Here is a 144,179-nt window from a genome sequence, read left to right as displayed (position 1 = left end):
CGAATTGAAACACACAAAATCACACAGAACCTAAGCAAAACACAAATAAAAAAAAATAAAAAAATCGACCCCAAACAATCAAACAACAATATCAATAGAAGCCAAACACAAATTCAATCACCAGCAAAGAAAAATCTACAACGAAACAACTATGAAAAAAGAATGACCAGGAAAATCAAATGGGATGAAAGAAAAAAAAACTACAAACCTGCAACAGTCCAACCAAATCTCCTCCGATCTATCAGAAAACTCCAACCCAGTCAATAAAGAGCAGGCTATAAAGAACGTAAAATCAAACCCAAATCCAAATTGGACCCAATCCCGAGCTCGAACTGATTACACTTTCTCAATCAAATTTTTCGGGTGATACCAGCTTTAGAAGTATTCCGATGAAAAACTTCTAGAGTTTGATCGGAAAGTTTCGCGTATTTAGAACCATAACACAAATCAATCACCGAATAAAATCCTCCTCCTTTCTATCGAATTGTAAGCAGATGACACATCCCCTTTCTTTCTTCACACACCTCCATTTTCTGTCTCCTTCGCTCCCTCTCTCCCTCTCTGTCGATCTAAGAAAAGCAATGAAAAAAGCCAACCCAATAACCCAATAGCCCAACTTGACCCAGTGGCATTTTTGTAATTAAATCAAAAGCTATTGTGAATAGTACTAACCCTGGAGGCCGAATTAAATTAGTAAATGACACATGATGCACTTCTGAAACAATGAAACTCATTGCGTTCCGAATTATTTTATGGTAAAAAACTAGGCTACATGTTCTAGTAGCTAGCTAGTTCATTGCTAATCTTTAGTCTATATGATCTTATACATATGCATGCCTAGAAACACATCTTCCGTAAGACTAATAATATACTAACCCTTGTCCGGATGCCATTGCTTTGGTTGATGTCGATGATGGAATACAAGATCTTCTATTCTCTCCAGTCTCCTTATGCTATATCTCAATGGGGCAGAATATTTAGCGTATTGACTGTGAGCTTAGGGACCTGTATTTATAAGGTCTTATGTCTTATAGTCCTAACTCATCAAGGATACAATAAGACACCACTGTATGACCAAGTAACCTTAATATCAAATCTTTAGGATTGCATTAATCATTTAGTCATCAAGTTTCCTATCAATATATTATATCACATAAATAATATATTTACCAGAGAATCATTATTATAGTCTCAACTATTTAATCATCGACTAATTGCTTTTCCTTAGTATATCATTATAATACACGATATGTCCAATATACTCTTACATTCTCCCACTTTGACTTTCATGTATATAACAACAACACCAATTTTTAGTTGAGTTAAATAATTCCTTAGTGCGCACGAGAATACATATATGATAACAACACAACTCATGATCGGTCAAACAAATGACAAGCAAAGAGCTACACTACAACTTACATAATCTGTTAATGTAAGAGTCTCATAGCTACATTACAAGCACAATATTCACATGATCATAAGATAATTCTTAAATGAAAATTATATGAAACTTTCTTTAATGTGATATGATAGGAGCGTTTTGTGCAATGTTCTTAACATGTTTTTACCTCCAGTTATATTTTGCTTAGCTCTTATTATTGTAGTATTGAGTCATTTAGTCGAGTTAGGAGTCTATGGTGGCATTGGTTGCATTTTGGTGTTAAAACAGGTTGAAAACACAGAAATTATCGAGAGTCCTATTTAGAGTAGGATTACTTGTGTGACTAGGAACCCTAGTTAAATTAGGAGTCTTCATTAATTGACATTTCTATAACATTTGTGATACTTTGAGAATCCTATTTGTATTAAGAGTTCTTTTTAAACTAGGAAACGTACTATCTAAGAAAATCCTACTTGAACTGAAACGCTTATTCCATAACTTTCCTAATCTTACTCTCCTATTCTAGTATCATACTTGGTTTTTTTATATGAATTATCTTGTCTTTATTCTTGTCTTTTGTTATTTTCAGTTTTTAAAAGATGAGATTGTGTAACTACAATGAAGAAAAAAAATAGAGGAAAAGTCAAGTAAAGGAGGAAAATAAAGAAACAATGAGACACTTAAGAAGAAGAATGAATTGATCAAAGGAGATTGCAGCAACTAATGACAAAAATAAGTGAAAGAAAAAGAGAGAAAGAAAAAGGAAGAGAATAAAAAGAGATAATGTAAGAGAGAAAGAATGAGACACCTAAAAAGGAGAAAAATAAGGAATTTATCAAAGGAGATTGCACCCACCGATGACAAAAATAAGTGAAAGAAATTGAGGAGAAAGAACAAAGAAGAGAATCAAAAAAGAGAAAGAATGAGACACCTAAAAATGAAAAACAGAATGAATTTATCAAATGTGATTGCACCCACCCTATGACAAAAATAAGTGAAAGAAATTGAGAAACAAAAAGTCCAAGCTATAATATTAAAGAAGCCAAAACTCTTCTATAAATAGCACATCATTCACAAAGAAAAATAATCACTTCTCCTTAGCATTGAAGAGCCAAAACTCTACCAAAACACAAACATAAACTTCCCTCACAAATCAACCAAGCCTTCCACCTCAAAACCATCACCATCTCCACCGAGTTTCACCTATTGCAGCCGTACCTCTAAGATTCATACAACGTGTGATTCTCGCAACTCATCTCCATGGCTTCGTTTGTTTGTGTTAATATACAATTCTTTGTCTATGAAGATTGTAAGTTGTTGTTTATGTGGAAGTATTGGTTTTGTATTTTTTAGAATTTTCAGATTACATTTGATATGTTTTTGAGACTATGCCGAATTTATGTTCTTATAATTATTGAACTTTGTATTTCTATTGTTGTGTTATACTCTTCTTTTACTTGCTCTTTAGATAATTTTCAGATATGTGCATACAAATTTAGTGCTTGAATGCAGTCCCTAAGATTATATTTGAGTGCTATCTTCATCATCCATATTGACACAAATCGAATCATGCCCTAAGTAGGTTCGCTTTGTGTTAATTAAAGTGGGAAATTCTGGAAATTTACATGTACCCCATGGTGAATGACGCCACCGTGAAGCATGTATCAAACAAAGATTTAGTGCTTAAATGTAATCTTATTTGATTTCTAAAGTGTTGTTAAACTTGATTGCATGCAATTTAGGTGAGGCCCTAAGTCAACCTAAACGTCAATTGAAATCTTACATGATCAGATGTTCATCTAAGGCTCTAATTGTATTGGTGTCTAAAAGTATGTAATTGTATGAATTAGAATACATGATAGAACCAAACTTGTAATTATGTGGTGCATTGGTAAATTTGGTTTAGTTTGGTAAAAAGAAGTCGATCATGTAAATAGTAATTTAGGTTTTATTTTAGTAGTTAATAATCAATCTCAAACCCCCCCATCATTTGTTAACGATCCCTTCAATTACCGCTGACATTTTACAAGGTTAATTGTGTGAAGCTCGCGCGTCCTATCAATTTTGGTGCCATTGTCGGGGAATTGAGAAAATTTCAATTCTTTGAAGTGTTAATTTTGTACTATATTGTAATTTGTATAATTTTATATTCGTAAAAATAAATTCTTGTGAACAGTAACATTCTGTTAAAAAAATTACAAGTATTCGTTTTACATCTTTACAAAAAGAAAGCAAAAAAAAAAACGTAAATATCTGTAGACAATTTTTTTTTGTACTTCTTTTTGTAAAGTGTAAAAGATAAAAATACTTGTAAATTATAAAACAAAAATATTTACTTTGTTTTATTTTTATTTTTTTTAAGTGTAAAATGAAACAAAAATACAAGAGTTTTTTTCACCAACTGTCCCTCAACTCTGGTGTACCTACCAATGTGATACCTCAACTCTTAATCGTACCAATGTGATACCCAGACTCTAATATTGCTATCATTGAAGTACTTCCGTTAGTTTTTTTCAACTTTTCCGTTATCTTGGTGACGTGGCAAGTACGTGAGGCCCACAAAGAGGGTTAAAAGACAAAATTAACCTCATCTGAGAGGAGCAATGTTTTTCCCGCCCTTTACCTTGAGAAAGACACCCAACAATTCCAATTTTGGCGCCAATTTTCCCTCCCTACTCCTTAATTTGTGTCTCTTATCTAAACTAAAGAACTACCGCCAACCAGTCGACCACAATCTGATAAAACCTAGATCAATCTCATTTTCTATTTTTACCCTAGCACTTGTTAAACTAACAGAATAAATATAGAAATTTATATGGAACATCTCATTTCCACAATCTCATAAGAATATAAAAACACATAACTTAACGAAATTCAAATACATGTTTAAGTACTATTAGTTGCCACCTTTTATGTTGATCTGCCATGATTTTTGCTTGTAAGAACTAATGGTACATGTAGTTGAATTTCGTTAAGTTATGTGTTTCTAAATTCTTATGAGATTGTGGAAATGAGATGTTCCATATAAATTTCTATATTTATTCTGTTAGTTTAACAAGTGCTATGGTAAAAATAGAAAATGAGATTGATCTAGGTTTTATCAGATTGTGGTCGACTGGTTGGCGGTAGTTCTTTAGTTTAGATAAGAGACACAAATTAAGGAGTAGGGAGGGAAAATTGGCGCCAAAATTGGAATTGTTGGGTGTCTTTCTCAAGGTAAAGGGCGGGAAAAACATTGCTCCTCTCAGATGAGGTTAATTTTGTCTTTTAACCCTCTTTGTGGGCCTCACGTACTTGCCACGTCACCAAGATAACGGAAAAGTTGAAAAAAACTAACGGAAGTACTTCAATGATAGCAATACTAGAGTCTGGGTATCACATTGGTACGATTAAGAGTTGAGGTATCACATTGGTAGGTACACCAGAGTTGAGGGACTGTTGGTGAAAAAAACTCAAAATACAATTAAAGTGTTAAAAAATTGTTTTTTGTTTTATTATTTGTTTATGTGTTATTTGTTACGTTTTAAGTAGTATGGGTATATAAATATTTATTACACTTAGTTAAATTTTTAGGAAGTTAAATATTTATTTATTCTTAGTTTATTGTATGTTTTAAAGTAAACCGAATATGTAAAGTCAATTTTGTTAATATTAACCTTAACCCTCCATTTGTACCCTGCTAAGGTCGCTTGTGGTTGAGGGCGGCTTTTATTAACACTTTGCGTGCAGTCTAACACACAAATTTATTTCGAGCTGAGTAAGGGGTATGTTATTTTCATTACCCTAGTTCAAGGTTTATAAAATTGGAGCTTAGAGCCCCATAGACTGACATACATCTCGATGATGGAGTCGATAGTAGAAACATCCTTTTGAGAGTGTAGCTTCCGTGGTGTCCGACAAATGAGTCATGCCTTGCGACTATCTCTGAATCTGGCTATCCAGCCTTCTCAAACAAAGAAATGAGTTTGTATCTAGACGATATACTTAGGCCGCACGTCCATCTTGCTTTATAACTTAGAAAGTAACTTTATAAATGAGTATATATAATTTCAAAAGAAAATGATACCCTAAAAGTTTAAGGTATATCCAAGGTTCAAAATATCGGTATCGGGGGATATATCGTTTTTTTGAAAAAGTGAGATATCGGATATATCGGAGATATATCGGGGATATTGGAAAAAAAATATCGTTCATCTTTCAAAATTATTTATTTCTTATTGAATTACATACAAACAAATACAATTATTAATTTTATCTAGTACCCAAAAGAGGCTCTAGGTGCTTGAAAAGATGCACGTTGGTCAACAAAACTATAATACTTTGTCCAAGACATACGAGCCATATAGTACAAATTATAATGGTTAACATGATAGTCATATATCTCTTTTGAGTTACTAACAGTTTCTCCGAGAAGGGGATAATAAAGATGAACCCAACTCGATAATTGATCATAAACGTCTCTAAACTGACCATAATTGTAAATAGGATGACTAGATTGATAGTTGACTTCATGTGATTCGTTTGACATCCCACTGTGTTATGTGCCTAAACTGATATAATCAAAACTTAAGGCAACTGAACTAACATCAGATGAAATATTTTGATCATCAATAACTCCTCTTATCCTCCACCTGCACCTATTTTGTTGTTGTACACCATGACTGCCTGCTCTAGATCCATGATTCTCATCTTGGGTAGCATAATCAAAATTACTTTCACAAGTAAACTGCTCAAATTCTCCACCTACATAAAATTGTCTATATTCAAACCTTGTATCTCCACCACCTTGTCGACTTCCACCACCACCACCACCACCACCATCATCATTATCTGAACTATCCGGAGTTGCTACACCGCCCCACACACTAGCATTATCAGAATCATCTCTTGGGTATCAAACTTTCTTACTTTCCCGAATAGTGCTCGAGGAGAACACTCCTTATCTAGATATCATTTGAGATGGTGTCAAGGAGATAATGATTACTACTCTTTCTATATTCTTCGAGGAGAACACTTGTTACTAAAATTCTATATATTCTCTTATGACCTTCATGAGAGTGTGAGACTACGTTGTGACCCTTTTTTTGGATTCCCTCATGGTCAAGGAGAGCAATGGTCACTGATATGGTTTGACTTTTAATAGTTACTTTCACTGCTCATCTCGATATCTTTTACGAAAAATTAAAAATTAGCCGATTGAATGACTACTCTTCTAGTCTTATTTTTTATATCACTCGAGGCTCGAGGTGATTAATTAATCAAAAACTCCAGGTCAAGGAGAGTCCGAGACATCCTCAAATTGAGTTAAATTTTTTTAAGTGGAAATTTTCAAATATTTCTCTCAAATATCGATGATATATCGGATATATCGTAAATATCGGAGAAATATCGCACATATTTTATGTTATCGGAGAAATATCGCAGATACGGGAAAAAATAAGATATTTACCCCTAAGATATATCATTTTTTTGAAAAAGGGAAATATCGAAGGATATATCGGAAATATCGGGGAGATTTTGTTCCTTGGGTATATCAGATAAAAGCAAGACTCTACCTGGGGTTGTCTCAGTCAATTACACAGTTAGCTCCTCTGCTCCATGTACTTTAAATTTTGAGATTGTGTGAATAAAATCAATTAGACATAGTCTTTGTCCTACATTTTTGTAAAAACAAAAAGAATAAAGAAAAACAAAGAAAGAGAAATGAAGAAAAAGAAAGAAAAAATAAAGTCTTTATTTACACATACTTGTATTTCATACTATGTAAAGTTGTTAACACTTTGTCTTTTCACATGAATGTCTGAGTTTAGTGGCGCATCTCTCAAACTTAGTGAATGCCTGAAGATAATTCAACTACAAGGAGAGGGAGATAACGTTTCCATCAACTCAGATTGTTTATTTCACGAAGGAAGAGACTTTGGATCAATTTCACCATTTCCAGCTTCATCAAGTTGTAGTGGGCTTAATCCATTGTTTTTTGAGGATCCAGAGTTAGACTCGTTGAGAAGTTCGTGTCCTTTGGGCCAATTGAATTTTGATTTACATGATCTAGTGCCCACAGTTCAAAGCCGAACAGAGGAAAACCCAGTTCCAAAACCAGAAATGGCATCGATCAGAGAGTAGAATGGCCAAGTAGAAGGAGCAATTTGGGGGACATCATCCTCTAACATAGCGTACCCTGTTCCAGAGGAGGGCCAGACGAGTGATTTTGAGTTGAAGAGTGGGTTCCTACATCATTTGCCTAAGTTCTATGGACTCTCAGGAGATGACCCCAATCAGCATCTTACATTGTTTCAGTTTAATTGTGAGACCATATGCCCCAGGGGAGCTGATATTCAGATAGTGAAGATGAGGGCGTTTCCATATCCAAAGAGGACCGAGCTCAGAAGTAGTTGTTTGAGGTACTTACTGGTCGTATTACTTCATGGACAACAATGGTGAATGAGTTTTTGTCGAAGTATTTTCCCTCATCAAGAGTGACACACATCAAGAAGCATATAACATGATTCAAGCAAGGGCCAGTTGAGTCATTCTACAATTACTATGAGAGGTTCAAATCTTTTATAGCATCATGCCCAACCCATGAGATTAGAGAAGGTCCGTTGCTTCAGTATTTCTATGAAGGATTGCTACAACTGGAGAAAAAGTTTCTAGATTCAGTAGTTGGTGGATCATTTGTGGACAAGAGTAATGTGGTAGCAAATGATCTATTGGAGAAAAGAGCCATGAACAATCAACAATTTGGAACATCTACTAGTTACACAAGACAACTGCATGAGACAAATTCGTGTTCAGATTCTGCTCTAGAGGACAAGATTGACAAGCTTTCCAAGATGATGAGTCAGTTTATGAGAACAAGTGGAGCACAAGTTTGCATCATTTGTACGGAGGGGCACCCCACTGATCAATGTTCCCAAGTTGCTTCAGGTGGATAATATGAGGAATTGAATGCCCTTGGTTATCAGGGAGGTCAGAGGTACAATCCGTTCTTCAATACTTACAACCCTAGTGTACGTGATCATCCAAATTTCCGGTGGTCCAACAATGACAATGGGTGTGTTTGGTACAGCTGGGCTTATAAAAAAAGTAGGCTTATGCTGATTTCTGAAAATAAGTGGCTGATAAATAAAGTTGCATACTGTTTGGTAAACTAGCTTATATAAGTAGCTGTTAGTGACAGAAGTAATGGCAAAGCGTTTGGTAAACTCAAACTAGCTTATGCTTTTAATTTGTCAAATGACCAATTTAGACATGTAAGATAATTTTTAGTTAATTTTAGTTTAAAAAAATGCCTAAAAATATATGGCATATTAATATTGGATAATTTTAAAATTATCTTAAACCAATATACTTGGATATTGATAATTTGGTTTTGATTAGGATCATGTCAATACATAAATACTCAATCACGTGCATTCATCAAACTTTGAGCAATCCTGTCTCTTAATATATCAATTTCTTGTGCGCCATGATGATTTTGTTCATCATCATCATCTTCTTCTTCTTCCTCATCTCCACCACCTTCCCTTTCTTCGCCTCGGACAAAATGTCTATCACGATGTGCATATCTTCGGATATAATTATGAAGTGTCATAGTAGCGATGACAATCTTCACTTGTTTCTCGAATGAATGTCTTTTAAAATCTTCCATTTTTTTTTCCAAACTCTAAATGAGCGTTCTATAACTCCTCTAAGTGAAGAGTGTGCTTGGTTAAATAGTTCTATTTTATTTCTTGGTTCTCGGCCACGATATTGTTGGAAGTGTTGTGGTGGCCCTTTATAAGGTCCCAAATACCCTGGCAGAGTGGGATATCCTGAATCCATAACATAATATTTTCCTACAAAATTATCATGTAATAAAATTTGTGAAAATGTCATTTGAAGCATGAATTGAAATGAAAATTTTGACTAAAATTAAATATATTACCTGGTGGAGGATGAGGAAAGTTCATATTAGGATTTCGAAGAACGGATTTTAAGGTGTGTTATGGCCTTTAGAAATACTGTTTTTCAAGTTTAATACCCCCAGTAGAAGTTTACTACCTCTAGTAAACTTTAGTAAATTTTTACTACCCCCAGTAAACTTTATTTTTTTGCATCTAAGTTGATTTTTCTCCGTTTTAAGGTGTGTTATGGCCTTTAGAAATACTATTTTTCAAGTTTAATACTGCAAACCAAACTAACAACCAACAATAACAGATGAACCCGAAATCCCAAAGCAATCTAACCAAAACAAAACTTTCTCTAGCTTCTAACTCTGACTAATTTCGTGTTTCATTGATAAATGAGGGTTATGAAAGCTCCACTTTTGAAGTTTAAGATAGAGCATGTACAGAACCAACTCTTTCTATTATCATTATGTGGCTTAGATTGCAACATTTATAACACTCTTGACATGATATCTCTGCAATTTGAAAAACCAAAAAGACTTTAAAGGGGAGTAAAAGGATGAAACCACACTCATACACATCGCCTCATCAATCACATGAACTTAGTATCAACTAAGTTTCTTCTTCTCCAATATCAAGTGTTGAAATCTGTTTACATATTCTTCATCTAGTTTAGCATACAATTTCAGCAATTTCCTGTAACCCATTATGACATACTTGTCCGCATAATCCTCACATCTGTCATAGGATGCTGGAATTGTCAAAACAATGACAAGGCCTGCAACAGAGGATTTGAAAATTATAAGAACCAATTTCCACATTTGGATTCTCATTTCCGAATTAGGCAAATCTCATTGAAACTGAAGCTTACTGGTGTAGCTCAAAGTCAGGAAATCAGTCAAGCCACCAATAAAGTAGATCAGAAGCAGGTAAGCCGCTACTTTGAAGAACAACCTCGAGTCCTTACCGAGAGAAATATCTTGTGAAACCCAAAGCAAAGCGTTTACACGAGTGCGGATGACAGCTGCAGCTTTATTCACCATTTCTTCTGATAACTGAAATTCAGGCAGGGGTGGAGCTGGTCTGTTCTAAATGAAATTTATCATTATAGTCATGTGCAGCACGAAAATTTAAGTTTGCAACTGAAAATGTATTTCATCAATCATCCTAGCCATGTCTTCAGAAGTTTGACATTATTTGGGATGAAAACAAACGTAAGAAAGTTGATCAAGGTCTAAGAACTCTCTTATAAATTATAATGTCAAACAGGTTTGCATAATGAAGCTAAACATGTGTAGTTTTATTCAATTTTAAATGAATGATAAGAGTTTGCATCAACTGAACAAAACATTGAATTGAACTATAAGGAACCAAATGTCAGTCAAGAAGCACAACTTGCACTACATATTACCGGTTCAGAATGGCAGCCGCTTTTGCCCAGAGAAACAAAATGACAAAGAGAAGGAGAAGAACACTAGAGACCAGTGATAGCAATGTATAACCAGACTTCTCAAACACCACCCAAGCAGCTAAAGCTACTAACAGTATCCCCATTGTCACATCTTTCTGCCTCCACAAGATCACATCTGCAACTATATCAGTAAAATATCACCCAAAAAAGAAAGGCTCATCAGACCCGTAATATCTTAAATTCAACGCAACCAACCAAACTTCTGCATTTGATCAAAGAACAAAGTTTACGTTTACCCAAATTAAATCTCAACATTGAAGTAACTCCAATACTGAATGACAACTCTTTTATAGCAATCTGAAGTAATTAAGAATTGTAAAGAGGAGAATGTGATGCAGAATAATCAACAAAGATGAAGGACTCACCAAGACCTCCTCCAAGGATCTCATGAAGGCTTCTCTGCCGGCCAAACAATCTTTCCGGTGAACCCATTTGGACTTTAAACCCAAAAACACAATCTAAATCCAATCCAGATCTCCAAGAGCCAAAAAGGATGTAGCTTTGGGGAACTGAGATGATTCCACAGTGAAAGAGAAACATTAGGGGTGTACTGCCCGGAGAGAGGGAGGTCGCCCTTGGCGGTGGGTTTGGCCTAGTTGATGGTATTTCTGTTTGATATGTGATGGGTCGTAATTAGTTGAAACCACCAAGGGTACCCATTGGTATTTTAGAATGTTCACTAATTCGCCGCTACAGTGCGCGGGTTAAGAAATAGAAGCGGCTTCTAAAAGGAGGGTAGGAGCTACTTCTCCTTTTGGCTTGAAAAAGCCCCAGCTTTTGGAAGTTGGAAGGGCAGAAGCCAGTTTACCAAACGGGTTGTTGGGCTTCACTTATAATCACCAGAACTCATAAGCTCTACCAAACACAGCCAATGTGCTTAGGTCACAACAGAATGTTATGCAATATGGGCTTCGCCCGTCTGGTTTGTTTGCAAGACCACAAGCTCCCCATCTCAATATCCCACATCCAAACGTGACAAGTACCCCCAATTATGATGAAATGTTAAAGTCTTTGGCTGATGGGCAAAGTCAGTTGAACACCGTCACTCAAACTTTGGTAATGGCCCATCAAGCAAATAGCATGGACATTGCAGAGTTGAAGATGCATACGGGCCAAGTAGTTGATTTCATGGGTCATTTCTCTGAACAAGGAAAGCTACCAAGTGGAGTTATACCTAACCCAAGGAACGAGCAAGCCCAAACCATCATAAGAAGGAGTGGGATCGAGCTAGTCGATCAACCTAGAGTTCTAAAGAAGGCCCAAACGGGCCACGTTGCTGATGATGATGAAGAGATTGTGTTAAACAAGGATTTGGAGAAAGATCCAGCAACCTCCAAGAAGGAGAGTGTGTCGTTCCAAGAGGCATCAAAATGTACAAGTTCAAACTCAAGTGATTTATTTAAGACTAATCCTATTTCGTGTGTACCTTTTCCTTCTAGGTTTGCTAAGAGCTAGAAGGACAAATATGATGAGGAAGTGTTAGAAGTTTTTAGGAAGGTGCAAGTTAACCTTTCATTGTTGGAGTGCATCAAGCAAATCCCAAAATATGCCAAATCCTTAAAAGAGAGAAGGTAGTAAAGATGAATGAGACAATTTCGCCTGTTATCCAGAGAAAACTACTCCCTAAGATGAAGCACCCAGGAAGTTTTTCTGTCCCATGCAAAATTAGAAACACATTCTTTGAAAATATCATGCTTGATCTAGGTGCTTCGATTAATGTTATGCATTTTAATGTTTAATGATAATGTGATTATTCAATTGGCAGATAGGTCTAACAAGTATCTTAAGGGGTATGTTGAGGATGTTCTTGTGCAGGTCAGTCACCTAATCTTCTCTGCAGATTTTTATGTGCTAGACATAAAGGTCTCGCCTTTGGAAACAACGCCATTGCTTTTAGGGAGGCCATTCATTAGGACTGCAAGGACTTGCATTAATGTTGCAAATGGAAGTCTCATAATGGAATTTGATGAAGACGTTATTAGCTTCAACATTTTTGAAGCAATGAAGTACTCGGTTTCTGATTTAAAACCTTGCTTTTCTGTTGATGTTGTTGATTCTATTGCACAGGTTTTATCAGAAATTTTGGATGCATAGCAATTAGCTATGGAGTTTGGGACCGGATTTGACAAGCATGGGGACCGTGTCCCAAGCGAGGAGTGGGTTGATTTTGAGACCAAGACCATTGAAGTAGTGGATGAGTTTGAGCTCGACCATACAAAAGGTATCATTCTTTCTTATCAATTCTCATTTCCACTAACAAATTATTACCATATGTGGTACATGCCCCAAAGTTAGATTTGAAGGAACTTCCGGATCATTTGAAAATATGATACTTTACTAGTTATGGTGTCATCAACGCTGAGTGAGCAGCAGGAAGCAAGTTTGATAAATGTGCTAAGGAGGAACAAAACTGCCATTGGCTAGACTTTGGCGGATATCAAGGGAATCAGCCCTACTACATGTGTTCATCGGATACTATTGGAGGATAGTGCAAAGCCAACACGTGATGCTCAAAGGAGATTGCACCCGCCAATGATGAAAATTGTGAAAGATGAAGTGATCAAGCTGCTCGATTGTGGATTAATATACCCAATCTCAGATAGTCGGTGGATTTCACCAGTGCAAGTCGTGCCAAAGAAGAGTGGGGTCATTGTTGTGAAGAATGAGGCGAATGAGTTAGTACCCCAGAGGTTGGTGACTGGTCATAGGATGTGTATCGATTACAGAAAAGCTGAATGCCACAATAAGCAAGGATCACATGTCATTGTCGTTCATGGACCAGATGCTAGAGAGATTGGCTGGGCACAAAACATACATTAACCGGTTGAGTAAATTGGCCATTCGAGTCGAGGTCTCGAAATTGTAGGTTGTTTACTAAATTTTGAGTGTGAGTTTTGTTACCACATTTTAAAATGATTTAAAAGCTCTGATACCACTTTCTGTAACGCCCCAAACTGCACCTCAACAGCTTAATTACGTCACAGTGCCGCAAGTCTATAAAACATAAACCGAAAATCTGATTTACATTTTAAAGCAATGCAAGGCATTTTGTGAAAATAATTTTTAGTAAGCACAACAAAAGTTTTAAATAAATTTTGAGGTGAAATCTGTTTATCACATAAATATACATATCCGTCTAGAACTTGATACAATTAACAAAATAAAGTTAACAAACTTCATGGAAATAAATATACAGAGCTAAAGAAACTAGCTCTAACAAAGTTCTAGAATTCAATATCCAACTATGAAGAATTAAAAGAAAATGGAAAGATGGTTTACCATTTATATATATATATATATATATATATATACATGTTTTCTGGATGGGTACAGTGAGTACAACCAAATATGCATTCACCCGGAGGATCTGGAGAAGACAACGTTAACATGTCCATTTGACACTTTCGCCTATTGACGCATGTCTTTTGGGTTATGTAACACACCAGGTATATTTCAGCGTTGTATGATTGCGATTTTCTCTGATTTTATCGAAAATATCATTGAGGTCTTTGTGGATGATTTTAGCGTTTATGGAAAATACTTTGATGCATGTTTAGAGAACTTAGAGCTAATCTTGAAAAGGTGTGTAGAAACTAACCTTGTGCTTAATTGGGAAAAATGTCATTTCATGGTCCATCAAGGGATAGTTTTAGGACATATTATATCCTCTAAGGGTATAGGGTAGACAAGGCTAAAGTTGATATTGTGCATCACTTACCCTCTCCCACAACTGTGAGGGAGGTTCGCTCTTTCCTTGGTCATGCAGGATTTTATAGGAGATTCATCAAGGACTTTTCCATGGTAGCTAGGCCTATGTGTATCATATTGCAGAAGGATGTGTCGTTTAATTGGTATGATGCATGTGAGTAAGCATTTGTGAGCTTGAAGGCGTTATTGACGAGTGCACCCATTATTTGTTCTCCAGATTGGAGCCTGCCCTTCGAGTTAATGTGTGATGCTTCAGATTATGCAGTTGGGGCAGTTTTGGGCCAAAGAAAATAAAAGAAACTTGTAGTGATTTACTATGCTTCTCGAACTTTTAATCAACTACGAAAAAGAGCTATTGGCTGTACTTTTTGCTTTAGAAAAATTTCGATCATATATGTTGCAATCCAAAGTAATTGTGTATTCTATTCATGCAGTCTTGAGATATTTGATGACTAAGAAGGATGCTAAACCCAGGCTGATCCGATGGATACTATTGATTCAATAATTTGACATAGAGATCCGAGACAAGAAGGGAAGTGAGAATGTGGTGGCTGATTATTTAAGTAGGATTGTGTGAGTTAAGGAAAGGCAACCACAACGAGAGACTTTCTCAGATGAGCAGCTCTTTGGGATAGAGGTAAGTGTGTCTTGGTATGCAGACATTGTCAATTATTTAGTTACTAGAACTTTTCCTAGTACACTTTCGCATGCTAATAAGGCTAAGTTGAAGAAAATTGCTAGACATTACATTTGGGATGAATTGTATCTATGGAAACAATGTAGTGATCAAGTTATTAGGAGATGTGTCCCAGAAAATGAGCATAGGTCAATCCTTACTTTTTGTCATAATGAGGCGTGTGGAGGTCACTTTGGACCTCGAAGAATAGCCATGAAGGTTTTGGAGTGTGGATTTTATTGGCCTACTATCTTCAAGGATGCAAACTTGTTTTGTATTTCTTGTGATAGATGTCAGAGGGCCAGCAAGATTGGTCTGAGGGATCAGATGCCCTTTTCTCAGTTTCTCCTATTATTACTGTTGAAGTTTTTGATGTTTGGGGTATTGATTTTATGGGTCCATTTCCTTCATCTAGGGGTTTCTTATATATCTTATTGACTGTTGATTATATATCAAAGTGGGTGGAGGAAAAAGCCACCAGGACTAATGATTTTAAAGTGGTTGCAGGTTTCTTGAGAACTAACATCTTTTGTAGGTTTGGAGTTCCACGTGTTCTGATTAGCGATGAAGGTTTTCATTTCTGTAACCGGACAATAGAGGCATTGCTCAAGAAGTATGGAGTGACCCACAAAGTTTCGACACCTTACCACTCTCATACAAATGGAATGGCAGAAGTGACCAATAGATAGATCAAATGAATTCTAGAGAAAACTATAGGTCCGACAAGGATTGATTGGAGTGTTAAACTCGAAATCAAAGTAATGAAAAACTCTAAAACAATCTCAATTAAATCGAAATCATCTTATAGTCACAGCGTATCGTAACTGAGTTCATAGTACATCTCAGTCGATTTGATTATTACAAAACCAGTTTATAATTCAAGCATTATAACAAATGTAAATGAAAACTCCTCTCAATCCTCACCACAAATAGAAATAATGAACTTTAAAATCTTCAGAGTAACCCTCCAATTCTGCTAATCCACACATGTAGAATTATCCCATACACCATCGAATAGGTGCACCGGGATTGTAAACACAAACCCCATAAGCTTTGCAGCTCGTATGAGTAAATCAACAGTATAACAAGCATAGTATACAAGAGGAAAATACTGAAAATATTTAATTATAAATACACTCATAAGTCATAGGACAACCCATCTGGATGTCCAATAATATCTGAAAATATAAGTTCTCATGAGACATTGGGCAACTCATCTGTTTACCCAAATTACATTTATAATATGGGTACTCAAGAGACCCAGGTACTCATCTGTTACCCCTCATGTAGTACACCGTCAGACACTGGGCAACCCATCTGTTACCCAATATCACAAAAAATATGGGTATTCATGAGATCCAAGTAATACATCTGTTACCCTCATACAGTACACCGGCAGACAGACTAGAGCTCTAACTTAATCGTAAATGTCACCCGGCCAAGACTTGGTTCCGATACTGCTAACACGTCCGAAGACAAAAACAAAATGTTTTATAATGACTCAAAGTTAAAACCACATACAATACAATCCTCACATGTATTTGTACAACGAACAAGCGACTCATGCTCAAATAAAATAAATATTGGTGCTATAATAAAACTCAACATGAAATACAAATGTGACAGTATATTATCATATACATGTCATTGTTCGGTATTTTAAATAAAATGTAAATTAAATCACCGCCAAAGGTACACTCGTCATAGTGAGATTTACTCACCTTATGTTCCTGAGCGTAATTCCCACGATACCGACAGTAAATCCTTCACTTGTTTTGTCGATCATCTAGTTGTATTATAAAGTGGTTAGAAACGTTACGTAAAACCTTAGATGCTGAATCAATACTACTATTTATTGTTCAGCAAATTACGGTTTTTACGTAATTACTGTTCACATATTACTTTTTCCGTAAATACTAATCACTGAATTATTGTAAAGAAATTACTTTTTTACAATTTACTGTATATAAATTACTTTTACATTGTTATTGTACAAAATTATTTTTAAAATTTATTGTACATAAATTACTTTTTACATTTTTACTGTACATAAATTACTTTTTACATTTAATGTATAGAAGCTACTTATCATAAAAATTACTGTTCGGAAACACTGTTCACGCGCCGCCGCACGTGAGGCGCGTGGGGTTCACATGCCACCCTCCGGTAGCCGCGCGTGGCGCTCATGCGCCACCCTCAGTGACAGCGCATGGGGCTCACGCGCCACCACAAAACCCGCGCGTGACTTGCCCACCCCCGCCCAAAACTCTCCCCTCTCCTCTCCTCCTCCCTTCCTCGGCCTAATATCGTCTTCCTGCACTTCCAAAACCTCCCACGCACTGCCACTGACGGCGACACGCGCCACTCCAACACCTCCGCCCAAACTCTATAAAATCACAAACATTCAACATGAAAGATGAAGAACATGAAGAGGATATCACAACCGTACCTTCGTTGCAACCCAGATCGTCGGAAATTGGTTGGAAAGTCGCCGGAAAGCTTCGGAAATCCCAAGCTCCCTCCGACGTTAAAACCTCCGATTTGAACTCCAATTTCGTGCTATACCCAACCCAAACGTCGATTTGCAAGGATCTATGGCTCCATTCACCGGCGGCGAAGCTTGAATCGGCGACGAGGTTTTTGCAGAAATTGCCGCTTGTCGGCGAGGCTTCACGGCGGTGAGCGAAGGTGCGTCTCGTCCGGGGGTGGGAGAGGTCGAGCTTGCGGTGGTCTTGGGACCGGCGGTGAGAGCCAGACCAGGCTGAGGCATGAGATCGCCGGAGGTGATTTTGAGAGAGAGAGAGGGTCGGGGTCAAGAGGGAGAGAGACTGTGGGGAAGAGAGAGAGAGAAAAGATGGGTTTCTGTTTTTGGAAACTCTAATTTCCTAAAAACCTCGTTTATACTTTTTCCAAAATCGGAAACCAACTTCCGTTGAAGATAACTTCCACATACGACGTCCGATTAAGGTGTGTGACTTGTCCATGAACTCATATTGACGAGCTCTACAACTTTCGTGAAGGAAGTTTTCATAAACGAATGACGAGAATAGAAGTCAACTCTCAAGTCACGAAACGTAACGCTTTTTCAATTTAAATTTCCGAAGACAGTTCTGTTTCATTTGACATCGTCGAGAAAGCGAAAAATGCGATTTTATTTAATTTCTAAGAATTCATACAATTCGAACCCGATAATTCGGAGTATTACAGTAATTGGGCATTCTATGGAGTCCATTAGACGTGTCTGTGAGATGAAGTTCTTTAGACAAATACCATGCACTGTAGCTTCATGTAAAGCTGCAAATTCAGCTTGCATCGTAGAAGTGCAAACTACCTTCTTTTTGACTGATTTCCAAGAGATAGCACCTCTAGCTAATATAAAAACAAATCCTATTTAATCATAAACTTACGCAATGAAGCAATAAGATGTTTAATCATAAACTTTACACCAGAAAACCTATTTACTCTTTCATATCATCAAAAGGGTGCTATTACATATTTGGGAGTTTGACCAAATTCACAAATTATTACTAACGAATTGAACATTTAACATATAATAGCTGAGTAGTCGATCCCTTTATCTGTTTACATGCGAACTCGACGTGATTCTCCTTGAGCAATCCCATTATCTTTCTTGTTTTCAAATTTCAACTGATCAATGATCATCTCAATAAATGACAATAATTAACCCAGAAAAATAATTTTCACCGATGCAAACATTATAGCACATGGAAAAGGAAATTTATTGAGCCAACCGCAATACAATCAGAAGGTCTACCTCGGACAGAATTGTGTGCCACTTCAGCTTCCCCTGCTTTTATGAATTTCAAGCTGGTCCCTTATACCCGTGTCAAAATCTACCGAGATCATGAGAACAAATCAATGCCGTTAGCATACAATAAAATTAAAATTTAACAACCGTAAACATCAAGCTTACATAAACCTTCGATGAATCTATTATTATGGTCTTGAGTATGGGAAGCATATATTCAAACTACTGGAATCGATTTCCAAATAGAGAAAATAAGCAATTGCTAACATCTTCTGCATACTATCAATAGGATTTTTAGTTTGAAGGGAAAACAATTTATTTGAGCCAACTTTTCTCTATAAACTCCAATGAAATACTGATATAGAAATAAAAAATTAATGTTTGAAATGCTGCTTTAGCTAGAGGAATGAAATAAGTTTCCTAAATAATTTGGAGAATTCTTCAGATATAATGATATGTTTGTCACAACCAGGGCCGGCCCTGAAAAATTTGAGACCCAGTGCAAAGAAAAAAAAAATGGGCCCTTCCCCACACAAAAAAACAAACAGAAAAAAAATTGGCCCTTATACTGAAAAAAAAAAACAAACAAACAGAAAAAAAAAAAAAAATTGGGTCTTGGCCCAGTGCGGTAGCACTGGCTGCCCCCCCCCCCCCCCCTCAGGGCCGGCCCTGGTCACAACCATGACTCCCAACGCCAAAAGAAAAGTAAACTGATCTGATCAAATGCCAAACGTTGATATAAGTAAAGTTGGACGGGTTAAACACAGTCGCAAAGTTAATTGCAAACAACATGAACTTTGAATGAGTTTATCTAGTAATTGTAAAACCACAATGATTAAGTAACTATTTACACTGACAATATTGATCTAACTTTTTTTTACAAAGTAAGAAATTCAGATTTTGGACGCTTGAGTTGATGATTCCATAGTCTCAGTATATATCAATTTTTAAACAGGAAAAGGATCTTAAGGTATCTACTGAAAGAATACTGTATGAGATCAACTTTGGTAGAATATAGGTATGAATTTACTTAACAATGCCAGGTTGAATTACTAAATACAAACCCAAACTAATCAAATTTTAAGTAAAGAGTTTCAGATCTGTAGCAGATGAGGAATCAACATTTTCCAAATAACACGGCTACTTTACATACTTGATTGAGTATTTAAAATAACACAGAGCAATTGAATAACACAGCTACTTTAACTATATCAATTAAATACACAGCTATTTGACATACTCAATAGAAACTTAAGCAGAAACCTTGTTCAAAGTTTGGAATCAGATGCCATATCAATGCCTTCATTTGGAATTCATTTTAGCAGAGGTTAAGGTTCAATTTGATGGGCATTAAGAATAAGTCCGACAGTGAAAATGCATCAAAATTTCAGTTCCCGCTTTAGCATCTCAGCTCCATATTAATATATGAACTTTGACTTCAGTATCATATAAAAGGCGGATAAAACTGTAGTCACAAAACACAGTTTGACATTGATATCCATTATTTTACAGGGAACGACATCAAATCTCAATAAGAGGCAATGCAATTTGCCATTAATCTGAGAAACATCATACGTGAACTACGTTCAGGTTGATTTCTACATAATGTAATAACCCAAATTTTCAATACCATTTCTTTTAATTTATCAGAAATTAAGGGAATGGTAATTTGATTAAATTCACATTTTACGCCTTTTATTTTGTCGTTGTTCGAAGTAGACATTGGTTTCAAGAGTCAAAGGTGTGTTATTTGATTAAGTTCATTTGACCCAAGAGTCGATTTTTAATCCGTCACTCTTTTCAGGAAACTCCCTTCACGAAAGTCGTAGAATTCGTCAATACGAATTCGTAGACGCGCAGCACGCTTTAATCGGATGTTGTATGGGGAAGTTGTTAGTAACGGAAGTTTGGTTTCCGATTTTGGAAATACTATAAAAGGAAGGAGAGGAGATTAGTAATCAGAAAATCAGTTTATTTTTCCAAAAATTCAGCTTGGTTACTGTTCACCCGAGCTCGGGTACTATTCACCCGACCCAAAAATCTTCTCCGGCCGATTTCTCCACCATCCGACGTCGCCTCGTGTCGTGCCACCTATCAAACTGACGGGCTCGACGATCTCCATCTTTTGGGCTACTCCTTGCACTCCGGCGACAACCACACACGGTGCAGCAACTGCCGGAAGTTGCTACTGTGTCGGCGTCGCCTCCTCCGGCCACCATAGCTCGAGATTCTTGGGGGGTTTTGCTTGTCTCAGTCCCAGCAACATTCCCACAAAAGGAATCGAGCCAAATCGATGTGTAAGTACCCGAATCAAGAATTTCAATTTCTAGGGTTTGTGAATAGTGCCAAATTTATGTTCTTCGTTGTTTGGACTGTTTAGGCTTGGATTTAGACCTTGGTGTCAACTAGAAAGTTGTTGGAAATGTTGTTTATGTTGTGGTGGTGAAATTTGGTGATGATTGGTGGCGGTCGGTGAATAGTGACGCCGCATGAATAGTACTGTGAATAGTGATATGTAACAGTACATGTGAACAGTGTTATGTTAAAACAGTAAATGTGAACAGTGACATGGTAAACAGTAACCATGAAACAGTGTTTTGGTAAAAACAGTACTGTGAACAGTGGTTTAGTAAAAACAGTGAGTAGTAAACATGAACAGTGTTCTGTGAACAATGTTTTATGAACAACATTTAGCTGTGCTGAAATCGTCACCTGATATTTTAAGTATCGTTTTCTAAGCATTTATCATGCTATTAGGAGACTGACGAAACGAGTGAGGAAATTACTTTCAGTGTCGTGGAAGTTGCACGCAGGAAAGAAGATGAGTAAAATCTCACTTATTTACGAATCTACCTTGCGGAGATTCAAGATTTTGTAAAATATTAATGAATGAAATATGACATGTATATGATATAGTAGATTATATATATATTATATAAATGGTAAATAGGTATATATATATATATAGTTTGCTATATTATATATTGTTAGGATTTCGTTTGGGAATATGATCACAGTGGTGATGAGAATTATATATTGAGCATGTTGATGTGATTTGTACAAATAATGAGTAGATTATTGTACGTGGTTTTGACGTTGAGAATTGTTAAAACGTTTTGTCTTCGGACGTGTTTAAGAAATACTACATGTATATGATATAGTGGATTATATATATTGTATAAATGGTAAATAGGTACATATATATATGGTTTGCTATATTATATACTGTTAGGATTTCGTTTGTGAATATGATCACAGTGGTGACGAGAATTATATATTGAGAATGTGATGCGATTTGTACAAATAATGAGTAGATTATTGTATGTGGTTTTAACGTTGAGAATTGTTAAAACGTTTTGTCTTCGGACGTGTTTATGAAATATGACATGTATATAATATAATGGATTATATATATATATATACTGTATAAATGGTAAATATGTACATATATATATAGTTTGCTATATTATATACTGTTAGGATTTCGTTTGTGAATATGATCACAGTGGTGATGAGAATTATATATTGAGCATGTTGATGTAATTTGTACAAATAATGAGTAGATTATTGTACGTGTTATGTCTTCGGACCAGTCTTCGGACGTGTTGGCATGTCGGAACCTAGCCTTTGGCCGGTCGAAAGTTACGATACAGTTAGAGCTCTAGTCTGTCTGCCGGACATCGGGTAGCGAGGAGGTTGCCCGACGTCGGACTTCGGGTAGCGAGGAGGTTGCCCGACGTCGGACTTCGGGTAGCGAGGAGGTTGCCCGAAGTCGGACTTAGGGTAGCGAGGAGGTTGCCCGAAGTCGGACATTGGGTAGCGAGGAGGTTACCCAATGTTGGGCGTTGGGTAGCGAGGAGGTTGCCCAATGCCGGCGGTGTACTACGTGAGGGGTAACAGAGGTGTACCAGCGCTCATTAGTACCCGTATTATAAATGCATTTGGGTAAACAGATGAGTTACCCAATTGCTCATGAGTACTTTCATTTTCATATTTTCAGGACAACCAGATGGGCCGTCCATTTACTCATGGGTGGATTTATATTTGTTGATTTGTGGATTTCCGTATATATTGATATGCGAGTTATGTTTTTATTTTACTCATACAAGCTGTAAAGCTTACCGGGTTTGTGTTTACAATCCCGGTGCACCAATTCGATGGTGTAGTGGATACTCCGCAGGTGTGGATTAGCGGGAATTGACAGACCGCTCAGAGGACTTGAAGATATTTAGTTCCAGCTTGTGTGAGGATTTTTGTGCGACTTTCTTGTGAGGATTATACATTTCCATTTTATGAAATGTTGAATTATAAATTGGGTTTGTAATAATTGGTTGTCTGAGTTGTATTGTGAACTCAGTAATGATCCTCTGTGCATTTAAACGATTTCGATTCGTTGATTGTTTTAGTGTTGTACGACTTTAATATTTTAAGTTTTTATGCTCGAAATTTTAGGGTCGTTACATTTACAATAAGAAAACACTAAACTGAAAACATATATATATCTTCCAATTGTAACTCAAGTGGCTGTAAAAGTGTAAATTAATCAGATTAGACTTCATTTACAAATTGTTTTCTTTGACAAAAGCTCTTTCATGTCCCTATGATTACCACTTTCAATAAATATTAAGAAATTAGTTAAAATAATGGAAGTGTTTCTGATGAGGTCAAAAAGAAGATGATACTGAATTCACAAATAGATTATTGTAAATGAGATTGCAAGCTTACAGCCAATCTACCATTGGATTTCGACATATTAAAGAGACCAACAATTAAAAAATGATATGAGTGTTCCATGAGAATTACTATTCTACCATTGTGTGTGTCTTAGCCTTATTAGGTAGGGGTGTTAATTGAAAACCGAAAACCGAAAAAAAACCTAACCATAACCGAAAAAAATCGAAGAAAAAAAAAACCGCACCAAACCGCAAAAAAAACCGCACCAAACCGAAAGATTTGGTGTGGTTTTGGTTTCAGATGTTTGGAAACCGAAACCGAACCGAAAAACCGAATATATATATATATATATATATATATATTATAAAGAAATTATATTATTTATAGATATATTTAATATACATAATTAAATATGTTATCGATCGAGACCCAAATTTTATCAAAATTCGGTGAATTTTTTACCATATCTGTATTTATATATGCTGATCACATCCGACGGTCGAAATTTAATAATTTGAATTTTAGATATTGGAGCCACAACATGTCTACTAATGTGGTATAACTTGTTTAGTGGTCTTTTTGCAACTGTATGGATTTGTGAAGCAACTATATCTTATAAATAGAATTTTGCAAATCTGTCCGCATGATGCGTTACGTATAGTGAAATATGATTATGGTAAAAAAATCACATATTTTCGATAACGTTTGTGTCCCGATCGAGGCGGTCAACCCTTTTTACGCTTATTATCCCCTATGGGCCTAAGGGTAGCCTTATCCCTGGAAGGTAAAATTTTTGAAAATTTTACACGAGCTGCTACATCACATATATGTGAGAGTGTGTGCATGAAAAAATCCACCAAAACTAGTCAAGAAAGAGGGGGTAAGAACAAATTCACTTAATTAGATGAAATTAAGTTAATGTTGACCACATCGATCGCGATCCAAATATTATCAAAATTAGATAATTTTCTTACCATATCCGTATTTAAATATGATGATCACATCTGACGGTCAAAATTTAATATTTTGAATTTTAGACATTGGAACCACAACATGCCTACTAATGTGGTATAACTTGTTTAGTGCCTTTTTGCAAATGTATGCATTTGTGAAGCAACTATATATTATAAATAGAATTTTGCAAATCTGTCCGCATGATGCGTTACGTATAGTGAAATATGGTTATGGTAAAAAAATCACATATTTTCGATAACGTTTGTGTCCCGATCAAGGCGGTCAACCCTTTTTACGCTTATTATCCCCTATGGGCCTATGTGTACCCTATCCCTGAAAGGTAAAATTTTTGAAACTTTTACACGAGCTGCTACATCACATATATGTGAGAGTGTGTGCGTGAAAGAATCTACCAAACCTAGTCAAGAATGAGGGGGTAAGAACGAATTCACACTTAATTAGATGAAATTAAGTTAATGTTGACCACATCGATCGAGACCCAAATTTTATCAAAATTAGATGAATTTTTTACCATATCCGTATTTAAATATGCTGATCACATTGGACGGTCAAAATTTAATATTTTGAATTTTAGACATTAGAACCACAGCATGCCTACTAATGTGGTATAACTTGTTTAGTGGCTTTTTGCAATTATATGCATTTGTGAAGCAACTATATCTTGTAAATAGAATTTTGCAAATATGTCCGCATGATGCATTATGTATAGTGAAATATGGTTATGGTAAAAAAAATCACATATTTTCGTTAACGTTTGTGTCCCGATCAAGGCGGTCAACCCTTTTAAGGGGATTTAGCCATTTAGAGTTAAAGACTTAAAGTCTCACTCTGTTACTCTCACTGTTTTCTTTTCTTTTCTGAAACTGGTATGTAATATGAGACGTTTCTACTTTCTAGACTTGTTCTTTTTATTTCTTTAAGAATCAAGTAGATAGACAAGGAAAAAAACTCTGATTTTCTTTACAAAATAACCGAAAGAAAAACCGATATAAACCAGAGAAAAACCAAACCAAACCAAAACCGAACACAATTGGTTTTTGAAAAAAAAGTGAAAAACCAAACCGAACCAAACCGAATAAATTGAACGGTTTGGTGTTCGGTATCACCTATAAACCGCACCATTCACACCGATTAACACCCCTATTATTAGGTTTCCTGTTAGAGATAGATTCACATCTCTGTAATAGATTAGGACTCCAAATTCTATGAGATTGTGGTTATGTAATGCCTATCTGTAGGCCACATTATCAATCAATAAATGGTTACGTTATATTCCATTACGTTATTATTCTCGTTTCATTCCTCCTTGAACACGTTATCATGCACTTTGTTCTAAAATGTTTGAGCGACGAGGCCACCAGTAGAAAAAAAATTAACCCTAGCCCTGAGATCTTGTCCCTCGGCGACCTATTTTCCTTGTATCGCCGGAAAATCAGACCAGATACCGACAAATAGTTGCCGAAAAAAAAAACTCATTAGAAAATCCAATATCGCAATTACTATGGGCACCCATAAATTTTCTCTGGGCACCCAAGCTCCTTCTTCGATCGACCTGCTAGCCTTCACGGCCGCAAATCCGTCTTCATTGCATGATGCTGCGCCAAGCGTTCCGACCCAGCAATGACGTGACTCGGAATAACGGTCCAGACCGCCGCGACAGAAGTTTTCCATCGACGACCAAGCACTGTAGCTTCCAACTGGCCTCGACCCGGTTTTCGCTCGACCTGATGCCGCTAAGTTCCAACGCTGGTCCTTCCAACCCAACCAACTTGTGGAATCGACGAGGACCCAGCAGTGCCACACAACCTCCTCCATCGTTCAACCCAGTCCTCCGGCCCGACGGCTCCAACGCCTTGCTCCCCAGATCCACCGATCTGGTTTCCTCTGACGTTGAGCCCGGAATGACAGCACAGGCCCTCCAGTCGGCTCTGCGACTACCCCACCATGACCCAGCACGGTCATCGTCTGAACCCTAGGGTCGTGGGCGCCCTCGACCGCCGCCACACTTGCTCAACTTTGACTTCGTCCCAGACTCAGTCTTCTGCTGTCGATCTAGAACTCAACCCGAACTTGTTGAGTCCGACCCAGCAAGAAGAATTCAGCCCAGCAGCCCCTTCTGGGCCGACGACCTGCCAAGCCCAATAGCCTCTTTGGCCTACCTCTTTATTTCCTTTTCTTTTCCTATTGATTTATTAAATCGTTTATTTGCACGTTTTCGTTTTCTAACTATGTTTCACGTGCTTGCATAGGAAAATTGATCACTCGTTGTACTATGGAGATGATATTCATGTCGAGATAGACAATATTTTTTGTCTTTTACATGCAATTTCTATCGTATCCTCAAAAGATTTTTATTTCATTGGATGAAGATCGAAAATGAATTCATCCCGCAACTTTTCTACATGAAGATTATCTAATTTTAATGTGATCTATTTGGCAGACTAACAAGTATGTGTTTCTTAAAGTTGTTACTTTTGAACATATATATATAAATTATCGGGCGCTATTAGCCTTCTTTATGTCTATTTCCCGGCATTTCTTATAACGCCGATGAGACCAAAGAGGGATATGATTCCCCTCTTGGTCGATGTTTTTTATAAAGGGAAGAAATCGATTTTGTGTGGTCGCCTGAGTGCACCGCTGTTTTGGGTGCGATCCTGAGAATTACCGATATGCATCGATTATTTTGTGACTATATACATCACAACCCTTCTAATTTCGGTACATACTTGAATAGTTTCGAGTATTCGAAACCTATACAACCCTCGTTTCTTATGGATGCGTCGCCATCATGACTATTATTTGAATGTTTGAGTTTTCTTAAACTCATGTCTATAAAAGATTGGAGGACCACCTCACCCATGCTCCACACGGTGAGGCCGTGCCTATTCGTTCCATGTACGGTGAGGCTGAGCCCGGCTCCATGGCATTCGGGCCATCGGTGGTGGAATCCCCTCATTCACAGGAGCTTGTGATGTCTCCCGTATTTTCTAATGCCTCCATAACAATCTCTGATGCCCATCGCTCATTTTACAAAGCTTGTTTTCTTGATAGATTTCAAGAAAGTCCTTATTTGCTACGGCTTTAACCGAGAACATTCTATTCTTATAAAGTATTTAAGGTGACATTAGTGGACCCTATCCAACTGAATGCGGACATTTTTCGGTATTTTTATGGTATATGTTAGAAGCATCGACGCGTTGGTCACACGTCGCTTTGCTTTCCACATTGAATGCTGCATTTGCTAAAGTTTTCAGCTATGATCATCATACTAAGGGCTCACCACATTTCCCATCCTCTCAAATCTATTTGATTGGATACCATTAGAGAGTTCACCTTCACGACTTTGATGATTTCATTTTGCATATCTACTAGGATCGTCATTGAACATATTGTTCCTCATGTTCATTAACTGCACGATCTAGTAGAGGCTCGGACTTGGTTATGGGTACTAACCTCCCGATTTTTGCTTGGGGATATGTAATGATGTTGCAAGCAGCGACACTTATTTGTTTCAGACCCACAATATACCAAGCATTTAGTGCGTACCAGATGGTCACTGGATACGGTCCCAAAGTTTTTTTCACTAACGCCTATTTAGTTAAGTTGTTATTTGCCTCTCTTGTAGTAATCTCAATGGGTCTACATGAAACGATTAAGTATTTTGGTTGGTTATGATTTATGAATCACCAACACTTGTCCGCTATTTCCAATCTACAACCGTGGATCTCTATCCTGCGGTATTAGCAGACGGTCACTTTGATGAGACATACTTCCCGTCATTAGGGGGAGATATGGAATGCTCCAATTCCAGTTTTAACGCAAGGAATTGACGTGGTGTGGCACTATGTCTCATTAAGATCCCGCACTACTCAAAGTGAGCAAATGTGCAACGCATTATCGACCTCTAGAAAGTCAAAGATTCGATGCTCAATGACTTTACCGATATTGCGAAAGTGATGAGATAAATGTTGTGATGTGCCGGTAAGGTCGGAAATCTCGGTATATGGGAGAATTTTATATGACCTGGTCCTAGTACCGTTGGCACCATCCCTGATAGTGGGAAGGAAGCCGGCGATGACACCATTGTACGCTATGGTGTTGTCAGCGCCCGTGGTATTGCACCACAAAACAAGGGCGGAAAACGCAAAGATGGACTAGAAGGATCATAGCTTCGGTCTTGGCTCCTGCCTAGATGAGGGGGAGATCATTATTCTCTGGAACCGTAACAGAAAGAAGTGAGGTGCGTAGGCACAAGTATTTCGCCCATCATCAGAGATATTCTCTGAACATGTCTATTAACTAAGTTTCTGTGGGACGCTACAGACTCCTTTTGTTGATGTTAGAGAAGAATAGAAATCTCTCAAATTGATTGTATAAGTGCGCACATGTGTTAATGGATTGATCTCCCATGATTGATGATGTATTCGCTTATGCTCTTATTTCATTGTAAAATATCAACGATGAGCAACTTGACCAAAGTGGAAGGAATCAATACAGGCTGAACTAGACTTGTTATATTGGTCGTTGTTCGTAAGTGTAATGAGCAAGATGAAGTCATGCGATATTTGCAGGACTTATGGTGCAAAGATTGTGTCATTATCCTAGTATTGACTACGGTGAGTAATATTCTCTCGTTATGGACATAATTGCTTTCTTCTATTTAATCAGTAGTAGTGTCCATGAAAACTGATTTGCAACATATGATAATGGTCATAGCATATCTATAATGGGATCTTGACACAGATATGAGAGTGCCCCAGGGACTTTAAATGCCTCTAGACCACGGAGAGCTTATGTAATCAGATTGCGACGTTTGAGAGAACGTAGTACAAATCGGTTGTAAGAACTTCTACCCATATGTGTTCATATGAAAGTCAATTTTGGACTCTCCATTCCGCCAATTTTGGATTCATATATATTAGTGTTGTTGGGACACTATTGCTTTCATTATGATGTGGTTAACTATGCGCCTATGCATCGTCATTGGACTTGCATTATTGTCTTGACATGGGTTTAGTTCTACACTTAGTGAACTAACACAAATCCTATCCACACCAACACCGCCAGCAACTCCAGCAACATATACTCTTTGGTGTAGCAGTCGACACTGGTACCATAGAGGATGTACGGTTCTCAGACCAAAATCAGTCATTCATTGGTCCATTCACCAATTCCTTTGTGAAAGACACATTGAATGTGACAAATCAGAATCTGTCCAGTTTCGTAGGTCAACTTCAACAAGACCTACAAGACAGCTCGCTTAATGAAATATGGTGCAATTGGTACTGTTGGAAAAGTCTGTGTCTACTTTCCAGGAACACCAACCATTTGTTCATAACTATCACATTGAGTGCGTTATGGCTGTTTTAGCAAAGTAGGACAATTTTGTCTAGAAATTTGTAAGTCAGTCAACTTCGATAGAGTATTGTGAACTGCTCCGGTCAAATTAGGTTGTGAACTTTATGTCACTGGAAATCCATGGATGTCTACGTTTCAACATTTGACGGTTCACTAATACCTATTGTGATGAAGAAGTTATGGCCGTTGAAGTGAGTGAAGGTCATTCTACCCGAGAATCTGATTTTCATTGCAACTCTTGTTTTGAGTTGTTATGCAATCTTGTTTCTAAAGATCTAAGTTTGGCTATGTATAGCATGCATGATCTAAGCATATGTGGTGAGATTAATGATTAATCATTAGCCCAAGACTACATTTGAGAAGCATGTCGTTAACGTTGTGTACGTTGTTCTTTGTACACCATGATTATGACACTAATTAGGGGGAGTTGTTTTGTAGATTTCAGGAGGAGTCTACCTCACATGATGCTATCAAATGTAGACGATGTATTGTGCTCTTTTTCCCTTCGATCAAGATTTTGTTTTTACCCAACAGGTTTTTATTTTGTTTGACAAGGTTTGTACCGAGGCAACGATGTGTGCACTATGCAACCTAGGCTTGCGACACAAGGGGGAGTGTCCGTGAGAATTACTATTATACTATTTTGTGTGTCTTATCCTTACTAGGTTTCCTATTAGAGATATATTCGCATCTCTGTAATAGATTAGAACTCCGAATCCTACATGATTTTGGTTATGTAATGCCTATATATAGGCCTCATTATCAATCAATAAACGGTTACGTTATATTCCATTACGTTGTTATTATTCTCATTTTGTTCCTCCTCGAACAAGAAGAACATTAAAACCTTAAGCTATCATGACAAAGTTTCTGCTATTCCACCGTAAACGTCGACCAAAGTTTGAATTTTTTTTTATTCTCCATGATACCTATTAGGGGTGGGCGTTTCGGCCCAAAAACCCGAAAGCCCGAACCGATAGGACCGAAAAAGACCGAACGGGCCGGTCTCAGAGATGACGAAACCCGAACCGAACAGAGACCGAACCGATTTCCAAATAACGGGTCGGTCTCGGTTCTTGTTTTTCTACGACCCGAAAGCCCGAACCGATCGGAAATTTTAAAAAATACCTAAAATCCTAAAGACCAAACTCTCAGAGTCTCAGCCTCTCTCAAACTCTCGGCCTCTCTCAAACTCTCTGACTCTCAGTCCCTCTCCGCCTCTCAGTCCCTCTTTCAATCTCTTTCAAAGTTTCAATCACAAAACTCAAGACTCATTGGGTAACTGGGTAAGTGCGATCTTATCTTTAGTTCTTCTTTCCCTCTTCCAATTTCGATTTGTTTAGAGTTGAGTTCATGTTCGTAATTCTTAATTTTGAAGGCTCTAAATATGTTCGGAACTCTTATTGCTCATTCTTATTGCTCATTCGTATGCGGGTTCTGTAATTGAATAAGTTGTTCATATTGGGTATATATGTTCATAACTTCATATTGGGTTGAGTATTTCGATTCAAAGTGATGAGTATATTTGTTCATATTGGATTGAGTATTTCTGTTCATATTTTGTTCCTATTTATTTTTGTAATTGAGTAAGTTGTTTGATCAATGATTGATGATTCAATCATTTCAATGTTGTTGCAGTATATATCTTATTTGAATAAGTTGTTTGATCAGTGATTGTGATTGATAATTTCTGTAATATATATCTTATTTGATTCAATGTTGCAATTTGCAGACCTGTCGAGCTTCATGGCATCACTAGAGGCTGAGATTTCATTGTCAAGTAACTCTAACCGATCCGACAACTCCAATCACTCTGATTCTGCAGATTCAAACTTGAAGGCCATTGATGGTTCTATTGCTCAACCTAAAACAAGAAAGCATAGCAGGAAGAAAAATTCTGATGCAGTTGGTGAAGGTGCTGAACTTGGTGAAGCAGAAGCACAAGTCATTGAAGTCAAACAACCAGCTGGGAGATCATGGGTGTGGGGACACTTTGAAAAAATTCAGAAGCCTGTGTATGGGATGAAAGATGGTAAAAGGGTTAAAATTGATGAAATTGAGAAGGCTAAGTGCAATTGGTGTGGCACTGAGTTTGCTTGTGATTCTTATGGGAATGGAACCAGCAGTATGGGTAGGCATATTAAGGATGTGTGCAAGAAATATCCAGGGAGGATTAAGTTGAAAGATGGGCAACAAAAACTTACATCTACGGGGTGTAGTGGCACTAAAGAGTTGACAATGGTTAAGTGGAGTGACCAAGGATGTAGGGAGGCAGCTGTGAAGATGATTGTCATGGATGAATTGCCTTTCAACTTCATTGAGAAGGATGGCTTTAGATACTTTTGCAGGTACATTTGTTACATTTCAATTATGGCTTCAGTTGAATGTTTTAATTTATAGGTTGTTGTTTACATGTTTTCTGTTTTGAATCATTGTGCTTTTGAATAATTTTGCAGGTACGCTGTGCCTGATTGGGATGTTCCTTCTAGGAGGGTGATTGTGAAGCAATTTTTAAAGATGTATGAAGCTGAAAAGAAGAAGCTGAAGAGAGAGATGAAAGGTCATTGCTTGTGTTTAACAACTGATACGTGGACATCGGTTCAGAATATCAACTACATGGTTGTGACTGCTCACTTTGTTGATTTGAATTGGAATATGCAGAAGAGAATTCTCAGCTTCAAGGTGATTCCAAACCACCATGGCAGTAGCATAGGGGTGTTGTTGGAGGACTGTTTGCTTGAATGGGGAGTGGAGAGAGTCTTGACAATATCAGTTGACAATGCTAGTGCCAACAAGGTTGCAATTGACTACATTAGGGACAGAATGTTAGGGTGGGAGAAGGAACCTATTCTAGGTGGCCGTTTTCTACATATTCGTTGTCTTGCACATATTTTGAATCTCATTGTTAAATCAGGGCTTCAAATGATGGGGGATTCGGTTGCTTCGATTAGAAATGCAATAAGATATATTCGGAGCAGTAGCCAAAGGCTTGATCAATTCAAGATGTGTATGAAGAAGGAAAATGTTGAAAGTAAGAAGGTTGCAATCCTCGATGTGTCTACAAGGTGGAATTCCACCTATCTAATGTTAGCTTCTGGATTAGAACTGCAAAAGGCATTTGATAGGTTGGCAAGAGAAGAAGGACTCAAGTATAAGGGATACTTTGAGGAGGATGAAGACCTTGATATGGATGAAGAGGTACTGCTTGGATTGCAAGAAGTGTGTTTGATTGATGAGGCAAGTAACCCAAAGAAGAAACAGAGGATTGAGAGGAAGAAAAGGGCAGGACCACCAGTAAAACATGATTGGGAGAAAGCTGCAACATTTGTGAAGTTTTTGAAGATCTTCTACGATGTGACAATGAGAATCAGTGCCTCAACTAAACCTACCTCTTGGAAAGCTTTTCATGACATTGTTGCAATTAAGGCTGAGATTGATGGATTGTTCCGTGAAGAAGGAATGGATATGGACACTGGTTCGGAGACTGCAAATATTTTAACTGAGATGGCTAAAAATATGAAAAAGAAGTATGAGAAGTACTTTTCTACCTTCGAAGATTGCAATCAGCTTCTGTTAGTTGCCTTAGTGCTCAACCCTAGGTACAAGCTGCGAAACTTTGAGTCTATATGCAGTAAATGGTTGAAGATGAACTATGGGGTTATTAAATCCAAATCTACTGAGCTGAAGGAGCTTCTACATCAGCTTTGTGACATATATAGCTCAATGAACACTGCAGCATCTTCCAAATCTAAGGCATCAACAACTCGAAGCGGGGACAACACTCTTAGCAACCAATATTACAAGTCCAAAACAAATCAGAGGACTGTAGAGCCTACTGGAATCATAAAAGACATGGAAGAGGATTGGGAGAGAGAGTTGGAAGACTCGGAAGATGCCACTGTAGGCCATGAAGTGGATAGATATCTATTGGATCCGATTGAGAAGCCTCTAAACCCTGAAAAGTTTGACATTTTAGAATGGTGGAAGGTGAATGGTGACAAGTATCCAAACCTTGCTTCACTTGCCAAGGATGTCTTAGCAATACAAGTGAGCACAGTAGCAAGCGAGTCTTCTTTTAGCACAGGAAGAAGGGTCATTGATCCATTTCGGAGTTCATTAACTCCCAAAACAGTGGAGGCATTAATTTGCTATCAAAATTGGATTATGTCTGAGAGTATTCACAACATTCAATATGTTCCAACAGTTGAGGATATGGAATTTTATGAAGATATTGAGGAAGGTAATGTTTAGCTACTTCAATTCAGTTTCATCTTCACTATATATACTTTTTAAGTTTAATTTTGGTTCTTCTTTTCACAATTTGTAGAACAAGCTAAGGAAGAAGCTAAAAAGCCTGTGGATCAGCTCATTCAGTTGGATGCCCCTTCTACCTCCAAATCATCTAAAGTCTCGACATCAAAAGCACCTAATCGTGACATTAGTTCTAAGGAAGAAAAAAAGGGTTCAAAGAAGGGAGGGGAAAGAAGCAAGAAAGCGAAATAAGGTATAAATTGTATGATTGTTGCTTGTTTGTAATGCTAAATTGCTACTGACCTACTGTATGCTAAATTGCTGACTATTGTATGCTAATTGGTACTTTGGTACGATTGTTGTTGGTTCATTTTGGAAATTAGAAGTTTGGAAATGAACTGCAAGTTTGCAACCTGCAAGGCTGGAATTCTGCAAGTATTGATCACTGAGACCAGCAGTGCCGCAATGGATCTTATCTTGTCAATTTTCATTATTTTCAGGTTTTCATGAACTTATCTTTATTCTAAATGTTAAATCAGTTGAACTCTTTTAATTTGTATCATTTGAATTAGTTGAACTGTTGAATTGTTGAATGTGTTGAATCAGTTGAACTCTTTGTAATTGTTGAATGTGTAATATCTTTATGTGTAACTAGCTATGGCAGTATGGCACAATGTTAGTATATTACCACCAGACATTGCAGGACTTTGCTCCAAGCAGCAAACCATGCCAAGAGATAACAGAAAATGCCCTGATCATAAGAAAGGTGCCATAGCTAGTTTGCTATGATGTTTACATCTTCAAGTACACTCTACTTTACCTATCTCGGATCAAAGTGATATGCAAATGTTATTTGTAATTGTTGAATGTGTAATATCTTTATGAAAAACACAGGTGTTTGTAATTTTGTGTAGCACCCAGCAGGCCAACATCATGTAACATTTTGGGCCCGAAAAAACCCGAAAACCGACCCGAACTGATTTAGTCGGGTTTTGACCGGTTTTGCCTGTCGAAAAACCCGAACCGGCCCGAACCGAAAATTTCGGGCTTTGGGTCGGTTTCACCAAATTTTTAACCCGGCCCGAACCGAGCCCACCCCTAATACCTATATAATTTCAAAACAAAATTAGAATAGATTTATCATTTGGAATAATCTAGATTGCCCAGCAATGAAGCTCATGATGACAAGCTACTTTATAAACAATAAACATGAAAATCCAAAGTCCTGATATCTGTCAAAAATTTAAAAACATCCCAATTTTAAACTGTAAATCACCCTTTAGTTTAGCAGCACTATTTAACACAGAAATCAACCCCAAATAATTGAAATGTAGCCTGTAAAAACAAAAAGGCAATCATCAATTTGTTAATGTGAAGGATTCTTAAAACAAAAAAAAGAATAAGCAAGAGAAAGTAATTGAAAACCTCAAATGATTAACTGATCAATACCTGAGTGACAAAAGCATTTTGAAAACTTTGAACATAACAACTCTCAGTTAGGCATTTCATCAATCAGTTGGCGTGCACTCACCCACAGTGTGCAAAACAATTAAGTTGTTGTAATCTTAGTAATCTGAAAACAGAGCAAAAACATAAAGCAAAAAAGGGAAGAAAAGAAAAATAAAATCAAATAGAAATCCATTTCAATCTTACTGTAATTTGATCTTTTAGCTTTTGGGTTAGATTCAAAATTAGTCTTTTTCTCTATTTTAATTATAACAATGAAATGAATCTATAAAACGAACACAAACAGAAAAAGAAGAAAAAGATCAATGAACAATCTTCCAATTATAAAACATATTGTACATAACAATATCGAAGTCAGAATCAGACCACTCCCCCAACAACAAAAACTCTGAATTGAAAAAATAACAAAGGCAAGATGCACTCAGAGATCACAAACTAAACCCAATTACTTCCTCTTCTCTTGTAGACCAAACTCCTTTCTCTCATGCAGTTTCATTTAAGATATTTGGTCATGTACCTCACTTTATGAAATGGAAGATTCTCGTTGCAATAACAACTACAAAATAACTTAAACCATTTAAATTCACCATTGGTCATGTAGTATAGTGGTAAGTATTCCCGCCTGTCACGCGGCTGACCTGGGTTCGATCCCCGACAACGGTGCCAAAATTGATAGATCGTTCTAAGACGTCTCAAAATAAACCCTACAAAATGTCATCGTTAGTATAAAATAAGCAGGGATCGTTGAGTCCGGGGAATTGAAGGGAACTCTAAACTTTTAGTGTTAAGAAATAATGGGGGGGTTTGAGATTGATTATTAACTACTAAAATAAAACCTAAATTACTATTTACATGATCGACTTCTCTTTACCAAACTAAACCAAATTCACCAATGCACCACATAATTAGAAGTTTGGTTCTATCATGCATTCTGATTCATCTGATTACATACTTTTAGACACCAATACAATTAGAGCCTTAGGGGAACATCTAATCATATAAGATTTCTATTGACGTTTAGGTTGACTTAAGGGCTCACCTAAATTGCATGCAATCAAGTTTACAACACTTAGAGTAGAAATCAAACAAGATTACATTTAAGTACCAAATCTTTGTTGGAGACATGCTTAACGGTGGCGTCACTCACCATGGGGTACATGTAAATTTCCACAATTTCCCACTTTAATTAACACAAACTAAACCTACTTAGGGCATGATTCGATTTGTGTCAATATGAATGATAAAGATAGCACTCAAATACAATCATATGCACCGCATTCAAGCACTAAATTTTGTATGCACATATCTGAAAATTATCTAAGAGCAAGTAAAAGAAGAGTAGACCACAACAATAGAAATACAAACGTCAATAATTATAAGAACATAGATTCGGCATAGTTTCAAAAACATATCAAATACAATATGAAAATTCTAAAACAAATACAAAATCAATACTTCCACATAAACAACAACTTACAATCTTCATAAACAAAAAATTGTAGATTAATACAAATAAACGAAGCCATAGAGATGAGTTGCGAGAATCACACGTTGTAGGAACCTTAGAGGGTAATGGCTACAATAGGTGAAACTCGGTGGAGATGATGATGGTTTTGGGGTGGACAGCTTGGCTGATTTGTGAAGGAAGTTTATAGTGGTGTTTTGGTAGAGTTTTGGCTCTTGAATGCTAAGGAGAAGTGATGATTTTTCTTTGTGAATGATATGCTATTTATAGAAGAGTTTTGGCTCCTTAAATATTATAGTTTGGACTTTTTCTCCTCAATTTCTTTCACTGATTTTTGTCATTTGTGTGTGCAATCTCCTTTGATAAATTCATTCTTTTTCTCCTTTTTAGGTGTCTCCTTCTTTCTCTCTTGCATTATCTCTTTCTTTTTCTTTCTCTCTTTTTAGGTGTCTCCTTTCTTTATTTTCCTCTTTTGCTTCTTTTCCTCTATTTTTTCTTCATTCTAGCTACACAATCTCATCTTTAAAATCTGAAGATAATAAAAGATAAGAATAAAGACAAATAAGTTACGGAGTAGGAAAGTATGATTATGAAAGTTACGGAATAAGAGTTTCAGTTCAAGTAGGATTTTCCCAAATGTTACGTTTCCTAGTCTAGAAAGGATTCGTAATGCACGTAGGATTCTCAATATATCCCAAATGTTATAGAAATGCCGATTAATGAAGACTCCTAATTTAACTAGGTTAAGGAATCCTACTCTAAATAGGACTCTCAACAATTTCTGTGTTTTCAACCTGTTTTAACACCAAAATGCAACTAACGCCACCATAGACTCTTAACTCGACTAAATGACTCGATACTACAACAATACGAGGTAAGGAAAATATAACTGGAAGTAAAAACATGTTAAGAACGTCGCACAAAGTGCTCCTATCAAATCTTCCAATTATAAAACATATTGTACATAACAATATCGAAGTCAGAATCAGACCACTCCCCCAACAACAAAACCTCCGAATTGAAAAAATAACAAAGGCAAGACGCACCCAGAGATCAAAAACTAAACCCAATTACTGGCTCTTCTCCTTTTTTCTTGCAGACCAAACTTCTTCCTCTCATGCAACTTCATTTAAGATATTTAGTCATGTACCTCACTTGATGAAATGAAAGACTCTCGTTGCAATAACTACAAAATAACTTAGACCATTTCAATTCACAATCTGTCATGTTTCCTTCAAATTAGGTACTTATGAAACCAACAGTGAATGGAAAATCTTGCCCTGACGGCTGCAGCACTTCGAAACCAGAACTGCCACCATGGGCATCCAATTCCAACCTCATACTAATGTATATTGTATTGCAAAAGATCACAGATTTCTATATAATGTAATTTACACACGTAGCCTGCATTTTACCAATTGATCAACAGAACCCAAAACCCAGTCTCAAATAAAAGCACCAACGCATTAGAATAAGAAGAATGAATGTAAACATGAGACAATTTCTAGTATAGCTTTACATTTCTTCTTCTCCATAAGCTCAGTAATCCAGTTGTTTGTACCCGAACTGGACAAACGAATTTGAATCTAAAATTAAAAATCAACTATACAAATAACACTACCAGAATTAATGACTTACACGACAATGGCATTTCGTCACTTAAGATCATATTTTCGTCGTCTTAAGTCATTAGGCGACGTAATTGTCGTCATCTAAGTTTCGTCAAGTAGACGCTGTCACCCAAGTACTTAGATGACTAAATTAAGTCATTCGTCGCCTAAGAGCGTCAGTAAGATGACAAAAATACGTCCGCCACTTTATTACTAAGATGACGACATTTTAATACTTAAATGACGACATATTTTTTGTCGTGTTACTATTAAGGTGACAAGGTGTAATTCTTAAGCGACAAGATGTATTTTGTCACCTGATATCTAAGATAAGGAATTACAATACTTAAACGACGACTTGTTGTCATCACCATGTTTGTTAGCCAACGAATTTTGATGACCTATAGTGACGAAAGTAATACCAAATTCGTCACCTTACTATTCTTATTTTTATTTTTTTATAATTTTATAAAAAATTATATTAAATGAATTATAATTTGAATGATAAATCAAATATTTATGTGAAAGATCAATTTCCATAAGAACCGTACAAAACAAGAGTAAATTTAATGATGCCAAAAGGAATGTTACATTTTAATTTTTCTCAATAATGTTCCAAAAGGAATGGAGCTTCAAGTTTACAAGAAGATTAAGCATCGAGAACAGTTTTTGGGAATTGAATCATCTTTGATGTATGCAACCTTATTGCTTCTGAATGCTTCTGGCACACATTCACTATCATACCGGTCCACAATTTCAACAACCTACACATCAAATATCCAACAAATAATTAACCTGAGATTTAAACTTCACTAAAGACATGGGTAATTGGGTATCAAACAAGAACTGATGAACAAGCAGGTAATACAAGTCATGAACTAGTAAGAATAGAGCTTAGCAGATAGGAGAATTTACATTATCAGAGGCATGAAGAGTAATAAGCCCAAGAGGTATGAATATGACACCCATCAACAAAAATGTAGTAATCACCTGCACAAGAGATGGTTAATAATGTAGAAATCAATCTGACATAGATAGCGAATTATACCATAAATTAGTTGGTTACAGTTCTAACAACTCACCCATGCTGGTGTGAGAACAGGTTTACAAGCAGGGAGGTTCTGCTGAGTAAACTGATAGAAAGCTACAAAACCACCACACCATTATGCATCAACAATAGAAAAATCAACTGTAAAAGCCTAATCAATTTGAATAAGCAATCGGAAAACAACTGAGTCAGGATTACATGCAAGAAAGACCATCATACCTTTATGTTTTCTGGTATGTCGTGGAACAGATAGATCGCCCGTAGACACTTCTACCACTCTTCCTCCATCCACTTCCATCAAATTCAATCTTCCAAAAATGCCACAACTTTAACCACCTCAAATTTTTCCAACCACAGAATTACCCTGAAGACATTCAAAACCATACGAAATCTTCGAGCATAAATCATAGTAAACAATATACATTGCAAACTTACACTACTTTACCAAGTTGAAGTCCTATAAAACTCATTTTCTGAGGCTGCAACTCAGCCTATTCTTCTATGTTGAATAATGTAAGTAGTGTCAACCCCTTTTAAACATCTTGATTACAGAAACAAAGACCTAAACCCAACCAACCAAAGAAATTGGGTAGTTGAGTAATCAGAAAAGCTCCATGGAGCTATACTAGCTAAAGGGTTTTACTTTAATCTGTTTCTTGGAAACTTAAACATATAAAGATTTGATCTTTAGCTTTCCTACATTACCAGACGCGAAACACAAGATGGGTTCTGTGTTGGGATCAACCCAGAAACTAAAATTACAAGAAAGACGGGAAAGATTTGTTGCAGAAAGAAAGAAGATGAAATTGGGAGAAGGGGAGATCTGGAATTACCTGAGAAATGAAATGTTAAGTGAAGATTGGTAGAGGAACTGAGAGAGAAATAGAGAGTGAGAGAAGGAAGAGATTACTTGGGTTTGACACAAACTGCAATCTGTCTCATCGTTCTTGAATTATTCTTAGCTTTCCGAGCAACTCCAGAGTTAACGGAGGCACCCTGTTTAGTATCACATTCCCTCCTTTCTTTTATAGACAGTATTTTCGAAGGGATATATGCCTTCAACAACCCAAATCTGACAAATACTTGAAAGGGATATATGCCTTCATCAAATGTGTTCTTGCATCAAAGTACATATCTTTCATGATCAAAACTACACAAAACACTTGAATGGGCAATCATCAAATGTGTTCTAGCATAAACATAGATATCTTTAATGACCATAACTCAGAATTACACCAACTGAGCAACATCAAATAGTGAAAGAAAGCAAGAACAAAGTAAAGTGGGAAGAAGGAAGCTCACCCATGCTGGTCCTAGCCCACACCCATCTCAACAAGCAAGAGCTTTATATCTTAAGATGAACCGCATGTCTCAATTTGCTGGGCTTCCATGGTAGTTGATGCGGGTCTGACTTGGCTTGAGAATCGATTTTGGACAAGGCCCGTCAATCCTAAAACTAATGAATTACATAAAAAGCAAAAAATGGTGATCGGAAAAAGCAAGTGATGCACCTCTGAAAAGGATTCGCACCTCTGGGTAGCTCAAGCTGGAGACAGTGAAGGTCATCAAGACAACGAAATGAGACCATGAAAGAGAATGATTCGCACAAGATCGGATGCTCGCGCTATTAGATTTGGGGGGTTGGAAGCTTGGGTTTTCGGATGTGGGGAACTGAATCTGATTTCAAAGAAGATTGGATTTGGGGAAAATTGGATTTGGACGGCTTTAGAGATTGGCTTCAGAGAAGATGGTTTTAGAGAAGTGTGGGCAAAGTGTTCGAGATTGGCTTCAGTTTTTTTCTTCTGGTTTTCCTCTGTTTCTATCGATTTGGAAATAGATCTAGATTATAAAGTCAAACGTTTACTTAGATGACGAACATTTTCGTCATCTAAGTCGATTAACTCGTCAACTTACAATTTCTGAGACGACAAAATCAAAATGCGTCGTCTAAGTTCTATGCTGAGACGACAATATAGCTATTTGTTGACTAGGTCACCATATTAGACGATGAGGTCATATTTCGTCATCTAAAATGTACAACTAAGATGACAAAATTAGATTTTGTCATCTATGTTTAACCTAGATGACGACTTTGTTTTCGTCGTCTTATAGTTTCTTAGGTGACGACCGAAGTTTGTTGTTGTCATCTAAGTGCTATTTTCTGGTAGTGTAATGTTATAAATCAAAACATGCAATGGAAAAGAAAATTGTTGATCACCAGATAGTTTGAAGACATACCGATTAAGCACCACATATAATAGGAAATGCACAATTTGATAAAACCCACAGCAACAAAGTAAACCAATAATCACAACGACACCAGTACGGATGACCCAAACGACCTCACACTCTAAATTTCAGATCCAAAACGCAATACTCTCCGGGCAAGAAACAAAAAAGCAAACAGAAAAACGGAAGAAGGATCCCCAATACAAAATAAACGATCGAAAACCAAAAGCAATACACACCGCCAATAAATATGTCAAAATCCCGAAATTTTGAATAATAAAAATTTAAATTCAAAACCATGAAAACTCTAAAACAATCTCAAATATATTGAAATCATCTTATAATAACAGTGTATCGAAACTGAGTCCACAACATGACTCAGTCGACTTGAATAATACATAACAAGTTTATACCTCAGTATTACAACCAATGGAAATGTAAAATTCACTCAATCCTCACTATAAACAGAAAAAAGAAATCTTAAGAGTAAGCCATCTGAATCTACTAATCCCCACCTGTAGAACTATTCCCTACACCATTGAATTGGTGCAACGGGATTGTAAACACAAACCCAGTAAGCTTTTCAGCCCGTATGAGTAAACCAACAGTATAACTTAATCGCATACAAAGGAAATATGTCAAATAACATTTAAAGATAAACGTACTCATGTGACACTGGGCAACCCATCTGTTACCCAAAATCATTTAAAAACATGGGTACTCATGAGACCCAGGTAGCCATCTGTTACCCCTCATGCAGTACACCGACAGACACTGGGCAACCCATATGTTACCCAATATCACTCAAAACATAGGTACTAATGAGACTCATGCAACTCATCTGTTACCCCTCATTTAGTACACTGATAGACACTGTGTAACCCATCTGGTTACCTAAAATCATTTAAAACATGGATACTCATGAGACCCAGGTATCCATCTGTTACCCCTACACCGACAGACACTTTGCAGCTCATGAGACCGAGGTAACCCATGACACCGAGGTAACCCATCTAATACCCCTCATGCAGTACATCGGCAGACAAACTAGAGCTCTAACTGAATCGTAACCGACACTGATAGGAGTACAAAGTGTGACATTCTTAATGTGTTTATGCCATATTCTTACTCTTTGTTACGTCTTAATTAGTATGTTTTAGTTTCTTTTGTATGATTAGTAAATTGATGATGAAATCGTGCTAAGTGTTAAGAATCTTTGTTGAGATATGATTCCTTGTTCGAGCAGAATTCATCATTTCCTATTTCTTTGTTTCTAACATACTTATTCTTATTAGGAAATACAAATCCATGTTGGAGAAGGAAAGTAATCCTAGTTGCGCAAGGAATAAGGAGAGGCCGTGTGACATTAATAGTTTCCTATTGGGAGTTGGATTCTAAAACCAAGTTGGAGATGAATTTACAAGATGTATATGAACATATTTTCGTGCATAAATCAGAATTATTAAAGAGAAGAAGATATGCACTTAAAAGCTCAATCCATGTAAGAAGCAGAAAGCTATCAAGATTCGTAGTCCAACTTTGACGGGCTCTCCTGGACAACTTAGAGTGAATTAGAAGATGTACCATATATGGATAGAAAGCTGTGTGAGTCCAGTTTCTGTAGGATTTAGAATCAAATCAATATCCTATTCCTACATGGATATATGACCGAATCATTACTTGGAGGTCCAGTGAGCTCGGCAGAATTATCTCAGCCATTGATTTGCTTTTGATACAAGGGCTATGAGGGAAACTTGGGACCTTGTTTCTCCTATATATAGAGGCATGAATCTATATCAAAATCACCATAAATTCTTGCATCAAAGAATGTCAAAGAAGGCATGCAGCAAATAAATGAGGAGAGGTAAGAAAATCAAAGAAGTTATGCAGCAAATAAATGAGAAGAGGTGAGAAAATTCAAACAAGGCTGCAACAATAAAGATTCTTGCTGGCTCCTTTATTCAAATGAAGAAATTTGTGCAAAAGAAATCAGCATTAAATGAGGAAGAATATATGCAATTAATGTCAAATCCTTATTAGAATCAGAAATCTGGCAGTGTAGGTCATCCAACTTTGACGGGCTCCCTTGGACAGCTCACAATGATTTAGACAATGCATGATATATGGATGGAAAACTACGGAAGTCTATTTTCAAATGCCGTTAGAATCACCTCAATATCTATTTTTTAGATAAAGTTATGGTCACAACAAGGTACAAAGGTCAGCTATGCTGAATTGAGAAAATCTAGGAAACCTCAACCAATTTGGTTTCCACATTGTGGACTTTGTGGCCAGTCTCCCTTGGGTTTATTCCTCTATATATAGCACATCATTTCCACAGAAAAAAAACTTCATCAACCTTGCACACAAGTATAGCCAAAGCTCTGCCCAAACACTTTCATTCACCAAGAACCATAGAATCCGAATTCACCACCCTTCACCATATTTTCTGTCCAAAGCTTGGGAGCCTAAGATACCATACTCTTGAACATTTCGTGCAACCTTTGTAAGGAACATTGGGAGGAGAATTATAAAGTGTAACTCTATGATCTTCATGTTTAGTTTTCGGGTTTTTATGTTTTTGTTCTTGGATGATTTCTGTTTAGATTTTATTAAAATTATTTTTATTCTTGTCTATGAGATATTTGTAACTTTCGAATGACATGATGAATTAAGATTTTCAATTTTAATTCAATGATTTTAGGTTTTATGCCATGAGTTTCTGTTTATTTATGTTCTTGATTAATTTTCGGTGTGTTCTCATATTGCATATGTGATTAAGACAAGTAGTTGATGTTACATATGTTAATCATTCAAAGTTAAAAATGATTTTGATACAAGTAGTTGATTAGTTGTTTGTTCTTTGTTTTTTCACCGATTATGATCTTAAATTCGACATTGGATAGGTGCTTAAACATGTTGATTTCTCTATGTGATACGTAGTTACATGATGAATTTGTATGTTAGATTTCGTAGCAATACAAGTAGTTGAGCCGAATGTATCCATGTATTAGAAAACAAGTAGGGACTTAATGCATAATCGAACTTAAGATAAACTATGATACTACGGCATGAACATGATTGAGAGTAAATTTCGATGGATTTGTTATTACATGATTTGTTTGGTGATTGCTTATGTGTTGGTTGGTTGATCACATGTATATATTAGTTTAGGTTTTATTTTCTGTTTTGATACCGATCCTATATCCCAAAATCCTCAAACTCTTATGAATTCGTTGTTAAATATTTGTGATTCTTTGCCCTTGATGGACCCTCGGTTTGTGAACGATATCCTCTTACTTTATACTACTAACGATGTTTACAGGGTTAATATTGATCTCGAGTAATCGAACTGATCAGACACCCGGCTAAGGCTTGGTTCCGATTACTGCCAATAACGTCTGAAAAATATTTTAACAAGACTTAATGTTAAAACCATGTACAATATAACAATCAACACATGTTTATTGTACTACAACCAAGCGACTCTTGCACAACAATATAAATATAGTCACCACAATATACTCTCATTTGGAAATAAAAACCGTAACATTATATAATATAGCAACCACTATATATGTATCGTATTTCCCATTTTTTTTATACATACACAACCCAATATATTATATAGATGTCATAGTTTACTCTTTTTAAGAAATCGTAAATATGAGTCACCGCCAAGGGTAGACTTGTCATAGTGAGATTTACTCACATTCATCATAGTCCATAATCACTAAAACCTTTTAAAATTATTTATTAAAATAGCATTTCACATACCTATGAACCGTAGATGATTAAGTTAACGTAATTTAAACCAAAACATATTTTTAGAATACTTTTTTAAAAGCTAGTGATGCAATGACTATGTTAACAACTCAAACTAAATTCAATAATTATTACACTACTTCGATCATTTAAAATGACATTTTTATATAATTTTTATAATGATGTGGTAATTTGACATGACATACCACGTAGGATTGCGGCGCCAGATTTGGGGCCCTAGCACTCCTCTTAAGAAAAGAAGCACATCGTTGCTTTTGAGCGCTGCTCGTAGCAAACCCATGCCACCAAAAGGTTCTGACTTTGGGTCTGAGAATCTCGTAATTTTGATCTGCATTTTTGGCGGGGAGCAAATAATAGAGAATGGGCATGTGCTAGACTCATGAATCTTTTACGCTCTGTTATAGTGTTATTGTCTCTGTGGGAGGACTGCAGACACTCTGTGTATTATTAAACACTATAAAACAACAACTAGGATTCTTAATTAGTTTAAGATTTACAGTTGACGTAGCTAGAGAATGGGAGCTCAACCAAATTGTATGTACAGCTTTTGGCTTCATGTCTGGCATGGCATATATAAAAATGAGCCAATGAAAGATGCTTGGGATGTAAGCAATAACAAATTGATTATATCAAATGGCGTTTTACACAGCTCTTAAAACACAGTGCATCATTGGTCAAACCCCCAACAGTTCGTGGCTTCGTCTGCTTGAAGATCAAGTACCAGTACTACTCTTTTTCTTCTTGTTTCTGTTTGTTTATGGAATATAGGTCATCATCCTTAACTTCCATGTCTGACATAAATGTATTGGCTTCCATGTCCTATAATGATGGACCAGATCGTTTTAATTTGGCTGAGATTGTCGGGAAGTGGCAGAGATTAAAGTTCTGTCAGCAGCAACAAAAGTACTCTCTTCGTTTTTTGTAAGTTTAGACTGATTGTTTTCTTCATTTTTGTAATAGATCAATTGAATAAAATCCCAGTTTTCGTCAATTGTATATGGAGCTGATTGAAATGACTCTGATCTTTCTTGTTTTAACTTCGAGGCCTGCTTGTAGGTTTGAAATAGTCGTGTCCTGATAGACCCCTCTTTCGTTTTATTTGTTTGTTGCTCTTGATCCAGCTAAACTCGTCTTGTACTTACCTGCTTGACTTAAATTTTCCATAACAGACTTGTGCAGGTGAAGATTGACATGTAAATAATACCATAACATTGAGAGAACTAGTCTTGTAGTTGGTAACATGGCTGGGGGGAATGGTGTGATTGGTGTCAATGGTGATATCAATAATCATGGGAATAATTCAGAAGAAGAGAAAAGTTCAGCCCCGGTGAATATGGATCAACAAAGCTCATCAGATAGCAAGGGCGATGAGAAAGTTGAGAAGATCCCTTTTTCCAAGTTATTCTCCTTTGCAGATGAGACCGATATTCTCTTGATGGTTGCCGGCACGATTGGGGCCATTGGGAATGGATCATGTATGCCCCTCATGACAATTTTCTATGGGAAGATGATAGATGCTTTTGGAGCTAATCAAAATGCAGATGTACTCTCAGTTGCTTCAAAGGTAAGCTTATGCTGAACAAGTCGGACCAATTTCATCAATGGTGCTTGTACGAACTACTTTTACTTTTAAGCTGCGAAACTACTGCTATTGCGTTTGAATATTGACAACGGTTCGGATCCAAGTTTTTATTGATAAACATGCTGATAATTATGATCTTAACAAAATTTAGGTCTGTCTGAAATTTGTTTACCTGGCTATGGGGGCACTAGTGGCAGCATTTCTCCGTAAGTACCTCTCATATTCATAGTTACCGAAATTTTTATTGATGCATAGAAGTCGTTTTATCAGGAATTTTGAACTGATGATAAAACTGTTTACATGTTTATCAGAGGTGTCTTGCTGGATGATCACAGGGGAAAGACAAGCTGCAAGAATTAGAGGTTTGTATTTGAAAACAATATTAAGACAAGATGTTGCTTTCTTCGACCTGGAAACAAACACCGGTGAGGTTGTTGGAAGAATGTCTGGGGACACTGTTCTCATACAAGATGCCATGGGGGAAAAGGTATATCATATTTCACACCACGTTGACAATTTATTCCTCCCTAGTTTAATGTACTCACTGGTTTAATACATGTGTTTCGTGCAGGTTGGGAAGTTCATACAGCTGCTTTCCACATTCCTTGCAGGGATTATTATAGCATTCATCAAAGGGTGGCTTCTGACTCTTGTCATGTTATCCTGTATTCCTTTGATGGTGGCAGCTGGTGCAGCGATCTCCATAATTATAACCAAGATGGCATCCCGTGGACAAGCTGCTTATGCCAAAGCAGGAAATGTAGTTGAACAAACAATCGGGTCCATTAGAACTGTATGTCATATACATCTTATTAGCTATTTTTATAATTTCTGTTTTGCAACATAGAGTATGATGTCCACCATTTGTTTCCTATGTAGGTTGCATCATTTACTGGCGAGAGAGAAGCTATAAGGTCTTATAACAAGTATCTAATAGATGCTTACAAATCAGGTGTTCATGAAGGTTCAGCTGCTGGAATGGGTGTTGCTTTTGCTATGTGTATAGTGTACTGCTCATATGCCTTGCCTATATGGTACGGTTCAAAGATGATAAGGGAGAATGGATATACTGGGGGTCAAGTACTCAATGTCATTGTCGCTATGTTGATTGGATCTATGTAAGCTCCACCATTTATTTTTCTTCCGAGTTCCTTTGTTATCAATTTTCCTTTGTACCATGTTCAGTTCATACAACCCACACAATGCCTATTTTCTTATTTCTTTGTGTTGGAACTATATGAATACCTAGGTCTTTGGGACAGGCATCACCATGCATGAGTGCATTTGCTTCTGGTCAAGCTGCAGCTTATAAGATGTTTCAGACTATTAGTAGGAAGCCAGAGATAGATGCTTATGATGAAAAAGGAAAGATTTTGGATGACATTTCGGGAGACATAGAGTTGAGGGATGTTTATTTCAGCTATCCAGCTAGGCCGGATGAACAAATATTTGACGGATTTTCTCTTTGTATCCCTCATGGCACAACTGCTGCTTTGGTTGGAGAAAGTGGAAGTGGCAAGTCTACAGTCATTAGTCTGCTAGAGAGATTTTATGATCCGCGGGCTGGTGAAGTTTTAATAGATGGCATAAACCTAAAGGAATATCAGCTCAAATGGATTCGGAGTAAAATTGGTCTTGTAAGTCAGGAACCTGTCCTGTTTGCATCCAGCATTAAGGAAAATATTGCCTACGGAAAGGATGGTGCTACCACTGAAGAAATTCAAGCTGCAGCTGAGCTTGCAAATGCGGCTAAATTTGTTGATAAATTGCCTCAGGTTAGCTTTACGCTCTAGTTCATTATAATTTTATTTCAGTAATCATCTGCATTACGAGAACTTTTTTCACATGAAATTTTTATATTTTGTAGGGGCTTGACACCATGGTCGGTGAGCATGGAACTCAGCTGTCTGGTGGACAGAAGCAGAGAATCGCTATTGCAAGAGCAATTTTGAAAGATCCAAGGATTTTACTTCTAGATGAAGCTACAAGTGCACTTGATGCAGAGTCTGAGAGGGTAGTTCAAGAAGCACTGGATAGGATTATGGTTAATCGAACTACTGTTGTTGTTGCTCATCGTTTGAGCACAGTCAGGAATGCAGACATGATTGCCGTCATCCATAAAGGAAAGATGGTTGAAAAAGGTAGTGTACTTTGTCAAGCATACATTGCAGAAAGCCATCTGATACGTTCTCACAATAATATCTCCCTTTCTTTAACTATCTGTTATATTAATCTTGTTATCAATTCATCAGGTTCGCACTCAGATTTACTCAGAGATCCTATGGGAGCATACTCTCAGCTTATACGCTTGCAAGAAGTAAACAAGGGCTCGGAACATATGACAGAAGACCAAAGCAAACCTCAAAAAACATCAAGTCAAAGATCCTTGAGTAGAAATTCCTCTGTAGGAAATAGCAGCCGTCATTCATTTTCAGTCGCATTCGGTTTACCCACAGGACTTGACGACAATGCTGTCCAAGATGCTGCGTATGGAGACACAGAATTAGCACCAGAGAAACCTCCAAAGGTCTCACTCCGCCGCCTTGCTGCCCTCAACAAACCTGAGATTCTTGTACTTATTATTGGAACTATAGCTGCATGCATCAACGGTATTATACAACCAATATCAGCTCTTCTCATTTCCCGGGTTATAAAGACTTTCTATGAACCACCTCATCAACAGAAGAAAGATGCAGCATTTTGGGCAATAATGTTTGTGGTCCTTGGTCTGATAACATTGGTGGTGACCCCAGCACGAGGATTTTTCTTCTCAGTAGCTGGCTGTAAGTTGGTTCAGCGCATCAGATTATTGTGTTTTGAGAGAGTGGTTTACATGGAGGTTGGGTGGTTTGATGAGCCTGCAAACTCAAGTGGTTCAATTGGTGCAAGGCTCTCAGCAGATGCAGCCACAGTGAGGGCCCTAGTTGGTGATTCTCTAGCTCAGACAGTTCAAAACATAGCGACTGCAGTTGCTGGTTTGATCATTGCTTATATTGCATGTTGGCAGCTGGCATTCATTGTCCTCGCACTACTTCCTCTAATCGCAGTTAATGGTTATGTACAAATAAAGTTCATGAAAGGATTCAGCGCAGATGCGAAGGTGTGTTGATCCAAATCTACTAGTAACTAGTTCTGAATTAGTAGAACATTTTATAACTTGGAAACATGACTCTTTTCTAGTAAGCTTTCATTAAGATGTGGAACTAAATGGCCGCAGATGATGTATGAGGAGGCAAGCCAAGTTGCTAGTGACGCTGTTGGAAGTATAAGGACGGTTGCATCTTTCTGTGCTGAAGAGAAGGTAATGGAACTATACAGGAGGAAATGTGAAGGCCCTATGAAAGCCGGGATACGAGAAGGCTTGATCAATGGAACAGGATTTGGGGTGTCTTTCTTCTTTTTGTTTTGTGTCTATGCAACCAGTTTCTATGCGGGAGCTCAACTCGTGAAGGCTGGCAAAACAACATTTTCGGATGTTTTCCAAGTACTTCTTCCACCTATATTGTCAATGCCAATAGAGAACACATGTAGTAGGAATTTACATGATATCTTATATATACCAAAGTATGTGAGCTATTCATGTGTATTCACTTGCAGGTTTTCTTGGCTCTGACCATGGCAGCTGCCGGAATTTCTAAATCAAGCTCCTTTGGTTCTGATACTGGTCGAGCCAAAAATGCTGCTGCCTCTATATTTGCAATGATAGACCGGCCATCGAAGATAGATGCAAGTAAAGAGTCTGGTATGAAGATTGATGGTGATGTGAAAGGAGAGATTGAGCTTCGCCATGTCAGCTTTAAGTATCCATCTAGGCCAGATACACCTATTTTTCGAGACCTCAATTTAACTATCCGCTCTGGCATGGTAATCAGAATTGAAAATCTACTTTACTTTTCTTCATTTATTTGTCGCGAAGATAGAGCAGGAAAACAGCAATTGGCATTTATTGAATTTCCTATTTTTTTGTGTGTGTTTTTGCAGACAGTTGCCTTGGTTGGAGAAAGTGGGAGTGGAAAATCAACTGTGGTTGCATTGTTGCAAAGATTTTATGATCCGGATTCCGGTCATATCACACTTGATGGAATTGAACTTTGCAACTACAACTTGAAATGGTTGAGACAGCAGATGGGACTCGTTAGCCAAGAACCTGTTTTGTTTAATGACACCATTCGCGCCAACATTGCCTATGGAAAGGAAGAAATTGCAACTGAGGCAGAAATCATAGCTGCATCAGAGTTGGCCAATGCCCACAAGTTCATCAGCAGCCTACACCAGGTGGAACCAATACCATTTAATACGTAGACCAAGTGTACAAATGTACAAATCAACTAATTATTGCATTGTGTTGCAGGGCTATGATACAGTAGTAGGAGAACGAGGAATCCAATTATCTGGAGGACAGAAACAACGTGTAGCCATTGCGCGTGCTATAATCAAGAGCCCCAAGATATTACTTTTAGATGAAGCTACAAGTGCACTTGATGCCGAGTCAGAGAGAGTGGTTCAAGATGCATTAGACCGAGTAATGGTGAACCGGACAACAGTGGTGGTGGCTCATAGACTGTCCACAATTAAAAACGCTGATGTGATTGCAGTGGTCAAGACTGGAGTTATAGTTGAGAAAGGGAAGCATGAAAATTTGATTAATATCACCGATGGGTTTTATGCATCCCTAGTTGCTCTTCACATGAGCTCTTCGACTGCATGATGTGTTCCTCCTTGTTCTTCATGCTGTTGAAAACTTCTGGTTTGGTTAAAACAATCTACTCTTTCCACCACAGAACACCCGAAGAGGGCACTCAGCAAAGATGCATGTAACAAGTAGCAATTATGTTTTATTTCTTTCTTATTACTACGTTACTTCTGCACATCAATACTTCTACAGTTCTACTTAATGTATAGTTTGAGTGAGTTAAGATATATAGATGTCACAGTTCACTATTTTTAAGAAATCGTAAATATGAGTCACCGTCAATGATAGACTTGTTATAATGAGATTTACTCACATTCACCATAGTCCATAATCACTAAAACCTTTTAAAATCATTTATTAAAATAGTGTTTCACTTACCCATGAACCGTATATGATCAAGTTCATGTAATTTAAACCAAAACATATTTTTATAAGCTAGTGATGCAATGACTATGTTTACAACTCAAACTAAATTCAATAATTATAACACTACTTCGATCATGATAATCATTGTGAGGTTTACTCACCTTATTTCATGCGTGCAACTTCCACGACACCGAGGGTGATTCCCTCACTCATTTCGTCGGTCACCTAATAGCATGGTAAAGTTATTAGAAAACGATACGTAAAATTTCAAGTGATGATTCATTACCGCTGAACACTGTTAACAAAATATTGTTCATGAAACATTGTTCATGAAACCCCATTCATAAAACACTCTTCATGCTAGGGGTGAACTTTTAGACACCGAAAAACCGAAAACCGACCAAAACCGTACCGAATCGACACTGAAAAACTGAAACCGACAAATTGAATAGTTCGGTTTCGGTTTGCAGTTTCGTCCGTGTAAAAAACCGATCAAACCAAACCGAACTGAATCGACATATATGTATTTAATTATTAATATTAAATATAGTAATAGGTGTATGTCATGTTTTTATTGATTAAGAGTTACATACCATATACATGATTTTACATGATTATGGTCTTGAAATATCTAACTTAATTGCTTACAGTCGTTAACTCATTAAATATTACGTTTTGCTTAATACTCTATCGTAACTTTGTTGATTTTATTTGTTATTTCTAACTTATTGCAATCTAGTTTACTTATTTACTAATTTGAAGTACTAAACTTGTAGCTTACTAATTTACTTTGATTTTAACTTTTGTTTTAAGTCAAGTGTGAAAAGTTATTACAAATGATAGGTTATATAACCGAACCGAACCGAATTGTAGATTAACCGAAACCGTGGTTAATATATATTTTTTTCGGTTTCGGTTTTGAGAAATACAAAACCGAGACCTCGGTTTCGGTTTTTAGTTAGTGCTCTTAAACCGAACCGATGGAACCGAGTCCACCCCTACTTCATGCGCCTCCACTGTTCCGGTATCCACCGATGATCACCAAAATTTACCATCACAATCTAAACAACATTTTCAACAACGTTCTAGTTGACACCTAGAAAAATAAATCGTTGATTCTCCTTGTGTGTTTCGAAATAGATAAAACTGTTTTGGAGGGTTGATATACATCCTATAAGCTTCAAAACACAAGAAGAATCACCTTGATTGGTTGTCGGAGGAGGGAGTTCTCTTTACTTCTTCAAACGGAACAGCCGTATTGTTTCTTCATTTATGGGCTTCAAACAACTCGAATCTCTCCCAAGCACTAACTCATATCAGTAGGGGACAAAGAGACGGTTCCAACGCCATCGATCTCACTCAAATCCCTTGCCGGACGATGGAGATATGGCCGGAGAAAGATTCGGCAACAAAGAGGGAAAAATCGCGTGAACTGTACCCGAGCTCGGGTGAACAGTAAATGAGATGATTTTGAAAAAACAAGTGATTTTATGATTTTTAATCTCCTCTTTTTTCTTCTATACTCATCCCAAAATTGAAAACCAAACTTCTGTTGCTAACAACTTTCACATACGACATCTGATTAAGGCGTGTCGTGCGTCTACGAACTCGTATTGACGAACTCTACGACTTACATGAATGAAGTTTTATGAGATTCATAATGGATAAAAAGTCAACTCTTGACCCCTCACGGTAACGTTTCTGAGTATAAATCGCTTGAACACATTCGTTTTTTCCCTCGTACTATATAATCGGATCATCACAAATGTAAATATATCCAAACAATAATTAGAAAATAATTATAAATTTCTGAGATATTACAACCAAGTACTTCAAACTAAACCTCTACAAAACCAAGCATTATGAGTATTAACCAGTGCATTACAATATTTGCTTCCCTGCATTCCTAAATTACATGAAACAAAACTACAAGGAGAAATTTTTTACCACTTGTAGCAAATTTATTCTACAGAGAACACTATACGTTTCAGTCATCAATAAGAGGATTAGGTTTTGACTGATACGTTCTGGATAGCTTGATCTAACTTTGTATTTAAACTAGTTCATTTGATGTATTAATGGGTATTAAATCAAAGAAGAATGCACGGTTTATTGTCATTTAGATATTTTTATCGCACGAGAAAAAAGTAGAGGTACTTTTTTTTAGGGGAATAAATAACTTCATTTGGCAACAGCCATGCACGGCCACAAGGACCAAACAAATGGATTGACATAACCACTCTAAATGCAAGCTACACTAGCCAATAACAACGCATGAAGTGCTTATTAATCAAACCAAAAGTCTGAAGAAAAAGGAAAACGTCCAAAACAAGCAGACATAACTAGAAAGCAAATGCAAACAAAGCAAAATAAAACTCCAATGACCCTAGAATCATCAAAACACTCAACTCGAGCCTAAGCCATCAATTGGGTACTCTACATTGAATGCTTCCAAAACTAGAGTCATGGGTGGCAAAGTTATGCAAGGCCCGAAAGAAATATGTTGAGAAAGAAACGGCCCAAACATACTAGGTATTAGTTTAAACCCAATAGGTTGGCCCATTTCCCGAGCCCAAAAAACCTCACCGGGACCTATCGTAAGGTCAGCCGAGAGGCTCTGCTGACCACTGGCGGTGCTCAATTTTCGGCAGACGAACCCACTCCTCCACCATAGAAAGAACAACAACCTAAACCAAGATGTTGTTACCTTGAAGCCTCCTCGACCAAAACTAAGTCGGAATCGGCCTTGGTACTCATAGAAAATAGAAGACAAGGTCGACGAAGAGAAACCACGCAGAGCTAGAGCCCCTCCTCTGCCCCGTCGTCAGATCCAGATGGTCGCTTAGGTATTTGGATGCACCTGCAAGCTTCACCAGATACTCAACGCATCACACTGATTCACCACCAATTCAAGGCCGAGGACTCCTACACACGCCTACCCTTGGAGGAGCGGCGAGATTAGAGCCGAAGCAGACAGAAGACCAGAGGTCGCCGCCGCCCTACACACGAAAGGTTCTAGATTTTCTCAAAAACCTAGGGTTTCGTGTGTAGGACAGCGGCGACCTCCGATCTTAGAGGTACTTGGTAGGCACTATTAATATATTTTTAACTCTTCAATTACAAATTTGTTTGCTCGGCTGGTAATTTGCTCTAATGGGTTGTCCTAAAACAAAAATGCCAGCTCTCTCAGTCTAGAACTACAAAGATAATCTTTGTTGATTAATTTAACTTTTAAATCGGTTTAAATTGTGGATTTACATTGCCAAAAATATAGAAATAAGTGAGTTTGTATGCATGAGTTTTGACGCAAGTATTTTCCTTCCAAGATTGATTTGTCAAATCATCCTTTAATCTGTGGAAATTCCAAGATCTTGGAAAGAGCCTGTAAAGTATAGATTGTTGATATCAAATTCATCATCTTTCTTATAATTGATGTTCATCACTTTCAGAGTACTTAGTCACAGGCAAAAATGCATCATCTGCTTCGTGGCTGCATGGAATCGGAAGCGGGGACGTGGAAGCGAAGCGTTTGGAAGCGCGGAAGCGTTTTTTTTCAAAATTTCTTAGAATCGGGGATGTTTCAGAAGCGCGAAATAAAATAATATATAATTAAAGATATTAACCTGTATATATAATATTACAAAAATAATAAAATAGCAAATTCAAAGTCATTATCCGATTATAGCAAATTCAATGTTATTATTACACAACCAAATAAACTCAATAAAAATAAAGACAATACTACTTATACATCAATGACATCATCCTCATAAACATTCTCCTGAACATTATCAAACAAAACAGCCTCCAAAGTCGCTTCATCAAGAGAAAGATCCTCAAACTCAAGCCTTCCAAGATTAGTTTCATCCAATGAATCAAATTGATCACCTCCAACATTCCACATGTGAAATGGACATTCCTTGTAAGAGTCACTACATCTAGATACAAGGCGAAGATTGGTATGTACATACACCAAATCTTCTGCACTTTGTGGAGTAATCTTGTTTCTTGTTGCCGAATGTATGAACTTGTAAGTACTTCAGTTCCTTTTGGAACAAGAGGATGAAGATGGTTGCCCAAGCAACTTGAATGCTAAGGCTTGAAGCCTTGGTGAAGAAGCTCCATGAACAGCCCACCATTTCAAAAGGTGTAAGATTGACCTATCATACATTGCATCAACATTACAAAAATCATCCATACACAAGGAAAAATTGGAGTACTCCACATTAATTTCTCTCCGCTGATCTGCATCATCAAAATACTTCAAGATGTTGTTTTTTCTTTCTCTAGTAATATCAATATCTTGATGAGGAGCCTTTCTAGTGCTATCTTCTAATAGCCATTCCGGACTATAATACCTAATTAATTACCATGACAAAGTAGCAAAAATGAACATTAGCAAAGAACACAAAACAATAATAACACTGAGAGAAAAAATGAGAACAGACGAGTGTTGAGGCGTGACTGTTTGATCTCTGAGAAAGTGTTTTTGAGATAAGAGCAGAGAGAACATTAGCATTTGGACCAGGCAAAACAAGACATGCAAGTTCTGAACCCACACACTGTCACAAAAACCAAATATGATTCATCATCACCAGAAGCACAGGTAGACATATACTGATTCTAGTAGAATACACAAACCCCCTGTTCTTTTCTTTTTCTTTATTTTTCCTTTGTGGGCTTTCTTTTTCTGCTTTACCAATTAAAAGGGGCACCAACACTACTATTCCTCATCCCAACTCTCATTGTTCAGTGGTTCCTTTGATGCTTGACACCGAAAGCTCCCATTCAATCATTTAGGGACACTCGTGGGCTTCAAAGATTAAGAGTTAAGTTTCCAGGGAGCTCCTAGATTACCCTGTTCTTGGTGAGTCTCAAGTTCTTATCTTTTATGCTATTCTGCCTGTAAAGATTGCGTCTTTTCATGGTTTCTGAGAATTTGGGAGCTGGGTTTTTGCATTAAGTTTAGTTTTATGCAATTTCTGTGGTGGGTTTGTGATTTCTCAAGCTATTTTGCTGCTAATTTACATATTGGCCAATGGGTTTACATTACTTCAAACCCGGCAAACAACACTATATTTGCAGCAAAACAATACTCAATGCAGCAAACCCCAGTCTATAGCATGTGCATGCATTCAGCATTAAAGTTAACTCACCAAGCAATAGAAACTCTCCTACTCAATTTAATCAAGCACACAAAGTCGATCATCATACTAAAAAGAAAAATTTGAGATCAGATTATGGGCAAAGGCACGTACCTTCACTTTGCCTTTTTCTTAGCTTTCTAGTATGCAACTGCGAATCTAGGTGAGGAGCTTTTGGTGACGGACTCAACGTCGGATTATACAGAAAAACTTCTGAGTTCTGACTACCCACTACGAATCTACAATACATGAAATTTTTGTTCGATTGAAATTACGTTTTGTTTTCAGAAATCGAAGAACTAAAGAAGAAAAACACAAACCTGGTGGAGATGTCGAATTGTGAGAGACTGATTGAGACTTGAGAGATGAGCTCTTTCGATCCGCTGAGATCAGGCAAGAGTTGATTGTTGACGCACTAGAGATGACGAACGACTTCGATGGTCATAACAGGTAAGAGACGGGGAGGCTGGAGGGAGGTAAGAGAGAAATTAGGTTTTAATCAATATTACAAAATTGCCCACTCTTCCTTCCGGCCTATTTGACGCTTCCAATTTGGAAGCTCGCGCTTCCATATCGCTTTCAAACCACCTTTTTCTCGAAATCGCGCTTCCGCTTGTTCAAACCTCTTAAATAATCATATTTCATTTATTAACCTTTCCATTTATTTCTTTGGCTTTCTTTATAATAATAAAAACTAAATTATGGTCTTATAAACTTCTTTTTCTCCTAAAAATCATCATTAGGAATTCAATACTAAACATATCAATCACAGACCTTTTGCAAAGCTAAAGCTAGTATTGCACAGTGAGAAACGGAGAACTTGAAGATGAAGACAGAAAATGGTTCCACCCATCCCTATCTAAACACTAATGTGCGAATGAAAAGTATGGCCCCAAAGTAGTTTCCATGCGACTATCAATAAATTAGATTGAAAAAATAAAAAATTAATATAGTCCAACATATATATAGAATTATAGAAGTAAAAGAAAAGACACAAATAAAATAAGAAGAAGCAATCGTATAGGTATGTAAGGCTCGGCACCGTCCTAAATCGGCCCTTTTTTTCACCGAACCAAGAAGTTGTATTTTAGTCCTTTTGTCTTAAAATATGAGGACCGATTAGAGCTAAGTTTTTTCTTGAATAATCAAGGACTGATTAGGGACCAGACCGACAAGAATCGTGATTGGACCGGCAAGAACCGGCTGGGAATAAGAGTTTTAGCATTTTAGGGTTATTTTTTTACTATAATCACCTACACCTAATCTTAAAATAAGCTTGTACAACTGAAGTATAATCCAATTAGATATGAACATGTATATGTTCGGGCTCTTAGTTTTTTTTTTCACCTCAAAATTAGTGGGACCAAGGACCGGACCAAATTGCTAAAATGGTTAAAAATAGTGACAAAATCGAATCAAACCAGCCGGGTCGGATATGTTTTACCGGTTTTATTTCGGTTCTCAGGTTTTATGCCCACCCTTACAGGTCTACAGTAGATCTCCAATAATCCCTTGTTTCCTTTCTTCCCCTCATCCTTTAACCATCAATCTTCTTTGTTTTGTGAGGATATGAGATTTCTGATCATATGGTTAATGTTTCAAAAGCATGATAAAAGAATCATAATCTTTAGAAATTGTTAAATTTTGACAATTTGACCAATCGATCAATATCAAGATGAACACAAGAACATGATTAAAATACATCTGACTAATTTTAATTCAGGAGGCAATTCCAGAAGCAAATTTTCTTCGAAGGATGAATGAATACTTTCATTCTACAAGCAAAGTTATAATCATAATAGAGATCGATATCTCAAATAATCATAATAGTGATTTGCTTTATTTATTTGTATTTTATGTTTACATGAAGGACAAAATGAGATGTAAGTAGCTTGTGGGGTGAAATAAGGAGTCAGTGGGGTGACAATGGCCACACTGTTTTTTTTTTTTAAATTGATTGCTCTATTATGATAGCTTGATTTTCTTAAACTTTTTGAGAAATTGTGAACTGCTATGGTCATGTTTTTTTTATTGCGAAGATATATTTGACTTGAAATTTGAAATTATGTATGCTTTTGACAAATTTAGGATATATGACGTCTCATTTATCCAGTTTCTTGTTATGTAACGACCCCAAAATTTCGAGCATAAAAACTCAAATTTTAAAGTCGTTATACACCAAACGATCTCAATAAAAATCGAAATCATATAAACTGTCACAGCGGATCATTACTGAGTTCTTGATACAACTCAGACAAACCAATTATTACAACCCAAATTTATAATTCATATTACACAACAATGGAAATGTAATAATCCTCCCAATTTCTCACAAAACCATAAATAAATCCTCACAAGTTCTCACACAAATCCACAATAGAACCTCACCACAAGCAGGATAATGAACGACTTCAAGTCCCCAGAGATGTCATTCGATTCCCACTAATCGACACCTGCAGCAGTATCCCCTACACCATCGAATTGGTGCACCGGGATTGTCAACACAAACCCGGTAAGCTTTACAGCTCGTATGAGTAAAATAAAACAAATATAACTCGCATAACAATATATATGTCAATCCACAATTAACAAATATAAATGCACTCATGAGTCAATGGACAGCCCATCTGGTTGTCCCGAAAATATGAAAATGAAATTACTCATGAGAAATTGGGCAACCCCTCTGTTTGCCCAAATGCATTTATAATACGAGTACTAATGAGCGTTGGTACGCCTCTGTTACCCCTCATATAGTACACCGCCGACGTTGGGTAACCTCCTCGCCACCCAACGCCCGGCATAGGGCAACCTCCTCGCTACCCTACGCCCAACATAGGGCAACATCCTCGCTACCCTATGTCCAACATCGGGCAACCTCCTCGCTACCCGATGTCCGGCAGACAGACTAGAGCTCTAACTGTATCGTAACTTTCGCCCGGCCAAAGGCTAGGTTCTGACTTGCCAAACACGTACAATAATCTCACATCATATTGTACCAAACATCATGTCCGAAGACAAATCACATTTTAACAATCTCCATGTTAAATCACGTACAATAATCTCACATTATATTGTACAAATCAAAATCACATGCTCGATAAAATCTTGTCATCAATATGACATCATCACGAAAAATCATAACAGTATATTATATAGAAAACTATATATATATATATATGTATTTATTTACCATTATTACAATACATATATACTCCACTATATCATATACACGTCGTAATTTATAAACACGTCCGAAGACAAAACGTTTAACAAACTTCATATTAAAGTCATGTACAAACTAATTCACATGCTCGTCATCAAAATGACTAATTTCAGATGAATTCATAACAATATATAATATAACAAACTATATATATATGTACTTATTACCATTTATACAATATATATGTAATCCACTATATCGTATACATGTCGTATTTCAATATTTAATCTCTTGCAAAAATCTTGAAATCACCGCAAGGGTGGATTCATAAATATGTGAGATTTTACTCACCTTATCGACCCGAGCGTAATTCCACAATTTCCGAAGATAATTTTTTTCCTTGCTTTATCGATCACCTTGAAAAGATAAGAAAAGAATTTAGAAACGTTTCGTAAACCTTTAAATGCCGAAACAGTAATAATCGGTTACTGTTCATCAATTTTTGGTTTTACAAATTTGTTGTTCACTATTCACTATTACTGTTCACGATTCACTTTTCTGTATTTACTATTTGTGTATTACTGTACAAATACACATCCAATATGTATCTTTGTACGAGTACATACTGTTTACATATTTTTGTACGTATAAATACTATTTAAATGTACGTACTTTTCAATAAATAATAATTACCGAATTACCCTTCCAAAATTACTTTTTACCTTTACTAAAAATAATTTACATTTACCGTACGTAAATAAATTACAAAATTACCCCTTCGGAAACATTGTTCACGCTTCCGCACGTGGCGGCGCGTGGGGAGCACGCGCTACCTCCGGCAGGCCGCGCGTGGCGCTCACGCCACCGCCGCCCCATTTCTCTCCTTTTCTTCCTCCTCTTCCTCCCCACTGCCTCATGCCCCCTCTAGGCCACTCCACGCACTCACACACGCCGCCTAAGGCGGCGGTGTTCACCATTCCACTCCTTCTTCCGATCTCCTCCAAAATCACTCTATTTCAATCCCAAAATTACAACAACAATCATCACAACTAATTAAAAACAAATCCTCACCTAATCGATCTCTTGGAAGCACCGGAGTTCGTCGATTCGGCCGTGCTCGACTCGGTGAGGAGCGGTGCGGCGTCGAGTCCCCCTCCCAGATCGTGGGTGGCTCTAAGGTTGAAGAGTGAAGGAAGCCCACTTGCCTTGAACCCTAGTTTCGTCGGAGGGAGCTTGGACCGCGGCGGTTGTTGCAGGAGATGCAGGAGATTGGCGTAGCTTCTCGGTGACGGTGGTGGTCGCGTCCTGCCCAGGAGAGGGAGGAGTCGAGCTTGCGGTGATGTGATAGAGCGTTTTGTTAAAACGTCTATAATAAACCCTGTAAAACATCATCGTTAGTATAGAATAAGCAGATATCGTTCTTTCCGGGGAATTGAAGGGAACTCTAAACTTTTAGTGTTAACAAATAATGGGGGGTTTGAGATTGATTATTAACTACTAAAATAAAACCTAAATTACTATTTACATGATCGACTTCTCTTTAACAAACTTAAACTAAATTTACCATTACACCACATAATTACAAGTTCGAACCTATCATGCATTCTAATTCGACCAATTACATACTTTTTAGACACCAATACAACTAGAGCCTTAGGGGATCATCTAATCGTGCAAGATTTCAATTAACATTTAGATTGACTTAGGGCCTAATCTAAATTTGCATGCAATCGAAATCAATAACACTTAGAGTAGAAATCAAACAAGATTACATTTAAGCACCAAATCTTTGTTGGAGACATGTTTCATGTATGACGTCACCCACCATGGTTTCACATGCAAATTTCCAGAATTTTTACCACTTTTAATCAACACAAATCGAACCTACTTAGGGCATGATTCGATATGTGTCAATATGGTTGATGAATCTAGCACTCAAACACAATCTTAGGGACTGCATCCAAACACTAAATTCATATGCACATATCTGAAAATGATCTAAAAGTATGAGAAAGATGATTAGAATACAACAATAGAAATACAAACTTCAATAATTATAAGAACATAGATTCGGTATAGTCTAAAAAAATATCAAATACAATCTGAAAATTAAAACAAATACAAAACCAATATTTCCACATAAACAACAACTTACAATCTTCATAGACAAAGAATTGTAGATTAACACAAATAGACGAAGCCATGGAGATGAGTTGCGAGAATCACACGTTGTAGGAACCTTAGAGGTGTGTCTTCAATGGTGAAACTCGGTGGAGATGATGATGGTTTTGGGGTGGACGGCTTGGCTAATTTGTGAGGGAAGTTTATGGTGGTGTTTTGGTAGAGTTTTGGCTCTTGAATGCTAATGAGAAGTCATCATATTTGAGAGGTGAATCCATGTATATATAGAGGAAAGATGGAGGGTTTGAAATTGCTTCTTTCTTCCTATAAACATGCCATGCTTTAATCCCTAAAACATGGAAAGTTTTATTCCCTAAAACATGCCATGCTTTAATCCGTAAAACATGGAAAGTTTTATTCCCTAAAACATGCCATGCTTTAATTCCTAAAACATGTCATGTTTTATTCCCTAAAACATGCCATGTTTTATGTCTTTAATGATCATCTTCTATTTAATTGTTGCATGACTTGACTCCATCTTTTTTTTCTTTAATTATCTCTTCAATCCAATCTGAAAATAAGAAAATAAAATCATAAGTAAGAGATAATTAGTTTCAAAACCTAACAAGGATTCCTAGTCAAACTAGGACTCTAAACCAATTATGCGTTTTAACTCATGTAAGCACAAAAATGCATCCAATACCGCTCAAGACTCTTACTACGACTCAATGACTCAATAGTACAACAATAAGGGCTAAGCAAAGTACAAATTGAGGTAAAAACATGTTAAAAACGTCGCATAAAGTGCTCCTATCATGATGTTGGTGCCAGGGGTGAGGGACACGTCCCTCGAGAGTGCGAGAGGGAAATCGCGAAGGGAGAGAGAAAGAGGGAGAGAGGGAGAGAGGGAGGCGGGGTGAAGGGTTTCCGAAAATGGAAACCTTAATCCCTCAATTTTTCCTTTTATACTATTTTCCAAATCGGAAACTAACTTCCGTCGTTAATAACTTTCACCTCCGACGTCCGATTCGAACATGTCACATGTCCACGCACTCGTATCGACGAGCTCTACAACTTTCGTGAAGGAAGTTTTCGCAACCGAGCGACGGAATAAAAGTCGATATATACGTAGCGGAAACGTAACGTTTTCCTAATTAAACGTTCCGAGATCGTTTCCGTTTCTCGTTTCATAACATCGCTACCAATCACAATCATTCTAAATAAAATTCGAAATTTTATAGAATTCAAATCAAACTAATATTGTTTGAAATTTTAGGGTTATTACATGTTAATTATCAGGTATAAAAAATGTTGCAGACTACAATTAACTCTATCATGAAGGATGTTGCAAAACGGAACTATCGATTAACTTATTGTGATGTTTCCTTTCTGTGCTTGAGGTTGTAAAATTGATGTCTATCAATTTGTATGATCTGTAAAGATTGATGCATTCGTCTTATCGCATTGTATTTAAGAGGATTATCAACTTTGTTAATTTTCAGGACGCGATGACTACTGCACTATATAGCTATGTTGTTGAAGCTAGTAAATGTGGCTAGGACAACTTGTATGGTATGTACAAACTGATAAGAATCTTCTTATGGCATTGTATTAAACAAGATTGTCAGCTTTGTTACTTTTCAGGGCGGAATGATAACTGCACTAGGTAGCCATGTTGTTGAAGCCCGTAAATTCAACAAAGACCATTTGTATGATATGGAAAGATTGATAGCAATCTTCTTATCGCTTTGTATTAGAGGATTATCAACTTTGTTAATTTTCGGGATGTGATGACTACCGCACCAAATAGCCATGCTGATGAAGCTCGTAAAATGTGACAGAGACCATTTGTATGGCATATAAAGACTGATAGCTAGCAATCTTCTTATCAAATTGTATTAAAGAAAATGATCAACTCTGTTAATTTTCAGGACCAAATAGCTACATAGCCATGCTATATATTGAATGCGACAAAGGCTATGTTTAGTCCCGAATTTGGCCTAGATTATGCGTTTAAATTCTCAAATAATCTGATCAACGTGTTTGGTGAATCAACTTATTCATAAGTTTACGAACTCCGATACAACTTTTAGGCAAATTATGAAAGATACAAAATATAACTTTTAGAAATTAATACTGATTAAATCTGCAAACACAGATTTTTCCAATCTCATATCGGGAACAAACTGGGCCAAAAACAATTCAAATCGTACCTTCACAAAAATAGCCTTAGGAGCTTGAACAACATGACTGTCTGGAAGTAGATGCAAGAAGGACTAAAACGACACCGTATTGCTTGCCACGTCATGGAAAACATTTGAACAGTTCAAGCAGCTGTGCCAAGTGTGCATTTGAGTGACACGAAGTGCACCCGTTCCAATAAAAACTAAAAAGTGTTTACCTTCCCAATTTTCACAAACCGCAAATAAGTGTGGGAGTGCCCATTTTTAGATCCTCAACTCCTATAAAAACCAAAACAATTTTCTTCACTAAAATAAAAAATAAAACACGGGGCAGGGGAAGAACAAGAGCAAGAGCAAGAGCAACAAGCTCTCGCCTTCAAGTCAAGAAGGGTCGTTGATTTTTCTGCCTCGCAAAAAAAAAAAATTCCCCAATCTCTCCTCAGGTACGCCAATTTCGTATTCCATTTCCTCTAATCGATTTCAATTCCAGCTCAATTTCGATGTTCAATGCCTATAAAAACCCCTAGATCGTTAATCGAACTCATCGTTAATTTCACAATCCGTAAATTTTTTCCGTAGATTGACGGAACCCGATACCGGCGAAGTTAGGGAGGCTTCAATTGTGATAAATCCATGGGGTTTTAGGAGGTTTTTGGTCACCAAAGGCCTCCTATTTGTTCAATCACTAGGATCCTTTTTTATTCACATTGCTTTATTTCTCATAGTTCAATCCAATTTTTTATGAATTGCTTGTTTTTAGATTTGCTTAGCACAGAGCTTAGGTTTACTGAAATTTAGTTGTATTTTCGATATAGCCGAGGGGGGCTGAGGTGTTGTGGCTTTGATTGCAGCAACATTATTTATTTTTCGATGTCGAATCCACCACCGCAGCCTTCAGTAGGATACTCTGTTAGTTTTAGTCCCTCAAAGTCAGACACTTCGTCGCCTGACCCTACAAAAAATGCCATTCCTCCTCCACCTTTGGTTTCACCGGGGCAGTCCAGGTTTCCTCCGCCAAAGTTTCAGCTGGATCAGCTTCCTCCTCCGTCAGTCAAAACTCCGAACGGACCGTCACCAGCTAGTGGTGGATTGAAAACCGGCAGCCCCATTCCTCATTTCAGTACTCCCCCCGGACCTCCTGTTTTTACTTCCCCTGTCCGCCCTGCTGCTGTGCCTTTTCGCGCTTCGCCTGTAACTCCTCAGCCGGTCGCTTTCTCTCCGGCTGCGTCCTTGCCGACTTCTTCAACTGTCTACTTTTCGAATGGCTCGCATGAGTTGGAGCGCGAATTGTCCAATGTCACAGATGATGATTCTGTGTCTGTTGGTGAACCACCGTATGTCATATTCTCGGCTCATAAGGTTTCTTTCTTGTTCTCTTTACTCTCCATTCAACCATTGTTGGTTTTATTATCTGTTTGTTGTGGGCTCGTATCATGTTTTATTCATTTAGGGTGTTTTGCATAATGAATTATTTATGTTGAGTTGATATTATTATTTTCCCACTCATTTCTGACTGCTTCTGGATCTCTTTAACCACAGGCATATGTTTGTTATATTTATAGATTTGAACAGCTTAGGTCTCCCGTCTCTTATATATTGTATGATCTGATATGATCTTCAGATTGTTTTTGCAACTAGTCTTGAATGTATATCTTTCTTTCCCTTCATAGTCTTATACAAACCTTTCTCCTACTGGTTTGTTGATTAGGTGTTGAAACAGAAGAAACAGGCAAATGTACCAAGTTTGGGTTTCGGGGCATTGGTTTCCCCTGGGAGGGAAGTTTCTCCAGGTCCCCAAATAATTCAACGTGATCCTCATCGCTGCCACAGTTGTGGAGCATATGCAAATGTCTATTGCAACATTTTACTGGGCTCAGGTCAGTGGCAGTGTGTAATCTGCAGAGAATTGAATGGTAGTGAGGGTGAATACATAGCTTCTAGCAAGGAAGAACTTTCCAACTATCCAGAGTTATCATCTCCCATGGTTGATTATGTTCAAACTGGGAACAATAGACCTGGTTTTGTTCCAGTTTCTGATTCTAGAATGTCTGCACCCATTGTTCTTGTTATAGACGAGTGTTTAGATGAACCACATCTCTGGCATTTACAGAGCTCCTTGCATGCCTTTGTTGATTCACTTCCCCCTACAACGAGAATTGGAATAGTACTGTATGGCCGCACTGTTTCAGTTTATGATTTTTCAGAGGAATCAATTGCATCCGCTGATGTGCTTCCAGGTGACAAATCACCATGTCAGGAGTACTTGAAGGCGTTGATATATGGAACTGGAATATATTTGGCTCCAATGCATGCTTCACTGCCTGTAGCACATGCCATATTCTCATCGTTGAGGCCGTACAAACTGAACATTCCAGAAGCTTCTAGAGACCGGTGCCTTGGCACAGCAGTTGAGGTTGCTCTTGCTATAATTCAAGGCCCATCAGCAGACATTTCTCGAGGGGTAATCAAGAGGTCAGGAGGTAATAGCAGAATCATTGTTTGCGCTGGTGGACCTAATACCTATGGCCCTGGATCTGTTCCTCATTCTTTCAGTCACCCAAATTATGCTCACTTGGAAAAGACTGCATTGAAATGGATGGAGCATCTAGGTCAAGAGTCACACCGTCACAATACGGTTGTTGATGTTCTATGCGCTGGGCAATGTCCTGTAAGAGTTCCTGTTTTGCAGCCTCTTGCAAAAGCTTCTGGGGGTGTTTTTGTTCTCCATGATGACTTTGGTGAAGCCTTTGGAGTGAACTTGCAAAGGGCATCCACCAGGGCAGCAGGCTCCCGTGGGTTTTTGGCAATACGCTGTTCAGATGATATTCTCATAACTCAAGTTGTGGGTCCTGGTGAAGAAGCACATGTCGACATTCATGAAACCTTCAAAAATGATAGTTCTCTTTACATACAAATGCCGAGTGTTGAAGAAACACAGAGCTTCTCACTCTCCTTGGAAAATAAGAGGGACATTAAGACCGAGTATGTATATTTCCAGTTTACAATTCAGTACCTGAATGTTTATCAAGCTGATATATCAAGAGTAATAACTGTTAGATTGCCAACAGTTGATAGTGTTTCAGCATATCTTGAAAGTGTTCAAGATGAAGTTGCTGCAGTTCTTATTGCAAAGAGGACTCTCTTGCGAGCCAAAAATAGTTCTGATGCAATTGATATGCGATCAACAATAGATGAAAGAATTAAAGACATTGCTTTGAAATTTGGTTTTCAAGCACCAAAATCCAAGCAATACCGTTTCCCAAAGGAGATATCTTTATTACCAGAGCTCTTGTTTCATCTTAGAAGGGGCCCACTCTTGGGATGCATTGTTGGCCATGAAGACGAGAGATCTGTGTTACGGAATTTGTTTCTGAATGCATCGTTTGATCTGTCTCTACGAATGGTAGCGCCTCGTTGTCTAATGCATCGGGAAGGGGGAACATTTGAGGAATTGCCAGCTTATGACCTTGCTATGCAGTCTGATGCAGCAGTTGTTCTTGATCATGGCACAGATGTCTTCATTTGGTTGGTACGCCCTTTTGCTCTTATCTTTGTCTTTTGTTTTATATATCTGGATGACTGGATGGTACCTCTCTACGTATTGGTGTGCTTATCATTTTTCCTTGTCTTGGGGAACTTTGCTTCGTATTAATGCTACAGAAAATTAATGTCATATTTGCAGTTGCCGCAGCACATATGGAATAAGAATTTCATTAGTACTATGCAATCTGATGGCCTGAACATAATTTTCTTCCTCACAGAAAATCTTGATGACCTTTGTTTTGAGCATTTAGATTTTTAATAGCCAAGTTGTAGATTGTCACAGTCACATGGAAATGTAGTACTTGTGATATGCTTTTAAATCGCATTTGACTATTGTAGTATTCATAACTATGGAACTATCTTCAAAATCAGTATTTACTTGTGGGACATCTTGATGGCCTATGTTTGATCTTTAAGATTTTTGGAGGCCAAGTTCAGAATATAGCTTATGGTCCCTGAAAAAGTTAGTACTTCTGATATGCCCTTTCTTTTATTGAAAAGAAACACCTTTTTATTGAAACAAAAAGCAGCATAGAGGGAGGCGGACAAGGAGTCCCCTTTGAAAAGCTAAAGATGGCAGCTAGGTGTAGAGGCTTAACTCAATTGCTAATGCTTAGGGGCTTGTATACTACAGCTGCTTGCCAATTAAGAATAATGGGAAAAAAATATAATCCTTAGAAGTAGAATCCCATCACGATGCCCAGAACTTAACTCTCCCACAGGTCTTCCTTCTCCAATGCACCATAGGTTTCACACAATCTATATCTTCCCATCCACACCACCCAAACTACTGCTAGCACCCCAACCAGTGGCGGAACTTGGTGCTGGTTCCTGTGCACCAGTAGGAATATATACTTCTTCAGTTATAGGTATGCAATATTAGCGGTTTGGTGTAGTGGTATGACATCCTTTTTGTATTCTTAAAAGTCCCCGGTTCGAATCTTCCAACCAGCATGCTTTTTTTCCCTTGTTTTTACTAGTTTTTGCTTTTGTTTTCTTCTCTTGTCAAGTGACCCTTCAAGTTTTATTTATAAATCTACCTCTCTTCTTCCCTTCTTATCTTAATTATTTGTCATGAATAAAAATTAATTCTTGCTTGTCCAAATTATAAATGTCACAATAATACAATATCTTGTCGAGGAGTTAACATTGTAAATATATATATATATATAATGATTTTCGTGCACCAGTAAACCTAAATTTCTGGCTCCGCCACTGACCCGAACCCCAAAAGATTCTGGCGTTTGTCCCCAATGTCTTCTGATATGCTTTAAAACAGCTGACGTAGTCGTGCTTGTCTATTTACTGCTTTTGATGTAAGGCCATAATGTGAGTATAGAACTTATTGTTTCTTTGATCATTCACTCCATTGTTAGTCCAGCATTGCATCCCTCCAGCATTCACGGCTCTTGCAGAAGTAATTTTTACTAGAAATTTTGCTTAGAAATAAAACGAGGAAGTAATCTTGAAAATTTGATGTTATGTAGATAGTGGGTCCTGAGCACCCTTGTCTGTTTTATAGTTTATACGAGAGACCCTTGAACCATAAAATGTATGTGCTGTTGCATTGTCACATCTGTCGAGTTTCAATAAGAGCTCTCTTTAAGTCATGAACTCACTACTTTCGCTTCTTTTAGTTTCTTGACTAGTTGTTTGTTCAAAAATCGAAGTTCTTTAACCTTATTTTGTTTAACATTTTCATTTTGACTGGTGTATTCAGGGTGCTGAACTTTCTGCTGATGAAGGAAAAGGTGCAGCTGCTTCAGCTGCTTGCAAAACATTGGCAGAAGAGATAAGTGAATTGCGGTTTCCAGCCCCTCGGATTCTTTCCTTCAAGGTCTTCTTTCCTCTCTCTGCATCTTTTCCTTTGGTGCGTTTTGATGCCTAGATATAAAGTTGAACCTAATTCAATTGTTAAAAACAGGAAGGAAGTTCTCAGGCTCGATATTTTGTATCGCGGCTCATTCCTGCACACAAGGATCCTCCTTATGAGCAGGTGAGGGTGAATCATTAACATAAATACTTCGCAAGACTCAAGAGTTTTTATATCTTCTTTAGTGAAAAGCCTGTATTGAAGTGTTTCTTTAATCTGTTGCAGGAAGCGAGATTTCCTCAGCTACGAACTTTGACAACTGAACAGCGGACAAAGCTGAAAAGCAGTTTTATTAGTTTTGACGATCCGAGCTTCTGTGAGTGGGTACGGAGCTTGAGAGTGGTTCCCCCAGAACCAAGCTAAGATGTTATTTGCCCTTGTTAATCTCGAGGGCTAATGTTGCTGCAAAAAGTTGTAATCGAGGAAAATGTGTCATTGCCGAAGAAACTTTTTTGTTCTTTCATTTTGACTGGTAGAGGAAATTCCGAAATTGTAGTTCAGAAATGTCTGGACAGGAAAGGTATAGTTCTCATAATCTCTCAATACAATTAGCAGTTGATCTTTGTTCAATAGCATTAGCTGCAAGATTTTGTTTGGAGCTTCATTCCGTGTGGAAAGTAATGAGGCTAGGTGTTAGCCCCTTAGTGCCGAGTATGCCCGGGCAAGGCACGCACATGTTAAGTCTAAACATATGCAAGATCAAGCAAGGCTAGTCAGTGGCTGGACATTAGCCTTGCTAGCACACTGGCAGGCGGAGACATTAGCCTCGCTAGCTAACAAGATCAGTAGTAGGGACGTTAGCCTCACTAGCAAATCAGTGGCAGGGATATTAGCCTCACTAAAAGACAGTGCAAGCATATTAGCCTCGTTAGCAGACCCGTGCGGGGGTATTAGCCTCACCAGCATACGTGCAGGCAGATTAGCCTCGCTAGCAGGACCAGCGCGGGGATATTAGCCTCGCTAGCACTGACAACAAAGACCAGCATTGAGAGTATGCAATGCATGGCACGGCGCGGACAGCAGGATGACAGCGCGCAGGGGGAACAGTGGCAGGCAAGCATAGGCAGCAAGCAAGCAGGCATGCGTGCATGCAAGTTGACTGCAGAGGCTGCGAGACTTGGCATGCATGACACATGCACGATAGTTACCAAGCATTATCCAACTAGTGGGCGGTTACTACCCACTAAGTAAGTGGGGGAGCGGTTATCAAGCATGCACAACAGTTACCAAGCACTATCCAACTAGTGGGCGGTTACTAGCAAGTGGGGAGCAGTTACCAAGCATGACAAGGCAGTTACCAAGTAGTGGGAAGTTATCCATGCCTAATGGGTGGTTACTCATGCAAGGTGGTTACCAATGCTTGAAGATAGGACTAGCAGTTACTTGCAAGATAGTGGGGTGTCATGGAAGTTATTATGATTGTTTGGCAAGCATGCAGGCTGCCACATAATCCTATGGCGGTTGGGGGTGTCAACTGCCATGCACAATTGTAGTGCAACAAAACCTAAGCCAATGGGGTTGTCATTGGATGATGGTGTTTTTGTGAACGCAAGACATACGAGAGTAGTGCAACTTAGGCATAGGAGAGAACAAGGCAGATCGAGCATGTTCGCTTGCTAAGGCTGAAAGTCTCTTGTACTCTTGTATTCCTTTAATAAAGTTAAAGGTTGGGGAATGGTCCCCGTAAACACGAGTGTCTTGTGAGTGTGTGTGAATGTTCGAGTGTGTATGTTGGGTGTTCCAGTGTAGCTCATAAACAATAAAATCCGATGTGCAACTTTACACAAGTGTGTGAGTGAAAGGGCTGGTTAAGTAGGGGAGGCTATCTAACGCCATCATAGAGCAAAAAGTTTAATACTAGACTATAACCGTGTGACACTAGGTGTCATGTCCTATAGTTCGAAATCACCTTTAGCATTTGCTGATTTCCTTTACAATGTTGCCTAGTATAAATGGAGAACCAAAGAGAGTTTATCATTCACGACTATAGTGAACTTTTAAGAATGACAAATTGAGGGCCAAGACCATGACCAAAATGAAGATAAAATAGAAATAGGAAGGCTGCCTATGAGCTTTTCCTTTTCGAATTCCTTAATGGCCATAAGTTCAATAACCAATTCACCAAAAAGAAGAAGAAATAACTTCTTATCACCGCTCCACTTTTCGATTCTCTAATCACTGTCGGGATTTGTTGCTTTTGCGCTCGTACGTGCTTTATTATGTGCCAATTTCTCCCTTTCACCATCACACGAGCGAATTGAGAGCTAATTTTACTAGTGTGAATGTGTACCACAAAAATGTGAACAACATAAACCGATAAAAGTTATTATGTATCCGTCATTTAATACAGTTATACTATTATAAGATATTACAATAATCGGTACAATTTTTTGACGTTTAGTAATAGAGTGACTATGAATGCACGTTGATCTCAAATTTATCTTTGATCGAGTATGATGAATACGAGAATAATAACAACGTAAAAAAACATAACGTAACCCTTTATTAATTGATAATGAGGTATATATATATGCATTACATACAGAGTATCCCGATGAATCAGAGATTCATATCTATTATATTAAATCATAATATACTCTAAAATAAAGAAACCTAAATAGGCTAAGACACACACAAGGGTAAAATAGTAATTCTCCCGGAACACTCCTCCTTGTGTCACATGCCTAGGTTGCATGGTGCACATAACGATGCCTCGGTAAAACCCTTGTCCAGTAAAATAAAAACCTCTTGGGTGAAAAATAAAAGCTTGATCGAATGAGAAAAAGAGCATAACACACAATCTACATTTGATAGCATCATGTGAGGTAGACTCCTCCTAAAGTCTATGAAACAACTCCCCACTGATTAGTGTCATAATCATTGAGTACAAAGAACAACGTATGCAACCTTCATTACATGCTTCTCAAAAGTAGTATTGGGGTAATCATTAATCATTAATATAGCCACAAATCCTTAGATCAAATATGCTATACTTTGATCTGAGGAAACAAGATTGCATAATAACTCAAAACAAGAGTTTATAATGAAAATCAGATTCTCAGTTAGAATGACCTTCACTCACTTAAACGACCATAACTTCTTCATCACAATAGGTATTAGTGAACCGTAAAATGTTCTAGAATGTAGACACCCGTGGCTTTCCAGTGACATAAAGCTCACAACCTAATTCGACCGGAGCAGTTCACAATGCTCTGTCTAAGTTGACCGACTTGCAAATTCCCAGACAGAACTGTCCTACTTTGCTAAAACGGCCATAACTCACTCAATATGATAGATATAATCAAATAGTTTGTGTTCTTGGAAAATAGACACATAGACCTTTCTAACGGTACCAAGTTCACTATATTTCATTGAGTGAGCTGTTATGTATGTCTCATTGAAGTTGACCTACGAAACTAGACATATTCTGATTTGTTACATTCAATGTGTCTTTCATAATGGAATGGGGGAATGGACCAATGAAGGACTGATTTTGGTCGGAGATGGAATCATACATATCCTCTACGCTACCAGTGTCAACAACAACACTAACGCGTACGCTAGTGTGTATGAGCTACTAGCGGCGTTAGTGTGGGGAGGAATGTATTGATTCGCTAAATATAGAACTAAACTCATGTCAATGGAACAATTCCAGTCCAATGACGATGCATAGGCGCATAGTTAATCACATCATAATGAAAAGGAATAGTGTCTCAACAACACTAACATATATGAATCTATAGCTCATTGAATATCTTCATCATCTATACTTAGACGGAATCGAGAATCAAGAATTAGCTTTAATATGAACACATATGGGTATGAGTTCTTGCAACCAATTGTACTACATTCTCTCGAACGTCGCAATCTGACTGCATAAGCTCTCTCTAGTCTGGAGGCATTTAATTGAATAATTAAGGTCCCCGTGCACTTTCATATCTGTGTCAAGATTCCTTTACAAATATGCTATGACCATTATCATATGTTGCAAATCAGTTTTCATGGACACTACTGCTGATTAAGTAGCGGAAAACAATTAAGTCCATAATGAGATAATATAACTCATCATAATCAATACTAGGATAATGAGATAATCTTTGCGCCATAAGTCCTGCAAATTTCGCATGACTTCATCTTTCTCATTATACTTACGAATAATGATTAATATAACAAGTCTAGTTTAACATGTATGAATTCTTTCCACTTCGGCTAAGTTGCTCATCGTTGATACTTTACAACAGAATGAGAGCATAAGCGATCATCAATCATGTGAGATCAATCTATTAACACATGCGCGCGCTTATATAATATCTCACATCAGCCAACAGAGAGGGGGTGATGTGCCTTATATGTACATGCCCACCTCCATTTAACACGAGCCCTTTTTGGGGCTCAATGGTTTCGGAGGGGATGAGAACTCCGAAGTTAAGTTTGCTCAATTGGAGTCTTCACATGAGAAGATAGACAATGAGAGTCATCAATTAAGTACATTTTGAAAGATAAATGATGGGCATGGAGAAATAGCTAATTAAGATAACTAAACAGGAGGCGTCACTATAATAACCTGATTTTTTTGGGTTCAATTTGTATGAATTTGTTGAAATTTATAAACTTGGTAAATTTATTAAATCGCGTATTTTTCGCTTCACGATGATGTCAAATCAAAACAGAACCGCCTTCGGAAATCTAAATCGGAAAAACGTTACGTTTCCGCGACGCGGGAGTCGACTTTTACTCCGTCGCTCGTTTCCGAAAACTTCCTTCACGAAAGTTGTAGAGAACATCGATATGATTTCGTGGACATATCATGGGTTCTAATCGGACGTCGTACGTGAAAATTATTAGTGACGGCAAATAGTTTCCGATTTTGGAAGAAGTATAAAAAGGAATTTTTAAGAGCTATGGTTTCTAATTTTGGAAACCCTCATTCCCTCTCCTCTTCCCCGCAGCTCTCCCCTTCTCTCTCCCCGACCCTCTCTCTCTCTAAATCGCCTCTGGTGATCTCTCAAACCAGGCCACTGTGATTCACACCGCTTGCCTCGGAAGCTCCGCAAGCTCGACCGTAATAAACCCCGAGCAAGATGCGTCCTCCCTCGCCGCAGTGAAGCCGCGCGACAATTCGAGAACCCTGTGTCTTCCTCCGTAATAACTCCGATTCGCACCCCTGGTGCCACCAGCGAAGCGACTGGAGCTCGAATCACATCGCCAAATCGCCACTGCTCAATTTTTGACCCCGCCGGCATCTCGAGTCCTCCGGCGACCTCCTGCCGTTCTAGGGCTCCATATAGGTATGGAAATGAATTAAATGATATGAGTGATTTTGTGTAGCTTGGGAAGAATTGTGGAGAAATTGTGGAGAATCAGAGGAGGACGAGGAGAAATAGAGAGTACCGCCGCCTTAAGCGACGCGTGAGGGGGCGTGAAGGGGGCAGGAGGCGGCTGAAGGTCGTGGGAAGGGTGGAGGAGGGGCAGTGACTGGTTTTGGGCGGCGGTGGGCTAGCTACGCACCGGTTTTGGAATCGGCGCGTGGGCGCCACGCGCTGCCTCTGTGAGCGCCACGCACGGCTGTCGTAGGTGGCGTGTGAACAGAGTTTTTTCAAAATAATAAATTTTTGTAAAAAGTGATTTATGTACGGTAAATGTAAAAGTAAATTACGTACAGTAAATGTAAAGAGTAATTCACGTAGATTAAATGTAAAAGTAATTTACGTATAGTAATTGTAAAGTAATTTCTGAAAGGTAAATCAGTCATTAGTATTTACTGGATTAGTAATACGTAGACAGTACGTACATGAGAAGTAATATGTAAATAGTACGTACATGAACAGTAATACATGAATAGTATTTATGTGAACAGTGATTTCGTAAAGACCGAAATTGCTTAACAGTAAAACATTAGTACTGATTCGTCATTTGAGGCTTTGCGTGACGTTTCTAATCACTTCTTATCCAATCTAGGTGATCGACACAACAAGTAGAGGATTCGCTTTCAGAATTGTGGAAATTACGCTAAGGAATATAAGGTGAGTAAATCTCACTACGATGAGTCTACCCTTGGTGGTGATTCATAGTTACGTCTTATTTTAAAAAGATCAAATTATGATATGTATATGGTATAGTGAGTTGTATATGTGTATAAATGGTAAAATCGATACATATATATGAATTGCTATATCATATACTATCACATTTCCATTTCCAACTGAGTTTATTTATCGCACTGATATTTATTTTATTTAAGCATGAATAACTTGTCTTTTTGTACAATAACATGTGAGGAATGTATTGTACGTGGTTTTAACTTGAGTTATGTTAAAACGTTTTTCTGTCTTCGGACCTGTCTTCGTACGTGTTGGGATGTCGGAACCTAGCCTTGGCCGAGCGACAGTTACGATTCAGTTAGAGCTCTAGTCTGTCTGCCGGTGTACTGGCATGAGGGGTAACAAATGGGTTACCGGCTTATGACTACCCATATTTTGGATATTGGGTAACATATGGTTGCCCAATGTCTGGCGGCGTACTGCATGAGGGGTAACAGATGAGAACCTAGGTCTCATGAGTACCCGTATTATAAATGTATTTGGGTAAACAGATGGGTTGCCCGATTTCTCATGAGCACTTATATTTTCAGATATTATTGGACAACCAGATGGGCCGTCTAATGACTCATGAGTACATTTATAATTAAATGTTTTCAGTATTTTTCTTTTGTATTTATATGCAAGTTATATTGTTGTTTTACTCATACGAGCTGCAAAGCTTACCAGGTTTGTGTTTACAATCCCAGTGCACCTATTCGATGGTGTAGGTGATAGTTCTACATGTGTGGATTAGCAGAATTGACGGACTACTCTGAAGACTTCAAAGTTTCTTTATTTTATTTTGTGGTGAGGTTTGAGATGATTTTACATTTCCATTTGATATAATGCTTGAATTAAAATTGGTTTTGTAATAATCAATTCGACTGAGATGTTTTATGATATCAGTAATGATACGCTGTGACGATAAGATGATTTCGATTTACTGAGATTATTTTAGAGTTTTTCACGGCTTCGATTTTGAGTTTAACACTTGAAATTTCGAGGTCGTGATAGTCACAATCCCCTATGAAGGGGTGGATGGCACCACAAACGACATAAAAGCCTAACATTGTCGTGAGGAGGCCTCACGGTCTCTCCATGGATTTGCATGGAGAAAAATCGTCCAAACACTTCGTGAACATGAAAAACGGATGATCATGTGAATTTCAAAGAACTCTAATCATCTTATCACGTTCAAAATGACCAAAATGATTATGTCAAAACCGATATGGCAGCAAAACCGAACCGATGATTCAAAGAATCTCGAGTTACATAAATCTACTGTTGCACGCAAGCAAAGCGATGTCTGCAGGCTCACAAAGCTACTGCCAAATCTTGAAAAAACTATTGTCAACGAAATCTGAGAGATTTAGTCTTCTCCATTCTCAACACAAGTATCAAGGTGAAAACAACTACCTACGCCGTAAAACAGTGTGGGTGGTTACGCAATCAGCAAGACACTCGACTTCACCGTTGGACATCATTAAAATAAATTAAAACAGTCAGTGACACGGGGAACAATTCCAAGCAATACCCCGTAAGACATTGTCAGAAAGAGGATCGAAAATAAATAGTACAATCTTATCGAATGTATCACATGTTAATAGAACTACATTCTTCCACTTAAGAGTTGAAAAAACATGGTATTGGAGCAGTTGAATACCAAACAATGAGGGTGGTAAAAACCATCCAATTGGTGTGGGTGGTCATCAATAATAAAATCGTTTGAGCTTATGAAACGACTTGGAGAAAACCAGAAAACCATGTCCAAATAACTTAAAACCGAATGAAACTTTGGTGGGAAAACGCTTCAACAAAGAATGTTGGAAATATGCCGGAAAAACAATGAGAAAATGGTGAAGAATCACCGAAAAACTCAAGGGAAAACCGGTGGAGCAAGTGATCGAAAAAATCGGCCAGCAGCAGCCAGGATCTGGCCGGTTACGAGGCCGGACTTCATATCTGACAGGGTACGCTGGCAAGAATCAGGCAGTGTGCCAGAAACATCAGAAATGGGCCGGAAAACGGCCAAAACGGTTAGAAATGTCGGCAAATCTTTTCGGAAACATGCCTGAAACGCCAGAGACCATAACAATGTCAAATTTTGACATTCCGAGGTTTGTTTTCCAAATGTTAAGTGTCAAATTCACAATGTAGTACTATTTGAGTCCAATGTAACCCAAAAAGCGGCCAATTCAAGAACCACATGCAGTTGAATATGTTGACCATTCATGTTAGGTTTAAGTAATGTTAAGTGTCAAATTCACAATGTAGTACTATTTGAGTCCAATGTAACCCAAAAAGCGGCCAATTTAAGAACCACATGCAGTTGAATATGTTGACCATTCATGTTAGGTTTAAGGCAAATAAAATTTTCACGAGATCATCTTGTAAACAAGGAATACAAGATTGAATATACCAATCTTTAATGCAACACAAACAAGTTTCCAATTCCAATAGACGACTTAAGCTAAAGTCGAGTAAGAAACATGGTAATGCCAACGTCATACTTGAAAAATTGTAAGCAGAAAATATAGTCAAAATAAATTGACTACTCAAAAGTCTGTAGCAACAAAATCTTGCATTTTAGATTGGACGGAGCTTTAGCCTGAGGCTAAAAAAATTTGCTTACTTGAGAATGGAAGAATATTACGTTTCCATCTCCAAAGTTCCCTCAATAGATATAGATACAGGTGCCAAAAATGACATGTGTTTCTTGGATGTGGAGTATACATCAATGTCAACTTTGATAAAACAATGTCATAGACGGTTATTGAATCACTGTAAGTGTGTCCCATAGAATTAGCTATTTTTGGGATCTTATGTCAGCAAATAGTGTTGCTTTAGAGTAATGAATTTCAACTCAAATAAATGAATACGTAGACTTTGGGATTAACGTTTATAGACATGAGTTTAAGAAAACTCAAACATTCAAATAACAGTTGTGATGACGACGCATCCACAAGAAACGAGGGTTGTATATGTTTCCAACAATTGAAACTATTCAAGTATGCAACCAGAATTAGAATGGTTGTGATGTATATAGTCACAAAATAATCAATGTATATCAGCGATTCTCATGATCGCACCCAAAACAGCGTCGTACTCAAACAACCACATGATATTGATTTCTTCCCTTTAAATAATATTGTGACTCCCCCATGACCGTCACACGAAAAACGTCGAACAAGAAGAGAATCATATCTCTCTTTCGACGCTGTAAGAAGAGCCGGAAAGGAGACATGAAGAAGGCTAATAGTGCCTGATAATTTATTTATATATATATATATATATGTGTGTGTGTGTGTGTGTGTGTGTGTGTGTATGTGTGTTCAAAAGCAGCAACTTTAAGAAAAACATACTTGTTGGTCTGGTAAATAGACCGCATATAATTTGAGATAGTCTTCAAATTATCTTCATACAGAAAAATGCAGAAAAGCTGTTTGATGAATTCCTTTTCCTTGTCGATCTTCGTACTGATGTCATAATAATTGTTTGAGTAATGTCCATCTCTGGTAAGCATGGCATCATTATAGTATGATAATTGACCATTTTTCCTATACGAGCACGTGAAATATAGTTAGAAAACTAAAATGTGCAAATAAATGATGAAATAGTGGAATAGGAAAAAGAGAATGAGAGAGGATAGAGGTTTAGCCAAAGGGGCTTAGTGGGCTCGGAAGGCTCGAGGCCCAAAGGGTTGTTAGGCTGACAGAAGGTCCGGTCGAGGCCGGGTCGGAGATGGGAGATAGCGACTCGTGTCAGGTCAACCAAATTCGTGCGAGCAGAGGCTTGTCCTCGTCGGAAACAACAAGGAGGGCGGCGTTGAACTTAGCTGCGGCCATTTTGAGGGCGGGCTTCAACAACATCAAGTCTGAAACGGAGGTCGAGCTGGGTCGGACCTCGTAGTCCAGTCGAGGTGCTTGCGACGTCGGAGAGGCATGAAAGAGTAGGCATCGATTCGACGAGGAGCAGGGTGGCGATGAAGCAGACAACAATTGGGCTGCGTGGGTCGTGTTAGGGAAGACACGTGTGCTGGGTCACATCAATGGAGGAGCCCGTCCGACACAACGAAGAAGAAGACATAGGTCAGAGGAGATGCACCATGGGTGCCCAGAGTAAATATCTAAAGCAATTTCGATTTTGTATTAGGGATTGCATTATTACCCATCGGGTAGGGTATTCACGGGTATTCAATCCTAATAGGACTGTGTAATTGGCAAAAACGGGGAACGGGTATGGGGATCCCCTATATTCGAAATATAAAATCAGGTAACGGGTGAGGATGATATTTTGATCCTCATCCTCATCCTCATCCCCATCCCCACCCAATAATAATAATAAATATATATATATATATGATATGTTTTAATATTAATTAATTAATATTTATGTAAAAAACTTTTTGATAGTTATTATTTTATTTTGAACTAGACTTGTAGTGGTTTAAGTTGGATTAATGTAAAAAAAAAACTAATTTCATCACGATATTTAACTTTCATTTTACATTTTTACGTTTTCTCTATACTTCATATGGATTTTTATATAATATAACAAAATATCATTAACATGTATTGGGGCGGGTATGGAAAACAGATCCCCAGCGAGTTTGGGGATGGGGAATACCCATTACTTTCTAACGAGAATTGAGGCGTGTATGAGGACGTAATTGAAATGAGGTATGGATATGGTATTTTCGATCCCCTGATCCTATCCTGCCCATTGCCATCCCTATTTGGTATTTATGTTTTCTGCTATGCTTCTTCGACGACTATTTGTTGAGATTTCTCAACTTTTCCGGCTATGCCAAAAAGAGAAGGCTGCCGGACATTGGAGGTTAGGGCTAGGGTTAATTTTTCTGGTGGTGGCCTCGTCGCTCAGACACTTTAGAATAAAGTGCATGATAACATGATCGAGTATGATGAATACGAGAATAATAACAACATAAAAGAACATAACGTAACCCTTTATTGATTGATAAGAAGACCTATAATATGCATTACATAGAGAGTATTTCGATGAATCCGAGATTCATATCTATTACATTAAAGCATAATCTACTATAATAAGAAAATCTAAATAAGTTAAAGACACAATAGTTGAATAATAATTCTCCCCGAACTTAATAATTTTAAAAAGTTAAAAAAACGAAGAAGAGAAACTTTGTTTGACTTTGACGTTACGGCGCGAAATTGACGACGTCGGCCATGTTTTATCCTCCGTTATATCTCTCTTTGATTCTGGTTAATGCGTCACCAGTTCACCACACCTTATCCCAACTCCTTCGGAAACTTCAACATCCTCCTCCCTCCATGAAACCCCTCCCTTTGTAAAATTCGAAATCCCCAACAATGGCGCTGCCTCACTCTCCTCACTCCCTCTCACCTCTCTCTTCCAACTCCCGCCGCCACGCCGTCCTGCTCCACCACCACCACCGCCACCACTTCCTCGCCGGAAATGCCTCCCCCCTCCCGGAAGCCTCCCGCGTTTCCGCTCCCCGACGTCGGCGAGGTCAGCCTCTTGCGGCGTCTCTGGGAGGCTTATTAGGCGGGATTTTCAAAGGGACCGACACCGGCGAGTCCACCAGGCAGCAGTACGCTCAGACTTTGGCGCCCGTCAATGGCCTGGAAGCTCAGATTTCCAAGCTTTCCGATTCCGAGCTCAGGGAGAAGACACTTCAGTTTCAGGGGCGCGTGAAGCAGGGCGAGTCCTTGGACTCTCTTTTACCCGTCAGTAGTTTCTTTCTACAATTTTTACTGCTCAATTTTACTGCGTTTTGTCGTGCTCTTACTGCTTGGATGAGTTTTGGTTTGATCATAATTTTGAAGTGAAGATTATGCGTGAGATTGCGTAATTGTGTTACATATACTCATAATTAATGAAGCATTACCATCACAGGAAGCATTTGCCGTGATTCGTGAGGCTTCGAGGAGAGTTTTAGGCCTTCGTCCCTTTGATGTCCAACTCATAGGTACATTATGTCCTTATTTTTCCACACAGTATCTCAATCTTGCTTAATGCTTTGTCATCGAATCTCTAGTTTGGGGATTAGTGAGACATTTGTTAAGTTGCAATGTTGCATAGGCAAATTATCAAGATTACTTGAGTTTTCATTGTTGAATTACGTATGTTATGTGTTTAGTAATTAGGACTTTTGATTTTTTTGGTTGTTTAGGTGGCATGGTTCTGCACAAGGGGGAAATAGCTGAGATGAGGACTGGAGAGGGAAAGACACTTGTTGCTATCTTACCAGCTTATTTGAATGCGCTAACCGGAAAGGGAGTTCATGTTGTCACTGTTAATGATTATCTGGCCCGACGTGATTGTGAATGGGTTGGTCAGGTTCCCCGTTTCCTTGGATTGAAGGTTGGCCTAATCCAACGTATGTCTCCTACTTGCATGTTAGTTATACAATATGTAGTGCATTATGTTTCCTGATTTTCTTCAATATTCGTTGTATACTTGCTGGTAGCAACATGGACTGTTGTACTAGTTGGTATTTTTTTTTGTGCAACTAATAAATGCTTTGTGCGTCTGAAACTCTAGTCATTTCCACTACACTGTATTTACTATTATTGCACTGATTTTTTCGTTAGACTATTGAACCTTTTATAGAGATAAGGCTATTCTATACTGTGTCTGGATGTTGTTTCCACATTTTGAGTTTTTTTCAATTAAGATTCCAGCTGAAACCTAAGAAATGCGTATTTTTGTGGGCAGAGAATATGACAAGCGAACAAAGAAGGGAGAATTACTTATGTGACATCACATACGTTACAAACAGTGAGCTCGGTTTTGATTACCTGAGAGATAATCTGGCCACGGAAAGTAATTCTTGCTTTATTTTCATAACTAATTAATTTTACCAGTGTGGCTAATATTCAAGAGTTTTCTAAACTAAAATTATTTTACCTGTGGCATCTACAGAGTGTTGAGGAGCTTGTCTTGAGGAATTTCAACTACTGTGTAATTGATGAGGTTGATTCCATCCTTATTGATGAAGCAAGAACACCTCTTATTATATCAGGACCTGCAGAAAAACCCAGTGATAGGTACTATAAAGCTGCAAAGATGGCTTCAGTGTTTGAGAGAGATATACATTACACTGTAAGCCTACCTTTTATCAGGCGAAATTCTATATTTAGATAAAGAGATACATAGAACGCAGAAACCATAATTGAGCTACATAGTTTATTTGTAGTTTCTTACCATGCTCTTTTTTTTTCTCTTTCTAGGTGGATGAAAAGCAGAAAACAGTTCTGCTCTCAGAACAAGGATATGAAGATGCTGAAGAGATTCTAGGTGTCAAAGATCTGTATGATCCCCGTGAACAGTGGGCATCTTATGTTCTGAATGCGGTGAAAGCAAAAGAACTGTTTCTTAGAGATGTAAACTATATTATTCGTGGAAAAGAGGTTCTTATCGTTGATGAGTTTACAGGACGAGTTATGCAGGTGATTATATTTACAATAAGTGTTTTCCTAATTTATGTGCAGTAGTTTCTTCTTCTCTACAGAGAAAAAAAGCATTTTTCATGTCACGTTATCTCGTCAAGTTAGCAGCTAACATTATATTAACTTTCTGGTCATCTGAATGGCTTCAATCTTATCCGGTCAATATTATAACTTTCTGGTCAACTTACCAGGTGAAATTGTTACTGCATCACAAATTTTTTTTCTCCTGGTATTCTACTGGAATTATAATCCCATCACTAGAATTAGGTGCTGCCACATTTAAGGGAATCTGATTTGGATCTCTAATCTCTCAGTAATTGTAGTAGGTCTTAATGTTGTTTAGGGGAGGCGGTGGAGTGATGGACTTCACCAAGCAGTTGAAGCAAAAGAAGGTCTGCCGATTCAAAATGAAACTGTAACTCTGGCATCTATTAGTTACCAAAACTTCTTTCTCCAGGTAGGACTCTATCTCACACCTCATTCAGTTTGCGTTTTGTTCTCTTTGAAACGTGTACTGATTTATATAAGTAAATATGCGACAGTTTCCAAAACTTTGTGGAATGACTGGAACTGCGGCAACTGAAAGCACAGAATTTGAAAGCATATACAAGCTTAAAGTTACAATTGTCCCCACGAACAAGCCCATGACAAGAAAGGTATTCTGGTTTGGTTTGCACAGCAGTTGGACTACTGTTTTTTTCATACTTGTATTTAATCGCATTGTAGGAATTTAAATGGTTTGATTTGGATATTCTATATAAGTAAAGAGATTTGCACAAGATACTTTGGCTTTCAAGTTTCTTATTATCTCTTGCCTTTCCTTCTCAGGATGAGTCTGATGTAGTTTTCAGGGCAACTACAGGAAAATGGCAGGCAGTTGTAGTAGAAATTTCTAGAATGCACAAAACAGGTCGCCCTGTACTTGTTGGCACAACTAGCGTTGAGCAGAGTGATTCATTGTCTGAGCAGTTGCAAGAAGTTGGTATTCCCCATGAGGTGGGGTCACATTCATTTGTTTTAGTTTAACTTGATTACTTGTAGAGTATGGTAATGGAATTAAATATTTTAATGAACAATTGGTTGTGGATTTAATTTCTTTACTAGCATTTCTGTCTCTAAATAGTTGGCATTTTACTTGAAAACAAGATGATATGTATTATGCTAAATTATAAAACAGTAGACTATGGTCTTGTGAGAGGAAACTTAATAGATTCTAATGTATGGAAGGTTCTCAACGCAAAACCAGAAAATGTGGAGAGGGAAGCAGAAATTGTGGCACAAAGCGGTCGTCTAGGAGCAGTTACCATTGCAACCAATATGGCAGGCCGAGGAACAGACATAATTCTTGGTGGAAATGCAGAATTTATGGCGAGGTTGAAGCTACGTGAGATGCTTATGCCCAGGTAACACCTGAGCTTCATAATAATAGGTTTCTCTTAAAACATCTACTTAACACGAATCGTTTTGTTTTGTTGTACACATGAGAGTTGAAGGAGTCAATGTTAAGTAGTCAACAGTAATATATACTATTATGACTTCTATTAAAATAATGTTCCATTCAAGAAAGAAGCAGCCATTTATTTTTGTTGCATTCCTTGAAATCCAGCTACTAATAATTTGTACTTGTGAGCATCCAGCAGGTTTTCTTTAGTAAGGTCGAGCATCCTGCAGGTTTTCTTTACTATGGTTCCATTCTAACCACATTTTATTTTGCTTATAATATTCTGGTAGAGTTGTAAAGCTAACTGAAGGAGGTTACGTCTCCGTGAAAAAACTTCCGCCGAGGAAGTCCTGGAAGGTGTGTTTTTTCTTAGATATTGATATGTTGATGGTTATTAATTTAGCTAGTGAAGTTTAGATAGGGTAGACTTGCAGTTCCAATGATTATATCATCTTAAAACTCAGAATGTTTTTTGTTTTTTTTTTGTCAGGTAAATGAACAACTATTTCCATGCAAACTCTCCAATGAGACGACCAAGTTAGCTGAGGAAGCTGTAAACTTAGCTGTTGAAACTTGGGGTCAGAGATCATTGACGGAGCTTGAAGCCGAGGAGCGTCTTTCTTATTCTTGCGAAAAGGTAAGATTAAAGCTTGTGTGAAATTTAAATTTATTTTCTGATGGTGTGTTGATCAAATATATGCCTTTGTTAGGGACCTGCTTTGGATGAAGTGATAGCCAAACTGCGAAGTGCCTTTTCAGAAATCATGAAAGAGTACAAGGGCTACACAGAGGAAGAAAGGAAGAAGGTCAGTTCATTGCATGACACCAAGTTTTTCTTTAACATTCTTTGCTACTGTGGATTATAGTTCTTATATTTTTCACATTTCTTCAGGTTGTGTCAGCTGGTGTCATACCTTAGAGGTATGAGCCAAGTAGTTTTTCAGATGCATGCAGGGGCATCTTATCTTTCTTCCTTGCATGCAAGTACATGATCTTATAGTATTATACTCAAGATGCTTATGTACGCATGACTAACATAAACTAGTTTTTCATGACGGGAAAATTTATTGATGAAAGATTTAGTAATTTTACAAGAATTGATTGGAATTTTTTTACTTCTATCTATGAATCATTGTTCTCTGTGAATTTCTATTCGATTGATCAAGGTTGCTTTGATGGTTATTATTTATGTATTATGGTAAATGGTAAATCTCTTCCTTTACTTTTGCTCATAATAATTTTTTTCACTGACAAATTTATTGTTGTTGCTTTAGATATTGCTATCTTTTGAATGATTTGACGCCGGATGTGCTGACGAGTGAATGTTCAAGTTACGAAGATTTGCAGGACTACCTCCGTCGTCGAGGTCATGAGGCATATTTGCAGAAACGGGTCAGTATGATAAGAGTTTTCAATACTTTAAAACTGTTAGATGTCAACCCAGTTGAACTGATATGTTTGTGACAATGAATGCAATTACATTGTCAAGTCACCAAGTATTTCCAGTGACTGCTCTATTTTGCAATGGCTGGTCTTCAAAATAGGCTTGATGATATATTTCTTTGCATCAGACTATTATTGAGAGCCAGGCACCAGGCTTGATGAAGGACGCTGAACGGTTCTTAGTTTTGAACAATATTGTGGAAGGAGCACTTACAAGCACTCAAGTTCGTTCAGCAAGCTGTAGGTTTGCGTGGGTACGCACAACGGGATCCACTTATTGAATATAAGCTTGAAGGCTACAATCTTTTCTTAGACATGATGGCACAGATAAGAAGAAATGTTATATATTCCATATACCAGGTGCATATTTGTTTGCAAATTAGTGTTTCGATAGTGCAGTAGACATGTTTGGTTTGCCACTCTTTTTAATTATCTTTTCCATTTTTGGTGCTTTACTTGTTGCAGTTTCAACCTGTGATGGTAAAGAAGGATGGTGACCAAAGAGAGGATAAGAAATCCGGAAAAAAGGTCACTAATGGTAACCCAAATTCTGTTGGCAGTGTGGTGGACTCTTCTTCACCCCCTGCCACCCCCCAGTCTAGTGCATAAATCCTACAGGATCGTTCGGACATAAGCTCAACAGGAAAAGGCTTGAAATGAAAGGTTCATTCAGTTCTGCTCTTTGATACATATTTACTGTATAATTAAAGCAAAGTAAATTGGCAACGATTAGCTAGATTAGCTCAAGTGCGAATGAAATAGGAAAAGGGTCTCTGTTGTACTGGGATTTGGACTATACAAAATCATGAGTAACGGACATTGCAACTTTTTGAACTGATCTTACAATGGCTTTTCGTTCGGATGCCAACTGCTACAACGGATATGAACAAACCTTGTAAATGCATGAGTTTAAAGATTCATTTAATTCCATGGTAGACAGTAACTCAGCGCTCAGCAATATGTAATCCTGAATTCCTGATAGACTCATACTAGTACAAAAGACTTGGTTCGTTTCTCAACCCTTTGCAACATGAACTATCTTCAACAATACAGTCTTCCCTTGTATAAAGAAGCTCATCTCTGAACTAGCCTTTGTGGTGCAGGAAGCAGTTCAGGTGAATCAATACATTCAGTACCAAGATGACCTTGAGTGCTGCCGCTAAGAATTTCGTCAACAAGTTGATTAATGACATTTCCTTTGGCCTACAGAAACAAAATGCTTCCAGATCAAAACAAAGGGGGTATGATTTTTTAGATTGAAAGACGGGTAGGTAGTAGGAATAACACAGCTACCTTAACTCCAATAGCAATGGCAGTTTTAAGTTTAACAAGCTGACCCAATCTTAGAGAAGCACCCTTGTTATCTCTAAGAAAGATCAATGGGACATTCCTTGAAAGGGCCAACCTTGGCAGATGCTTCGTGAGCCACCGCGGATTGGAATCGGCAGCTACCAGCACCGCCTGCAGCTCATTCGATGCTGCTTTAGCTTTCGGAGGAGTAGCAGGGGCATTGCACTCAGATGCCAAGCTTGCCTCCATTGGTAATGTCACTAGTTTCATGCGTTCAAGAACACGAGTCACATCATTCACCCCTACTGCAAATTGTAGCTGCAAACATACACAACATTAACAAATTGACTCTGGTCAGAGTCATAGTTATACATATATACACATTATGAAACTATAATTTAATTCATTAGTTATAAATTGGAAGCAAACCTTGAACCATATCTTTTCCGGCAAAGAATTATCCAACAGTCTAGCTGACTCTATTTTGCTGTTCAACATAAGTATCTAGCAAGTAAATTCACCACTGAAACTTAATATACTCAAACATGAAGTATTTTACTAACCTCTGAAGAGATTGGAGAAGACGATCGAGACGTTCTCCTTCATAGCAACTACACATTATACCAGAACAAGAAAGGTAAAAACTTGACGTGGTTGAGGTCACAAAGTGATTGGAACTCTCAAGTATGGAAAACCCACTTACTCTTGGAGTTGGTGTTGAGGGTCGAGGCCAGACTTGGAAGGACCGACGGTGTTGTTGTTCCCATGTTTCTTTCTGGGCGCCATGGTTGCTCTAGATTCTAGACTCTGAGAAGGAAACTATTTTGCGGCTTTTGTTTTTGGGTTGAGAAAAAAAATTCATTTACTTATAGGTTGAATATTTTCACATAGTATATAACTTTTACCACCCACCTCTCCTTACTGTGGACTTTCTCTGCTTCCTCAATCCTCATCACAGTCACTTCAAATTCAAGTTGTTAGCCGACCATCATAACCCTCCACGCTCACCAAGTCGAGCCTGAAGCCAAATCCAGAATAGCCGGAAAGGTCGCCGTCGTCGAAAAATAAGGGGAGGCTGAGAGAAACCCATAAACCAAAATCGTCATATCGCAATCGGGTTCGAAGTTTAACTGAACACACTTGTAGAGCACAGGGGTGAAAGAGGTATATGAATGGGCAACGTGCCTTTGTTTCAGATAGCTTGTTGCCAATAATGATTGATGGTTTGGTGCAAGTTCAGCAACGAGTGTATATATTGAATGGGCAACACTGAGACAGGTATGTCACAACATTAACTCTCAAATGGGCACTAATATGAATATGTGGCATACCCAACTTAAGGTATATATCAAGGAGTTTGAGTAGAGTTGGAGTGTTTGACATTGACTCTGATTATGATTGAAAAGGAAGATGCATGTGATCTCATGATCAATCCTTTACTAAACTTAAAAGCAAGATTTGTTTTAGGGTATTCCCTAATAAAAGAAAGATTTTAATCCTCCATATATAGATGTTGAAACATGGAATTTGTTTACTCCACTCACTTTCACATGGCATGTACATAGGTTGTAGGAGATGTATATAGTCCAAGACTACCATACTCAACTTCATGTATAATCCCAAATACAAACCAAAAGAAGTAACAAGTTAATTATTTTTGCCAAAGAGAAATCAGGGTACCTACTTATATAATTGTTTGGGTTAATGTGGCATCGGATACCATTACCATTACAGTGAATGTCACATACCATGTACCAGCTGCTTTCATGCTCTGGCCCTTTCATAATGCCCCATCTGCCATAGAGATTATGACCACACCTCTTTTCCATCTCTTGTCCCCTCTTTTTGGGTAATTTCTCCCCTCTTATATCAACCTTAATTCTTCTTAAATTGCCATCTTTGCTCTACTACTGCTGCATATTAGTTTATAGTTTATACAGTTATACACACTAACACACACTTCCATACACTCAAAACTGCATGATAAAAAATTTTACAAATTGCAGGGTCAAGTCAAATTGACAATGGCAGCAAGGCGCAAGCTTTAACGTTAATCTTGGTTGGTTTAAGCTGCTAAACAAGTCACGTTAATTGTAAAGGTAAAATATTGCAGGCCAGCTATGGCTGTTTTTGTCAGCATCCAATGCTTTGGTTTCATATACAAACAAAATTTACAGGCAGCAACCCGCAGCAACAGCAACAGCGACAGCACCAACCAAGAGCCATGAGTACTTGAAGAGAGAGAGAGAGAGAGAGAGAGAATTTACTAGTTGCAAAGAAAACAGTTACAAGTAGCTTACTTTTTGACTGACACACTTGAAGTTTGTCAAATGAGTTTTAGAGAGTGCCTGGATCAGAACAAAAGGGTGACAGATACAGACCGACCAGAGCCTTATTTAGCTGATGAACAATGATGAAGATTTCAGCTTTAGTTTGAAGCAGTGGGCGTGGATAAACACCTGCAGAATCTGAACCACTTCCAAAGACTCTCCCTTTGCTTTCTGGGGTACCTTTTCTCTTTTCTGGGTTTACCCTTTGACTCCGGGTTTCGCGACTTTGAGTTTGACTGGTTTAGTTTCCATCTCCGGAAAGACTGACCGGAAATTTGAAGCAGTGCGGTGGTGAGAGTTGAGTGACGTAGTGGAGGCCAGAAAAGAAACCTATTAAGTTGGGGCAGTTAGGGCCGGGGAGGGGACACTACTGCTTAGTTTTGGCGGGCAGCAACGGTCACTATCAATGATTTTTATGTGGGTCCACTCTGCTGCTGCTGCTTCTTCTTCTTCTTCTTCTTCTTCTTCTTCTTCTTCTTCTGCCTTTCACACTGAGACGAGACGAGCCATCTTCTACTTACTCACTCACTCTCACCTAATGGTCTCCTTTGACCGTTCATAACCCTCCATCTTCTTCTCTTCTGCGTTTCTTTGTTGTTTGATTTGATCTTGAATTGGTTCGATTCAGCTGCCCGATCACAAGTTGAAACGAAGTGCTTGGGTGGTTTGTGACCCCAAATTTCAGCAGATCTCAGTCATATGAGGAGGAGATCTACTCTGCCTGTGAGTTCTGCTTCTGGTTGGTTTAATTCACTTCCCCTTTTGTTAATATTGCTTAGTTTCTCTGTTGTCGTTGTGATCGGATCAGTTGGGATATTTTTATGTTTTGAGGACTACTTGAATGATCATCTGCTGTCTGCTACAAAGATATGTATGAAATAATGAAAACTAGTATGAAATGAGAGAGTATTAGCAAGATTGATCCTTGAGCAAAATCGGATTCTTTCTGAGTGTGATCTTTCTGTTTGTGCTTCATTCTATATGCTATTGACTTCCATATTGTTTGGCTATCACTCTTTGAGAGATGAATTAGATTAAATTTCTCCCAAAATGCCAAATCTGCAGCTTCCTTTCCATCTCTTTATTTGCTTTTGGATCAGATCCTCAACATGACTAGAGTGAAGTACATGACATGCTTGTTGAAATGCATCAATTTAAGAAAGAGCAGCCTGCTTGCAATTTCAGATCTTAGTGATGATTGACTTGATGTGTAAATGTAGTCTGAAAATGAAATACATAATGTTCCAGGTGGTAGATGTATTTATCGTACTTGTAGCATTGTTCAGTACTGCTCCGTCTCCATGGGCTGTTGTCAAGGGCAGTCATCCACATTGCAAGAAATTAAGAGAAAACTTGGGGGAAATTCGACCTCACAGTGTCACCATTACTGAATTTGGCGCAGTTGGAGATGGGGTCACCCTTAACACCAAAGCCTTTCAGAATGCCATCTTTTATCTCAACTCTTTCTCTGACAAGGGTGGGGCCAAACTTTTTGTTCCTGCAGGCCGGTGGTTGACAGGAAGCTTCCATCTAATCAGTCATCTAACCTTGTGGTTGGATGAAGACGCAGTCATTCTTGGATCAACGGTAATCTCTTACTTCACCTTCTTTCCAAATATTTGATGAGCTTATGTATACAGTGTATAAATGCCATGTCTCATTGTTGCGATTAGGCCTTTCGCTGGCCCTCTTTGATCTATTTTTCCTTAAGTAATCTCTGTATGATCCTTACTTTATCCTAGTGCAGCTGTATTATTTGTCCACACCAGCAATTATTATTTTATGAAAGCAACCAAATGTATTTTTTGGCAAACTGCTAGTTTTGTTGTGCTTATAAGGTAGCTGCAATGTTTGTTCACCTCTAGTCTCAAAGTGCTTTTATTTTCGATCTTCATTTGGGCATTTCTGTGATACTAAACGGCTTCTTCTGGTATTGTACTAGAACTCAGATGATTGGCCAGTTGTTGATCCCTTGCCATCATATGGTCGAGGAAGGGAGTTGTTTGGGAAAAGACATCAAAGCCTCATATACGGGCACAATTTGACTGATGTTATCATAACTGGTTGGTAAAATATGATGAGGAAATGTATATGTGTCTGGCTTTATAACTTGATAATGCTGATCTGCTGCTCTCGTCATGCAGGTCGCAACGGAACCATTGATGGTCAAGGCAGCGTCTGGTGGAATTGGTTCCATAATAAAACTCTGAATTATACAAGGCCCCATTTGGTGGAGTTAATGAATTCAACTGCGGTTGTCATCTCAAACCTGACTTTCTTAAATTCACCATTTTGGACCATTCACCCAGTATACTGCAGGTTAGTTCTATCAACAAGGATTGGATGCCAGTTTTGTTTATTAGCTGGTGAATTTCAAGTGTTTTCAGTGTCTTACTTAAGACATGCAAAAGGGAAACTATCATGATTACGGAGAGAATTGACTTTTTTTTTTCTGGATGAACAGCCATGTTTCCGTCCAGAATCTCACCATCCTTGCTCCTCTCAACTCACCAAACACAGATGGGATCGATCCAGGTGAATCACAAAGTTCCGTCCATTTAATGTCATCATAATCATAGCTGTGGTATTTAATATTTTGAACCTAATCTTTTACCAAGTGAGCATTTTTTTTTCATCTTTTGTGGTTTGTGGAATATATGGACCTCAGAAAATAATTTCAAATAACACAGTACACTTTCATGACCACCTGCATCAACCTTTTGGACTACTTTCTAGCTTCTTCTAGTCTTGATGTTTACTAACAAGCAAAGAATCATTATTCTCACTCATCCTTTTTAATCATATCCAGACTCTTCTGATAATGTCTGCATTGAAGACTGTTATATCAGCACTGGTGATGATCTGATCTCCATCAAAAGTGGGTGGGATGAGTATGGCATTTCATATGGTCGTCCCAGTAGAAACATTCTCATTCACGGGATTACAGGGAAATCTCAAAGAAGTGCGGGAATTTCAATTGGAAGTGAGATGTCTGGAGGTGTTTCAGAAGTTCATGCAGAAAATCTCCAATTTTTCGGTTCTCATACAGGTATCAGAATAAAATCTTCTCCAGGAAGGGGTGGTTATGTCAGAAATATCTATGTGTCAAACGTGACCTTGGATGGTGTATATATAGCTATAAGGTTCACCAGTCACTATGGGGAACACCCAGATGAGTTTTACGATCCAAGTGCCCTCCCTATCGTAGAACAGATTACTTTTAAAGATGTCATAGGTGATAGTATCAAAATTGCAGGCCTCCTAGAGGGTTTAGAAGGTGGCAGTTTTCAGAACATCTGCCTATCCAATATTGTCCTCAATGTAACGTCAAAGTCCCCATGGAACTGCTCTTCTATTCATGGATATTCTTACTTAGTTTATCCCGAAATCTGTGAGCCTCTGAAGGAGAGTATCTCCCCTCAGCATTACTCGGACTGTTACCATCTATCGGATCAGAAATTGTTTTCCAGTGAATAAACAGAGGCGAAGAGTTGCTGTCTTGGTAGATTTCCTTGCGTGAATGTTAAAAATTAATTTTTGCCATCTCTCAACACAAAGTTGACTGGTTTGTGCCCTTTGAGGTGGTACTAAAAGTTAGGTTTCTTGTAACTTTGTGTGCAGTAACAAATAATTTAGTGATTTTGTTAAAAGTTAGAAATATAATGATTGTATGCTTCCGAAAACACTTTGCTTCCCTCTTGCCTTTTAATTTATGCAATGGAAAAGAAAGGCGTTCGATGCTGCTGGTTAGAGATGCACATTATCTGTAAAATGTGATGTCAGATCAATATTCATACCAGAATCTGATCTCAGATGTTACTATGACCTGGCATTCAATATGTACTTCAAAGAAGCAACTACATGCACTGCAGTTTATATATCACTTCACAGCCTTCACTGTCTACACTCGTTGAAACACTAACAGATGCTGTAAATGTTGAAGAGGTAAGTGTAATGTAACGTGTACTTGATGCAGTGCAATATCTATACCATTAACTTACATTTCCATAAATAGTTAGATAACATTAAAGAGGTGGTGTAATAATTTTAAGGAGTATCTGTCTCCAACTAGATCCCTATCTCTAAATAGTTTTAAACATAATCCCGGTTTATCTTGGGGATGCTTCACCCCCATCCTTCTTTATAACAGAACACAGAACCTGCCTCGAGATATAAGTCTCCAGCTCCCTTGACACCTCTGTCAACTTCAAGTCAAAGTTACCTTTGTACTTGTGCTTTGGTGAGGGAACAATGCCGGTGAACATAGTAGTTGGCGAGCCAGAATACCTCCTTCTGGGGCTTGTAAATTTTGCAACAGGTGACCCGGGCATCCACCCCCCTTTGGATATTAGAGGTGTTATACCTGATCCTGCTGTAGTTGTCAATGGTCCGGATTTTGTTTCTAATGGTAGCGGTCTCAATGAGTCATTCTCTGCCGATGGCTTCTGTTTCAAAATTCTTTCTCTGGCCTTCTCAGCTGCGAGCAATGCCTTCTCTTTGCTCAATTTTATCAGCCTCCAGGGATTAATGCTGACGCGGAAACCTTGGGGCTTGGATGAAGTAGAGGGCTGAGGTTCTCCATCAATTCTTATGGAAAGCCTTCTGGGATTCTGAAACATAGAACGACATTTATCCAATAAGGTCTACATGGCGGATAAACAGACTTGTATTGTCCTCGAAAATCAATCTTACAAGCAAACTAAAGGCAGGCTGCAATGCATATAACTTTACCTGAACTCCCCCATCACGTCCTCTGCACATAACCCTTGATACACATGATGGCTTTTCAGGTGAATCAAAATCACTATCGCTTTCATCTGAGGAGAAATCTGAATCATCATTAAATGGATCCATTTCCATAGACTGGTTGATCTCCTCTTTCATTGCCAGGATATAGTCATATGTTCTGATTCCCTGCAACACAAATTTACACATATTCTAAATCAGCTAATGGTAAACTTCACCTCATCTGTCAACTTTCATACTCAATCAAAACTGTGAAAAATTGCAAAATAAACATGGGACATGAGACTTGAAGAGTAATTATCTACCTTCTTAATGAGAACCAAATGAAAGAAGAAAAGCTGCCCCATTGCTGCTGAACCATAAGCTGTCAATAGAGTTAGCAAGACCTGCATTTCAAGGTTACATCAGACTAAACTTGACTGGGTAATGAGCCTCAAATTGAAAATTGAGGACAGCGTTGACTAATAAATTACCGCTATCGTGGCAAGAACAGCTCTTGGAAAGTCTAGGTAGAGTTTCCTTTTCAGCTCCCGCTCTATTCCATTCTTATCTGTGAAGCACCTGACAAATATGGCAATTGCTGTTCCTCCTTCTGTAATCAACTGTGCCATAAATAAGTAGTAAATTTGCTTACACTTTACAATGACAGAAACAAACATGGAAATATTTGGCGACAGTTAAGTTAAGAAAACTAATTGAACACACTACAACAACTTACCAGTAACAAAACGAAAACCATCAGAAGAATGAATGTGGTGTAGTTCTTTTTACCAACACAGTTGTTTAACCACTAGTTGAGAACAAACAGCAGAAATTGAATCAGAATCAGAATCAGAACATGGGTCATAAACTTGAACAAAAACTAAGAAGAACTACATACCCTACAATGATGATCAAATCCCTCAACGCACCGGTTGCAAGTCCTGCAATGCTTACTCCTTTTCTTCACCTGCAAAACCAGAACAGACTTAAACACAAGAACAACCTCCAACTCACTAGAAGTAAAGTTTTTGCTTCAGATTCAAACCTCACCTCAAAGTCGCAGAGCGCACAAAACGAGATGTCATCTTCCCTGAGATCAGGAGAAACAGCCTCGTCGTCTTTCATGAGCACAAATGGGAAAGGAACCAACGGGTCCAAATGAGAACTAGTCTTCCATGGATCCAGATAGCTCCTCCTTATAAAAGTCCTTAGAATCTTCTTCTCAACTCTCCTCAAGAATCTGACCATAATCTGCCCCAGAATGAACCAGTGGTTGAGTTCAGGGTACCCTTTACCACCTCCTCTAGCTCCCTTCTTCTTCTTCCTCTTCCTGAAGCTGGTTCTGTCAGTCGGGTCCGTCGCGGTGCACCGGATGAATAGAAACACGACGGAAACAGCAACAAAGGTGAAGATTGCGGTGACTGTAATCTCCGCAATCCGGTTTCCCAGGAAAAGTCCCAGGAATGTGTAGAATGTCACCACAAGGAAACTAAAGACCGCGATTCCCACCATCTGCGAGTTCAAATCGGCAAGAAATGCGTAACTAGATCTTGTGCTTTCGAATGGAGCAAGAAGGAAGAAATGAGAAGTGGGTAAAGGAATGAGGTACCTGCAGAGGGTGGAAGGGGCGTTGCCAGCCATGGCGTCTGGAGCTGATCATCTGTTGAAGCCTTTTCTTCTTGGATTTAAGGTTTTTGTTGAAGCTATTCCAGCACTGACTTGAGATTTGTAAAAACCAAAGATTGGTGTTTTGTGATTGCTCTGCATCCCCCAACGGTTCGCTTAGTTTTTGTGTTTCAAATTTGAATTGTTTGGCCCCACCTCGGTCGCACGGCTCTCTCTTTAGACCGAAGAGCGTAGTGTGTCTCATTATTTAGCAAGTCCGACGGACTTTTACCCGGCCCGACCTGTGAAAAAACCCGCTTTCGTAGGTAAAGAGTCGGGCTTAAATTAGATATGTGAAACCCGGCCCGGCCCGTAAAAGTCCGTCAAATAATAAAATATTATACATACATATTTTATTAAGTTTAGAATAAAACTATTGCATTATGAAACAACTATATTAAGGAAACTTCTTGGGATCGATCGACACCAGTAGATATGATCGGTATATATATTTAGTAACCTTGTAAAAATTTCATCCAATTCGGAACTCGTTTGACCGTCAGAATTTCCGGTAAACCGAAAACAACACTAATATGTCATAAGGGAAGACCCATTACCAAAATACGAACACCAAAAGTCGTTTGCATATCTGAAATTACCTGATTTTTGTCACCGATTGTGTGTGGTCGCACCAAGGAAACCAATTTGGCAAAGCCCCGGTCAATGAGGATTTTAATATGTCAAAACGTTTTTTTCTTTGTTGACCGTAGATACGGACGGTCAAACAATATCCAAAACAGACGAAATTTTTACGGGTTCCCTAAATATATATACCAATCAAATATACTGATGTCGATCGACCATATTTCGAACTAGAGTTATAGATCGCCGAAGCGTTTATTAATGTATCATAACCTTTATATTAGGTTTATATTAAAACTAACGCATTATGAAGCGACTATATGAAAGAAACTTGTCGGGATCGATCGACACCAGCCGATGTGATTGATATATATATTTAGTGACCCTGTAAAAATTTCATCCAATTCGGACTTCGTTTGACCGTCGGAATTTTTGGTAAATCGAAAACACCACTATTATGCCCTAAGGGAGGACCTATTACAAATATGCGAATGTTGAAAGCCGTTTGCATATATGAAATCACCTAATTTTTGTTACCTATCGTGCGCGGTCGAACTGAAGAAATCTATTTGGCATAGTCCCGGTCAATGAGGTTTAAATATGTTAAAACGCCATTTTTTTAGTTGACCGTTGGTACGAATGGTCAAACCATGTCCAAAACGGATGAAATTTTTACGGGTTCCCTAAATATATATACCGATCACATCTAATGGTATCGATCGACCATATTTTGAATTTGAATTATCGATCGCCAAAGTGTCCACTAATGTATTATAACCTTTATATTAGGTTTATAATAAAACTATCACATTATGAAGCGACTATATGAAGGAAACTTCTCGGAATCGATCGACACCATCCGATGTGATCAATATATATATTTAATGATCATTTTAAAAATTCATCCAATTCGGACCTCGTTTAACCGTCGGAATTTCCGGTAAACCAAAAACAACACTAATATGCCCTAAGGGGGGACCAATTACCGAGATGCGAATGTGGAAATTTGTTTACATATTTGAAATCACCTAATTTTTTTTACCTATCGTGCGCGGTCTAACTGAAGAAATCTATTTGGCAAAGCCCCGGTCAATGAGGTTTAAATATGTCAAAACGCCTCCGTTTTAGTTGACCGTTGGTACGAACGGTCAAACCATGTCCAAAACGGACAAAATTTTTACGGGTTTCCTAAATATATATACCGATCACATCTACTGGTGTCGATCGCCCGTATTTTGAATTTGAGTTGTCGATCGCCGAAGTGTCCACTAATGTATTATAACATTTATATTATGTTTATAATAAAACTATCACATTATGAAGCGACTATATGAAGGATACTTATCGGAATCGATCGACACCATCCGATGTGATCAATATATATATTTAATGATCATTTTAAAATTTCATCCAATTCGGACCTCGTTTAACTGTCGAAATTTCCAGTAAACCAAAAACAACACTAATATGCTCTAAGGGGGGACCAATTACCAAAATGCGAATGTGGAAATTTGTTTACATATTTGAAATCACCTAATTTTTGTTACCTATCGTGCGCGGTCGAACTGAAGAAATCTATTTGGCAAAGCCCCGGTCAATGAGGTTTAAATATGTCAAAACGTGTCCTTTTTAGTTGACCGTTGATACGAACGGTTAAACCATGTCCAAAACGGACGAAATTTTTACGGGTTCCCTAAATATATATACTGATCACATCTAATAGTGTCGATCGACCATATTTTGAATTGGAGTTGTCCATCGCCGAAGTGTCCACTAATGTATTATAACCTTTATATTAGGTTTATAATAAAACTATCACATTATGAAGCGACTATATGAAGGAAACTTCTCAGAATCGATCGACACCATCCGATGTGATCAATATATATATTTAATGATCATTTTAAAAGTTCATCCAATTCGGACCTCGTTTAACCGTCGGAATTTCCGGTAAACCAAAAACAACACTAATATGCCATAAGGGGGGGGGGACCAATTACCAAGATGCGAATGTGGAAATTTGTTTACATATTTGAAATCACCTAATTTTTTTCACCGATCGTGCGTTGTCGAAACGAGAAAACCATTTGGTAAAGCCCCGGTCAATGAGATTTTATTATGTGAAACTTTTTTTTGTTGACCGAAAATTCCGACGGTTAAACGAGGTCCGAATTGGATGAAATTTTGACACGGTCCCTAAATATATATATCGATCACATCTATTGGTGTCGATCGACAATATTTCGAAACTAGAATTTATTTGTGACTTTTGTTTTAGAATGTTTTATAATAATTCTTTTATTATTTCAAACCCTTAAATTAGAGTATTATATTGTTTTTCTAATACAAACCCGTAAGACCCGGCCCGTAGATGCCCGCAAGACCCGGCCCGGTCCGGTCCGCAAAAGCCCGTCTTAGGTGGGCGGGCTTGGATCTTCATATTTTTGAAAATACCCGGCCCGATCCGCCACTTATTTAAATTTATTAAGGTCCGGTCCGGGCCCGTCACTCATGGGCCAGACCGGGCCAAGTCCGGCCCGTTGATGAGCCCTAGCGTAGTGTGTCCCACTCTCGTCAAATGTTTCATTTTAGTGTTGATATATATATGTTCTGCCCTCGGTCGAGTTACAGGGTTCGATCCACATTGTCAACAGTTTGCGTTTGGTTAAAGATGTTTATATCTTGTCTGAAAATCTACACACAGTGGATATGGAGACATTTACATATGATGAGTAAATTCAAAGTTTTACGTACGGGGGCTGTAAATCTTTGCTAGGGTTTGTGAAGGTGGCAGCCGCGCTCTACTTTAGTAGGTAGCGTTCGAGCGGTTCTAAGCTACGATGCTCGTCCTCTTCTCTGGTAAGAGGGAAGTTCGTGGTGTGAGGTTGTGGTGTGTGGACGGCGAGTAGTCCATGCATATCGGCAAACTTAGAAGCTTGATGTTTTGCCGAATGAGCTTGAGGCAGATTGCGGGCCCTATTCGCCTTTTAGATCCAGCTCCGACCGATAGAGTTTGCATTGAGGAGAGTTGAGAAGAAGATTGCGGGCCCTACTTATATCTACTTTAAGAGCTGCAAATGATTTTTTTTAGGCTTCTTTATGGGAAGCAATGCCCCTCCAGACTCCTTTTGTTCAAGAAGTATTTTTGAGGCAATGAGAGTTCTTCAGTAGGGTTTTGTTGGCAGATTAGTACTTGTAACTCTGTTAAGGAGTGGTCAGATGAGTGGATTCTTAGACATTCTTCGTATAGATTTTTGATGACACCTCTCTCACTAGTGTGTGGTTTGTAGATGAGCTTATTGTTGATAAAAAAAATAACAATATTAATTAGTCCATCAGAATTTTCAAGTAGGGGATGTAACAGTATTCTAGAGCTTTCTTAAACAGATCGGTGATAAGGTTATTTGATAGATTGACATTGACTTAGTTTTATGATTATATGAGACATTATAGTATTACACTAATAAGATTGCATACTATATATTAGGAAGGGTCATAACCGCTTTAGGAGAACGTTCCTACACAATTGTAGAAGAGATTATTGCCGGCTGATCTACCTGCTTCTGCTAAGTTATGCATTTGGAAGATTTTTTAAAATATTTTACCCATTAAGTTCACTTGGTTTTTGGGGTTTCTTTTTTAATGTGTCCCATATACTGTATAATTTGTCCACGTACTACCAGTCAATTTGCAATCTTTCCCATTTTCTATTCAGAAACTAGATGTTGTTCTAAATGAAATGTTGGCTATTGATCTTTCTTTGTAGATTAAAATATTAATTTTTAAAGACCTTGTGGAAGCCACCGACACCCCTATAATAATTTTTTATATTTTTTCCTCTTAAATATCGGAGGTTATATGCAATTGTCGTGTTGTTGACTAAGTTTAAATGTAAATACTACCAAGTGCTTTGCTTTGTGGGAGTGCTGAACTTGCCAACTCTTTTTTCAACTGCCTAATGATAAAGAATGCGCCATCTAATGATGATCTCCCTTTAACATTTAAGAAGATTAGATGAAGAGGATCATCTTTTGGACATTTCCCTTCTTGTTGGGTTTTATCTCATTCAAAAAGATTAGATATAACATGACCAGAATCATTTCTTGTTTGAGTTGGCTCTATTGGTTTATCTTGAATTCAAGAGTTCAGTTGGAACGGTCTTGTTGGTTAATCCAAGTGTAGATATGACCCGTCTTGGTTTGAAGAAGCTTAGTAGCCACAATTTGTAGTTATCCTAGAGAAACAACCCACTTCAACCTTCACAATCACTTAAAATTAGAAGGTGAATACCACTGTTGCAACTTATATGGAAATGTTGGAAATTTCATTTGCTACATCCGGCAAAGTTGCAAGATTTCAATATGTAGAGGATTATATTGAATAATTTGGTTACTTGAATAATTTGATTATATTGCTTGATTGATATTCTTACACATATCACCTACATATATACTAGTCTACCCACAAAACAATCCGTGATTCACTCCGTGAATCACGGGCCGTGTTTCATGCCGACATTCTCCCTCAAGTTGATGCATACATATCAACTATGCCCAACTTGCTAAGTGAATCATAAAAGACCCTTTTAGACACTCCTTTTGTGAGCATATCGGCAAGTTCCTCTTCTGTAGAAACAAAAAGAAAACTAATGATCTTCGCATCTAGCTTCTCTTTTATAAAATGACGATCAACCTCCACATGTTTTGTACGATCATGTTGCACATGATTATGTGAAATATCAATAGCTGTCTTGTTGTCACAGTACAGCTGCATAGCACATGCAGGCTTAATACCCAAAACAAAAAAATCTTGTAGCAAATTTCTAAGCCATAACAATTCGCACTCTCTGAGCCATACCTCTGTATTCTGCTTCAGCACTAGATCGAGCTACCACATTTTATTTTACTCCTCCACGTAACAAGATTACCTCCAACAAAGGTAAAGTACCCTGATGTGGATCTTCGATCTGTAATATTTCCAGCCCAGTCTGCATCTGTGAAGCCACAAATCTCAAGGATATTGTTGTGATTAGAAAACATTACTCATCTCCCTTGAGCTGACTTCAAGTACCTCAAAATCCTCACAATAACATCCATGTGATCCACACTCGGATTATGCATAACTGTAAACACCCAACGACATCCTATAGTCTTCTTGCCATATGGTGGAGGTACAAGTTCCCAAGTATTGTTCTTTTGTAATGCTTCCATCTCTTCCTCCATTGCTTTCCTCCATTTTGGATCTCCCAATGCATCCTGCACTTTGTTAGGTACTGATACAATAGATATTTGATTCACAAATGACTCATATGACTTAGATAATCTTTTGGTAGATATAAAATTTGCCACATGATACTTGGCTTTAGTCTGAAGGGTAGGTTCGTATTTTTTTGTTGGTTGACCCCGAGTAGACCTATTTGGCAAAACATATTGTCTACTATTATCCCTAATAGAATGACTAACCTCAGATGAGTGATCTTCTGTACCAGAAGAGCATTGGTCAGGGGTATAAACAGCAGTACGGGAAACATGAGGGGCAGTTGTGTTGTCAGCTTATGGTGCCTGAATCTCTCGAGTGATGACCTCTGGTGATGCCTGTGTAGCTGACACATTGGTAATCTTAACGGAACCTGTTACCATATCGACTGGCTCACTAGTCTCCCTTTCTCCATGATACAGCTCTTCAAAATATGAATTCTCCCCCTGAAGAGCAGTATCAGAAGAGGAAAAATAATTCATGTCCTCAAAAAAGGTAACATCCATAGTGACATAGTACTTCCGAGTAGGAGGATGATAGCACTGGTACCCTTTCTGATGTCCTCAGTACCCAACAAACACACATTTAACTGCCCGGGCATCTAACTTAGAACGTTGATGTTGTGGAAGATGAACAAAAGCAACACAGCTGAAAACACGGGCAGGAAGATTAAGAAAAGAGGGTAATGAGACATGAGATGCAAGCACCTCATAGGGAACTTTCCCCTGAAGGACACGAGATGGAAGACGATTAATGAGGTGAGCAGAAGTAATGACAGCATTACCCCAAAGGTATTTAGGCATGTGGGCACTAAAAAGAATACACCGAGCCATATCAAGTAAATGACGATTTTTTCTTTCAGAAACCCCATTTTGCTCAGGTGTGTAAGGACACGTTGTTTGATGAACAATTCCGTGTGTGTTAAAGAACTCCTGAAAGACATGATTCACATATTCCCCCCCCCATTATTAGAACGAAGAACTCGAATGGTGGCATTATATTGTGTTTGGACAAAGGTATGGAAGGCACAAAAAGCGGGAAAAACCTCATTTTTATTTTTAAGAAGAACAATCCATGAAAGACGTGTGCAATCATTAATGAATGACACAAAATATCGCATTCATGACACAATAGACTCTTTAGAGGGTCCTCAAACATCAGAATGAATTAATTCAAAAGGAATAAAAATTTTAATAGAAGTACTAGGGGAATAAGTAGATCGATGACTCTTGCCCAAAACACATGTCTCACAAGATAAACAAGACTCGTCCACACTAAAGAAGCATTGACTATTTGACAAACTAAGGAACTTGCTGCTTACCTAGACACTAAGCGAAAAATGAAGATAGGCAATGGCTTATGCCAATTATCTAATAAAAGCCTCAACTGTATGTTGTCTTTTAAATAATTATCTTTGACCGTTGCCTATTACAAATGCCTATTAACTAATATATTTGAAACTGTTATACACATGCATTAATTCAACTGTACAACAGTCGATAAAGACTTCATCATAATATGATTGCAATGGGCATGTAACTAGTAATTCAAAGCTACATATAACACTCACACTTTACGATTGAGGAAACTACAATAAAATAATTATTTAAAAGAGAAAAACTTGTTGACAATTGGGGCTGAAGCGCGGGTATCTCGCTCTCTTTAAGAAGTTTCAAGCCCTCTGTAAAATAACACCGGTGCACCAGAATACTCTTGAACCTTCACTTAGTGGTCTTAGACTTGAACTACAACTGCTTAGTGGAAATAAGAACAACTGCTCACACGTAATAATACAAGTGTTAAAATGAGCTTTATTAGGCTATTAGCTAGCACATTACGGCCTTGTGTTTATCACGGTTTTCATGAGTGTATTTCAAGAATAAGCCCCATTCTCATAGAGATCGGCCTCACTCTCACACTCATATAGGTAAAATCTGTTGTTGGCACCCCTACTAGCATAGAGCTAGTATGGCATGCCACCGAGAATAAGCATGACTCTCTAAGCGGATCTACAAGTCACTATGTGGCTCAACTATGATATTCATAGTGTAACTTGTTATACAAGCTTTCCAATGATAGTCGAAACTCACCAAGACACCACTGGGAAGTCACATTTCCGGCCTTATCAAGATGGCTCCATAGTAAGCATAGAGGGGCACTTGTCCCACATTGAAGAATATGTAAATCAAATGGGTTCCCTCACCTATAAAAGGGACCCCTCATCCCACTTAGGGAGGGACCACTATTTGTATAACTTAAGTCTATTTGCCTATACTAGTGGATTCAAGTGGATGTAGCATACCCCAAGAAAGGGAGGTAAACCACTATACTTATTGTGTCAAGCAAACCCTCACTAATAGCTAACCGCGTGATTAGCCACCCATCCGGTAATCACAACGTTAACATTGGCGCCGTCTGTGGAAAACGCTACAAAAAAAAAGTTTTGTTGCTCACCACCCAAATTTTTAAACATTTCAAACCAATAGCACATCAAGCTCTTGTTATAGGAAGAAAAGCATTGCGTAGCATAGTCACAGTACACCGGCGCAGTGGAAAAACCGCATCAACGCCATCGAAAGGAGAGGTTACTGCGAGCCTCAAACAATAGAGGTCCAAGGGTCTCCACAATCAAAGATAAGTTTCTAAAACTAATTCAAATTTCAAAATGCCTTAGCTATGATGGAATAGGCGAGCATGGTTAAAGGAAATATGATTGACTGTGATGATGTGCTCTCTTGCAAACTATTATATATATAAGCTGCATAGTATGCAACAATGTGTGTGTGGTGATGGAAGGAGAAAAGGCTTTAGCACGTGGTGTTGAGGTGTTGGTTTGTGGGGGGAAAGGTTGTTGTACAACAGAATTCTCTATATATATTGACCAACGCGTAGCGCATACCCTTCTCACGGTGCATGACTCCCCAGGATGTGTGCCTCTCTCGCGGTGCACGACCTCCCGTGGTACATGAGTTCTCCGACCGTAGCTCAATGAGGTGAATATGGTGAATGCGCACCTGCTTTGGTGGTGCCCACCACTAGGTTCAATCTCTTGAAGTGCCATCATTCAAACATGAGAGAGCCCCGCCAAAGTACAATCAAGGCAAAGCAAGGTCAAAGAATCAAGACCAACTCTAAGCAAACAACAATGTGCCATGCAATTAAGTCCATTCCAATTTTACATGGCAAGACGTCCATAACTCGATAAAAAAGAAATCCCTTGTGCCACTCGGCACGTGGTGGAGTTTCGGACCACAAAGCTTTGTCATCAACTTCTCTCAACTGATGTCATCAATTAAGTTGAAACACGGATTTGTCTTAGCACGCCGACTTAATAGTTGATACCCAGTACGACAGTGTGGCACCGTTTGAAGTCGATAGTAGGATTAGTGAATGCTTTGTCAAAAACAAAAGTGAACAAAATATTCAAATCTGCATCAATTATCCAGCTGGCAACAGTCGCCAAACTCCGAGCTTCAACAATCTGGGTAGCTCGTTCCCGCACTAACAGTGACATGGGCTTAGCGCATCACCCATCAATTAGCTACGGGAACCAAACCCACTATCCATACCAGCCGCAACTCACCGCATTGTGGCCATCACATTGTCTCCACCGCGCCAAGTAAAGCTAGCGCACTGCTTGAACACCCAACGCCAGAACAAACTCGCCGCAGCTGGAGCGCACCCGTAATGCCACAACTACGAGAACTACGTCGCATCCTAGTGTCAGAGAACGTAGCACAATCAGCGAAGTAACACTGCCAAGCGCAACAGAGCTCTGAAAAAAAAATCCCAACAAGCGCGCGTAGTAGGCTAAGGCCCCAACGCCCATGTGCGCATCACCACCCCGAAGCGCAGTAGCATCCTTGCAGCGTAGTAGCATCCTGCAACGCAATAGCATCATTACATCATCTCCGTGCAAAAGCATAAAGCCATATAAGTTTACTTTCAACTTTCCAAAGCTAGAACATCTATATACATGCAGCTTATGAAGCATTCCTATAACCAACATGCATGCACGCACACCGTAGTGCTAGAGAGCTATTAGATGCCATGTCTAAATCCATTCGCATGAGCTAGGGAATGCTACCACGCATCAATTACAATTATGAACACCACATGCATGCCTCTGTTCTACAAGACCTAATTATGTTGTATATATATGAGAACAACACGATATACTTGTCATTTGATTCTCCTATGACAACGCCACCCATGTTCATGTCTTAAGTCATAACATGTCATTGCTATTATGAAGTCAAGAGCATGTTAACTTACAATCCATGGACTGAATACACATATCATTTGTACATGGTATATAGCATAACAACATAACCTTGCAGGGGTAGCACATACATTAGTCAACTAAATTATGAAATAAGTTGCTAATTGCTTATTTGTTGTATTTGGAGGAATCAAAATGAGAATCACTTCAAACTAGGCATCCTCCACACCAATGCCAAAAAAGTTACTTGCAATCCTTTCTGAGTCATGGAGCGTCATGCTTGGACAACTCCAACATAATTTTGGTACTTGTATCGAGCACAACTCTACTCCGAATCGGTATAAGATAAGTAAAACGCTATACCTCTCCACTCTTACGATAGAGTTATTACCATGTCTTAGCATGATTTTATTATGCTACGAAGCATACTTACTACGAGTACCTGCCACATATATGCTTAGAGAACGTGTGAAGCACACACTTGAATGTCAAACTTGATTGTGCTAATGAAACTAGGAATATTTCTAACCATTGTTCAAGAGAACAATTAAATTCCTTATGCAGACTGTTTCATCACACAACACTCAGACATCACGGAGTCAGAAATTCTTTCCTCGCCAAAAAGTGAGAGACTATGCTCAAGAAGGCTCAAGCCGCGTAAAAACGCGCACTACGCCCAAGAGGGCTCAAGACGTCCTACACATAATGTTTATCTACGCTACGATGGATGCACTATGCCCAAGAGGGCTCAAGCCGCGTAAATACGCGCACTACGCCCAAAAGGGCTCAAGACATCCTACGCGTAACGCTTGTCTACGTTACGATGGATGCACTACGCCCAAAAAGGCTCAAGCCGCGTAAATATGCGCACTACGCCCAAAGTGGCTCAAAGACATCCCACACGTAATGCTTATTTACGCTACGATGGATGCACTACACCCAAGAGGGCTCAAGCCGCATAAATACGCGCACTACACCTAAGAGGGCTCAAAACGTCCTACACGTAATGTTTATCTACGCTACGATGGATGCACTATGCCCAAGAGGGCTCAAGCTGCATAAATACGCACACTATGCCCAAGAGGGCTCAAGCTGCATAAATACGCACACTATGCCCAAGAGGGCTCAAGACGTCCTATGCGTAACGCTTATCTACGCTACGATGGATGCACTACGCCCAAGAGGGTTCAAGCCGGGTAAATACGCGCACTACGCCCAAGAGGGCTTAAGACGTCTTACGCGTAATGTTTATCTACGCTACGATAGATGCACTACGCCCAAGAGGGCTCAAGACGTCCTATGCGTAATGTTTATCTACGCTACGATGGATGCACTACACTTAAGAGGGCTCAAGCTGTCCTATGCGCAAAGCACACTGCGCTCAGCGGACGCACTACACCCAAGATGGATCAAAACATCCTACACGTAAAACTCACTACGCTATGATGGATGTATTACGCTCAATGTTAGCATCCAAAAGACGTCCTACGCGTAGCTTACTACGTTATGATGGACGCACCACACTCTAATTCAACGCCAAAAAGACGTCATACGCGTAGCCTGCTACGCTATGATGAACGCACCACGCTCTAACTCAACGCCAAAAAGACGTCCTACGCGTAGCCTACTACGTTATGATGGACACACCACGCTCTAATTCAACGTCCAAAAGACGTCCTACACGTAGGTCACTACGCTAAGATGGACGCACTACGCTCTATGTCAGCACTTAGACGTCATACGTGCAAAACTCTGCGCTAAGATAGACACACTACACCCGCAGTGGCTCAACGCTGTCCTATGCACATTGCGATATAGGATACACCAGCCTTTAGAGGCCTCACTAGCCTTCAAAGGCTATATTGGCATATAAAAGCCACACTCGCCCGTAGCGGCCATATTAGTCCAAAGCGCCATCGTTCAAGACTACTTCGCCTAAGCACACCACACACATATGCCATATCACTCGAAACCGCCTTGCTGACTAGGGGTTTCAAGGACTAACACACATTTGCGTACTAGATCATATTTGTGACCATACATATACACACGCATCGTGTGTCAAACACACATCGCGCCCGTACATTCTTATGCTACCCATGACAACTGACATATTTCGTGCACATGTTTTTATCTTTGTTTTGCAGGTTTGAGAGTCCCTTCTTGCTTAAGGAGTTCGGGGACTGATAGGGGTATGCCACCGCCCGGACACTTATGCTCGGTGACATGTTGATTGATAAACTCCCCAATCAAGAAGTTCCTCTTACTTAGGGACTGCAAGGGGACATGTTGGCACCCCTACTAGCATAGAGCTAGTATGGCATGCCACTGAGCATAAGCATGACTCTCTAGGCGGATCTACAAGTCACTATGTGGCTCAACCATGATATTCATAGTGTACCTCGTCATACAAGCTTTCCAATGATAATCGAAACTCACCAAGACACCACTGAGAAGTCACATTTCCGGCCTCATCAAGATAACTCCATAGTATGCCTAGAGTGACACTTGTCCCACATTGAAGAATATGTAAATGAGATGGGTTCCCTCACCTATAAAAGGGACCCCTCTTCCCACTTAGGGAGGGACCACTATTTGTATAACTTAAGGCTATTTGACTATACTAGTGGATTCAAGTGGATGTAGCCTACCCTAAGAGAGGGAGGTGAACCACTATACTTCTTGTGTCAAGCTAACCCTCACTAATAGCTAACCGTGTGATTAGCCACCCATCCGGTAACCATAACGTTAACATCTGTCAAAGAAGCCCTTGTAACTGTGACATCCCACTCATATGAGCTACAAACTTTATTAAGAGTTTCAAAAGAACTCAACCTTCATATATGTTACAAGATAAATGCACTTGCACTACAGAGATGATTAATAAAACCTAAGTGCAATTTTCTTACGACCACCTTATGATTCCTTTTTCCCATTGAACCCAGTTTTTTGGATCTCTAATCATTGGGTTGGGTGTCCTCATATATGGCTCATGACAATATGGACTTCAATCTCATCCCTCTTGATGAACTCCAGACCTTATCTCTGGCTAAACCTTTAGACCATCTCCCACCGTAAGGTAAAACCCTTAATATAGCTTACCATTACCTCCCACCATAAGCCATCTCCCACTTCCCGAAATTTTTTTTCCCGTATGTAAACAATTGAAAGCCATAGATAGCATACCATTTGTTAAGGTAAATGAGATTCTAATTTTATTATTTTATCATTTTCTTCCTAATTTATCCTCACATTTTTAATATTCCTATTATATCCCTTTTAGTTTTAGTTACATTTTAATTTTCTCCATAAACATCGTGTTTATATTTTTTTTTACAAATAACGACTATACCATCACGAACCTCACAATAAACTCTTTCATATCTAATATTGAATATGGTCAGGGATAAATTATTTTAATGCATAATAATTACTATGATTTATTACGATAATTAACGTATGTTTAAAACCTTGAAGATGACCTCTAAATTCAGAAAAAGTAGCATGCACATTGATGCATAAAAGTAAAATAACTAAATAATGCATAAATATTAAGAGAAGTCACTAATCACCGAATTCAGTACTCTGGAAGATAATCGTCACCTCTTACATAAATAATAGCCGTTGCAAACCCAAAACCCTATGTATACCTTACTATTTATACCTTATGGTGGGAACTCATAAACCAAATGTATGAAAGATACTAAGGAATATGTCAAAATGGTAAGTCATATATCTCTTATACTTTACTAATTTTACCTTATGTTGGCAGATGCTCTTAGTTAAAGGATCTGCAAGATTGTCACAAGATTTGACATATTTCACATTAATAATTCCATCAATCAAATATGATCTCACAGTACTGTGTTTTCTTCTTATAGAATCTGGATGAATATAGGTGGTTTTGGTCTTTTCCACAAGGGAATTTCATGCAATAAATCTCTCAACCAATTTGCTTCTTCACTTGTAGAAGCTAAAACAATAAACTCGACCTCATTGTTTGCTTTTTTGACTTCTAACATATAGCACAACCACTCAAAGAACAAATATAACTAGTGGTAGAGAGAGAGAATCACCTGAAAAGGTATTCCAATCGGCATCATAAAATAATCTATAATTTTTAGTACCAAGCAAATATTTCATAACACGATCAATTGCATGCCAATGTTCTTTATCTGGCTTGCTTGTGAATCCGTCAAGTACTCCAACGATATCTCCTTCTGCTTGTGACACATGGATTTTTGAAACTCTCTCTGTGAAGGTGGAAATTGTCAATGATGCCAGCAACCACTAGATTATCGCCAATTTGACACCTTTGGATGTAAGCTCAACTACAATCATTTGGAAGTCTTGGACTTGTTTCACAATCAACTTGCCATCCACCATTTGATAGCAGAAAAAGCGACTTGCAGCTATATTTTCGCACCAGCTTCCTCGGTGTCATATTTTCTCTGTAAGGCTTTCCAAATTTTCTTGACAGAAAAGTATGTTGTATCATAATAATCATACAAATGATTAGCAAGACAATTCAAGAGAAAGTACCAATAATTATACTCATCTTTTTCATACTTTTCGACTTCGTATTCATGATCAAGAAGCTCCTCTTCGGTCATGCCTTCAATACTTTTCTTTGATGGATTTTCTCCGTTAGCACATAGGCGACTTTGACAAGATTAAGGTAGAAGAGAACTTTCCCTTCCATCTCCTTAAATGTGCACCTTTGAAGCGAAAAGGCCTGTTGAGATCTCCCACATTGTCAAACGGCTTATCTTGAGTGCACTCCATCTTCTATTGAATCTCCTTAAAATTATTGGGGAAATTACAATAAAATAATTATTTAAAAGAGAAAAACTCGTTGACAATTGGGGCTGAGGCGCGGGTATCTCCCTCTCTTTAAGGAGATTCAAGCCCTCTGCGGAATAACACCGGTGCACCAGAAAACTCTTGACTTGTCCCCTCCAGGATATATACAACAGCCCAACACAAGTTGTATGATTCACAACAATCAGCACAAATCAGAGGAATCGAAAGCTCCACCAAGCAAACACCTTTCTTTGGCCGTACAGAAACACAAGACACTTTCTAGGGAATTTTTCATAGAAAATCAATGGGTGAATTTTTTTATTTCACTTGTAACCTTCATGCAACAATTGGTGGTATATAGGCTTGTAGGACACTCCCATGATTAATAGGGTAGTAACCAATTGCTATAGGTTATAAAGAATAAAAGTACAATAAACCACCATAGGCTACACAAAACTAAATACAAAAATGTTACAAAATAAATTCTAATATGTAACACCCAAATTAAATCACCCATAATTAAAAACAATAATAAATATTAAATGCACCAATATTTACAATCTAGATATCCATCAAATCTTTCTTACGTTCAGTAGCAAGATTACGTCCTCAGATAAATACACCATTTTTCTACATACCCATATATACATCATATTGCACATATGCATGCAAGATCAGATGATGGTGGAGAAAGTAGCGGATGACTCAGGAAGCTGTGGGGAGCTAGATGCACCGCAAACCTCATTACCATTACTATTAAGGGAACTAGTATCTTTGGAACCTTCTTGTAATCCAGCATTAATATTCTCAACATTGTTCATACTGTTTGAAATGGCAGCAGCTAAGGCTGTAGTGAACTTCGGGTTAGAAGTAATGGCTGCAGTTATTGTCTCAACCATCGAACTATGGCGCCGATCTAGTTCCTTTGCCGCTGGAGATACTGCTGCATAATTAGGTTGAGAGAAATTCGAATACAAGGGGTGCCCTATAAGGGGATGATTATAACCCTGCAAAGGAAGAGGAAATGACGTGGGCATGGCATTGTTGTTCATAAATGGCATAGAATTAGGGTTAGTATTAGGGGTGCGGGTCATGTCCAGTGTGATTGTGGGAAATGTAGCAGAGGTTGAAAAGGTGTCCATGGAAGAAACATAGGAATGCTGAAGAGAAGAGAACAAGCCGGTAGACTGTGGTAGATGCTGATGATGACCTTCTTTCTTGCTGGTTGCTGAACCTGATAACAACATAGTTGCTGCTGCTGATGTGGTATTAGCCATAGATCTCGCGGCTGGGGGAAGAGGGTGGTTGTGATTACCCTCATATGTGGTTATCAGAATGGTCTTGTCCTCTGCCATTCTTTGCACCTATGTAAAATTAAACAAAGTTAATCAACTTGAACAATACGTGCATACTTCTAAAGATCAACTAATTTCGTACTGTTGCTGAATTAATTAGCTAGATGTATATGATGAGTATCTATTTAAACCTGTTTCCGAACGGGGCATCCAGCAATCATAGTGCAGCGATAGTAAGAACGAGGACAAGGATTTCCCTTGGCCATCTTTTGCCCGTATTTCCTCCACTGACAACCATCGCTAATCTGCAGTATTTAAGAGTTAGTAATAGCTATATATGCCCACATACATATATACTGGCATATATGTATTTATATATATTGTCAATTGATAATAGACTGAATAATTAGCTAGTCTCTCCAAAATAATCAAATAAATAAGCTAGCTAGTTATAATTTGTTCGACCAAATCATAATGCATATATGCCACACAGTCACTCAGCTGAAATCCACTTTGCCTTACTGTTTTTCAAAATGTACGTCCAGATCTACAACATGAACTTCAAGCAATATGCTGGGTGAGCTCTATAGCATTTTATGTTAACTAGTAACTAATTAGAATTGTATTCAATTCGTGGTCACCTTTTTTTAATATATGAATCCAAAGTCTGATGATCCTCCTGTTGTGGAAATCTTTCAATTGCAAAGGAGAATGTAAACTTTAGACCCACCACTTAATTAGTCTTGGAATGATTAATTATTAATTCATTAGATCGAAATATGCAGTAATGCAGATTATTATCGTCAATAAAAATAAAAGTTAATTATTTTTCATAGCTGAACCAAATGGCCGTGCATGCACTCGTAAATATATATATAGATCGGTTTCAAATGTCTGGTTTGTGGATCCTCGATTTCCTCTCCGAAATGCAAATCCTTGCAATCATTTTCTGCAAGCAAGGAATTGTCGCCGTCTGTAATCATCTTGCAGAGAGAATGATCACTGCTTGGTGCAAGGATGTTAAACTTGACAACTTAGGCTAGGATATTCTGATCGATTATCAAATTAAATTAGAAATTTCACATTTGAGTACATTTGTTCAAATTTCCCCTTCGTTGCTAACGTTGACATATATCTATTAACAGTTAACCAATTAACTTAGTACGTACCATGGGAGCTTCTGATCTTGTTCGAACTGAGACCCTAGCCCTCTTTAAAGGAACCTGATCGCGATCAGTAGTAGCTAGAACTTGTTCTTGATCATTATCGTGATGAGTGCTACTTTTGGGGGATTGGTCGTCATGTTGGAATGACAACTTTGGATCGAGATAGCTGTTGTCTGCACAATTTGTCTTCAAACCATAATCGTTAAGTTGTTTTGCGTTGACAAAACATCTAGCAGCCTAGCTCTATAGATATCAGCAACTACCAAACCCTAGCTAATAATCTAATATTACTAATACTGTCATGAATTAATATGCACATTGAAAGTCATATATATGTATACCAGCTGCTGTTGCAGTCTGATCATGCGCAGCTGATCCTGCAACTCATTGTAGCTTTTGGTGATTTGCTCCAACATGGTTTTGAGCTTTTGATTCTCTTCGTGTCCTCGCTGTAACTCAACTTGAAGCTGAAGCGCAGTCAGCTGATAACCAGGAAGAGAGTACAGCTAGCCAAGTTTCAGATAATAATAATAATAATAATAACGAATATATAACAATATAACAAATTCTAATCAAGCAACCGAACTCCACGAATGAAGAGACAAATATCAAATCTGCGATTGCCGGAAAACGTACCTTTACGTGACTTGCAGGCGCCGGTTGATTCAGAGGTTTATTACTGGAACTGAGGTCAATTTCTTTGGTATCGTCGAGTAATGTCTTTTCTTTCAATGATGGTTCAACTAGACGATGATCGGAACTACTACTGAGCCGCAGAAAACTCTGATCCGAGTGTAAGAGTTTCAAGTCACAGCCTTGTTCATCCATGACCTATAATTCGAACAATTGGAGAGGGCTGGAGATAATCGATCGATGCGTAACTTATTAGCGGAAGATCGAGTAGTATTTGTAACTTGTATTAGTAAGAAGGGTTTTCAAATTCATTCAAGCTAGTAAAGCAAGAATTATGATCGACTAGCTAACGAGCTAGTTTATATGATCAGGATAAGTTAGTCTTCGTCTTCTGCAAAATTGAAGTCGCAAACAGACATGGGTACCTATCTATTACCTACCATAATAAAGACTCGAGAGTCTGAGTTTCTTGTCTCATACGATTAAGTTTGAATTTGATGACCAGAATTGAGATAGAGATCTTACGTGGGGTTGAGTTAGTCCATTATTAGTATATTAGTCAAAGCCAAACAAAATATAAATAAGTTAATAATGAAATCAAGGTGTACAGTAGAGCCGTATATATACTGTACACTACAAGAGTTGTACATCTTTGGTTTTCATCCACTAGGTTTTAACTCTGTAATAACCCTAAAATTTCAAACAATATTAGTTTGATTTGAATTCTATAAAGTTATGAAATTCAATTAAAATGAATTTGTTTGTTTGCAACTTTACGGAACGGAAACGGAAACGTTCCCGGAACGTTTAATAAGAAAAACGTTACGTTTCCGAACGAATTTATCGACTTTTATTCCGTCGCTCGGTTGCGAAAACTTTCTTCACGAAAGTTGTGGAGCTCGTCGATACGAGTTCGTGAGTATGTGACGCGTTCTAATCGGACATCGGACGTGGAAGTTAGTTTCCGATTTTAGAAACGAGTATAAATAGGATGTTTTGGAGATTAGGGTTTCCATTTCAGGAAAACCCATTCTCTCTCTTCTCTCCGCCTCCCTCCCTCTTTCTCTCTCCCCGAAAACTCTCTCCCTCTCCTCAGAAAATCGCCTCCGTGCGATCTGCCTCCCTGGGCCTCCGTGTCGTGCACCGCCGCTCCCTACGACATCACGAGGCCCTCCGCACCAAACCCCGAGCTCGCGCCGCCCTGTTTCGCTGCCGAGAGCCCCCCTCTCTCTCCGAGCCTTCTGCATCTCGTCGCGACCTACGCCTCCAAGCCGTCGCGTACATCACAGCTGCTCCCTGGAGCACCGTGTGACCTCCGCAGCAGCCCTCAAGCTCACCGCTGCTCAAATCGACGTCGCTGGCTTCTCACGCATCACCGACGACAAATCGAGCTTCCATCATTCGAATTAGGTAAAAATTAATGTAATTGAATTGTGGTTTGTGATTGTTGGATGTTTGGGATTGTTTTGGGAGATTTCTGGATCGATTGGAGAAGGATTGAGGAGAATCGGAGGTGTAGGTGGCGAGGGTTGAGCACCGCTGCCTTAGGCGGCGCGTGTGAGAGGGTGAGGTAGTGTAGGGGTGGCCTAGGGCCGTGGGAAGGGCGGAGGAAGAAAGGAGGATGGTTTTGGGGTGGCGGTGGCGTGATACGCGCCGTTGGGGGTGTCGGCGCGTGTGCCCCACGCGCCGCCACATGCGGCGGCGTGAACAGTGATTCCGATAAGGGTATTTTGGTAATTTACTTACGTACGGTAAATGTAAATGTAAATTTTATTTACGTACGGTAATGTAAATTAAAATTTTACGTACGGTAAATGTAAATATAACTTACTTTCAGTAATTGTAAAAAGTAATTTGTAAAAGGTAATTTAGTAAATTTTATTTACTGAGATTGTATTTACATTTGAATAGTATGTATACGTACAGAAATACGTAAATAGTATGTATACGTACAGAAATACGTAAACAGTATGTATACGTACAGAAATACGCATTAATTGTGTATTTGTACAGTAATACATGAACAGTACTGTGAATAGCAACATTGAATAGTACCGTGAATAGTAATCATGAACAGTAAATTCGTAAAACCGAAAAGTGCTAAACAGTAACCGATTATTACGGTTTCGGCATTTAAAGGTTTACGAAACGTTTCTAAATTCTTTTCTTATCTTTTCAAGGTGATCTATAAAGCGAGGAAATGAATTATCTTCGGAAATTGTGGGATTACGCTCGACTCGATAAGGTGAGTAAAATCTCACATATTTACGAATCTACCCTTGCGGTGATTCTAAGATATTTGCAAGAGTTTTTAATATTGAAATACGACATGTATACAATATAATGGATTCTATATATATTGTATAAATGGTAATAAGTACATATATATATAATTTGCTATATTATATACTGTTATGAATTCTTCTGGATTAGGTTAATTCGATGACAAGCATGTGAGTTTAATATGGAGATTGTTTAACGTTTTGTCTTCGGACGTGTTTATAAATTATGACATGTATAAGATATAATGGATTATATATATATCGTATAAATGGTAAATAAATACATATATATATATATATAGTTTGTTATATAATATACTGTTATGATTTTATTGTGATGATGTCATTTTGATGACAAGATATATCGAGCATGTGATTTTGATTTGTACAATATGATGTGAGATTATTGTACGTGATTTTAACATTGAGATTGTTAAAATGTTGATTTGTCTTCGGATGTGATTTGGTACAATATGATTGAGATTATTGTACGTGTTTGGCAAGTCGGAACTTAGCCTTTGGCCGGGCGAAAGTTACGATACAGTTAGAGCTCTAGTCTGTCTGCCTTACTACTGCATGTGAGGTAACATGTGGTTATCTGCTCATGGGTACTCAGATTGTTTTGGATGTTGGGTAGCGGGTGGCTATCCAATATCGACGGTGTATTACGAGAGGGGTAACAGATGTGTACCAGCGTTCTTGGTACCCGTCATATAAATGCATTTGGGTAACCAGAAGGGTTACTTAATTTCTCATGAGCGTGTTATTTCATATTTCTTTGGGACGACCAGATGGGCCGTCCTTTGACTCATGAGTGCATTTATATTTGATGATTTGTGATTTTTCGTATATATTGATATGCGATTATATTTTCATTTTACTCATACGAGCTATAAGCTTACCGGGTTTGTGTTTACAATCCCGGTGCACCAATCTGATGGTGTAGGGGATAATTCCGCATGTGTTGATTAGTGGAGATTGAGTGACGACTCCGGAGGCTCGAAGTCGTTTGTATCCTACTTGTGGTGAGGTTTGTAGCGTGGATTTGTGTGGTTTTATTTGTGAGATTTGTGAGTGAATGTGAGGATTATTACACAAAATGGATCCAAACAAACGAACACAAGTGACAAAATAGAAATATAACGACACAACCCTAATTTTTTGCAAATTATGACTGTGGGTGTCTTAAGACGTGCATGACCCAAATGACGTGGAAATGAAATGTTTGGGCCAACCCTACAGTCAAAATCGTATGGCCTAGCCGAAAGAACTATGTCGACCTTCATTGCCACCAGATGGCTTCCGACGGCCTTACTCGACCCTCCACCATAGCAAGAGATTGTAGACTACGACAAGATGTCCCCGCATTGAAATCCGCCCAAGCAAGGAAGAGTTGGTCCCGAACCCTAGATCCGCTCCGCCTCCTCACCGGAGGTCACACTAGGGGCTCAGGCATGCCGACACTAAGCTCTAGATCCTCCGACATCAGAGCAATACCCTGACCTTTCTATTTGAGGCTTGAAGACCTAAGAATCCAATCTGCAACCCAAGACTCCAATCTACACCTCTCTTTCGTACCTCATACTCTTCCGCTTACTCCGACATGGCACACCCCGTCAGATCTGAGAATCTATGCCCGAGGACGCCTTCTTCAAGCCGGCCAGGGAGGAGCCCCACACTGCCAATAGTTTCACAAAATCCTAGGTTTCATAAATAGGGCTCCGGAAAAGATGGAGTGTATTATATATATTGAGATTAAAACTAGTAGTGTTTTGTTGTTCAAGGAAAATATTCGTATTTCAAAAAACGATCATTTATATAAGAAAAGGTCACTCCTGCATAGTCTAACAAACCTTGATGTATACGCAGAATATGGTTTACATATACATGTAGAAGGTACTACTAATCAGCACATCGATGATCGATCAACATCGTTTACATATACACTTTTTTCTTTTTTTAAGGAACATCGTTTACATATAAAATTAATTTCAGTTTATCCCCTTAAACTTTATACTTAAAATCAATTCATCCCTTAAATTTTATTTTTATTAGTTCACCCCATATACTTTCAAATAACATCAAATAATGATTAAAATTCAGATATTCTTAATTAAAATCTGATCAAAAACTATCAAAAGAAGACTTCAAATCATATATGCAAGACCCAAAAAAATTCCTAATAATTTTACAACACTGAAGTTTAAAAATTAGGTCTCGTAGCATAATTATCGATATAAATTTGGGTGTAAAGTTTATGTGCTAAACTGAAATTAATTCTTACATATAAATTTTACTTATTCTCGTCCCCATAATTATCTATATAGTATACTATGGGTTTGGCCTCCTTGTAACGGGTTATTGGACTCGGATAGTCTTTTAAATGGGTTTTTAGGGTTTTGTCTATTACTATATAACACAATCTAATCTCTTTGTAATGACATCCAAGAATCAATATCAGTTTATTACTTCATTTCCTTAGTTAGTTTCTTTAGATTTCTCTCATTTTCTTATCTGATTATGGCTTGTCATGAATTTGATTCCCAGAATCGTTACACTAGAAGTGCATATCGATCCAGAACACTTGATTGTGAGTCTATGATTACAGCTCAGGAATCAGAAGATTTAAAAAGGAAGAAAACATAACTATTTATTTTCCATGTGAAGTATAACTACAAAGTCAATGTTTTCGATCATTAGAATTAACATCTATGTGCTCTTGATATTCCATTCTTGCTGCTTGTCCCATATAGATTTATAAAATACGTCTGAATGTGTCTGTTATGATCAGAGTCCTCACATTCTCAATGGACGTTGTCTTTATCGTTGTTTTTATCATGCAAGTCATGATCATCGATCAAACGTGCAGCGTCTTCCAAGTAAAAGAAAGCTGCGGGGACTGGATTAGCTACCACTACAAGTCAACAGCTAGCCAAATTCCAAGAAATCTTGGGCTCTTAGCAACTGTTGTATCTAGATATTTTATTGACAAATTTTCACATCTTCTGATTAGTTTTTTGCGTCATCTTGATGTAAGCCTTCATGTTTAAACGTAATACGGTGACTTCATCAAGGGGTTGCAATTACCCAGGGGCTCTTCTTTAGACCATGGATCATTTCTTTGCTGTCATGAACATCGGCCGCTCTGTATCAGACAATTCTCTAAATTCAGTATCAGTTCAAAAGATACGAGGAAACACCAGTAAATTAGTAGCTCAAGCAGACACGACTTGCAGTGAGGGCACTACACAGCCGGTAAGTATCTATATTCTATGATGGCATGCTTCTTCTGGATCACAAAGTAATGTGTGAATAGAAACTATGAAAGAGTACAGAATGTGACAGTAAGATCGACATATCGTGCAAATTACTCGTATAAAAAACAACAAAACAACCCATTGAACAGAGAGCAGCTGAGCTCTTGTAACAGGACAGAAATACCAACTTACTTCCCACATGAAAAGCGGGAAGAAAGACGAGATCAAGCAATACACGCGCTACAAACAAAATTCTAACCCTCTACTTTTATTCCGCCATGCTACCGCTGTCCTCATCATCTTCATCATCCCTTAATTGGAGGTTATCCATGTCGTCAAGCAACTGATCAAAGGGCACAGAAGGTGGTGCGTCTTCCCCATCAGTCTCAGATGCCATCTCGGATGGCTGGTATTCTTCATTATGAATTAAATTAATCTGGAACACCAAGTCAGGATTCTCTTCCAGTTCTTCCTTGAACTTTTCATACTCTGAGGCATCCTTTTCTAGCACACCTTTACTTCTTCTAGCATCAGCCTCCATGGGAAGCGATTTAAGCTTCCATGCACGAGGCTTGGTACGCTTCTTCAGGCGCTTCTCTTCATAACTTTTCTTTACATCTGGAATGACTAGACCCTTATACTAGTCTAGCTCCTCATCATTACTGTTTACCCCATACAAGTCATAACCAAGAGCATAATCCCCAGGGTTTAAAAGATGGCCTATATGTGTTTTTATGTTGAAAATAGTATCATTCTTCCCAAAATCAGACACACGGACAACCTGTGCATCAGCTAAAGCATACCTTGTGCCACCAACATTAACTTCAGACGAAACCATTTCGACATCAAGCACTATATACTCCACTAATTGCCGGCTCATATGTAGAGCCTTAAAGGGTGACCTCCAATATTGATCAGCATCAAAGAAACAATGCCTTAAGGTCAAATGATCAAGCAAAGCAATGCTGTTTGTCACTTTAGTGCAAATCACTAGAGGACCAAGATTTCCAAAACTAGATCTAACCTTGGGAGGCAGACAGATCAAATCCTCACGACAGATGGGGGAGATTTCAACTGAGAATGTATACTTGTAATGATAAGTATTACTTTTAGAATCCTGGGAAACAAGCTGTTTGTCATTACGGCTCCTTACTGGACAAACTTTACCCACAAACTCCACAAACTTCACACCATGACTCCGGTTTGAGAAAAAGAAATCGATACCTTGGTCCATCTGTGAAATCTTTATGGCGCTGGCAGCAGCACCATGCTTCAGAATCAGCTGCTCCAGATAGAAAAACGTGCGGCCTGGACTCTTGCACAAGACTCACACATGTTCTTGTTGAACATACTCCACAGTATAAGATTGCTCAAGTATTGCTCCATTAAGAACCTCCTTCTGAACTACCAACTTAACCTTGATCCTCTTGGAGTGAGGTTCAGTCCAAATGAATTCGGCATGAACCAACCTAATTTTATTCAAGTTCTTGAGCCTCTTCACACAGAAAGTTAGCAGCTCCTTTGATTCTATCTGGGCTATGATCCAAGTTCTCGGAGGCTGCAACCAGGTGTCGCATTCAGGGCAATGCACAATGGTCACATGCTTCTGCAAACCTTCAGTAATGTCAACTTCAGAGCGCAAACACTTGACGCACATATTGGCAGCATTCGGTGCCATGGGAATACCGCATTTGCAACACAATACGCTGACAACCGTCTGAGGAACCGTAAACATGCCTGTATTTATATCCACCTGTTGAATTAAACACGCACAAAAAAAAAACTATTAGTATTTACTTTACAAAAAACAAAGTGAAAAACATGCCCGCATCTATTTCTCTTGGATTGTTTTGTGGCGGTGGCGTAATCCATTCCTTCGTATGTAATAATAAGTTGTTGCACTCATTTGGATATAACGAGTCCTTATATTACGTTACTATATACATCACTTGAAAAATCCGGTTGATCGATAAGTAATGAGTGCATCGGTGGTGTTGGTTGTGTGATAAGCAATGTATGGCATTTTCGTTCCTGCATATTATTCATATTCATGAGCAGTGTATAGAAGACAAAGTTGTGGATTGGAAAATGTCGAATATCATATTGGTGCATAAAATTAGGTGAGATTTTGGAGTAAACCAAAATAGTGGATATTATACACTTTTGCTATAGTTTTGTACTTTTGCTTGGACCTCTTATCTTTGGAGCACATAAGAGATTAATTACCTATTAGAATTGAATTTCCTTAGTACAACGGAATTTGGCTCCCATAGTTCAAACTCGTCGATCTTTATTATCCAAAATTCTCACTTTTATAATTCTATGTGTTGTTTAAAATTTAATATTTATTTTGAAGACAAAAATTGCAATTATGGATAGATTGTGAAATTGGAAGGTGTTGAACATCAAATTAGTGCATATCTCACCTCTAAGTTATTTGGAGGAAACCAATACTAATCGCAATGATTGTACACTGTTGGCATAATTTTGCACTTTTTGGAGATTAATCAACTATATGGATTGATTGGACAATATTACTTGAGGTAGCACAGGTTGAATTGTTGAAACTCGTTGATCTTTATTGTCTAAAAAACTCATTTTTGTTCCGGGAGAATTACTATTCTACTCTTGTGTGTGTCTTAGCCTAATAGGTTTCCTGTTAGGAGATAGATTAGCATCTCCGTAGTAGATTAGGACTCCGAATCCTACGGGATCGTGGTGTTGTAAATGCCTATATATAGGCCCCCATATTATTCAATAATATAGAAGTATTTCATCCTCAAACACGTTATCAGCACGAAGCCCTAAAACCCTGAATCTTTTAGAGCCTTCCGAAATTTTTTCCTTACCTCCGCCGCACCGCTGCCTCCTGCCGCCGCCGCACCGCTGCCGCCGCAACCTCCTGCCGCCGCCGCAGCCCCTGCCTGCCCTCGCAGCCCCTGCCCTCGCAAGCCCCGCAGCCCTGCAGCCATGCAGCCCCGCAGCCCCGCAGCGCTTCCTCTGCATTCGCTCCGCAAAGAAATCTTTTTGCCCCGCAAGTTCCCGCATCAAATCACTCAAAATTGCTCCTCCCGCATATTCACGCAAGAGACGTGAAAGTCACAAGCAAGGACTTCGCTCAAGAGAAGCTACTCCCGTATACTACAAACCTCCCAAGGTAAATTTTTATAAACGTTCCCGCTTTTGAACGTATAGATATATTATATCGGGCGCTATTAGCCTTCTTCTTGTCTTAATTCCGGCCTTTCTTATAATGCCGATGAGACTATAGAGGGATGGGTTTCCCCTCTTGGTCGATGTTTTCTGTGTGACGGTCCTGGGGGAGTCACGATTGTTTTGAAAGGGAAGTTAATCGATTTTCGTGTGGTCGCCTGAGTGCACCGCTGTTTTGGGTGCGATCATGAGTATCGCCGCTTGCATCGATTTTTCTTGTGACCATATACGTCACCCCTTCTAATTCCTATTATACTTGAATGTAATCGATTCCGTATTCGTTTTGTAGATGTCATCGCCATCTCGACCGGAATTTGGCCTTCTTGATCTAGAAGGAAAGGAATACCACCGCTGGGTTTCCGACATGGAACTCGCGTTCGAGAGCCGAGGGATTGAAGGCATGTTTGCCGACCCTCCTGCTGATTTCCCACCTATGGCTAAGACTCAGACTCTCATCTTTATGAGACGTCACATCCATGCAACTCTCAAGAGGCAATACTTGAACGTAAAAGATCCTAAAGAATTATGGGACAAACTACGCTTGCGGTACAACAACGTTCATGATAAGCTTCTTCCTGAATTGACCGTTAGATGGGATAACATCCGTCTATTGGACTATAAGAGAGTGGATGAGTTCAATCAGGATATGCTATGCTTGCAATCCGATCTTGGCACCGTTGGTGTCATCAAGACCGACCTAGATCTTCTCAATAAAACATTGGATACGTTTCCAATCAACTATGAGGTTCAAGCTCATACGTACCGCACTCATGTAGAGGAAGGGAAGATCCGGTCTTTTGCCGACTTAATGGCACTCTTAGCTAAGAAGGAGAGACATTCTGAGATTCTCCTCAACAACAACACTAGACCTGTTGGCACTAAAAGAATTTCTACGCCACATGCTAACTATGGGAAAGCTCCTAAGCAAAAGAATCAATCAAGGAACGCTCCATATCAACACCAAAATAACAACTCTCGTGGTGGGAGGCAACAAGGCCGATCTCGGCCTCGGTCCAATACATGGACCCGTGATGGTGGCGGCGCTGCACCCTCAGGGGGAGGCCGTCCCCGTCCCACACTCCAAGGAGGCCGTGCGCCTCCTAATGCCTCCACTTCCGGTAATGGCAAGTCTCCATGCTTCAAATGTGGCTCCTTCAAGCACTTTAATCGCGATTGTCGCGCTAGCAAAGAGATGATCAAGGCTTACTCCGCCTACAAGAAGTTTCTACAACCCGAATCGAATCATGTGGATGAGGACCATGAGATCGAGACTCACCATATCTCCATGAAACCCGAGCCCCTTGCTTCTAAAGCTAGGCCTCCGGTTGCTACCATGGATACTCCCGACTTTGATTAGTCGTTTTAGCTTCTTTAGCTTTATGATTCAAGTATTGTTATGGCCGACCGCCATTGTTATTTTCATTGACTTTGTAATAGTCTTTTGATTTTGGAATTAGAAGTTTATGTGTGATGTATTAAAGATTGGCATTCAATAAAATTTCTCAATTCTTGCTTACAAGACGATCTCTTTGAGAATTTTATTTATCCGACACTTAGCATGATGATCAACGTGTGCAACTCACGTGGTTTTTAAATTGGATGCTTTTTGGGTTACATGGGACCCTAATAGCACTACATTGTGAATTTGGAACTTAAAATTCGGAAAACGAACCTCGGAACGTCGAAAAACGACGTCGTTTTACCTTGGCCGGCCCCGGTTACTATTCCGGCGTTTCCGGCACGTTTTGCCGGCGTATTCGCCGTCTTCCGGCCATTTCCCGGCGTTTCCGGCACCGCCACTCAGTTCCTGCCGGCGTCCCCTGTCGAACCTGAAGTCCCGGCCTCCATACCGGCCAGTTTCGACAGCCGCCGGCCGGTTTTTCCGGCAATCGGTGCCGCCGGTTTTCCACCGAGTTTTTCGACGATTTTTTCGTCGTTTTCTCGTGATTCTTCCGGCATATTGCAGCAGCCCCTGCTGCCACGTTTTCCTCGTCCAACATTCACCCGGTTTAGAGTTCTTTTGACATGATTTTCCGGTTTGTTTTTCCGGTTTTCTCCAAGTCCGTTATATGCACTCACCGGTACTCTTTGTGTGTGTTTCCACACCATTTTTCGATGGTTTATACCACCCTAGTTTACTGTTTGGTATTTCACTGCTTCAATACCATGATTTCCAACTCTTTAGTTGAAGAATGTAGTACTATTGCCATGTGATACATTCGATGGGATCGACCTTCGTTCCGATTCCCATTCTTACAATATCCTACGGCGTATTGTATAGAATTGTTCCCGTGTCGCTGACTCTCTTAATTGTCATTTTGTAGATGTCCCGCGGTGAAATCGAATGTCTAGCTGATTGCGGAACCACCCACACTGTCCTACGGCACAGGCAGTTGTTCACGGATCTAGTGTTTTCGACTTCTTCGATGACTACAATGATTGGCTCGAAATCCATCATTCAAGGAAGAGGCACTGCTTCTTTCATGTTGCCTAATGGTACGACTCTTAACGTCGTAGACGCTCTTTATGCGCCGAAGTCTCCCCGCACCTTGCTAAGTTTTAAGGACATACGTGCCAATGGTTTTCACCTCGATACTTATGTTGAGAATGGAGAGGAATATCTTTGCGTTACCTCTGAGAAAGCAGGTCATCGCCGCATCTTAGAGAAGATGAAGAGTCTTGGGAATGGTTTGTATCTTACTTCCATTCGGATCTTTGAATCATATGCGGTTGAACGCAACTTTTGTGATTCGGACTCTTATATGCTTTGGCATGCCCGTCTCGGGCACCCTGGACGTGATATGATGATTAAAATTCTTAAGAATTCCCATGGTCATCCATTTTTCAAGTCCCGGAAGCGATTAGAGGATCACCTCACCCGTGCTCCGCACGGTGAGGCCGTGCCTACCCATGCACCACATGGTGCGGCCGAGCATGCCCCACTCGGCAGCTCCTCGGCTTTCATGCCGTCGGTGGCGGCATCCCCTCCTTCACAGGAGCTCGTGATGCCTCCCGTGCTTTCACATGCCTCCATGGCAATTTCTGATGCCCATCGCTCGTTTTGCAAAGCTTGTTCTCTTGCTAAATTTCAAGGAAGTCCTTCTTTTGCTAAGGCTTCAACCGAGAACATTCCATTCTTACAACGTATCCAAGGTGACATTTGTGGACCTATTCAACCAGAATGCAGACCTTTTCGATATTTTATGGTATTGGTTGATGCATCGACGCGTTGGTCACACGTCGCATTGCTATCCACAAGGAATGTTGCATTTGCTAAGTTATTAGCTGAGATCATCAAACTTCAGGCTCACCACCCCGATTATACTATCAAATCCATTCATTTGGATAATGCTGGAGAATTCACCTCCAAAACTTTTGATGATTACTGCATGTCTATTGGGATCGAAGTTGAACATCCCGTTCCTCATGTTCATTCACAGAACGGTCTAGCAGAGACTACCATCAAGCGTATTCAGCTTGTTGCTCGGGCAATGGTTATGGGTACTAACATGCCGGTCTCTGCGTGGGGATATGCAGTGTTGCATGCAGCGACACTTATTCGTTTCCGACCCGCGGTTAACCAAGCGTTTAGTGCGTACCAGATGGTCACTGGTTACGAACCCAATATTTCACACTTACGCATCTTTGGTTGCGCCGTTTATGTGCCTATTACGCCTCCGCTGAGTACTAAGATGGGTCCTCAGAGACGATTAGGTATCTATGTTGGCTATAATTCCCCAACGATTGTCCGCTACTTAGAACCAACCACCGGAGATCTCTTTACTGCAAGATTTGCAGATTGTCACTTTGATGAGACATGCTTCCTGTCGTTAGGGGGAGATGGGAATGTTATCATTCCAAATGAACGTCAGGAATTGACGTGGTGTGTCCCCACTATGTCTCATTATGATCCCCGCACTGCTCAAAGCGAGTTAGAAGTGCAACGCATTATCGACCTCCAGAAAGTCGCGGATTCGATACCCGACGGCTTTGTAGATATTGCTAAAGTGACGAGATCAAACATACTCGCTGCGAACATACCGGCACGGTTGGATGTCCCGAAATACGGGCGTGGAAGACAAGCTCCTGGACCTAGCAACGTTGGCACCGCCCCTGACAGTGGGACGGAGGCCGACGGCGGCACCACCGTACGTCGTGGTGTTGCCGGCGCCCCTTGTGGCGACGATGCTGAGATGGCCCGGCATGGAGCAGCTTCGGCCTCGGCTCCCCAAAGAAAAAGGGGGAGACCGATAAACTCTAGGGATTCAAAACCTAGAAAGAAGCGAATGACTAAGGCACAGCGCGTCATCAACGATGAATCACCATCGTATGAAGTTGTCTCTGATTACAGCTATGTCCATGAATCAACTCAAGTGTTTCCGTGGGACGCTATGGAACCTTGTTTGATGCCAGAGAACAACGAAATCTCAGTGAACTACACAAGTGAGCAGTCGGTCCGAAACCGAGCCACTACATGCATTGATGACGTTTTCGCTTATTCCGTCGCACTTGAGATCATATCTAAAGACGACGTTGAACCTCGCTCTGTAGCTGAATGCGAACGCAGAGCAGATTGGCCGAAGTGGAAGGAAGCAATCCAGGCAGAACTTGACTCATTAGCGAAGCGAGAAGTCTTCGGAAAGGTTGAATTGACTCCAAGAGATGTCAAACCTGTTGGACATAAATGGGTCTTCGTTCGTAAGCGTAATGAGATGAACGAGATCGTGCGTTATAAGGCAAGACTCGTGGCGCAAGGATTCTCACAACGACCTGGTATTGACTATGAAGAGACTTATTCTCCTGTTATGGACATCATTACCTTCCGCTACCTTATTAGTCTGGTAGTGTCCGAAAGACTAAACATGCAGCTTATGGATGTGGTCATAGCTTATCTCTATGGGGATCTTGACGCAGAGATATACATGAAAGCTCCTAAGGGACTACCTTTACCTCCATCAAGTGCCTCCAGACCACGGAGTGCTCATGCAGTCAGATTACGTCGTTCATTGTACGGGTTAAAGCAATCCGGAAGAATGTGGTACAATTGGTTGCATCAATACTTGGTGAGAAGGGGTTACAGGAATGATGAACTATGCCCATGCGTGTTCATACGAAAGACAAATTCCGGATTCGTCATCGTTGCGGTCTACGTTGATGACATGAACATAATCGGTATCCTTGATGAGATTGAAGAGACCGTGTCTTATCTGAAGTCGGAATTTGAGATGAAAGACCTAGGGAGGACGAAATTCTGTCTCGGCCTTGAGCTTGTGCATAGGGCCGACGGCATCTTAGTGCATCAGTCAAATTACACGCAGAAGATGCTTCGACGTTTCAATATGGATTTATGCAGTCCATTGTCTACTCACATGGTCGTCCGAAGTCTAGATATCAAGAAGGATCCCTTCCGTCCTAAAGAGGATGATGAAGACGTTCTTGGTCTTGAAATTCCATACCTTAGTGCGATTGGGGCACTATTATATCTTGCTCAATGCACTAGACCGGACATATCTTTCGCAGTGAACTTATTGGCTAGATTTAGCTCCGCACCTACGCTACGTCATTGGAATGGAATCAAGCATTTGTTTCGATACTTGAAAGGTTCCATTGACATGGGATTGTTCTACCCCTATTGCAGAGAGAACACCGCCACAGTATCTCCCCACACCACCGCCGTCGCCGACCCCGGCCTTGCCGCCGTACGCCGCAGCGATGCCGCCGGCCGCCATGGCGTGGAGACCGTGCGCGGTGCCGAGAGCAGCCACCGGTCCCGTGCAGCTCTTTCCCTCGATGCAAAGACTCCAAACAACTTGTTAGTTGGTTATGCCGATGCAGGGTACCTCTCTGACCCTCACAAGGCTCGTTCTCAAACCGATTATGTGTTTACCATTGGGAATACGGCGATATCTTGGAGATCCACAAAGCAATCTCTTGTTGCTACTTCTTCGAATCACGCGGAGATCATCGCTCTCCATGAAGCAGTGAAAGAATGTGTTTGGCTACGATCACTTGTTTGCCATATTCGTGATTCTTGTGGATTAGTCTCTACAACTGATCAACCTACGTGCATTTATGAAGATAATGCTGCTTGCATAGAGCAGACGAAGTTAGGTTTCATCAAGGGAGACAACACCAAGCATATTTCGCCTAAGTTCTTCTACAACGTTCAACAACAGAAGTTCTTGAATGTTCAGATCAATCAAGTGAGTTCAGAATCCAATGTTGCGGATTTGTTCACTAAGTCTTTGCCTAAATCTACTTTTGTGAAACATGTGAAGAGCATTGGCATGCGTCGTTTATCGGAACACTAGAGTTTGGTAGACTTCAGGGGGAGTCTACATCACATGTTAAGATCCTTAAGTAGTTGGTGCGTTGTGCTCTTTTTCCCTTCGATCAAGCTTTTGTTTTACCCAAGAGGTTTTTGTTTTGCTTGACAAGGTTTTTACCGAGGCAACGATGTGTACACCATGCAACCTAGGCATGCGACACAAGGGGGAGTGTTCCGGGAGAATTACTATTCTACCCTTGTGTGTGTCTTAGCCTAATAGGTTTCCTGTTAGGAGATAGATTAGCATCTCCGTAGTAGATTAGGACTCCGAATCCTACGGGATCGTGGTGTTGTAAATGCCTATATATAGGCCCCCATATCATTCAATAATATAGAAGTATTTCATCCTCAAATAATTTTATCATTATATGTACTGTTCAAATTTTACTATGTACTTTACTACTTTAGATTGTTATAGCTAGGGATGTTTAATGTCATAAGCACATATAAGGAAATAACTAAATCAGTCAACATTTCCATTGCACCAAAAGAGTAACACTTACAACTTTCTTCTCCTCTTTATCTTCCAGACTCTTCATCGAACTCTTTATACCTCCTTTCATCCAATGTTCATAAGAAACTGTAATTAATCCTTTAAAAACCTCTCCCTGAGTAGTGTGTACGTATAACTGCTCTTTTCGTTCGACCTCTTAAACCTCTTATAAGCACAATCGCTCATTCTCATTGAGATTCGATCTCGGCTGCTTGTCACCCGCTTGCCTAAGAGTTGCACAAACACATTCTGCCACTCACTCTTCGGTGAAAGTGCTCAACAGTGAAAGCCTAAAAAAATTTCATTAAATTTTGGAGCAAATACAAGGTGGGCTTACATGTTAATATAAACACATTTTCCTTTAAGATTATGAATCAATGTTCATGCAAAAAAAAAAAAACTCTTGTTCATAACACTCATGAAGTAGTATCAATTACAGTTCCACCATTGCCTTAACTAATTTAGACTGTTAAAAGAAAATTAATTTTAATTGTTTGTTCTAGGCTCAACCTAATGACAAACGGAATGGAGCTAGAGACTCACCCAAACTGATCTGAGTTTGCAAGTTCTTGCAAACTTGGGTGAACATATTAATTAAGACCGAATTGCCTATATAGTTGGCATGTGTATACTTATTTGGTTTTATCATTGTCTTTACATTTGCCTCGGATATATTTTCGGTTTTACATGCATCATAATCCAATGCACCAAACAGCATAGATTATATAACAGTATTTTATCTGGCGGTGCTGCTAGCGGCTTAGCGCACCCGTTTTTTGCTATCCATGTGATTTGAACAATTGCAAGAACCCCAAATAAGAACCTGTCTCTTCATGTATCTATGGAAGACAACATGTTCCACTCATTATCAGTGTCTAAGATTGATCACACCACCGAAATGTTAACTCAAATCTAAGTATCTAACCAAATATATATGACAGACCCAAGAAACACGATTGACTATAGTCGCTCTAGATTTTAAAGAAGGTCAAACCTCTCCTGTAACTGCAACCTGCAAGCACCAAGTCTTCCATCAATGGAGCGGATTGGAGCCTCATACCAATGGTTCCACGTACCAAGTACGTCTTCCTCAGGGTCACGTACATCTAATCTAGTATGATAAAGCTGCTGCCAATGCCACCATTTGGCCCGACCAGTTAACACTTGAAACTCATCAAAACTTCAGCTTGCTGCTAATTCACCCTACTCTCGACCTTTCCCTCTATCTCACTTGTCCACAGTGATGTATTATTAGTTCATGATCAAGTGGAGAAGAGTTACTCAAAACGAGAAAGAGACAGAAGGATTGTTTTCTTCTTAATAGGCTCTAGCCTGCGTACTCATGTGCAAAGTGTCGACTGTAATAACCCGATTTTTCGGGACAAGTTAATAGACTCATTCTAAGTTTTAAGTTTTCAAAAATATTAAATTGTGTTCGTTCCGTGTTGTGACGTCGGAAATCGAAAACGAAAACATTATCGGAACGTTTAATTCGAAAAACGTTACGTTTCCGAACGTATATATATCGATTTTTATTCCGTCGCTCGGTCGCGAAGACTTCCTTCACGAAAGTTGTAGAGCTCGTCGATACGAGTTCGTGGATATGTGACGCATTCTAATCGGACGAAGTATGTAAAAGTTATTAACGTTAGAAGTTGTTTCCGATTTTAGAATTTGGTATAAATAGAACATTTTAGGGATTAGGGTTTCCATTTCTGGAAACCCTTCACCCGCCCCCTTCATTTTCTCTCTCCCCCTTCGCGATCTCTCCCCGAGCTCTCTCCCCTCTGAAAACTCCCCACCGGCGATCTCGCCATCCAGCCCACCGTGACGAACACCGCCCCTCCCAATCGCGTCGCACGGCTCTTCTCTACAAACCCCGAGGTCGACGCACCTCATCGCACCGTCGTCAACCTCCACGCTCCAACCCGAGGCCGTAAGCTTCATCGCCACTGAGCACCACTTCGGCGACGCGAGGGCTCAGCACCACGACGCCTATCCTCGCCCTTGGAGTCTCTGCAATCGACTTAGGGGCAAAACCCCACGATTCAAGTCGTCCCCGAGAAATCGAAGCACCACCGGCAATCCGACCTCTTCCGGCGCCAAATCGGAGTCCTTAGCTTCAAGAAATGTAAGAATCGATGTGATTGATGAATTGGTTGTGAGACTTTGATTGTTTTGGGTTGATTTGGTGGAGATCGGGGGGAAGGAGAAAGGAGAGGTTACCGCCGCTCTAAGCGGCGCGTGGGAGTGCGTGGGGGCAGTGAGTGGCGGCGTGAGGCCATGGGGATGAGAAGGGGAAAGAATGGGAGAATTTTGGGGCGGCGGTGGCGTGCTACGCGCCGGCCTTAGGCTCGGCGCGTGTGCCCCACGCGCTACCACAGTGAGTGGCGCGTGAGCGCCACGCGCGGCCTGCCGGAGGTGGCGCGTGTACCCCACGCGCCGCCACGTGCGGCGGCGCGTGAACAGTGATTCTGAGAAGGGTATTTTGGTAATTTACTTAAGTACGGTAAATGTAAATGTAAATTTTATTTACGTACGGTAAATGTAATTAAATTTTACCTACGGTAAATGTAAATATAAATTACTTTCAGTAAATATAAAAAGTAATTTGTAAAAGGGTAATTTAGTAAATTTTATTTACTGAGATTGTATTTACATTTAAACAGTACGTATACGTACATAAATACGTATATAGTATTTATACGTACAGAAATACGTATATAGTATTTATACGTACAGAAATACGTATTAATTGTTTATTGTACAGTAACCGTGAATAGTAACATTGAACAGTAACAGTGAACAGTAACTTCGTAAAACCGAAAATTGCTGAACAGTAACCGATTATTACTGTTTCGGCATTTAAAGGTTTACGAAACGATTCTAAATTCTTTTCTTATCTTTTCAAGGTGATCGTTAAATCAAGGAAATGAATTATCTTCGGGAATTGTGGAATTACGCTCAAGTCAATAAGGTGAGTAAAATCTCACATATTTACGAATCTACCCTTGCGGTGATTCCAAGATTTTGCAAGAGTTTTAAATATTGAAATATGACAAGTATACAATATAGTGGATTATATATATATTGTATAAATGGTAATAAGTACATATATATATTTTTTGCTATATTATATACTGTTATGAATTCATTTGAAATAAGTCATTTCGATGACAAGCATGTGAGTTTAATATTGAGATTGTTAAACGTTTTGTCTTCGGTCGTGTTTATAAATTATGACATGTATAAGATATAATGAATTATATATATATCGTACAAATGGTAAATAAATACGTATATATATATAGTTTGCTATATAATATACTGGTATGATTTAATTATGATTTTGATTTGTACAATATGATGTGAGATTATTGTACGTGATTTTTAACATTGAGATTGTTAAAATGTGAATTGTCTTCGGACCTGATGTTTGGTACAATATGATGTGAGATTATTGTACGTGTTTGGCAAGTCGAAACCTAGCCTTTGGCCGGGCGAAAGTTACGATACAGTTAGAGCTCTAGTCTGTCTGCCTTAGTACTGCATGTGAGGTAACGGGTGGTTATCTGCTCATGGGTACTCAGATTGTCTTGGATGTTGGGTAGCGGGTGGCTATCCAATATCGGCGGTGTATTACGAGAGGGGTAACAGATGTGTACCAGCGTTCTTGGTACCCGTATTATAAATGCATTTGGGTAACCAGAAGGGTTACTTAATTTTCTCATGAGCGTTTCATTTCATATTCCTTTGGGACAACCAGATGGGCTGTCCATTGACTCATGAGGGCATTTATATTTGTTGATTTGTGATTTTTCGTATATTTTGATATGCGGATTATATTTTGATTTTACTCATACGAGCTATAAGCTTACCGGGTTTGTGTTTACAATCCCGGTGCACCAATTCGATGGTGTATGGGATAATTCCGCAGGTGCTGATTAGTGGAGGTTGAGCGATGACTCCGGAGGCTCGAAGTCGTTCGTATCCTACTTGTGGTGAGGTTTTAGCGTGGATTTGTGTGTGAGAATTGGTGTGATTTTATTTGTGAGATTTGTGAGTGATTTGTGAGGATTATTACATTTCCATTTTATGTATGGATTATAAATTTGGGTTGTAATAATTGGTTTGTCTGAGTTGTATTGAGAATTCAGAATTGATCCGCTGTGACATTTTAATGATTTCGATTTTATTGAGATTATTTTGTGTTTAACGACTTTAGAATTTTGAGTTTTTAAGCTCGAAATTTTCAGGTTGTTACATCGACATTCCCACTTTGAGAAGTAGGTGGTTATGTCAGCTATAGTGCGAAGTCTGCTGACTTAGGCCATCCATATGAGACTCGATCAGCAAATTGAGTCCCCAAAATGCGGACCTGTGACTTCCTCTGTTAACTTCCTGAGGTGAAATTCCTCCTACATAGCGTGTCCTATTCACTATCTTACAAAACAAACCCTAAAATATAACTGGCCGGCACGAACTTGGGACAAAACGGCTACTACTAAATTAGGTTGCTATTGTATATATAATCTAGCAATTAAGCAGATCCATCACTCCTGCAACTCCTACATCCATGGCTGCTGTCTCGCTATCATCTGCAGTCTTCCTCTTCTCCCTCACTAACATCTTTCTTTTCTCCATCTCATCATGGGAAGCAGAAGCTCATCCAGTGTCTACTTTGATCAAGAAAAAGCTTTACAAAAACTTGTTCTTACATAAGGACGACAAAGCATGCCCTGCAAATAACTTCTACACCTACCGCTCTTTCATCAAGGCAACCAAATTCTTCCCGGCATTCGGCAATACCGGAAGTCTAGCCACCCGAAAGCGTGAGATTGCAGCCTTTCTTGCTCAGATCTCCCACGAGACCACAGGCGGGTGGGCTACTGCCCCCGACGGACCATATTCCTGGGGTTTGTGCTACAAAGAGGAAATCAGTCCGGGCAGCAGTTACTGTGATAACACCGACAAAGAGTGGCCATGCTATCCTGGAAAATCGTACAAAGGAAGAGGACCAATTCAATTATCTTGGTAACTATAATTAATTCGATTAATTCATCCATAAAATTAATTACTGCAAAAGAATTAACGTACGTTGTTCAACTTATCATCACTCAAAATGTCATTACATATTAACATTGAGTTTCTGTCTCTGAATTTAGAGTGTATTATATCGTGCATGCAAATTTTACTACAGTGAGCATGCATATCATGTATATATGAGCTACTCTAAACTCTAATCTAGCTAGTTTGAGTAGTTTCTGACGAGCAATTGCTATATACATGGAGCCTAAACTTTTCAAATTACTGTGGTAATGTTTCGAGTTAAAATCTTGGGCAGGAACTATAATTATGGCCAGGGAGGAAAGGCATTAGGGTTTGATGGGCTAAAGAATCCAGAATTAGTTGCAAACAGTTCCGTGATCGCGTTCAAAACAGCTTTATGGTTCTGGATGACGGAGCAGAAGCCGAAGCCCTCATGTCACAATGTCATGGTAGGTCGATATCTGCTTACGAAAGCCGACGTGGAGGCTAATCGGACTGCCGAGTTCGGAATGGTTACGAACATCATTAACGGTAGACTTGAATGCGGAATAGGAAGCGATGCCCGGGTGAATGACCGAATTGGCTATTTCAAAAGATATGCTAGTCTGTTTAGTGTTCAAACTGGATCATCTTTAGATTGTGAAAATCAAAAACCCTTTTAGAATTTGTGACGCTCAATTAGTCATATATACGTCGCAAGTCAGTTGGATTTAGTGTTTACACATGGCATCCATCACCATTGAAAATAATAGTGCATGTGTATCTGGCTAGCTATGTATGGATCTTTGTCTGGTCCTTTATTTTTCTATGCATGATTCTATATGAGATGGAAAATGATAGAATTATATAGTAATGCTTCAGTCATGGAGTCTATTGTTATATATGAAAGGAACAGGTCAAATTAAGCACCAAAACAAAGTCGTTGTTTATGGTGAAACTGAAACTTATTCAAAGACAAAAACCAAAACAAAGAAGTTAGGATTGGGGAAGAAGGGTCATAATATAGTTTGGTTCATGCGTCCTTAGTGCAATGGCTTTTGTCTCTCTTCGATTGTAGTATTCAAAAACAAAAGTCCACACATATGAAGCAGAAATTGCTTAATACCGCCATGGAATCATTTCCCGTGATTCCGAGTATGTTCACTTGCTAGCTAATATGTTGTTCAAGTGGTACTATAAAATGGTAAATTGTGTCCAGTGGTGGAAATTAGTACCAGGAAATTTAGGCGAGCTACTTTATTCCCCAGCTTATTATTATCTCAAATGAGGCGATTCAGTAGTTTCATTTATTGAGAATAACCAAAATTTTCATTCAAACCCAGTTTGTCCTGATTAAATACTCTTAACTCTTGCAAAAAGCAAACCCCTTAGCCGATGCTGTAGTAACAGAGATGCTAACAATTCATTATCAGGAGAACATCAAGGTCACTCTACTTTTTTCGAAGCGGAGATGAAAAGATACGAGTAATGTTTTAAAAAGCGAAGGCGTACCTCAAGACTTTTTCTTGAGAGCCTTGAGCCTTAGAACTTAAGGCGCATAAGGCGTAAGCCTTATGTTATAAAAAATTAGTAGTTAAATGTGTAAATATATAATTATACACATACAAAAAGAACAAACATACATAAGAACTTACCAATTTATTACATTTAGATATAATGAAATTCATAATCCAAACGTTTTAGATAATTTTCATCAAATTAAACACATTATATAAATAAATATAAAAAAGATACTTAAAAAATTATTTTCTAAGGCGTGGTAAAATGCATAAAAAACGTAACATAAGGTGAAAAAGGCGAGCCTCGGTGTCTGGGATCAGTGGGATGTCTGGGATCATCAGTGTACGCCACGGGTCCTCATATTACTGAGCTCCATCGTGTGATGACCCTATTACACAATTCTGTAATGAAGCTGGAATCAGAAGATTTCGACGGTTTGGTTTCCAATGTGGTGAAACAAATAGGGAGGAGCCGATGTTTGCAAGGGCCTTCAACTTATGTGGGCGAAAAGACGGTTCCTCTTAGAATGGAAGATATAATGGTAAAATATGGTGTTTCCTTAATAATATAAAAATATGTTTATGCTCTTTCGATTTGTAAAACAACGGTTATTGTTGAAAGTGTTAGTATTGTCTACAAGAGGATACAGAGACGGGAGAGCATACAGTACGTTTGCCAAAGTCCGGGAATAAAGGGCCGGTGTTGGGTAAATCCATGGACCAGCAAGCAGAGTTGTATGAAAAGAAAGAAACGATAACCGCCCCCATATTTGATGTGACGGAGAAGGATAAGGACTTGCTAAATTACATGTACGGCACAGAGGCTGTTGTTGAAGACAGCCTAAGAAGGTAAATTTCAATAAGTCGGTAATGTCTTTGTGACAACTGGGTGATGTGTGTGGAGTGGTATAACGACAACGTATATTGGAAAATATAAATGAAAAATATAGGATTTTAATTCAAGAGATCTATCTGACCCAAATTCATTATTGAGATTTGGCGTGGTATATGACTACATCTTGTTTTTTGAAATAATAATGTATGTTTGATGAAAACCCCCAAGATTAGATGTTTATTCACTATAAGGCAATGTCGAAAGAATGATATTAATTTAAAAATAGGTTATTTGTTTGTTTATTCCACATAACAATATGTTTTGAATAAAATATGTACGGTAAATATATAGTTTTGATTGGGAGTTATAGTTAGAACAATATGAGGTGTAATATGTTTAGTATATTGTAACAGTTTTGAAGTGGCCAAATTTGGGAATTTCAGTGTTTCGCACATAAGCAGTGGGACCTCTCTTGTCTAGGCCCTGAAAGGCACATAAGCAGTGAGGCTAGTTTAATATTCATATGAGAAGTCCCGTGAGAAGTCATGGTAATCTAATATTTGTGTAGTGAACATTTGTCATCTTAATCATATTACAATCAGGTGATCAACATGATGGGGGAGTACAGTTTTGCAAAGTAGGGAAGATTGGTGGTTCATGCCAACCATGTTTTCAGTAAGTGACGCCGATAAAAATATTGTGTAAGTATAAAATATTATAGAGTAAATCGTGTATAAAATCCCGACATGTTGTCCCGAACACGACCATGCTCAATGGTACAAATATTCTCATCCTCCAGCGGAGTCATATTTATCTGGTACCATTACGGCGTGCAGGCTCAGGAAATTTTTGGGGCGGTTGGTTGCATGTAAAAAGGTAAGTAAGGTTAATATGATGTGTGTTGATCGCGTGATGCAAGATTTGTAATCTCTATATTCATGAAACCCCGATGATTAATATATCACTTGTATTAACAGATATTTGTTCTCATCCATGATGACATCGTCAACCACTGGTTTTTGCCCATAGCAAACCTAACTCAAGGTGAATGTGAGATATGAGATAGCATTCTTGATGTCTCATCACAGGATCGTCGAAAAGGCTTTGTGAAATTGGTGGTGAGCATCTACATATAGAATCGTACATCACACAAAGTGACATTAGATTAATTATTTTTTCGGGTATATTTTCTTTAGATGATTATGCTGAGAGATATTTTTGGCTCAGATCTGAAAGACAGTAATCTCCGTCCCAGTATATTTTCATCGGACAATATTATATTCCCAATGGCCCGAAGGGGTAGAGCAAAGGACTATGATTCCGGTATATTCACCATCAGGCACATTCAGTACTATAGGTAGTGGTGGTTCACTCAGGTGAGCTTGTACACAGACGAGGTCAGTGGAGTTAAAACCATACAAATTTTGTAGAGTTATTAAAATCAATGTTTGTCCTTTATGAGTTAGGTTAGCACTTGAGATTGTGAACAACCCCCTGAATGAGTGCTATAATATTGTTTTGCAATCTGTGTATTTGCAATGAAGTGCATAAGGGGCAGGTGGGGGCAATCCGGTTGGACGTTATCTCGGTGGCAGCATGAAGTTCAGGGCCCGTGTCCCACGCCGTAACATTTGAATTAATGACGAAATAAATGTGTAATATTTGTAGCTAGTACAAACGTTTGACTGCCTTTTAATTTGCAAGTGTATAAATTGTGTTTCAACCATTATTCCAATGACTTATTTACGACGGATGTTGACTGTTAAAAGTTAGTTAGATGTGTATCATTGTGAGAATTTAGTTTAGTTTGTTTCATGAAATGGGTTGATATTGCACATATGTTGTGTTAATAGTAGCAAATACGTTGTGTTTTTTGTATGTTTCATTGGAGGTAACCCACCGGCGATATTGTCCAAAACAAAGCCCAAAATATGTCATAGTTTCCAACAAACCGAAAAAAATATTACAAACTGCATACAGTACCTTATAATTCAGGAAATAGAGTTAAAAATTAGTTAATACTACATACTTACGGTAGCAATGTAGTTAAGAATGGCAAAGAAAGAAAATGTTACATATAATTAGGTCATGCATTTTCCCATGTTGTTTTGAAGACGCCAAGATAAGAATTGATGAAAGTCACCTATCGAATACAACCCTACGCGGGGTGACGATGCACAATCTTAATTCACAATGGGGATGAAGATTATTTACTGTCTTGAAATCCCTAAATAACATGTTTAAGTAGTGAGTTCCATTGTCAGGAGCGACCCATATCTCATACCATTCCGTCTGATGATTGCAGGCAAACCCAATCACGGCAAATCCTGCCAAAATCCTTATTGCGGTAAGTTGGCAAAATTCATGTACAAAGAAAATATGAATGGGTTTCATAATCAAAATCTAATGAACTCCTTTTCAATGTTGTCATCAGTACAAAGTAGTGTTACAACTTAAATCCATGAAGTTTAAATGTTAGAAATTAATACATGTAAGGAAAGTGTGAAGATGTTATATTTAGAAACCGTACTAGTTAAAATGTATTAATTGTCAATAATAAAAAAACTCCAACTTATAAAGTTTAAAAAATTCATCACCGATGAAGAACTTAATCTTGAAATTAAACTCTAAGAGATATCAACCTTGAAGACACAACCTTAAAGAGATGACCTCGAAGAGACGATCTCGAAGAGACGATCTCGAAGAAATATCGACCTTGAAGAGACGACCACAAAGAGATGACCTCGAAGAGACAACTGTGAAGAGATATCGACCTTGAAGAGACGGCCTCGAAGAAACGACCGCGAAGAGATATCAACCTCAAAAATACATCCTTGAAGACATATCGACCTTGAAGAGATGATATTTAAGAGATGACCACGAAGAGACGATCTCGATGAGACGACCTCGAAGAGACAACGTTAAAGAGACGACCTCGAAGAGATATCAACCTTGAAGAGACGACCACAAAGAGATGACCTCGAAGAGACAACCACGAAGAGATATCAACCTCCAAAAGATATCGACCTCAAAGAGATATCGAGGAAAGTGTGAAGATGTTAAATTTAGAAACCGTACTAGTTAAAAATGTATTAGTTTGTCAATAATAAAAAAGCCCCAACTAGTAAAGTTAAAAAAAAAAACTCCTCACTGATGAAGAACTTAATCTTGAAATTAAACTCGAAGAGATATCGACCTTAAAGAGACGATCTTAAAGAGATGACCTCGAAGAGATATCGACCTTGAAGAGACGACCACAAAGAGATGACCTCGAAGATATATCGACTTTGAAGAGACGATCTCGAAGAGACGACTGCGAAGAGATATCAACTTCGAAGATACAACCTTGAAGATATATTCACCTTGAAGAGACGACCTTTAAGAGATCACCATGAAGAGATGATCTCAATGAGACGACCACGAGGAGATAACCACGAAGAGATAGTGTATTCACTTATCTGAATCTGAAAATCAATTTCTAGCCTGTAATTGAAATCGATCTCTCAGACAAATGGATGGGAAGCATCAAGCCCCAACTTGTAAAGTTTAAAAAAAAATTCATTACCGATGAAGAACTTAATGTTGAAATTAAACTCGAAGAAATATCGATTTCGAAGAGACAGCCGCGAAGAGACGACCTCAAAGAGATATCGACCTTCAAGAGACGACCACAAAAGAGATGACCTCAAAGAGATAACTGTAAAGAGATATCGACCTCGAAGAGATATCGAGGAAAGTGTGAAGATGTTATATTTAGAAACCGTACTAGTTAAAAATGTATTAGTTTTTCAATAATAAAAAAAGCCCCAACAAGTAAAATTTAAAAAAAAAAATTCTTCACCGATGAAGAACTTAATCTTGAAATTAAACTCAAAGATATATCAACCTTAAAGAGATGACCTCGAAGAGACAATCTCGAAGAGACGATCTCGAAGAAATATCGACCTTGAAGAGACGACCACAAAGAGATGACTTCAAAGAGACAACTGCGAAGAGATATCGACCTTGAAGAGACGGCCTCGAAGAAACGACCGCGAAGAGATATCAACCTCAAAAATACATCATTGAAGATATATCGACCTTGAAGAGATGATATTTAAGAGATGACCACGAAGAGACGATCTCAATGAGATGACCACGAATAGATAGTGTATTCACTTATCCGAATCTGAAAATTTGGGTCATCAGATCAGATTGAAAATCAATTTCTGGCTTACAATTGAAATCGATCTCTTAGACAAATGGATAAGAAGCATTAATTTTGAAGAGAGATGAGAGCATAGAATAAATGAACGAAATTGCACAGTTTAAAATAGAAACTCAACTAAAAAAGCAATGAAACTTATATAGTTTGTGAGCCATTGGATAAGTTTTGACACGTGTCACAATCACAAATATAGTAAGGTCAGGAGAATTCTTTAGTCAATAGAGGATTTGGATGCATATGGGGAGGACCTGTTTTAGGGCTCGGCCCGGCCCATGACTGGTAGGCACGAGATGAGCTTTAGTACATTTAGATAAGTGACGAGAGGGTCTGACCGGATATTTTCATAACTATAAAGATTTAAACCCGCCCATCTAACGCGGGCATTTCAGACTTTTGCGGGTCGGGCTTTGCGGGCTTATATGCACCCACTAAAAAAAATACTCTTATTTAACAGTTTGAATAATAAAAGAATTCTTAGAAAACATTACCAAACAAAAGCAACAAAAAAAATCTAATTTCAAAATATTATCGATCGACACCAATAGATGTGATAGATATATATATATATATATATATATATTTAGAGACCCTGTAAATATTTCGTCTGTTTTGGACATGCTTTGACCATCCGTACCTACGGTCAACAAAAAAAATGCATTTTAACATATTAAAACCCAATTGACCGGGACTTTGCCAAATGAGTTTTCTTGGTGCGACCGCACACGATTGGTGACAAAAATTAGATGATTTCAAATATGTAAATAACTTTTAGGATTAGCATCTTGGTAATGGGTCATCTCTTATGGTATATTAGTGGTGTTTTTGATTTACCGGAAAACATGACGGTTAAACGAGGTCCAAATTGGATGAAATTTTTACAGGGTCACTAAATTTATATATCGATCATATCGGCTGGTGTCGATTGATGCCGAGACATTTTCATTCATTTAGTCACTTTATAATGCTATAATTTTATTATAAACCTAATAGAATTTGTATATATAATATTTTATTACTTGGCGGGATTTTATGGACCGGACTTTACGGGTCGGATCTTGCGGGCCTTTAGGGCTTTTAGCAGGCTGGACCCACGATTAGACCCCTTGATTTTGAGAGTTGTCAAACTTATCATGCAGTGGTCATTCAACAACATCAATCACTAGCAAGTGGCCATGGCCGACTGATAGGAGCACAAAGTGTGACGTTCTTAATGTATATGTGCCCTATTCTTATGCTTTGTTACTTCTTATTTAGTTGTTTTAGGTTCATATTTGTCATATGTATGTTTTAAGTAGAGCTATTTCGAATTTAGATGATTTGATGATGAAATTGTGCTAAGTGTTAGAAATCCTTATTGAGCTAGGAGTCCTTACTCGACTAGGACTCTACTTTCCTATTTTCATTCTTTCATATTCCTTAATCGACGATTTCTTTTCAGGAAAGACAAATCATATGTGGAAAGAAAGAAGAGTTGCCGAGATGCATTCCTAGTTGAACAAGGAAATCATGTTCGAGTTGAAGAAGGAGAAGAGGAGGCCGGCCTAGCTACCCCTAGTTGGACCAAGGATGATGCCGTGCAGCCCTTAAGTGATCTCCATATTGGACTTGGTTTCCTACATCAAGTTGGATATGGAGTACATAAATCAAATCCATATCAAAGAAGATTTCAGTTTCCCAGTTGGATTCTATCTCCTACAAGGGACGGCAAAGAGGGTTTATTTTCTCCTATATATAGAGGCTCGGCCTCCCCATATTTTCATCATCAGCCCTACACACAAACACAAGCCTAGCTTTGCCGAATTCATCCTTCATCCTTCCAAGAAATCCTAAAACCGATTCCACCATTCTCCACCTTTATCTATAGCCTTGAAGCACGATTGAGAAGAGGTTTCATCCATAGAAGTCTCGGCTACACTTGTGGATTGCTTGATTTATAAAGTGTAACCATGATTCTCTCTTTGTCTAATTCGGTTTTGGTTTTGTTCTTGTTCTTGGATGAAGCATGCGATTTGTGTAGAGTAAACTTGTTTCAATTTTGTCTATGAGATAGTTACTTGTTTCAAATTATATAAAGATGTGATTTTAGGTTTTTAGTTCTATGATTTTGGTTTCTGCCGTGATCTACTATTGAATGATTTCGATATCTATATGTTATGTATACGCTGTAGCATGATATTTAGGTTGTTGGATTTATGAC

The 144,179-nt window shown here is 38.6% G+C and overlaps 11 protein-coding genes and 1 pseudogene across 21 annotated transcripts; 6 read left to right on the top strand and 6 right to left on the bottom strand.

Moving 5' to 3' along the window:
- Positions 1-9,755: 9,755 nt before the first annotated feature.
- On the bottom strand, positions 9,756-11,378 carry LOC126794961 (reticulon-like protein B12). 2 transcript variants are annotated; one of them, XM_050521774.1, is made up of 4 exons: positions 11,110-11,378; positions 10,685-10,859; positions 10,145-10,356; positions 9,756-10,051 (listed from the first exon to the last, which is right to left on the bottom strand). In XM_050521774.1, the coding sequence occupies exons 1-4, from the start codon at positions 11,282-11,284 to the stop codon at positions 9,882-9,884; spliced, it is 732 nt and encodes a 243-aa protein (XP_050377731.1). In that variant the 5' UTR covers positions 11,285-11,378; the 3' UTR covers positions 9,756-9,881. The 2 variants fall into 2 exon arrangements, with proteins under 2 accessions (XP_050377731.1, XP_050377721.1); XM_050521764.1 differs by having other exon boundaries at positions 9,770-10,051; positions 10,685-10,865; positions 11,110-11,375.
- A 1,469-nt stretch (positions 11,379-12,847) lies between these two features.
- Positions 12,848-15,817, top strand: LOC126803052 (uncharacterized). The gene is made up of 3 exons (XM_050530805.1): positions 12,848-12,965; positions 13,471-13,595; positions 15,419-15,817. The coding sequence occupies exons 1-3, from the start codon at positions 12,848-12,850 to the stop codon at positions 15,815-15,817; spliced, it is 642 nt and encodes a 213-aa protein (XP_050386762.1).
- Positions 15,818-39,242: 23,425 nt separating this feature from the next.
- On the bottom strand, positions 39,243-41,604 carry LOC126792209 (putative ALA-interacting subunit 2). Of its 10 annotated transcripts, none has more exons than XM_050518675.1 (5): positions 40,582-41,604; positions 39,968-40,112; positions 39,783-39,844; positions 39,616-39,690; positions 39,243-39,464 (listed from the first exon to the last, which is right to left on the bottom strand). In XM_050518675.1, the coding sequence occupies exons 2-5, from the start codon at positions 40,044-40,046 to the stop codon at positions 39,339-39,341; spliced, it is 342 nt and encodes a 113-aa protein (XP_050374632.1). In that variant the 5' UTR covers positions 40,047-40,112; positions 40,582-41,604; the 3' UTR covers positions 39,243-39,338. The 10 variants fall into 10 exon arrangements, with proteins under 10 accessions (XP_050374632.1, XP_050374638.1, XP_050374654.1 ...); XM_050518681.1 differs by having other exon boundaries at positions 40,659-41,604; XM_050518697.1 differs by having other exon boundaries at positions 39,968-40,898; positions 41,051-41,604.
- A 4,818-nt stretch (positions 41,605-46,422) lies between these two features.
- On the top strand, positions 46,423-52,292 carry LOC126782236 (ABC transporter B family member 11-like). Its single transcript, XM_050507452.1, has 14 exons — positions 46,423-46,486; positions 46,600-46,684; positions 46,933-47,327; positions 47,497-47,551; positions 47,657-47,832; positions 47,917-48,138; positions 48,225-48,463; positions 48,595-49,120; positions 49,213-49,486; positions 49,598-50,445; positions 50,563-50,829; positions 50,943-51,209; positions 51,327-51,620; positions 51,697-52,292. Exons 3-14 carry the CDS (start codon positions 47,004-47,006, stop codon positions 52,051-52,053), a joined length of 3,849 nt encoding a protein of 1,282 aa, XP_050363409.1. The 5' UTR covers positions 46,423-46,486; positions 46,600-46,684; positions 46,933-47,003; the 3' UTR covers positions 52,054-52,292.
- Positions 52,293-65,350: 13,058 nt separating this feature from the next.
- On the top strand, positions 65,351-71,029 carry LOC126805022 (protein transport protein SEC23). The gene is made up of 6 exons (XM_050532148.1): positions 65,351-65,458; positions 65,595-66,374; positions 66,724-68,544; positions 70,279-70,395; positions 70,483-70,554; positions 70,657-71,029. Exons 2-6 carry the CDS (start codon positions 65,886-65,888, stop codon positions 70,792-70,794), a joined length of 2,637 nt encoding a protein of 878 aa, XP_050388105.1. The 5' UTR covers positions 65,351-65,458; positions 65,595-65,885; the 3' UTR covers positions 70,795-71,029.
- A 10,751-nt stretch (positions 71,030-81,780) lies between these two features.
- Positions 81,781-87,464, top strand: LOC126803037 (protein translocase subunit SecA, chloroplastic). Its single transcript, XM_050530784.1, is given in 19 exon segments — positions 81,781-82,240; positions 82,410-82,482; positions 82,687-82,893; positions 83,232-83,335; positions 83,439-83,618; positions 83,747-83,965; positions 84,309-84,422; positions 84,508-84,621; positions 84,794-84,961; positions 85,193-85,368; positions 85,697-85,763; positions 85,897-86,043; positions 86,117-86,212; positions 86,299-86,313; positions 86,420-86,427; positions 86,681-86,798; positions 86,978-87,042; positions 87,044-87,209; positions 87,315-87,464. Coding segments are annotated over 19 exon segments (2,559 nt in total). The 5' UTR covers positions 81,781-81,862; the 3' UTR covers positions 87,459-87,464.
- Positions 87,465-87,903: 439 nt separating this feature from the next.
- On the bottom strand, positions 87,904-89,105 carry LOC126798464 (uncharacterized). The gene is made up of 5 exons (XM_050525485.1): positions 88,843-89,105; positions 88,703-88,750; positions 88,569-88,626; positions 88,143-88,457; positions 87,904-88,052 (listed from the first exon to the last, which is right to left on the bottom strand). The coding sequence occupies exons 1-5, from the start codon at positions 88,923-88,925 to the stop codon at positions 87,924-87,926; spliced, it is 633 nt and encodes a 210-aa protein (XP_050381442.1). The 5' UTR covers positions 88,926-89,105; the 3' UTR covers positions 87,904-87,923.
- A 1,259-nt stretch (positions 89,106-90,364) lies between these two features.
- On the top strand, positions 90,365-93,974 carry LOC126798379 (probable polygalacturonase). Its single transcript, XM_050525366.1, has 6 exons — positions 90,365-91,192; positions 91,718-92,056; positions 92,412-92,532; positions 92,614-92,788; positions 92,934-93,004; positions 93,279-93,974. Exons 1-6 carry the CDS (start codon positions 91,169-91,171, stop codon positions 93,944-93,946), a joined length of 1,398 nt encoding a protein of 465 aa, XP_050381323.1. The 5' UTR covers positions 90,365-91,168; the 3' UTR covers positions 93,947-93,974.
- A 582-nt stretch (positions 93,975-94,556) lies between these two features.
- On the bottom strand, positions 94,557-96,927 carry LOC126791434 (protein S-acyltransferase 18). The gene is made up of 8 exons (XM_050517894.1): positions 96,807-96,927; positions 96,248-96,709; positions 96,096-96,164; positions 95,934-96,005; positions 95,689-95,817; positions 95,521-95,601; positions 95,201-95,383; positions 94,557-95,079 (listed from the first exon to the last, which is right to left on the bottom strand). The coding sequence occupies exons 1-8, from the start codon at positions 96,855-96,857 to the stop codon at positions 94,579-94,581; spliced, it is 1,548 nt and encodes a 515-aa protein (XP_050373851.1). The 5' UTR covers positions 96,858-96,927; the 3' UTR covers positions 94,557-94,578.
- A 15,279-nt stretch (positions 96,928-112,206) lies between these two features.
- LOC126791386 (probable WRKY transcription factor 47) lies at positions 112,207-115,207 on the bottom strand. Its single transcript, XM_050517837.1, has 5 exons — positions 114,823-115,207; positions 114,528-114,668; positions 114,190-114,372; positions 113,212-113,325; positions 112,207-113,089 (listed from the first exon to the last, which is right to left on the bottom strand). Exons 1-5 carry the CDS (start codon positions 115,012-115,014, stop codon positions 112,400-112,402), a joined length of 1,320 nt encoding a protein of 439 aa, XP_050373794.1. The 5' UTR covers positions 115,015-115,207; the 3' UTR covers positions 112,207-112,399.
- Positions 115,208-120,624: 5,417 nt separating this feature from the next.
- Positions 120,625-122,107, bottom strand: LOC126790762 (uncharacterized; annotated as a pseudogene).
- A 12,860-nt stretch (positions 122,108-134,967) lies between these two features.
- Positions 134,968-136,215, top strand: LOC126793503 (chitinase 10). The gene is made up of 2 exons (XM_050520046.1): positions 134,968-135,426; positions 135,737-136,215. The coding sequence occupies exons 1-2, from the start codon at positions 134,969-134,971 to the stop codon at positions 136,101-136,103; spliced, it is 825 nt and encodes a 274-aa protein (XP_050376003.1). The 5' UTR covers position 134,968; the 3' UTR covers positions 136,104-136,215.
- The last annotated feature ends 7,964 nt before the right edge of the window (positions 136,216-144,179 follow it).

The sequence above is a fragment of the Argentina anserina genome, chromosome 1 (genome assembly GCF_933775445.1).
Source record: "Argentina anserina chromosome 1, drPotAnse1.1, whole genome shotgun sequence".
Classification (NCBI taxonomy): domain Eukaryota; kingdom Viridiplantae; phylum Streptophyta; class Magnoliopsida; order Rosales; family Rosaceae; genus Argentina; species Argentina anserina.
Note: the sequence above shows the minus strand (reverse complement) of the source record. Positions and strands in the feature narration are given on the sequence as shown.

Excerpts from the sequence above, each read along its gene's own strand:
- LOC126794961 (XM_050521764.1), bottom strand. The coding sequence starts at position 11,284 with ATGTTTCTCTTTCACTGTGGAATCATCTCAGTTCCCCAAAGCTACATC. Across the intron at positions 10,866-11,109 it reads GATCCTTGGAGGAGGTCTTG|TTGCAGATGTGATCTTGTGG; the intron begins GTGAGTCCTTCA and ends TTACTGATATAG. Across the intron at positions 10,357-10,684 it reads GCGGCTGCCATTCTGAACCG|ACCAGCTCCACCCCTGCCTG; the intron begins GTAATATGTAGT and ends CATTTAGAACAG.
- LOC126803052 (XM_050530805.1), top strand. The coding sequence starts at position 12,848 with ATGGAGTTTGGGACCGGATTTGACAAGCATGGGGACCGTGTCCCAAGC. Across the intron at positions 12,966-13,470 it reads TGAGCTCGACCATACAAAAG|AAAAGCTGAATGCCACAATA; the intron begins GTATCATTCTTT and ends TATCGATTACAG. Across the intron at positions 13,596-15,418 it reads AATTGGCCATTCGAGTCGAG|ATGTCAGAGGGCCAGCAAGA; the intron begins GTCTCGAAATTG and ends TTCTTGTGATAG.
- LOC126792209 (XM_050518675.1), bottom strand. The coding sequence starts at position 40,046 with ATGGAAGTGGATGGAGGAAGAGTGGTAGAAGTGTCTACGGGCGATCTA. Across the intron at positions 39,691-39,782 it reads CTGTTCTCACACCAGCATGG|GTGATTACTACATTTTTGTT; the intron begins GTGAGTTGTTAG and ends TCTCTTGTGCAG. Across the intron at positions 39,465-39,615 it reads CTCTTCATGCCTCTGATAAT|GTTGTTGAAATTGTGGACCG; the intron begins GTAAATTCTCCT and ends TTTGATGTGTAG.
- LOC126782236 (XM_050507452.1), top strand. The coding sequence starts at position 47,004 with ATGGCTGGGGGGAATGGTGTGATTGGTGTCAATGGTGATATCAATAAT. Across the intron at positions 47,552-47,656 it reads ACTAGTGGCAGCATTTCTCC|AGGTGTCTTGCTGGATGATC; the intron begins GTAAGTACCTCT and ends CATGTTTATCAG. Across the intron at positions 47,833-47,916 it reads AAGATGCCATGGGGGAAAAG|GTTGGGAAGTTCATACAGCT; the intron begins GTATATCATATT and ends TGTTTCGTGCAG.
- LOC126805022 (XM_050532148.1), top strand. The coding sequence starts at position 65,886 with ATGTCGAATCCACCACCGCAGCCTTCAGTAGGATACTCTGTTAGTTTT. Across the intron at positions 68,545-70,278 it reads CAGATGTCTTCATTTGGTTG|GGTGCTGAACTTTCTGCTGA; the intron begins GTACGCCCTTTT and ends TGGTGTATTCAG. Across the intron at positions 70,555-70,656 it reads AGGATCCTCCTTATGAGCAG|GAAGCGAGATTTCCTCAGCT; the intron begins GTGAGGGTGAAT and ends AATCTGTTGCAG.
- LOC126798464 (XM_050525485.1), bottom strand. The coding sequence starts at position 88,925 with ATGGCGCCCAGAAAGAAACATGGGAACAACAACACCGTCGGTCCTTCC. Across the intron at positions 88,458-88,568 it reads CGGAAAAGATATGGTTCAAG|CTACAATTTGCAGTAGGGGT; the intron begins GTTTGCTTCCAA and ends GTATGTTTGCAG. Across the intron at positions 88,053-88,142 it reads CCATTGCTATTGGAGTTAAG|GCCAAAGGAAATGTCATTAA; the intron begins GTAGCTGTGTTA and ends TTGTTTCTGTAG.
- LOC126798379 (XM_050525366.1), top strand. The coding sequence starts at position 91,169 with ATGAGGAGGAGATCTACTCTGCCT. Across the intron at positions 92,533-92,613 it reads GACTGATGTTATCATAACTG|GTCGCAACGGAACCATTGAT; the intron begins GTTGGTAAAATA and ends CTCGTCATGCAG. Across the intron at positions 93,005-93,278 it reads CACAGATGGGATCGATCCAG|ACTCTTCTGATAATGTCTGC; the intron begins GTGAATCACAAA and ends AATCATATCCAG.
- LOC126791434 (XM_050517894.1), bottom strand. The coding sequence starts at position 96,857 with ATGATCAGCTCCAGACGCCATGGCTGGCAACGCCCCTTCCACCCTCTG. Across the intron at positions 96,710-96,806 it reads GCCCCTTCCACCCTCTGCAG|ATGGTGGGAATCGCGGTCTT; the intron begins GTACCTCATTCC and ends TTGAACTCGCAG. Across the intron at positions 95,602-95,688 it reads CTGTTCTTGCCACGATAGCG|GTCTTGCTAACTCTATTGAC; the intron begins GTAATTTATTAG and ends CTTGAAATGCAG.
- LOC126791386 (XM_050517837.1), bottom strand. The coding sequence starts at position 115,014 with ATGGATGAACAAGGCTGTGACTTGAAACTCTTACACTCGGATCAGAGT. Across the intron at positions 114,669-114,822 it reads CGCCTGCAAGTCACGTAAAG|CTGACTGCGCTTCAGCTTCA; the intron begins GTACGTTTTCCG and ends CCTGGTTATCAG. Across the intron at positions 113,090-113,211 it reads GATGCCCCGTTCGGAAACAG|GTGCAAAGAATGGCAGAGGA; the intron begins GTTTAAATAGAT and ends AATTTTACATAG.
- LOC126793503 (XM_050520046.1), top strand. The coding sequence starts at position 134,969 with ATGGCTGCTGTCTCGCTATCATCTGCAGTCTTCCTCTTCTCCCTCACT. Across the intron at positions 135,427-135,736 it reads GGACCAATTCAATTATCTTG|GAACTATAATTATGGCCAGG; the intron begins GTAACTATAATT and ends AATCTTGGGCAG.